Source organism: Alligator mississippiensis, chromosome 3 (genome assembly GCF_030867095.1).
Source record: "Alligator mississippiensis isolate rAllMis1 chromosome 3, rAllMis1, whole genome shotgun sequence".
Classification (NCBI taxonomy): Eukaryota; Metazoa; Chordata; order Crocodylia; family Alligatoridae; genus Alligator; species Alligator mississippiensis.
Window position 1 is genome coordinate 54,070,733 of NC_081826.1, and position 144,179 is coordinate 54,214,911.

A 144,179-nucleotide genomic window follows, 5' to 3' on the forward strand; every position below is an offset into this window, starting at 1 on the left:
AGCCCAGTCCTGGCCAGTTGGTCAGAAGTCCTGGAACAGAGTCTGGCGAGGAGGCGGAGCAGCATGGAGCTCCAGGCCAACGGGCCAGCAGACACTGCCACTCCTGTGTAGGAGCAAGATAGGCAGGGTGGAGCAGGCGCCACCCTGCCTGCATGTGTTATGTCCTTGATCAGATCATACACAGGAGGACTGGTGCCTGCCCAGACATCGGTTTGGTGAACCATGCTGCTCTGCCTCCCTGCTGGACTCCAGCCTGTGACTTTTGACCAACCGGCCAGGACCAGGCTACACAATCCTGGAGTGTCCCAGCCAAACTGACATGGATGGTCACCCCATGCATACCCTTGCATAGGAATGATCTTACAAAGAATACAATAACTGTTATTTTAGAAGAGTAGCAGGTCTTAGAAGAGAGATTCTGGAAGAACGAACTGTATCCCTTGGTGAGATAATTATTTTTTCCCTTCAAGACTTGATATACTGGATAATCTGTTGGTTCTAAACTGGGGCCTGGATGGTACTGATAGAGGGACTAGATGACCTCTGAGATCCCACTCAATCTCATGTTTTGTGTACTGCTATTAGCACAGTTTGCTTCAGTTGTTTGATTTGTTGCAGAATCCTTGTTTATTTCTGGAAGCATATGTTGTGTTTTGGGTAAGACCAAGTGGCTATCGGTCTTTTTAAAAAATCTGTTCTTCAACAGCAAGTTATCAGGTCCAGGAATGGCCATTTATACAGTAAGAAAGAAATTACGCACTGGAATTCTATTATTTGTGAGATACCAGGCTTTCGTCATCTGAATTTAAAATCTGTGAAAATGGAAGATCACCAATGAATGAGAGCTTACAAACTTCTTTACTGTATCTTTTAAATAAGATTCCTGTCCTGTATACTTCTTTCAGATCTGGCACTGATTTGTGATCTTAAGCAAGTGTTTTATATTCACTGAATCTCAGTTTATCCAATTGTAAAATGGATATACTAAAATTTGTGCATAGTACACTGCACAAGAGTGAAGTGAAAGTTAACATTTGGAAAGAACAGAGATCCTCAGAATATTCTTTTTTTTGTGCTAAAGTACAGCATTTCTGGCTCTTAGAAATAATTTAATTTAATATTGTGAGTTACTGAAGAAAACTGAAGGCATGACCTCATTTTGTTTCCATTATCAAATTGTAACTGTGTAAATATGTTCCATTTTAGGCAGTATGTTCCTTGAATGGCATATTAGTTTTCTATGACTGACTCATTAACAGCAACTAGCTGGTATTAAACCAAACTCCAGCTAAAATACAACAAGTTTGTCACAACAACAAGGATGTTAATTACAAAGTGTAAGCATGTGGAAAATTATACTCAATTAGTATGTTTACTACACAATCCAGAATATCTCACAGGACACAGAACACTCCATCATTTTTTCCCCATAGATGTGAATATATCTCATCAAAGGAAATTAAGGTATAGAAATATTTCAAAATAGTAAAGCCTGTTCTTTATTCACAAAGGTGGGAAAAAACTGCCAAGCCCAAAATATTGTCAGATATACGTGAGTATTTAGCAACTCGTGAAATAAATAAGATGTTCATTGTCCAAATGAAATTACCCTCTTGTACGATGACCCAGAGACATACACAAATGCTACAAATTGAATAGCAACACAAATCTAAAAGAAGCCATGTTAAGTGCATCAGGGTTTTAGTTAAATAAATAATTATGCTTCCTTCCCTGAGAAATTAGGAAGTGTACAATAATCAAAACATGCATAAGAGGAAATCCTAAATCTTGCACCCCTGTGCTTCCTCTGGTGACTACAAAGCAGCACTTACCTTAAAACATTGGGTCTGATTCTCCGTTCCTGATTGCTGTGTCCTCACTGAAGGCTGTATACAATAGATGTCCAATGCTGCTACAGATGGGGGCTGGGAATTCTGAGTTTGTTGTATTTTATACTCATGGGAGCAGATTTTTTTTTTTTGTAGCTAAACTCCTGCCATGAAGCTTGGTATTTTGATGGGAGTTTTATTTGTGTTGTTTTCAGGATCTGGTCCGCTATGATGTAGTTAGTTTAGATGACTATTGAATAATGCTTGGAGAACACTCCAGAATGTTAGAGGCTCAAAGATATCCAGAGATAACTTTTCATAGAGTTATAGGGAATCAGAAAGAGGTAGTGCTGGAAGGGACCTCCAGAGTTCATTTAGTCCAACCACCTGCCTGAGGCAGGATCATCTCTATCCAAACCATTCTATACAAATCCACTGTCTAATATCTTACCAAAACTACAGTCAACCCACAGTAAACTTCCAGATTATTTGGAAGGCTTAACTCTGACAATAAACATTGGTGTCCTGTGTACACTGTGATTAATATCTGGTGCCATTCCTTCACGTGTCACAGTCCATGTGGCTGGAGAGGTATGGACACAATTTTAGTGGCTTTAGCAATATAGCCCATTTACATCAACCAATCCAGGATTAGGTCAATCTATGCCCAGTCGTACAAGAATGTAGAGGGCTTATATCACCAAAAAATGGCACATCCAATCTAAGTTAATTCACCTGAGCAGGTGTATTAAGTTAGGTTGAGATTGACTTAACTTGATCTCATGAATACTTGTTCACATTTGCAGCAAAGACTTGGGGCAGGGAAAACCTAGCCACTTGCCCCAAGTCTCAGGTTGTACTATTCCCACCCTCCTGACCCTGACTGAGCTATTTTAGACACCCCTGCACCCCAACACTGCATCCCTCCAGACCTCCTATTCCTCATAGGCCATCCACCCCTCTTCTCATCTCGAGTTTCTTACATCAATTTCCCCTTATGTCTCCGGGTACTAGTGAACAATTTCACATGCTGCTCCCATTCTACATTCATGCGATTTAAGATGAGCTGTGTGAATGCAGATTGGGTGTGATCTGTGCTGTATGAATCCAAAGGCAGGCAAGGTTCTTTGAGTAGATGTGATATATTTTATTAGACCAACTGAGTAGTGGGGGGGGAGGAGTTCTTAGCAAGTTTTTGGGTGCAGTCACCCTTTTTCAGGCATAGGAAGTCTCTGCTGAACACAGAGTCTCTGATGAACAGCAGAGACTTCCTATGCCTGAAGAAGGGTGACTGCACCCAAAAGCTTGCTAAGAACTTTTCCTCCCCCAGTACTCAGTTGGTCTCATGAAAGATATCACATCTACTCAAAGAACCTTGCCTGCCTCTGTCTTTAGACCAACACGGCTACAACCAAAAACCCAACAGTTACTCCTGAGACTGACTGCTATTTTCAAGCGCTTTAAAGCCAGACTTGTATAGGGTTTGTGGGCCAATTGAGATTTTTCAGAAACGCCTAGAAGCCTATTTGCATGGAGATTAAGCTTCTAAGCACTTTTGAAAACTCCACTTATATGCATCTTGAAAAGTGTCTAAATGCCTTTGAAAATCAGACCCTTAGGCTTGTAAAGATTTTAGGGGTTTAAGTCTCACAGAGACTTAGGCACTATTTAGGTACCTAACTACCTTTGTCAGTGTCCAAGTCCAAAATGTAGTTCCTTACAAGCTCCAATCTTTTTCTGCTTAATTCTAGAAACACCTAAACTCTATTAGATGCTTGCATTTTCTACTTTACTTGAAGTTTTTTACTTTGAAGTTGCCTAAACCTGTACCCTTGGGCATTCCCTGAATTTTTCCATTTTAGCTGATAATCTGCTCAGCATGGTTATCTCCTGTTTCAGTCCTATCCGAATTCACAACTTAAATGTTTCTTTGCTTATTTCACCTTTTGAACAGTTGATCAAAGTACATCAACTTGTTTTACATGCTGGCAATTCTCAAGAGGATTGGATGCTAAGATTAGGCTTTATTTTTAGTAACAGTACAATGTGTAAGTATGCACACTGTTTACCAACAAGCATAAATAAAGAGAAAAGGCATTCTCCAGTACACCAACCTTCACCAAAAAGAGCGGGGGGGGGGCGGGGCGGGGGGGGAGGATACTATTACCTCCTTTTTTTCTAATAGCTCAGGGGTTAAAACATTAATTCAGGGTTGGAGGCCAGGGCTCTCATTTCCTCTCACTGGGGCAGGGTTCATTCTGAATTCATTGAAATACATTTGGAAATCAGGCCTTTAAGCACTTTTGGTAATTTTCCCTGTGATCTATGATGCATATGTTAGTTTTGAAATACATTTCTTCTAAGGGCCAAATCCTCTGCTTCTAACTTTAATGCTGTATAACTCAGGGTAAGCTGTGGGAAGGTTTCATGTTTTGTTAATTCAAAATAAAATTTTAGATGTAATTGGTATTTGAAGAACTTTTGTGATTTATTATGACCCTATAAAAGCAAAATAGCCTCTGGTTTGGCCCAGTCCTGCATAGTGTACTTTCAACTATTAAAACTGAATTGGTAACCAGGAGGGACTTCTGAAATCATTTTGTTTACTTGTTTATTTACATAATTGGTGGAAAAAAAAGGAACTGACACAAAACAATATAGCTATGGAAATAGCTAGTCCCTTTGCCCTCTTCCATTTTCGCTTTATGTATTACACTCACCCAATTTTTGTGGGGTTATTTTATTAGAAGTCAAATAAATGGGTTTAAACAGCTTGATCAAAGCTGGAACCCCTGGGCATTACTGTCATATAAATATATAATCATTGTAGACATTGGCAAGAGATGAGTATGCTCTGCACTTAATGGGAGGGTTGCATCAGCTCACAAAAGGCCACAAATGAAAAGAGAATATGCCACCTTGCCTGACAACAACATGGAGGGTTTCAATGCTCTTTCTCCAGAAAGAATACCCAAGGTAGAGGGGTTTGGAATATGGTTATCTGTAAGGCCCTAGAGGTGGTAGAATCTGATAGCTGGTCTAACATGAACATAGCGCTGTTTTCTACCAATGCTTAAAGATAGCCTGGGATTGAAAGCTTGCTGACAAAAAAAAAATGAAGATGTGCAGTACCATTGAACAGAATGGAAAAGGAATCCAGGCACACAAAGAGGGCTAGATTTATTCATAGCAGTTGTAGATGTGTTTTCCCCTTATTAACTGTGTTGCAATAACTGGATGGAGAAGAGATCAGGACAATCCTCTTCATATCTGTATAGGAAAATTAAATAAGGTTATATTTGTTTATGCTCTGGAAACCCATTTATTAACTTTTTATAGTTAATGAGATAGATTCAGTAAAATTGGCACAGAGCCATGTAAATTAAATCTATCCATCAACCCTAGTGATCCTTTTGCATTATAGAAGGTCTATCTTCATGGGGAGGGCAAGAAGCAAGTCAACAGTGTCCTTCATTGAGCTTCTAATCAGAGAAAGACTGCTTTCATCTGTGTCAGGTCATACTGTGTCAGGTCATACTGTCATACTGTGTCATACTGCAGCTTTGGTGGTGAAAAGACCTAAAGGGAAGCACTGAACTAATTCCTCAGCTGCCCTGATTATTGACTACTTTTTGGTATATGCTGGTCTCTAAGTATTTCTGTTCCCTCAACGAGAAATGGTGAATCTGATGCTCTGCTCTGCTGCAACTTTGTTCCCTGACAGACTTCCTATTGTTATTGGGGCTTATGATAGTATGAATTTTAAAACCAGCTAGTTTTGGAGAAAAGGTATTTAATTTCAAATATTGCTGATGGTCTTACTGACTGAGAGCTGATTTGTCATTAAAAAAAATCATCTACTTGAGGGGGATGGGTAAAAGCTGAAAATTTCAAGTGGAATACTGTTAAAAAACAATACTCTGTCTGGGTTTTTAAAGATTTCTTATAATACCAGACATATATCAATTTTAGGCACCATCCTGTGTTCTGTTTTATTTTATGAAACACTGCCACAGTCATAAAATATTAGCATAGGATCTGAAGGTGCATCTCACTGTGCAGGGAATTACATGCCTAGCTAAATTAATTCCTGAGCATCAAGATAGAATGAGGTACACATACACAGGATATATTCTCATCTATCTGCTTACTGTTTTTCATGACATCATCATAATCACTTCTTTCTGCTGCTATGTATTTGCTAGATGTAAGCAAATACTCCTCTACTCTAGCAGGAGCTCATATTTCTTAGCTGTCCCAGATTTGATGGAATACCTGAAATCTGTTTTTTTCTCCAGTGTCTGGACATCCTGAATTGGCACCTTGTGGTCTTCTATTGTGATCCTCTTTGGCACATGACATTGCATGTCAAATGTTTGTGACAGTTTGGCTATTCACAAAGTCCCTTGCTATGTCTACCCTGCCACTCATTTTGTGCAAGCAAAACCATAGATGACAGGACCAGAAAATAATTTAATATTCTTTATCTAAATGCTCTCTAAAAACAATTTGCTCTTAGCATTAGCACAGTTCAGCATTTAACATTACGTCAGGAGAAAGCTCTGATTAGATCTCCGATGTTTCAAGCCTATCCAGTGCTCTGTTTTCTGTTAAACTGTTAGACTATTTAATACAGTCCTGGTGCTTTTGAACAATTGCTTTAAGTGCACTGAGGTGCTTTAAATGCTGGCAATTCTCAAGGGGACCTTGCAGATGCTAACGTAAAACTGCACCTTATTTTCAATATCTCAGTGCAATTTGTAAGCATGCACATTGTTTATTGACCAACATAAATAAATAGAAAAAGAAGTAAACAGCCTGGGAACTGGGTCTGTTACAAGGGTATAGAGATGTCATTCATTAGTGTTCCGGTACAGAGTCTTCACAGTCTGGCGCAGCTTTCATTATCCAGCTCCAGCAAAGCAATTGTTGTATCAGATCTATGAATGACATTACATTGCTGTTACATAGCATCTCTCTTCCCAGGATCCAGAAAGTAGCGAGTACTATTAGATCCTGAGTATATAGACAGATTGGGAGAGATTTACAAATGGGAAAACTGACAGCTTCAAATGCCACAATAGTCAGGTAACTGAGAAAAAAACTTAAATACTGTAGTCGGAAAAAAAATTTAAGCAAGCTTTTAGGTTCCATACCAGCCCAGCCTCTGGCTTCTTTACTTTTCATTCCATCCAGGAAGAGCACACACCAACTGCTGAAACTTCCTCAGCCTGATGAAGGGTTTTTAAACCCAAAAGCTTGCTTAAAATTTTTTCCCAACTATTTAAGTTGGTCTAATAAAAGATATCAGATTCACCCAAAGAACCTTGTCTGCCTATGTCCTTAGACCAACAAGGCTACAACCTACACCCCTGTCCCTGTCAAGGCACTCAAGGACGTTAGATTTGGTGTGTGTGTAAACAAAAATCTAACCTTCAAAATCTAATACACACACACATATAGTTTTGCATATAACTTCATCATATATAACAATACATATTTTTCACCTGTTAAACAGAAAACCAAAGTTTTTATAATATGCTAGGAGGTGGAGCCCTATATTACTCAGTTCAAGTTCAAAGTAAAACCAAATACAAGTTTATGGCAATATGCACTAATTTGCTAGATTACCTATTAAATTTAAAAAACAGAATAAACTAGGGGAAAATAGTTAACAGATAGTATTTCTTTAGTCCTGTAGTTGTCACAGGTAAATGTACATCTGTTATTCCGATTCATAAAACAAAACCTAGCCTTCTTGAATGTCTCGACAGTGTCTCCAATCACTTTCACTCATTTGTATACCTAAATTAATATTATCACACTTAAATTAAGGTTTTTAGCTAGAGTCTGCAGGGCTGTGACACAGAAGAGAGACATTACTAGGAATGGCTAACAAAGAGCAAATTGCAGGAAAAACAATGGTTTGAATAGTGGAACATAGAGACCATTAAAAAAGAGAGAGGGATGTTAACACCTGTGGAGTGAAGAGCGATTAGCAGCACTCAAGCAGATTAAAATGAGCCATGAAGTCAAGTGATACCCTGACCAGAAACACTGCTGCCACTACCAGGCAGCTGGTTTTAAACTTTGGGAGGAGCAGCACTCAAAGCAGGGGTGACTGCATTAGAACCCCCCTCTGGATCTGCTCCCCCATAGATGTACTTGGGTTAGTTTATAAAGTGCAAATCTCCCCTGCTTTCTACAGGCGATAATGTGTCCCAACCTGTGCACCCTCCAGCCCCCTTTCAAAATCCTAGATGGGCCCGCCTTGGCTTGTGGATAGACCGCGCGCACTTGTCACCTGCTCACACCGGGCAGCTGAAACCCGCCTCCCAGTCTCCCCAGGGCTCTTTCTGGTGACCTTTATTTCAAGTTAGCTCCTGATCTTCAGGATCTTACAGCTCAGGGGGAAGCAGGCTGCTGCTGTTTCTCACGAGCAGGGACCCTGGTGTTTTCTAATTAAAAAAAAGAAAAGAAAAAGAAAATCCCCCATTTTCAGATTTAAAAAAGTAACCCCCAAATTTTCCCGATTAAAATGAAACGCTACTAATACAGAGAGAGAGGGGTGTTTCATTTAATCACGGAAAAATGTGGATTTCGAGTTCCTTTTCTTGATCTGAAAATTGGTTCCCGCCCCATCGGAGAAAACCAGGATCCGTGCTCGTGAGGGATCTTTTATTTATTTATTTTTCTTCGCATCCCGGAACATGCCGGCTCCAGCGCCTGCAGCAGGAGGAGCCCGGAGCCCTTCGCAGCACAGCACGTCTTGCCCCCGCCGGGCCCGGACTAGCTCACGCCGCCCGTCCCACCCCGCCCAGCGCCTCCGGGACCCCCGAGGTGCTGACAGCGCGCCAGGCTCCTCGTTCCCCCCACACCACCCCGCGGGCCGGGCACGGCTGGCTCCACCTGCCGGGCCGGGCCGGGCCGGGCCGGGGCGGGGCGGGGCGGGGCGGGGCGGGGCGGGCGGCGGTCAGGTGGCCGCGGGCGGAGTGACGCGAGGAGCCGCCCCGGAGGAGGTTCGGGCGGCGCCGGCGCTGCCAAGTCAGACGCTGCGCCGGGTGAGGGGGCAGATGGCTGCGAGCGGGGAGTCCGGCCCGGAGCAAGGTGAGCTGCTCCGCATCTGCTCTGGAGCCCTGGCGGGGGTCCCGCAGCGCCTCCCGTGGCCGCGGGGCCGCCCCTGGGAGGGAGCTGGAGCCGGGGCGGGGCGGGCTGGGCTGAGGGAGCTCCTCTCCCCGCCCCTCGGCCTGGCTGCCTGTGTGGCCGCAGGCCTGCCCTGCCCCGCCCCGCCCCGCCCCGGACGGGACCCGCCTGGCACCTGCCACCTCTGCCCGCCAGGCCTGGGCGTCCCCGGTCCGCCCCCTTGGTGCTCCTTGCCCGGGGAGTCCGGGGCCCTCCTCCCCCCTGGGACCTGCCTGGTCCTGACCCCTTGGTAAGGGCTGTGCACATTGGCCCCAGCAGCAGCTTCCCTGCAGGAGCTGGTCGGGAGACCTCCACTGTGCAAGGGGTTCCCCCCCACCTTGCAAAAATAGATGCCAGCCCTTGCTATGAGTTGCTTCCTTCTAAATTTGTCCCTGGTGTGGTGGCTTGGCTCCAAATCGGCCCCCAGGATGCTGGGTTTGAAACCTGCTAAAATAGCTCACGCATTCATATTTAATAACTGCATAGTCTCACTGGGATGGCTCTGTGCACAGACAGAGTGTTTCTTGAGCGCCTGCCTCCTGCATCTGTTACTGGGGGGGGTTCGGCATCCTGAAAATAACTCTTGAAACACAGCAAAGCAGAGGTTTGCCCCTGAATCTGGCTTGTGACTCTTAAAAGACTGCTAATGGTGGAGCACTGAGTTGAACAGATTGATTTGGTGAATCTCTGGGAAAAGAAAGCCTCCAGTTCTCTTGTAGTAAAGGAGAGCTGCTTTTTTTCCTGTTTGCTGTAATTGGAAAAAGTGAGAAGATATACTGGAAGACCATTGGCAAGAAAGCTAAACATATTGGGTAAAGCCATGAATTTCTAGTGTAAGGCTAGGTAGGTATTAGTAAAAGATTGGGGCAATGCTGTAGTGAAGCCAAACCTGGCTGCCAAATCTAGCTGCTAAGAGGTGAATGTCAGGGCGTCAAAGGTCCTGTCCCTTGACCTTGAATAGAAATGCTATCAGTTTCTTGGGTAGTACAGGTGAATTTTTCCAAAAAGGGGAGGAAAAAGCAGAAGAGGAGAACACCTGCCATTTACTTGGCATCCTCATCCTGGCTGTTCATAGCTTTGCCCAACAACAGGAAATTTCAGCTTGGCTGTTGTCCAGGGGCATTTGAACGACACGAATAGAGGCACTGCAGCAGTCTGTAGATTTCGGAAGGCAAAAACTACATTGGTTTTCATTTTCTTTACATTTGGGAGGCTGTTTAGCTCTGCCTTCTTTGGAAGCTATTTCTGAGGTCATGAACCTGTTTTTTGGGGAAAAGGACTGAGTTGAATTTTGCAGTTTTGAAGTTGAGTAATTTGATTGGCCTGACGCATGATATATTTATTACCTGTGGCTCTAACACTTTTTCCACAAAGGTATATAGTACATGGCAATGTACATAGCATTGTCCATTATAGCTTTTTATGGAGTTGAATAAACCAGATACTGTTATGAGCTGTTTCTCCACCGCTGAGCCAGTGGAGAAACACATCAAGTTCTCTTACCACATCAAGTTTGTTATTTGGCCCTGTTTAACCTAATTTTATGGCTCACTGTGAATGTGTTTATAATAATAAAAGTAAGTGTTTGATGGCTAGTCTTGTGTACACTGTTGGCATGCCTTCAGTTTGGGGTCTCTTTCTGACCTGGGACAGAACCCTGGAATTCTCTCTGTTCCAAGTCCTATTTAATACTCACCTGGCAGTACAGTTGCTTTGTTTAATCAATGTATTAGTTAGTCCAAACATTGTTTACACTAATGTGGTACACTTTGTACCAGAGTACCTTTTAAACACCTGTGAACTTTTCTGCAAAGGCCAGAAAGAGGCCACGTGGTGTCTGATGGAACTTGGTGAAGAGTATTAAGAATGAACTTGCAAGTGATCTGTTGACTTCAAATGAATCTTAAGTTTCAATTAGTTTTGCATTTTGAATTTTCAATCAAAGTGCAAGCTAATTTACATATGTATCTTCACATTGTAAAGTAGGACGAGATTCAGTACTCCTGTAGGTAGAAGTTACAGAACTTGGTGTTTAACTCTGCCAAGGTACTCCAGCTGTGTTTGCCAAAGCTGAATTTTGAAAGTGAAATGGTTGTAAAGTGGCTAAAACTTGTTGTTTTATATGTTATGTGCAGCCCCTTACATGAATTTAGTGGACATGTTTTCATATGCAGTTTGTCTGGTCAAAAGACTTGCTATCTCAGTAATAATCTTCAAAGTACGTCTTGCAGTTAGAATCACAAGGATATTCTAGTTTTAAAAAATCTGTCTAAAAAGGATAGATTGTATCCCACAGCAGCCATTCTCTAAAACCAGAACTTTGTGTTGGAATACTGTGGAACCTTGAATGAAAGTTTCTTAGGACTTGCATAGTAAAATAGCTGGTTCTTCACAAATGTCGTACAATTCAGCTCCTGAATTTTTTTGGTATAAATGACATCTTTGTACAACATAAGACTATGCTCCAAATAATAAAAAATACTATGTTGAGATAACAAGGCTCCTGCATAATAAAGAACAATGTAGATTTAGTTAAATAAATGAAATGTAAGATTTGAGAGAAACTCCTCTAAAGAAAAACAGCCGTAGGGCACTCTCATGCAGGAGATAAACGAGATTCTTATTCAAATTAATAGCTTTTGATCTTCCTGCACTCGCCAGTACAATAACTTGTCTGCTGAAAGGCACACCTAATTGGCAAACTGGATGACTTCTGGATTGTAAACCTGCTTGACAATATTGCTTTATCTGGCATATCTACATCTATTGCTTAAGGAAGCATAAGCTGTCAGTAAATTAATCTTGGCACGAACTTGAGAGGGCTTGTGGGAAGGGAAGAGTCAACCCAGAGGTACTAGAATTCAAGGCACCTTGTATCGAATTCAACTATAGTTGTAATATGAAGAATCTGACTACTTTGTACAAGAGAGAAATGCACCTTTGCTTCCTTCATCCCTCTGGCAAGCTTGAAAAGGACATTTAATTTGGGCTTTATTTTAAAAGATTAGAACCAAAATCTTAAAGGTTAGTCTTCAGGGAGTAAGAGGGTTTTAAAACTGTTTTGCTGATGATAGTGAAATTCCTGTATATGACCCACATTTCCCATTAATGGGGGTCAAGGTATTGTAGTGCCTTGACAACCATTGTTTATAGGTATAGTTTTATCCAATGACCTGTGAAAATAAAAGGCATTTTGGTTGGCTAGATGGCCTTTATTGAATTTGTTTTAATTCTTTAAGTTAAAAAAAATCTCCTGCAAAACTATTAATAAATCAATATGATTATTCAAATTAACTTTAAAATGCATTTATACATCTGTGTACATACATGCATGTTTTCCCTTTAAATGCAGCTTGTAAAACCAAATACAGATTTGCAAAGGTTTGGTCTTTTTAAAACTAAATTTTGGATTACATGTGGCCTGCCAGTATTCCTTTAAAATTCTGCTCGATACATGTTCATTGTTGTATTGGCACTGTGCATGTGGTGACTATACAGGTAGAATATGTGTGATTCTTTTCTGAGATTCTTTGTGTTATTCCAGCAGCTTTCAACACTTTGCCATGCTGCCAATATCGCCACAAGTTCACCAAAAATGAATCTTGCGCAAGTTAGACTGAACTTCTACATGAACTCCTAGTAATAGTTGAAGCTCTGTAGTTATCTTGTGACTTTCTGAACTCTAGAACTAGTGTACTAGTTTGGCCCATGTTGGTAGTCCTGCCTGATAAGGTAGAAAGGTGTCTTTTACTGGTTAAGCTGGCACTAACATTCCCAACACTAAAATTTCTGTCTCTGTGGTTTGGAGGCACTGATATCTATCATATTGTAAAACTACCTTTCTGACTTCACATTTCTGTGCTGGTTTGCATTATGTAGAGTAAGCAAGTTTTCCATTTTTTTTGGATTTTTTTTCCATCAGGTGATGTTTAAAAGTATCTTTCGAGTAATCCAGAGAAAGTTGTATTTTGTAAAGTAAGTTTCTGTTTTTTTGTTTTGCTTTATTTTTTGCACATCCCCACAATCAAACATCTCCTTCTGGAACTAGCAGTTTAGGTCACATAATCTTAGGAGGTGATATTTAATTCTTATGTAAAATCAATGTACAGGGAACTACTGCTAACAAGAATAAGAGATCCCTCACTACTCATCAGTAGAGCATGTTTAACACTAGCTGGTATTACTAGTAGGAGAACAAACTGCACTTTAAACCAGGAGCAGAAAGCCTTACACATCAGTTGAACTGGCCACATTTATGACTGAACAGAAACATAACACACAATTTTTTTTATTATAAAGCTTTTCTTCATGAGTACTTCTTGGGGTTAAACAAGTTGCATATATATATTAGGAGGCACTTCAATGTAAATATTTGTTTAAATATGGAAAATCTGCTTTTTGCCCCCACATTTTAAATAGCCTATCAAAAGGCTCTAGAATCATGTTTAAGTCTGAGTAGATCACCAGATCTTGATATAGGCATGTCTGGTGTCAAAATTTAAGTCCTACCTAGTGAGTTGAATTCTGTTTTGTTTTTATTTTTATTATCTTAAATAAAATCCAAATTGCATTAAAACCCTAGCACATGTCTAAACTGCTTCTGCTACCATTTTATACATCTGAAGTGCAAACATTGTATGGACAGGGAAACAAACAGTTAAGGGCTCCAGTCTATTGCAGCTCTTCTTTCAGTGTTTCACCACCCAACTCTTTTGGTGTTTCCCCATCCAACTTTATTTTTGCAAGTTGCTGCCATTCATGGACAAGTAAAAATAAAAGCTACTAGAACAATAGAAACTGATCTTCTGAATAGGAAGTAAAACCATTTTTCAGATAACTTGTTCTGACCTTTGTGCATATCTCTACAGATTGTAGTAGGAAGCCAGGTATGGGGTGGCAGTGTAACAAGGTGATAGTGAAAGACAGGATTACGTGGCAGTTAGCTGTGTTAGCCTGAAGTCGGGCAGAATAAGGTGGCACCTTACGTACAGATTCAGAGAGGCATGAGCTTTGGTTGTGTAATGAATTGCTAGCTACAAACATCCAGATAGTGTTTGGGAGACTGAGAAGAATGTCTCTGCTAGTTCTGTTATATGTATAAGCTGTCTCTGTACTTTAAAGTGCGAATTGTTTAGAATACTGCCATGAGCTAATTGAAAGGCTAAATAGTTTCTAAATGAAGAATATAAGGAATTGGAAAGTAATGTTTAAACTGTTGTTGCCAAAGAAAGCTTCTTAGTCTAGTCTTCTCTTGTTGTAAAAGAGAACTTTTGTACCTAGCAGCTTTAGTGCTTCTTCAAGCATAGACCCATCCTAAGCACTTCAGTAGCAAAACTATCCCAGTAAGATGGTGATTGTCACTAAAAGTCATACTGGTAACAACCCCAGTATAGACCCATCTGTACTGGTATAAAGTACTCTATCCCAGTGCAGGTTAGATCTGAGTCAGCAAAGTACTCTTGTACTAGCAGGGGAACAGAAAGGGATTTTTTTTTTCTCTAACTGCACCAATGTAGTAAGGTATATGGAGAAAACACTTTAGTATCATTCCCTTCCCCCATGTGTGAAACAAGTTCACTTTCTGCCTTAGGCAGATGGGTTTCTTTGGCAAGAGCCACATCCTCAAGTAATACAGCACTTCCTTAATTCTCTTCCTTTGTGCAGACTTCCTAGCTCAAGTCTGCCTCTCATCCCCTTTCATCAAGAAGAGAAGGTCCCAGATCCTTGGCTTATTTTGCTCTATTCCCCTTTGCTGAAAACTGACAAAATCTCCTGGATCAAAAACTCTTTTCCCCCACCACATCATGGACTAAAAACAGAATCCTTGAAAAAAATATTGGGCTAAGAGTGCTGTCATTGTTCACAGCTGGTTCTGTTTTATCAAGCCCCTGGCTGGGATGGTACAGAACATACCACAAAGTTTCTCTGAATTATGCTGGGTTCCTGGATGATGAAAAGCTGTCACTAAACAGCACATTGAGCACTAAACAGTGCCATTGAGCTCTGTTCAGCTAGGCCTAGCTGTTATTGAGCACTGCTGTAATTAGCTCATACTTTGTGCAAGAAGCTAGGGTTAAAAAAAACCTTCTGATTATGAGCTCTGCTTGTACGTTACCTGATGAAATAAGGTGCTGATGATGGCTTAAGGCTTCTGAGAGATACTACTGTCAAAATTAGTGTTGGCAGCCCTTAAAGCCAGTAAGCTATGAGTAGTAAATTGTGTGGCAAGTTCCCTGATGAGGGTGGCCTATTTCTAATTACTCTTTGACACTCTCTCCCTTGTCTCGCTAGCAGAGAAGTGAGAAAGGGAACGAGACCTGGAAGTTTGACTTCTAATAAACCATTTAGGATAACAGGCTTTCTCAATGTATCTTAAAAAAAACCCCTTGTCTTCATATGACAGTGTTTTCCTTTGCTGCTCTAAATTTTTTTTTTATTTATAAATTGCAACCGTATCCCTGTATCAGCTCTGCACATGAAGCTTAACTGCTGTATCTAGCACAGGCCATGCAGTTAATGTTATAACCTTATGTACTTGGTTGTTAGCCAGATCCCCCATTCCAAACTTCCATTCTGGTATGGGAATTCATATCTGATGCCATGCCTTGTACAGCAGCTGTTTTTTACAGGTAGTAATACTTGATTCTTGTGGCAAATCATGCTCTCTTTCAGAAGAACTATAGTTGTATGGTTTAGAACTGAATAGTTCCTTCAAAAAAAAAACTGGTTTACTGCAGTTCTGGCTGTCTACTCCAGTTCTCCAAACTGAAGTCTCATTTACAAAGGTCCTTGCTTTAAAAAAACTGACTCTTGCAACATTTGGCCACTTGTGGAATCCGAAATGTGTCTTTATCCATTGATGGCTTTAGATACCTGCAAACAAATAGCACTCTGCCAGATGAGGGAAATGTATCAGAGTTAACATTCAGGTCTTGGCCTGGTTCTTCTCCATACTGCCTTACAGTGCAGAATGGTAATGTAAAGCAGGGCTGTTAAATTGATAACATGCAGCCCACAGTCTCTTTCCAATCTCCACTGCACTGCTTCCTCCCCCTCCCCCCACACACACGGCTCTCCTCTCGGCTGGCTTCTATGTTCTAGGGTGGCATAGTGGAAGGGGGTCTAGGGAAGTGTTGGTACTGTCTACGTGTTCCCAGGAGCAGGTGGCTTGTGGGAGAGGAGCTGGGCTATGGCACAGAAGTTGGACAGCCCTGGTATAAGGGATCCTCTAGCTGATATTGGTTGGGAGGACTGAGGCAGTAGGGGTTGGAAGAGTGTATTTCTGACTCTGCTTACTAGTTAGTGCTGGCAGTGCTCTGACAAACTCCTTCCAAAAGAGCTCTGCCTCTAAAGAGAGGTGGGCCATATTCTAGTTCTGAGGTATAGAAGAGATGGAAAAGAGCAGCAGATCCTTCTTGCACCAAAGTCACCAGTTAGCAGACTGGTTAAGAGTGATTACTCTACATATCTGATGTACTCTTGCTTTCAAAAGACTAATCTTTTTTTTTTTTTTTTAATATGTTCAGCCTTTGGTCAGTGTGAACTGCAGATATGCTTGGCTGCATTTCTGTTTCCATAGCACCACTCACGCCCACACTAGATAAGCACTGCAGAAGCTCCTTTTGAGTGGCCGAATACTTATAAAAATATGAGGACAATTGGATTTAAGGACGGGTGAGGGTGATCCATATCGACTTTTATAACTTCTTCACTGCTGGGTGTTAATGTGGCATAATGCAGCAGGTTTGTTTGTTTTTTTTGGTTTTTTTTAAGAACTTGAATTTTCTGTGAGCATTAAAGTAAATTCTTCATGAAGTTACCATATAAAATATATATCTTCATATTTCCCCTCCCTTCTTCCCCCTTTCCTTAGAGAAACCTCTGAATAGTAGGAAGAGGTTGCACATACTTCTGGTACAATTCTTAATAGTGAACTACAAAGTTCACTTCAAGAGACCACAGAACAAAGGCAGACCTTCAGTGCCTGATATTCAAGTTGCTTTGAAAGGGAGAAGCATGCTTCACACCTTGGTCTCTCAAACTTTATCTGCCTCCATAAAACACTGGCTCTGCACTTAGTCCTCCATTGCACTGTTTAGAGGGCTCTGATATGTGAGTAATGGCTTAAAATATACTGCCAGCATAACATTGTCACAGATGGTTATTCTGTCTTCCCTTAGCACTGTCCCTCCTGGTCATAGTGTGTGCTTCTCAGCAGCGCCCCTGGAGACTCCTTGACTTCATGTGGCTGTGTGTTGTCTGCTGGGCTCTCCTTAGGTCTGTTCCAGGATAGCATTTCTTCTAGCCCAAGAGTGGGCAATTATTTTGGGTGGAGGACTGTTTACTGAGTTCTGGCAAGCTATCGAAGGCCAAGTAACAGGTAGCCAGGGCAGAGAAACATTACTTTTCTAAATTTTTAGGGGCTCCATGGGCTGAATAGAATGACGTGGTGGGCCATTTCCCACCCCTGTTCTAGCCTCTGGCAGATTGCTGCTATAGATATTGGCTCTGCTGGCCTGTGACTGTGACTGCTGCCTGGCCATCCATATTTTCAGATGGTTTCCAAACTAGAGGTAGTGGGTAAATGCTTCCCTCCCCCCACCAAATCTGTTTATACCAATTCTTAATGTTTTCACCTCATGTATTTGCTTCCTAGTGATGCTCTTAAGTGGAAATAGTATTTTGGGACCTGGTCCTCGTAGACTTAGCTACAATTCTCTTCAGTTCAGCTAAGGGAAGGGCAGGCAGAGATTATCCAGTATGATCTTGGTGTTTCAAGGAGGCCAGATGGAGACACGGCATAGCCATTTCGGCCCTTTCAGTAGACCTGCTGCTTTGAGAAGACTGGAGAAGAGTAGGGGTCTAAACTTGGTACATCAACAAGCCTGATCAGAGCCAGAATTCTGACTCCAGAACAGTGGTTCTCAATCTTGTTAGTCTTGAGGCACCCTTTAGTAAAGTGTAGCTCAGTTTTCTGTTATTATTTGTAATCCAAAAAACTAAGAGAGCAGTTTTTTTTCTGTTGCAAAGAACTCAGACTACAACAGGATAGGATGTTTTAACAGTGTGCATTCCTATTTGAAATCTCTGCGTTAAACATGATTCATAAGATAAACACCTAACAGTGTTAACAGTGTGGCACCCTGCAGCACCCTTGAAAGGATCTCAAGGCATCTCAGAGTGCTGCAACACACTGGTTCAGAATCATTGCTCTAGGATCTTAATAAATTAGATTGAGATTTGTATGCAGGATACATCCCAGGAAAGATGCAAACTTGAGGGTAGGGAGTGAAGGAAGAGATGAGCTGGCTTACATGGCCAATCTTTTTTGCATATTTTTCTAAGATTCAAAGCCTTTACAATTTGGATGTGTCTAAATTGGGTGGTTTGTGAGTTCTGTGCAGTTTCTGAAGAAAGAACTAGTTAAAGGGTGTTCATTTCTTCTGACTTGTGTTCTTCAGTTCATTCTTCTTAAAATAAAGAAGTTATTGAAAAAAACAAATTATTCTTTTAAGCTGAAGTACTGTGCACAGATCCATGACTCCAGGGCATTCATATTTCAAAAGCTGTGTATAGTGCGGTTCTCGGCCACATTAATAATTTGGTTTGCAGCTAGAAAGTTTAAGACGTTTGGCCACTTCTAGTCTAGAAGATCCTTGCTATCATTTAATGCTCTTCTTTAAGGTGCTTGGACTAAAGCGATAAGGGCTGATAGAATAGTGGAACCAGAAGCTATGGACTTGATACAGGAATTGCTGGATGAAATCCTGTATGCTGCACCATGAAGTAGGTCTGATTAAGCAATTATAAAGCTGGAAAGGGTCACTGTGTTTTGTGTCATGGAGAAGTAGGGCTGAAAGGGACTTCCAGAGGTTATCTAGGCCAACCCCCCTGCCTGAGGATGGATCATCCCTATCCAAACCATCTCATACAACCATAATCGAAACTCTGTGTAAGACTACCCTTTTATTGTCTTGCTGCACAGTAAATAAAGAAGTACTTTGGAAAGGAATGGTAACAGGTGGGGGTTGTTTGTTTTTGTCGGTTTTAACCTTTTGAAACTTGTTAGCATGACTTGCAGGAGCAAAATGTGACAAAAGAGTGGCTTGCTTCTGCAATCCAGTGCTTTCCAATTTTAGCCACTAGTACTGCAGTTGATATCAAGCTTAAGACTGTGAAGGGAGAACAAAAACATAAACTCAACAGGCATGTATTCCCTACAGAAGCTGCTTAAGTGATAGAGCACTGCCATGTTTCATAGCAACACATGCTGTTACATATTGGTAGGTCCTTTATCTGGTTTAACTGCCCTAGAAAAAATCCTGGACTCTTCTTGGCTCTGCTAAAAATAATGTAAGCAGCATAGAATTCAGTAGGATTCTTCACATGCCATGGATATAAGTGCTCAGAGGCTTGGCTATACTTTACCAAAGAGCCACTAACTGCTAAGTTATTTGGGAAGCACAGAGGCTTACTTTAATTATTTCCTGAAATTTTCTTTACAGCAATATCTTCTGAAGGCAAACTGATACAATTAAGTGTGTGTATTAAAATGTGTATGGTGCTCTAGGTACAAATGAATATTGCAAATAATACTAAAATAATTCAGTTAAGGGGCAACATTAAAGTGGTGACAAGGAAGTGCGTATAATAAAATTCCCCAACCGAAGAGGTGTTAATTGTTCCTGGTGCTTACGCTCATATCTCTGTACCAGCTCACACTGTGTTCACTGCATCAAGTTCATAGGCAGACAAGGGTCTTTGGATAATCTACTATTTTCTATTAGACCAAACTACAGCCTACATCCCTGCATCAAGTTCAAGTTTTTTGACAAAACAATGCGGGAGTTAGGATATTGAAAATAATGATAGTGACAGCTTCTGTGTCACTGTCCCTTGTACTTGTATCTTATTTGAATATCCGCATCAGATGTGTTCTAATCATTCCTATGTAGTATATTTCTTTATCATGCCTATGCTGGAGAAGAAGAAATAACTTGCCTTTTCCCTCAGATTGGAATGACACAAGCAGGCCAATGTACATGGAAAGAAGTCGAGGACACTATTACTCCAGGTTGCTAAATATTTTGGGGAGGGACTGGAGCATACTAGATGTCATGTATTAGATCACAGCTGGAGAGTAAAGTTCAAGGCTGCTCTAGCAACTGTACTTTGAGGGAACTTTGTATTTCCTGTGCTCCTTAGAATTCAAAATAACACCAATTGCTGATGGAGCTGCATCCAGAAACAACTGTGGCTAGGGTAGAGGTGCTGCTGAGCACACCGCGTGTACCCGTTCCTGCTTGCAGTCACGAGGCCTGGAAATGTGTTGTGAACCCACACTGGGAGCATCCTTTGTAGTTGTTACAGAGACTTGACTACATTATCCCAGAGAGCTGTTCCTGGGGACATCCCTGGAGCTGCTTTGCTGATGTATTTTCAAGTTTGGTGTAAATAGCTGCAGCTAGGCAGGGTGTGCTTAAGTGTTTCGTTCTTTGACAGTGCCATGGAAATGGTGAAGACCTACCTTTTTAGTGAGTGTCCTCTGTCCAGGTCTTCTATCAGCACCACAAAAATGTTTGTAAGCACTTGGGAGTTCTAGGAAGTCTCGAGGGTAGCAGTTCTATTAATACAGTTTCCCCACAGGTAAAAATTAAGATGCAAGTGGGCATGTCCTATCGTCAGGCCATGTCCTTCCAGCACTTGGATTTAGTAGCTATAATTGGCTCACTGAGATCCCATAAAGCAGAAGATTCTTTATGAGAAAATGGAACCTAGTCCTGGACAATGCAGTCACCCTTTTTCCTGTCTGTGATACCATCTGCTGGTAGAGACTGGATTCTTAAGGCTGTACTAAACACTCCACAGGTTTCATCATGATCCATTCTCCCTTGTTTTGGATAGAGTTGACTGAAAAATGGAGTGAATTTATTTACTTGGAAGATTTCAGAAGTCTCCCCCTTCTTCTACTGTTGACTTCTCAGGGCTGAACCAATGCTCTTGTGGCAGACTCGAGCAATGAGTAACTTCCAAAGCAGCCCCCAAAGGTGACTTGCAGTAGTACCTTCTTGCGACTATCTTATTGTTTATGTTAAGAAAACAAGAAAGCTAACAGCCCTTCCTCTGCTTCCCTTGTCACCCTCTCAAATACTGTTTGGGAACCAGCTGGGACTTTGTGTCAAAACAGCCCCATGAAAACACTGCTTTGAGATGCTCCATGGATTTTCCATAATGTTTACAAAGTTAGCAATAGTTGAAAACAAGAATAAATATCCTTCAATGACTTCTAGGCTAGTTTGTGCTTATTGGTGTTCAGTCAGCTGTTTTGTCTCAGATGGTAAGAGTCAGGGCAGGGATCTTCTCCATTGTTTAAATGCCATCTAGCAGACTTTAATTCTTAAAGTGGATTGTGCCAAAAGTATTTATTAGAGCAAGCAACTAAATTTTTGGGTGAATAATTCCTTCTCTAATTTCTGCTGGGGGCTCTGGGAATACTCAAAATCAGGCTTCTTTGAAAACAGTCCTGGAGGCTTATTCAAACTCTCCACAAAACTGCTATAGAAATGATGAAAGGGAACAAAACAAAACCATTTAATAGGGATGATTTTAAAATCTTGTGATGGGTTTGGTGGGTTCATGTGATAGCAATATCTCTGTAAGCTAACCAGTTTGTTTAATTTCTTACGCTAGTCTGACTTGAACTCAAGCATCATTAAAACAAATCCTATTAAGAAACACTTGCAGTTATTTCAAGTTTGTTTTCCTTGAGGAGTGCATGAGGTCACATGAAATACTTGGTGACTAATGAAAATTTCATATTGTTTAGACTCCCTATGGAGTAATACAGTGGGGGAGGAGGGTGCAAACTTGGTGGCACACCTGCCACAAAATAAGCCCTGCACCCTCCTTGAGTGCCACTTTGATCCCTTTCCTCCGACTGATCTGTTGTTCTGCTATCTGCTTCCTGCCATAGCTGCTACTGTTCCCTGTTCCCTTCCCTCTTTGCTGCATACCATGCAGAGGTTGCCAGTGCCACTTCCAGTACACATGCTACAGTTTGTCTGTCCTTGGAGTAATATACTACCCTTCTCTCCTACTTTCAAAGAAGCAGCTTCTTTCAAAGGTTTAGTCCTATTAATGGCTTTCTGGTTTGCTCCCCCTATGAATGTATAGGGTGTGGAGGCTTTCAAGGGGAAATAGGGTGCAGATCTTAATTTAGCTTTATTTAGTACTCGTGGCTTTCAGTATCTTGCCTCAAACACTTAAGTAAATAATGCAGTCTGCTGCACTGACAGATGTTGGCTGCAGTCTGTTTAAAAGTAATATTTTAATAAGAACACAGTCCCTTTTTGGGTCATCTGCTAGATTTAATGTAGAATAATGTTCAAACCCATTATTACAGCTATCTGTATGCATAGAAGAATAACATGAGTGTAAACAATAGTTCTTATATTTTAATTATAACAAGAACTGGATGTGCTGGGCCATGTCTACGGATGCCTAAAGTAATAGTTGGGGTACCTGGTGTCTGTAGCAACCTTCTGCAGTCTCCATCTGCAGGATATTAAACACCTTGTGAATGAAACGAATGAGGAACGGTGTTTTAAACTTTACTTTGAGCTCTATTATGGGAAATGCTACTAGTACAGTTACCATTTATTTTTCCTGCACTTAGGAATGTGTCTCAAGACTTGGAGGAGGGAAGGATAGGAATACCTCATACAAGTGGAGTGCTTAGGAATGTTTCTGTGGGAGCATGGCAGGGGCTGGGAGCCTGTCCCTGCCACACACTGCAACTTGTAGGTAAATTAAGAAAGCAGAGTTGTGTAGAAATGGGATACTGCAACTTTGGTGCAGTTTCTTGCTATTATAGCCCTTCAGGAAGGCAAAATTTTATTGTGCAATATTATTAGAACATAACAGAATTCCAGCTGTTATATTGAGAGCGCTGTCTCGCTAATATTGAGCTTGGGAGGGTAATGGCTTTCAAGGAGAGAAGAAAGCAATTGATTGCTTAGTTACGAACATTTGTTCAGCTATTAAGCAACTAACGTTTAACCTTCTCCTGTGATGGATGATTGAATAAAGAATTTGAGGATACCAGACACGCACACTAACTATAAATCATTATAATGAATACCATCTGTTTAGAAGAGATGCCAAAGATGTGCTTCTGGTGAATATGAACTTAATTTGTACCTGCTCTAACTATGTGGCTACCACATAATCTTCTTTTAATGTTTGCTTTCCAGATGTAATCATAGGTACTTAGAGATTTGAATCCACACTTCGCTGTGTAGTGCATATGGAGTCTGCAGCAGAGGTGGGGCAAGTGGTGCTTTGTCTTCATATATTGACAAAGTAGAAAATCTGCATTCGAGGAAAAAAAAATGCCAGACTACTTGAGAGAAGCATGGAGTGTTCTGCAGAGGACTTGCATTGAGGTTATAGTTCTCCCTCAGTCAGTTAGGACTGTGGAATAGTGAAGTCTGAAACCATCAATTTTAGAGGCTAGGGACAGAAGTTATACACCAGTTTAAGTGATCAGGAACTGGTTTAAACCTGTAACAGAACAGAAGCTCAGTGCACAGAAACCAGTTTCAAAATGGCTGAAACTGGTTTAAGATGAACCTGGTTGAATGTAGTATCAGATTTAACTGGTTTGTGTCAAACAGTTTTATGGAACTTCTGTCTCAGACCCCTTCCTGGTTTAAGTTTAAATTGGAGCCCCCCAACATCTCGGCACACTTTGTAGCCCTGGGTTGGGCTGGGCTGTCTGCTCCAGAGAGCGGGCTGGCCCTGCCCCTCTGTGCTCTAGCCACAGCAGGGGTGGGGGCATGGCCAGACCCAGCCTGGCGTTACCCCCTGAGGCAAAGGGGGCAGAGAGGGGGTTTATTCCTCCCCTCCCCCTGGGGGACTGCAGCCAAGGTCTGCATGGCTGGGGTGGAGCAGCCCATCAGGCATTTCCACCCCCCTATATCCCCTTGCCTTTGCTGCTGAAGCAGCTGGGGGCATGGCCAGCCCCACCAGCAGCCTCAAGCGACCAGCTGGATATAGTGGGGTTTAATTCCCTTCTCCTTTCCCCTGTCCCACTGGCAGGGACTCCAGTTCAGGTCTGCCCAGCTTTCTCCCCCTGCTCCTGGTTCAGCATGACCTGAGACCCCCTGGCTGGGAGTGGGGCTCTGGGTGATCCTGCTGCACCTTCCCAGCTGTTAGGGCCAGGGCTTTGTTTTGGGCAGCCCAGGAGCAAAGGCCAGATTGCGGTGAGGGAGGGGAAGTAAAATGGCCCCAAGCCCAGGTGGGGACGTACACAGAGGGATCACAGCAGTGGTAGCTTCATCCTAGATGTGAGCCCTGCAAAGCAGAGGGACCCAAGCTGGCGGGGGTGAGGAAGCAGCTCAAGTGGCGTGGCGTGGCGTGGCGTGGCTTGGCTTGGCTTGGCTTGGCTTGGCTTGGCTTGGCTTGGCTCTGCCAGACTAGCACCGAGCCTGCAGCAGAGGTAACTGCTCCTGCTCTGCGGCCCCTTTAGCCTGCTGGAGAGTGACGCTTTGGCGGTTTCTTGCCCCTGCAGTTGCATGCACATCATGGGCTTGCCCCCCAACCCTGAACACTACTACCTGCATTCTCCCAAGCTGCCAGGAGCCAAGCTGCGTGCGCACTGCTGACTCTTCCCCTATTTGGCAGCAGTGATTCAGCATGGCTGTGTGTACCAGGTGCAGGGAACTACCCCTGTGGCTTCCCTGCCACCACTGTCTGCCCACGTGGCAGGCAACAGCTACCAGTATAGCCAGGGCAGGCCCCCTGACATTGGTGGTGAGGTAGTGCCTCATGCCTGGTGCCTGGTACACAGGGCTATGCTGTACCACTGCCACCAGGTAGGGGAGGGTGTGCCCAGCTTGGCATCTGGCAGTCTGGTGGATGCAGGGAACAGTGCTCAGGGATGAGGGGGTGAGTCCATGCTGTGCATGTTGCTGCAGGGGCCAGGGTCAGCCCAGGTGCCATGCTCCAGTGGTGGGATGGGGAAAGGGGGGTGCAGCTAGGTGGGGAGGAAACCGGGGGCTGGGCCATGCGATGCAGCAGGCCATGGCTGCTGGGGAGCAGAGTGGAGCCGGGCATGGTACATGGTCAGGACCTGCCGGCAATGGGGCAGCCCCAGCATAGCCAGGTCCCAGACTGGCCTGGCCGTGATCCTGCTCATTGGCCAGGTGCCGCTGCATCCAGACTGACCCACAGTGGGGTGAGGGGCTGAACCTGGTGGGCAGCAGCTCCAAACCGCCCAGCTGCAGGGCAGTGTTGTGCAGGGTCCTGCATAACCAGCCCCGACCGGCTCCAGCACAGACCTGCGGGCGAGGTGGCTACAGCTCCTGCCATGGGCCTGTGGGGCAGCGTGTTCTGCTCCATCTGCTGCTCCCACTGCGCCAGCCAGGGCTGGGCCCACAGCTTTGGGGAAGGCCCGGGTCCTACAGGGCAGCACAGGCACATAGAGGGGAGGGGCCCCATGGTGCCTGTGAGCTCTGGCAGCCACAGCAGAGGAGCATGCAGGTCATTCTGGGCTCAGCTCCCTCCTGCAGTGATGGCAACCCGGCACCACCAGGGTGGGAACTGCCTTGGAGCCAGCGCAGCTTGGCTTCTACTGCCCCATGCTCCTGGCCTGTTCAAGCCCTTCCCTGCAGGCCTGGCCCTACCTGAGCCTCCAGGCATCTCACCACACTTTACTCCTGCTTACCTGCGGTGCCACTGTGTGTACTCGGCCCTGTGGACCAGCAGTGGCAGCGGGACCCCTGCTAGCAGAGCAGCCTGCGATGGTTGCAACCTGGGAGAGTCCTGGGCCCTGCTCCCAGGGTGGCACGCAGCTCCAAGTGGGACATGCAGCACCTCCCTCGCACTCTGTTCCAGGAGCCCCTGTGTGCTATCTCCCCCCCCCCCCCCCCCCCCCCCCCCCTCGGCTTTGGGCTAAGCACCCCCCCCATCTGACCTTTGCTCCTGGGCTGCCTCAAATGAAACCCCAGCCCTGGAGGCTGGGAAGTTGCAGTGGGATCACCCCCTGGCTGGGAGGGAGGATCTGGGGGTCCTGGACCATGCTGAGCCATGAGCAGAGGGAAAAAGCTGGGCAGACCCTGGTTGGGGTCCCTTCAGGCCAGGGTGGGGGTTTAAACCCCTCCCCTGGCCACACTCCCCCTCAGCAAAGTTTCTTTCCAGCCTGAAGGGAAGGGAGGGCTGTTCTAGCGCCTCTGGCTTCTAGCCTGAACTACTGCAGGCACGTGGCTACATTTCCAGAATCAAAAATGTGAATGTCTATCGGCTTGCTTCTTGGTTCAATCTATGCAAGTTAGGCTGACCTGTAAAAAATTGAAAAAGTTCAAGCTTGGGCTTTTTGAATGTCTGTACTTAGCAAGAATGATTAGCCTGTGCTTACTCTCTGAAAAGTATAGAAACTCCCCCTCACTAATAGCTAGTGAATAGTTTCTAGGGAATCCTGGCAACTGTCTGGTTTTCCCTCAAGTCATTTTGGTGTCATCACTAGACTTGGGAGTAACCACCAATACGAGGAGGATCTGACAGAACTGCAGGCTTTCTGGATGCTTCCGAAGAGAGAGGCCCCAGCACTAAGACTTCGGTAGAGTTTTTCTGCTTTCTCCTGTAAACTTGAGTGGCAGTTTCCAGGACAAATGTAGGCTGGGTATCCAAACCTCTAATACCCAGGTTTTCTGCTTAGAATCATAGAGCTGGAAGGAACCTCAGAAGGTCACATATAGTCAACCCCCCTGCTCAAAGCAGGACCATCCCCAACTAGATCATCCCAGCCAATGGATGTTTAATGGCATCCGTGCTTTCCTGTAAGTTTCTTGCATCGCTCTCTGTCTGTCAGATTTTTTTCATAGTCGACTTGATTCCCAAGAGTGACTAAAGACTATTTAGAAAGTAAAAGGACTGTTCTTCCAAATCCACTTGCTTAACTCCTGGGAGCTAGCAGTACTTGAGTACTTATAGAATGACCTGTTTGGTGTGGATAAGGCTGTTACAAGCTTAGTCTCCACAATGGCAGGGAAAAATAGTAGAAAAAAACTAGTTTCTTTACTCATTTAAAAAAAAATAAGTTGCTGTATTGGCAGAACACCATTAGGAGGAGCCAGGCTACTATTCCAATACTATTTCTTCAGGTTTTCTAATAGTTAATATTATTTTTAACCTTTTAATGCTGTTTACTTTTGCAGCTGCTAAGTTGGGTAGCTTTTAATGCCTCCAGCTGAACAGACTCTGTTAAACTCTCTAGAACTGTTCTTATTTCCCTAGTGTAGTTTCTTGATTCTGGTATAGTTGTTAGGGTGCTTAGTTGGGTGTTTCTTTTCCTTATCCAGGGTAACTGAGTGGTAGATGGAGTTCCAAATGGCAATAAGGATCCAGGAAGGTAGTGGTTACTTGACAGGTGAAGAGAAAATCTGACCATAACTTTCCTCTATGTATAACAGTACATTGAACCTTTGAGTCTAAGCTAGAGGAGAATACATAGACTTCTCTGTGTCTAAAATCCAAATCCCTTGCCTGTTTTCCAAGGAGATTTTATGTGGGTGCAGTTGTGGAAATCCATACAAAGACCTGAACAAGGTGTAGTAAAAAGGTGCAAACATTCCTTCATCCTTCCTGGAATGGCTGGTGTGATAGTTTTGTTGTAGCTTCTCTCTTGATTGACATCCCAGTAAGTTGCACTGGTGCAACTGCTTATGCTGTCTGCGAGCCATTGCAATGGGGACACTCTACATGGAGGATATGGAGATTTTTAATTTTTAGTGAAATAGTTATTGTCCTAAGCTTCAGAAGGGGAGTACAGAGCACATTGGCATTCACCTAATCTGTTGGGTATTAGAAAGGGCAGTTTGTGCTGCTTTAGGCAACACAAGGAGTCCTTTCCTGCAAAGTCACTCCCCACTTATAAGGTGGGGAAACTCCCTTCTTGAGAGCACGGAGGCAGAAAGGGATCTTGGAGTCATTATTGACTCCAAGATGAACATGGGCCGACAATGCGAGGTCACGGTCGGCAAGGCTAACCAGACCTTATCGTGCATCCACAGGTGCATCTCAAGTAGGTCCAAGGAAGTGATCCTTCCCCTCTACGTGACACTGGTCAGGCCACAGCTGGGGTACTGTGTCCAGTTCTGGGCACCCCACTTCAAGAGGGATGTGGACAACATTGAGAGGGTCCAGGGGAGGGCTACCCGCATGATCCAGGGACTGCAGGGCAGACCCTACAACGAGAGGTTACGGGACCTAAACCCGTTCAGCCTTCACAAGAGAAGGCTGAGGGGGGACCTGGTGACTGTCTATAAACTTAATAGGGGGGACCAGAAGGGTTTGGGGGAGACCTTGTTTCCCCTAGTGCCCCCCAGGGTAACAAGGAATAATGGCCACAAGGTGTTGGAGTGTAGGTTTAGATTAGACATCCATAAGAACTACTTCACAGTTAAGGCGGCTAGGATCTGGAACCAACTTTCAAGGGAAGTGGTGCTGGCTCCTACCCTGGGGGTCTTTAAGAAGCAGCTTGATGCCTACCTGGCTGGGTCATTTGAGTCCAGTTTTCTTCCTGCCCAGGCAGGGGGTTGGACCTGAAGATCTGCAAGGTCCCTTCCGATCCTGATTCTATGATAAGACTAGTTCTGATGAACATGGACAAAAACTGAATAAAGTTTTGAGGGTGACGGTCTGTTCCAATGCTGAACTCTGGTTCTTAATGTCTGGGGATCCCTCTTAACAAAACTGGTAGTAACTAAACTACCAGTCCTGTTGCTGGAATAGTATGTGCACACTTCTGCTTCTGTAAAATCAGATTTCACTACTAATGGGTTTAAGTACATTACGGATTTTGATTGCTTTGGTCATAACACAAATTCACATCATGGAGGAAGTGCTACATCCTCTTGATTATTAAGCAATGCAAGCTAATTGGGATGAGCTAAACTGCTGCAGAGAAACTTAAAACACTCAACAGGACACCAGCATTGCATGATGACTTCTCAAAACCACCCAGAATTCAATCTGTTAGATTTCTTCTGTGGTTTTCATAGATTCATAGATGTTAGGGTCGGAAGGGGCCTCAATAGATCATCGAGTCCGACCCCCTGCATAGGCAGGAAAGAGTGCTGGGTTTAGATGACCCCAGCTGGATGCCTATCTAACCTCCAAGATGCCTATCTAACTTCCTTTCCAGCTTTTAAACCAGAAGCTGGAAAATCCTGACCAGCTCTAGTAACAAGCTCATCATGCTGCTTCTTGTAGCCAGCTCTTGTCCAAATCTCATTACTTGGAACAAATTATATATTAACATAATGTTTACAGTAGAAAATGCTGAGCATCCCATTGTTCTTAATGTTTTTGTATTGAAATAAAAATCCTTGATTTCCTCAAAAGAAATTACAACAGTCCCATAGTACAAGATGCTTGCACATGAGGCCTCAGCTAGTAAGGTATTATGGAAGCTGTGGGATACTGGAATGCTTCCTGGTGACCAAGTTTGATGCTTGCTATGGTGTTTCTGCAGTAGGAAGCCTGGCCTGCAGCCAGAGCATGGCTCTGGCCAGCCAGGCTCTGGTTTTGGGTGGTGCACACTGCCACTACATTGCCGTCCTGTTTTTTTTTGGCATGGGTTGTTTTTTTTTTACCCCAGGATCTCCCAGGGTCAACCCCCAAATGCCTGCATGTGCAGTGTGTGATGCCACAGATGGGTCTGGAGCATCACATACCATACATCCATGCTCGCCTGGATGTGCCCCATGGAGGTTGTCTCTACAGTCCTCACTGGACTTAAAAATCTGAAGTGTCAGCAGATTTGGATGGGTTGGGTGTGCTCTGCCCTATACTTGCTAGAACCAGCTGCTGTAGCTCTGTAGACAAATCTGTGGAAGGCTGTGTGTGTACAGGATGTGAGTGAGGGGAGGGTGTTGTTTATAAGTGTGTGAGTACAAAGAACAATGGGGCCAGAAGGCAAAAATACTTCCTTGAGGAGAGATGGTGCTCCACCTTCCTAAAATCTTGCTTTTGTACAGGTTTTTTCCTGTTTTGAGACTTTTTTTAAAGCTGATGTCTTTTCAAGACTTCTTAGTTTAAAATTCAAAGTGATGCAATTCAACTTTTGGCTTAGACTGTCTATGTGGTTTTAAGGTTTTAGGTGGTTTATGCTTCACAACTAAAAGAAAACTGGAATACTCCAGGAAGAGTAGGAAAACAGGAAATTGGATGAAATTGGGAAATACTGAAATAACAGACTGCTGTCTGTTAAAAGGTAAGGGTTGAAGTGCTGGCTAAAGTCAGGATAACTTGCTGTAATCACTGACCCTATCTTGTCTTGCCTCTTCCCAAAGTTCATGACATAGTAATGTAATAGTATTCCTAATTTTATGATGTTAAGAACACTTGGTCACAGCTTCACTGGCCCCTAGCTCAACCATAGAATATGGCTGTGCCCTGCTAACTGACATGCTAATAATCTACCAGCCCACATAAGAGCAGTAGTCAATTCTTCTTAAATTTTTCAGCATATAATTTCTTCTTTTTAAAAAAAAGTGTCCCTGACCAAGGCACTTAAATGTCCTGCTCTGTGTAGTACCACTCCCTGAGTGTCTAAGGAATGTTTCTCCCTCTCCCAGAAGGACCAATGCTAGTGCTTCATTAACATCTATTTAGTTTTTATTTAAGCAATATTTAATGCAGTAAAAATTAAATTGGTCTGTGAACTGGGATTTAGTCACAGTTTAACTGGCCCTGTTCAGTGTAATTGCCATGTACTGGCTTCATTTTTGATGCTTGGCAAATTGGACTGAAATGACCACCTTTGTAGATGCTATGCAGATGTAGGAAGACTGTCATGAAGTACTAACATTAGATTGCTAGGAAGAAATACATGGTCATGGGAACTAATGAGAGCAGCAGTTAGGTCGCTTTTCTTTCTAAAGAACAGGAACAATCTATTAATTAGTAGTTCTATCAGGATTAACTTGTGTAGTAGTGGTGCCTTTTTAAGAATAGTAGAGGCAGGGCAGAGATTGATGGATGCATTGAGTCTGAGAATATCCCTTGGTCCACAGGAAACAAAGATAGTGCTAATGGAGCAGAAACTAACATTACTCTTGGCTCCTGCTATACTCGCTGCAGGTTCACTAACCCAAGAAAGTGAAAACCGAAGGGCAAATAGATGCTCTCATGATGGAAAAGACAAGTTGCACTACAGGTGACACTTGAGTAGGTTTCACTGCTGCTCTGGGATGTTTCAGTTCTAGCTTGCATCTTCACTACCTTTTAAAACTTTATCTTATGATCAGAACAGCAGCCCCACATGTATAAATTTTAGCAGGGACCACTGTTTAGCCTGATTTATATAACACAGGTCACAATCTTGCTCTATTTTCTGCAACTTCTAATCACTTCCTAGCTTTTGGGCCTAGCAGAAGTGAAGTTTCCTTCAGACTTTAAGGTAGTCTTTGAGGGAAGTGCTTTGCATGTGTGTTGAATAACTAACTTTTCTTTTTCTGGCTACATAGAAAACTCTCTGCACAAGGATTTTTATAAGTAATCTGTACATGCATTGCTGATGCTAGATACTAACCCTGGGAATGTTTGGAGCAATATTTTTTTTTTTCCCCCCAACTCTTAGCTGAAGACATTAATGGCAGTACCATGTAAGAATCTTGGTGGTAACACTGGGCTGAGCCCGGTCAAGCCATGTTTCATTGCATTCAATTTAACTTTGCTGTAACCAGCTCAGACATCTTAGTCACAAGTAATTCATCTTCTTGCCAGTCTTTCAAATAATGCTTTTTAAAATTGTGTAAATAACCAAGGGGGTGACTACTTAATCTTATTGATCTGCTGTTCGTGCTGTCTCGACAGTTGTAAAACAGCCAGCATTTCCTCTGCATACTTTAATGTTCTACTGTTCAGAATTTGAAATGCTGATTATAGCAGTGCTCTACCATCAGAAGTTTCTATTGCAGGTACGTCTAAAAATTATTGCCCTGATTTATTATAGGTATCCCATCCTCTGAATCTGCGACCTCTCAGCAGACTGGTTTGCTGATGTTGCATGTAATAGCATCAGCAAAGCTTAAGACTTGGATTTCACTTTTTCTGAACTATGTCTGGAAAGTTAGCACTCTTGATCGTCTTTTTTAGTGTAACTTGAACCTAGACCAGCCCTGTTACTGCTTCTGTGTTACTGAGTTGCAGATGTATCCCATCCTAACACTACAGTAAGGTGCAGCTGAAGGGAGCGGGGGTACAGCTATCGAACTCTTACTTTAGACGTCATTAAGGTACTCCTATGCAGTGCAAAACCTTACATTTTTGGCAGTTTGTTTTGCAACCGGATCTCTCAGTTCATGTGGGAACTGTGCTACAAAGACCATTTATAATAGCTCCTGAGGGAGGGAGGGGAGGTGTGGCTGTGGGAGTGACATCCAAGGGAATGGGGAGGGGACTACCTACACATGAGGCAGGGGAATGGGTGTGGTAGAACCTTTTTAAGTGGGAGTTGCCTGTATTTCCACTAACACGGTTTCACTTTACTGCTGTTTTGCTATAGCACTCATTTAACATACGTACTTGGTTTCACTTAGTGCTTAGAGCGTTTCGTTATAATGCTCAGTGCAGGGCTGGGGAGAAACAGCGGCGGCAGCAAGTGAAATGGCGAGTGACTGCCAGCGAGGGCAGCAGGCGAGTGGGATCTGCTCCTGCACGTGGTGCTGGAGCGAGCAGGGAGGAGTGGCGGTGGTGAGAAAGGGGGAGAGGAAGGCGGTATGACCGCGGAGCCTGGGCTGGTGCCCAGGGCAGGGTGGCAGGAGCACAGCAGGAATGTTGGCGGCAGCAAGAAGGGGCAGGTGGGCAGGGGGCATGAGCATACCTGGTTTGGCAGGGAGGCGGGAGTGGCAGGCCACGTGTGCATTATCCCTGGACGCAGTGGGGCCAGGACTGGACCCGTGCCGTGTTCCAGTCACTCGCTCGTCCACGGGCATGGACACCTTCATGAGCCTGCAGCAATCTGGCAGTGGCAGATAGTCCCAGTGCTGGGTGTCCTGGAGGGAGCCCCTGCTAGGTGGAGTGGAGTGCGAGTGCTGGCAGGCAGCTGGCCCCACTGCTTCCCCCATGCCGGCTGGAGCCTCGCTGCCTCCTTGCTGTAAATCCCTGGCTGGTAGGGCCCAAGGCGGGGCAGCAGGAGCATGGGGTTTGGGCCTGCAGGTTGTGTGGAACCAACTATATTTATTTACATTAAATCCTGTGGGGAAATGGGTTTCACTTAATGCTGTTTTGCTTAGCGCTTGGTTTTCCCAGAACCAATTAAGAGCGCTAAGCAGGGGTTGCCTGTAGTGAATTTGTGGAGTAAGGAAAGGAAGGCTGGGTTGCATTGGGTGCGGGGATGCTCTTCTAGGTCAGAGGCAGGGAGTGGGAGTAGGCCAGTGGAGTGGATTGCTCTTTACTTTGGGGGGTGGGAATTTGTTTTGTGACACTCAACTTTTAAAAATTAAAACAAATTATTAAAATAAATTTCTGTTTTTACTGCTGTAAGCTCCCATGAGCCCTTTCTATGGAAAGGGCAGCATAAACCAGTAAAAATAATCAATAAATTATATCAAGGGAAATCATGACTTTTTTTTTTTTGCTTGTGTGTTTCTGTTTTAGACCTACCTAATCGTCATGGACTCCAAGGGAAAACCAACTCTTATTGAATCCTCATGCTGAAATACCCAGAGGATGCTAGTGAAATCTTGCTTTAGTTCTGTGTACTCCTTTGATGAGAACAGTTTATATTGGAGAACAGTTCTCTGTGCATGTTGGAAGACTTATACTGATTGACATCTAGAATAAAAGTAGGCAAATGTAATAAGCTTAAAACTTCCCTTAGAAAACTACTTTTACTTGACTTTCCTCCATATTTCAAACCATCCTTCATTCAGCCTCTCTCTCCCATGATTGCTGAAATGTCAACATCATATTCCTATCAGAAAACTTAGCAATATAGTTTTGCATTTCACAAGTCCAAACAATGTTCTCTAAGTATGCTACAGCCCTGCAGATAAGAGGTGCAATAGATTGAATATGCTTTTTTCATACCTACAAGTAGGTAGTCTGGTGGCTCAAACAGGACCATGGTTTATGGGTTTTATGTGGTAAAATGACAGCTGAAGACATATATCATTGTGCACTGTAAATTCACTGGCGGGGGGGGATAAGGGAGAAGCAAAGAAATGTTTATAAATTTGCCATGCCATAACTGAAAACTGATTCCAGCAATCAATGTAGTGAAGTTCTGGATACCCTCAACTGTCATTTTGTAGTAGAGGACAGACAACCAAACGGGAGGGATGTTGAATCTTTTCATGGGTAGGAGCCACTGTTTGAACAGTTGGACTAAGATGTGAGCAATAACAGTAGATTTCATTCTGAGGCCTATACTTTAGCCAGGCTTTAAGAGGCAGCATAATAACGCTTATCAATAATAATAATAATTCTTTTGTGGGGCTACATAGTGTGCAAATGTTTAAGCACCTGTGAGGACATCTGCAAGATAAAGGCTTAAGCAGACCTAATTTCTGCCTTTTGGCCCCCAGGCTCTGTGTTGATGGGAACCCAAAAGCCTCACTAAAGAGCTGCAGCAAGTCAACAGCTGTGAAAACAAATCTGTATAAATTGGGGGTCTACAACCTGTGACCCACAGGCTCGATTTGTGTGGATGTCCTAGCACCTGTATGCATACCTATCTGGTCATCTCTGACTCCAGGTGGAAACCCTACATGTTGCATCTCTGCTTCCAATAGCTTCCAGTGGTTCCCCAATCCAGGAAAAGAGCTGTGGTAGGGCATTTTAAGGATCAATGTCTTTGGCTTTGCAAGAGCCACATCAAGCTACTTCACAAACAGCATGTGGCTTACAAGCCATGGATTGGCTGGTGCTGACTACAACCAACTTTAATCAGCAGCGAAAGCTTCCAGTTGCATCTTCCTGCCATATACTTAACAGCTGCCCCAACTCTTTGGTCTTTAGTGTGGCACTTAACTCTGACATGGTAAACTTAATGGTAAAAAACAAACTAACAAAAAAATACCCTGCTTGCTTTCCACTCTCCAAAGGCATTTAACCCCTACTCTTCTCCCTTTTCCCCACCCTCCCCTCCATTCCTCCCTTCCTCTCCTGCTTTGTTTAACTGTATTTTCCTTTTATTCTCTAGAAATTCCTTTCATCCAAGGGGAACAATGTGTGTCTCCTTCCTTTTTTTCTCCTCCCTTCTCTGTGGAAAAAATACTCTGCCCTTTCCATTTGCACAGAGTTCCTCTTAGGAAGCGCTTTCTTTTCAACTCACCCAAGAGCTATCCCTGTTCATTCTGAGGAAGGCAGTCAGTCATGGTTGTCTCCCGCTGGCAGAGAAGTGTGGGTTATACCTTACTGTGTAATCTCACCATGGTCCTGTGGCTCTAATTTTAGCAGCAGTTTCTTTCCCCAAAGACAATTTGGCCTTTGTAGAAATGCTACGTCCCTGGAAGCTATTGGAATCTGGCGCTTTAGTTGGTTGAGGGAGAAATCTGCTCAGAAAGAAAGAAAGTTCTTCAGTGGCCTGGTAGAACTCCAGTGGAATGAGAGCATTTGGGTTCCACCATCACATGTTCTTGTAAATACCATGTTTATACACTTGACATGAGGGCTAAGTACAGATAGTCAAAAAGCCCAAGGTTGAATCAGTTCAGTCTTTGCAGGTTAGTCTAAGCCGCAGAGATTTAACTGAGAAATAACTGAACAGATATTTACTTTTGACTCGGGAAATACAGCCACATGCCTGCAGTAGCTGAGGCCAGAAGCCAGGGAGGCTAGAGCATTGCTTTCTGGCACATAGCCAGCATGGGCTATGTGTTCGCTTCCTTTTCCTGCTGCCCCTGATGTCTCTGGGATTTCCAGTGCAGACTCACATAAGCAGAACTCTGCAGGGTTGTTCATCACTTCCTTTTCCTGCTTCCAGGTGCCTCTGGGATTTGTAGTCCACAGTTGTGGGCCCCCAGTAAGTTTAGCAGGGCAAGGCAGCTCTGTACTCAGGAGAAGTGGGGTTTAACCCTCCCTCTCCCCTGCATCCTTCTCTGCTGGAGCAGACAGCCCAGCCCAGACCTGCAGAGCATGCTGGGGGGTTGTGATTTAGCTTGAACCAGGAAGGGGTCTGGGACAAGTTCCATAAAGCGGTTTGACCCAATCAGTTAAGTCTGATACTGCATTCAACCAGGTTTATCTTTAAGCCAGTTTCAGCCACTTTGAAACTGGTTTATGTGCTCTGAGCTTCCGTTCTATGGTTTAAACCAGTTTCTGATCACTTAAACTGGTTTATGTGTAACATCTGTCCCTAGCCAAGATGGTTGAAACAAGGAGGAAGATAGTTGTACTGCTAGTGGGGCTTTTCTACAGCACTCTGTCTTTCTGTAACAGACTTATGGAATGTCATGGTACAGGCCTTAGGAGGCAAAAGAGAAGCTGCTTTGTTGCTGCCCTAGCTATCAAAGCTCCGAGAAACAGAATTCATACAAGTGATGGGGCAACCTACCTTATCTTGAGAAAGTTGCAAGCGTGTACACAGCCCTTTCCTTAAATGAGTCTACTTATTTTAAACCCTAGAGACTGGCGCTATATTATAATATTGCTAAGCTTGCACTAAGCGTAATGTTTCATTAGTAACAACAATACCTGGATTCTGGCTGACGATTGCCACACCAAAAATAGCAAGAGAAATGGGGAAGCTGCACATTCAGAACTCTTTTCTATTAAGGAAAAAGGCCAACACAGATGGCACACAGGGTGGATTATGGCTAGTAATCTTCTTGTGTCCTAGAAGATTAAGGATATCCTGAGGCAACTGCAGTCAGCTGACATTTACAGTTAAGTGATTGAAAATTCCTGATGTAATTTTGCAGCAGAGCAAGACCTTCCAGAAGCCTGTGCATGCAATATGCAGCAAATGTTTGTTGAAGGAACGTTCTGTTTTTTTAAACCCAGCCCAGGTTATAGATTTACAGAAACATAACTGCGCACTGTGTGGACTGTACCAGCTACGACGTGGGAAGAAGTAACTTATTAAATGGGTGTAGTGAACCCAATCATTAAAGAAATCTCAAAAGTTGTCTGAGGACAGCGCCGAGTTGGAAGGCATAGCATCTCTAAATCATATGGCTTGAATTTTTGAGGGAATGGGGCTATGTACTGACAATTGGGATGAATGCTTCTCTGGGTGCTGAGATAAGAAGCCATGCAGTTTGAACTAACTGGAAAGGATTGAAAGGATATGGATTCATATGAGGATTATAAATCGCCATTTGACTTCAATGCTGGAGTTAACAGAAACTACCTCTATCTGTCACCAAACGTGAACGTCTCTCCACCTGAATCACCTGCATTGAAGAATTCTGGTAACTTCTCAATCTGTTTTTTGTTTGTTTTGTTGTTACTTTGTTGTATTTCTAAAAGAAAAACAAAACTTTTCTGCAAAAAAAATATTATTGCTACATTTGCAGCAACAGCAAACAACTTCTGGGCCAAATTCTGTCCTGAACCACATTTGAGCAACAGTACAGAAACTAAAAGGGTTGCGTGGTATAAATAAGGACAGTTTGGCTTGCTATTTTAGATGGAATAAGTGGTACTGGGATGATTGGGGAGGGGGAGTGGAAATCTTGGATGAACTGATTGTTGTACATGATATGACTCAAATTAATATACCTGTGAGAATTGGCACTTCCAGTTCTTACTTTTAAACAGGTTTTTATAAGTAAGGGTAATACAGAAAAGCTGTGTGGGCTGTCCTAAAGTAACAGGTGGTGAAATTGAATCTCAAACGTGGGAACACTTTCTCCAGACCAGGAATTACCTTTGTCACTTATAACCCATTTTGCAATTAAACCCAGAGTGAAAGGAAGTATCAACAAACAGCCAGTTTTTTTGTAGCTAATCCCCCCCCCCCCCCCACACACACAATAAAGCATACTTCAGTTTAAAATACCTGTGCTCTTAAATGCTGTTCATAGTTGTTACTATTTATCCTGTGACAAAGTATTGCTCAGTTCCAGCAGAGATGCCCCTAATATCTTTAAATGATATCCCCACATAGTTTTTTTTTTTTTTTTAAATACAGTAGGCAGGCTTTCATGTACATGCAGATACTTAACTGTACTTTATGGCATAAACAGCAGTTTCTTTTGGGATGAATATTTATTTTGGGGCGGGGAATAATTCTGCTAATGGAGCACTGAAGAAGCCTACATATTACCCTTGTTTTAAACTGTAAATAGGTTTTTATAAGTAGGGTCAGGAAGTGCCAATTTATATACACACCTCAAACACTTGTATACTGTTTCTCCAACCCAAGAATGACCTTTTATTACTTCCCTAACCTATTCTTGATTCTGCGTTCCTTCCCACCCACAAGATTCAAGATTCAGCTTGTGCCTAATTGTTAGCAGTGAGGAAACCCAAGGTAGAGGGATTTTTTGTTTTGTTTGTTTTTAAGACATTCTGCCAAAGAAGTTTGACTCTAGAGAGTTAGGGAAATATAACAAATGAGTGAAAGCTGAGGAAGAGAGTGACACAAATGTTGAATTGGGTTTGCTATATTAGATTTAGTGGCTTCTGGAGAAAAGACAGCTGTTTGCTACCTTCATATTTATTTAAGGTGAGAACAAAGACATTCTAGATGTGCCCAGCAGATTTATCCCACCCCCTGTAAAACAAGGGAAAGGAGACTTAGAAGATTCTCTCAACTTTACTTTTCTCTGGCATTACAGGAAACTCTTCAAACCTACTAGCTTTTGTTTATGAAATCTAAACCAGCAATATCCTCTGCAGTCACATACGTAGAAATCTTTACCAGCTTTGTCTGCTTGGCAGTTGAAAGAAGAAGGATTGGTTAAGGTTCATCGATGCAGCTATATTCTTAGATTGATGGGCAGCAGTGGTGTCTGTCATAGGATTTCACTTTCTTATGAAAGCATTCCTATGTCTGGGCACTGAGGGCTGTAGGGTCCTCTTCTCAAAGGGGAGTCCTCCCAGCCCCAGTCACAAAGTCTTACAAAATGGCTAGGCTTCCTTGGTCACAAAAGTAAATAGCTTATACCTTGCAGTCTATTTTTAAGTCTTGGGTGGGGGTGGGGGTTGGGCTGTTTTTTTTGGGGGGGGGAAGGGGGAATGAAGAACAAATTGGGAGGGAAACCTTCAAGCCAAAAGGCAACATAGTAAGATGGTTGAGAATGTGGGGTTTGGAACTGGTTGGCACTAACGGTGCTTTGATTAGTAGATTTTCTTAACTTGCTAACAAAAATAGATTTCTCAAGCTATTGGAAGAGATAGGTTTCAAGCTGAATGACCCCTTTTGGCTCAGTTTCAACAAGATTCACTTCTCTTACTGTTGGGTAGTTAACTCACTTGGTCCTGTTTTTTTCCTTTTATCTTCTGACAGGTCTAGTTGCGTTGACAAAATGTATTTACTTCATTTGTTAAAAGTGACACGTGGCTTTAAAATTAACTAGGTTTCTAAAGGAATGCTCTCATCTCATCCTTCTCCTCTGCAAGCAACTTTATTTTTGTTTTAGGGACTGTTTCTAGTCTGACGAGGACATTGGTTTTCAGTTTGGTCTAACTTTTTAATCATCGGTGAACTAACAGGATCTCCGTATATAAACTTGAAGTAACCAACTTGTAAAATATAAGCAGACTAGATAGCTCTGCAAACTCTTAATAAAGTTGTATTTAAATATGTAAGAATTAAACTGTATTCTTGAACATGGACAGTTGGAACTGGGTTGGGTCAGTCACTTGCTAGTGATATTTCAGCATTGTTTACCCAATTTAAATGAAAAGCTTTTTGCCTGCTACTGGGAAGCTAATTCGCTAAAACTCCAACTGTATTATAGAGAGGCTGGTGAAAAATCCTTCATTATTATCCTTAGTTACCCTACTGCTCCTCATCCATACTGCAACACAAGAATGTCACCTGTCATAGAACAGCAGCACTTTCAGGAAAGTCAGATGTGTTCCTTCTGCATCAAAAGAATTCAGACCTACTTGCCACCCTGGGTGGTTCAACACAAAGTTGAAGATGAACTGGGCCAGGTAGGCCAACTCAGTTTTTCAGGGAATCTAGAAGCTGCTATATACACTCTCTCTCTCTACCTTCACTAGCTAGTGCTGGTATAGCTACAACATGTGTTTAAGGGAGACAGAACGTGATGGTAATAGTAAAAATGGAATCAAGGAAAGGAGTCAAATTTTAAAATGATGGAAGTAAGCAAACCTCTGAGCCAAAGACAGACTAGTAAGGTTAAGAGGGAAAATGTTTAGAATGGCAAGAAAGATGGTAGAAATGTGCATGAGGTAGGTTGGGTATGAGAGAGGGTGTTGGGGGACACTGGCAGAGAGTCTGTTTCCTGAAAACATAGCTGCAAAGTACTGTTTCTTGTGGTACAGAGGTAAATACCTACAAAGATTGTACAAAGGTTGGAAGAGGTCTCAAGGGTCATCTAGTCTAACTTTTTTACTCTTTTACCCTGGAAGAAGTTTCCATGTTAGGGGTGAGGCAAGTTTGTGCTTTGTTAAACCCATTCCGGGAACATATGTTACATTTGGCTAGCATTAAACTCACTCACTTTGCTTATGGATAGATAACTGGGAAGACAGTGGCCAATTAGATCATAACAAACTCATGTCCTGCTTCCAAACGTCTGCTAAACACCTACAATTTTTTTTAAATTTTTTTTGGAGGGGGGCGAGAGTTAGTATTTGACTAGCATTTTAGTTAAATGTTTTTCTCCCGTGTTTTATTTTTCACTCGTATATGGTGGCATAATATAGCAACAAGCCTTGAAGTACAAGGAAAAGACACTAAATAGTAACCGTATTCAGATCAGAGTGATTGATTTACTGGCTTGCAAATATTTTTCGCAAGTGGGTTTGACACTGACTGTGTATCTACCACTTGGCCTCCAAAAGGGTGTCTACATACATTATAGCATCAGAAACCTCTGACACAAACTACCACAAAAAGGATTCAGCAATCTGCATGCCAACCATCCTTAGTCAATTCTGGCACATGTGGGTCTTAAGGCAAAACCTTGCTTCAAAAGCCAACAAGCATACTCCTGGATGATGCTGTAAGACTGGTGCTTCTGAAGCGCTAACGATTTGCCATATGAGAACTGGGTATATTAAGGCAGTTTCTGGATAAGTGACTTAGTAAGAATTATTTGTCCTAAAGGTAACAGTCGGGCTAAAATGCAGAAAATACCAGTTTTTTGATTGGTAGAGCATAGCAAAGGTTGGCCAAATATTCTTTTCAAAGACTGTCAGTCTGTGGCTTCAGCCTTGGCCAGTAAAGTCTAGCTCTTCTCTCTCAGCTAATCTAATTTAGGCCATAAGTAGAAAATGGTCCTAAATCTGAGTATTTGACTGAAATATGACTAACTTGAAATTCAGTGGAAACTGGGCAAGTTTATGAAGGAATCCTGCCTCTGAATTACAAAAGAACCCTTGAAATCTCTGTTGGGAAAACATTTGCATTATCCCTCTAGTGAATTTTTTGAATCCTCAGAAGTACTTGCAGAAATAATTAGTTCAGTTTCCTCTAGTAGCAAGAGACTATACAACTGCATGTACATGCTGTAGGCAGACAAGGTTCCTTGGGTGAATTTGATATCTTTTATTAGACCAACCTAAATGGTTGGAGAATAGTTATTAAGCAAGCTTTCGGGTTCAAAAACCCTTCGTCAGGCTAAGGAAGCTGCAGCAGTTGGTGTGTGCTCTTCCTGGATGGAATGAAAAGTAAAGAAGCCATGCTGTATACATTTTAATGCACAACTAAATAGCTAAAAAATTCTACCCATGTACCCAGGATATCTGCCTTTTTATAACTAAGTACTTTGGGGGAGAACAGGTGGTTCAGAAAAATCTAAGTTAAGTTTTACATGCCAGTTTCTTTTCTTTAGTCCAGTAAATTAATCATCTAAAACACTGCATATGGGGGAAGGACAGTGTGAGACAATTCTCCGTCTGGGGTTTGCTATGGCACCCATGAAACCCTGAGATACCTGACAGGGGTGATTAGTGTAAACACATAGTTATGAACTGGAAATAGCACTGCCCTGTGTTTTTGTTTTGCTGAATTCCATATATAATATATTTGCCCAGGGTATCTTTAACTACCAAAACACACTCAGCCATGGGATCAGAGAATGAGATGGGTGGTTCCTTCTTGCATGCCACCCAGAGACCAGGTTTCTCCAAGCCAAATGTTGCTACTCATGCAACCCACTTAAAGCAGGGGTTTTCAGCATTTTTTTTTTTTAAGGAGTGTACCCTTCTGGTGGTGGCAGCCAGACATGGGGGGGGGGGGAGGGGAAGAGGGGCTTGCACGTGGCAGCAGTGGCCTGGGGAGGTGATGGCGGCAGCAACCGCCATGTGCAAGCTCCTCTTCTCCTGTGTCCGGCCAGCTGGGTGGCACCTGTGCAGCCTGCAGAAGGGAGCTGCTCACCTCACCCCCCTGGCCCTGCTCCTGGGAGGCAGCAGTGCAGGGTGGTGGGTGGCAGTGCTCTGGCCCTGCCCATCCACCTGTACCCCCTAGCACTTTTCCAAGTACTCCCAGTTGATAACCCCTGACTTGGAACAAAGAGGTTGCACAGGTACCTGCTTAGAAGACTAAGAACAGAATCCAGCTCACTTGATTAATCTGGAATACCTGACACAGCAGTCATTAGACCAGTGGTCACCAACCAGTGGATCTCGATTCACCGGTCTTGAAGTCTCTTGGAGTCGATCTGAGGCTGGGGTGGGGGGCTGAGTGCCCACGTGCATGCATGGGTGAGCCCTGCCCAGGAGGTCAGTCTGTGGGGGAGGGAAGGGGTTGGGGCTAGATAGAGGCTCTCGCAGAGAGGGATAGTGCCACAGGGGTAAGTTAAGTGGGGCCCTGGCCAGGTGGGATTTACCTGCTGGGGAGGTACGCCCCCAAATAACTTTTTCTCCCTCTGCCTTGATCTACCCTCCCCCCCCTTCCCTCCCCACAGATTTATCTGGTGGGTGGGGGGCAGGGGAGGTGGCAGTGGTGCACAGTAGATCTTAGGTTGTTTTTAAATGCCAAAGGTGATCTACTTAAAAAAGTTGGAGAACATTGCATTAGACACATTTGGAAACTTTAACAAAGGGGTTATTTCCTCCCCCTTTCCCTCCCTCCCCTCCTCTCACCCCTGATGAGAGAGCTGGCTAGTTCCTTTCTTTTCCCAAGTTTCTCTTGGAGTTCTAAGGGGTGTGCAGCACGACTCTTCCCAGATGTACCCCTTTGGATACTATGTATAAAGTATGCTTTGAAAGTGCAAAAGGCTATGGGGTTGTTTTTTTTTTAATTTTTATTTTGTGATGTATAGTAATTTTGTGATGCAAGTAACTTGGGGACATGATAAAGTAATATCCTCTTCAGGCATTTTGCTGTTGGTGACAGCAGGAATCTAGTAATTGGAGATCCCAGGACTGATCTTCTAGTTTTACCACTTGGCGCCTAAGTTTTGAGCAAGTTGCTGTTTCGGTCATATTCATAAAATATATTGTAAATGGTGACAGTTAAGAAATCTGGCTTTAACAATAATGTAAAGATGCCCTTGACACTAGCATGAAATAACTACCTTTTTTAGGTTTCATGCGTATTTAAAATCTGGCATCTTCTCCCCTCCCCTCCACCTTTTAGCAGATTACTAACTATCTAATAACCTTTAGTACGTGGCTTTTTCCCTTTCCTCAAGAACTGCTGAGAAGTGATTCCATAACTGAGGTAGGAGAGGATGCTGCTGCTACAGTTAACATGCCAGAACCTCTGTCTGAAGAAGAACAGGAAGAATTAAGAAAAGAACTTGTTAAGGTAAAGAGTCCTAACTAATCTTTCAAATGCTGATCTACAGAGTGAATCTTTCTGGCCCCAGCAAGCAGAACATTTGGGATAAGATCCTTTTTTGTAGAAATGAAAAGAAGAATGGAATCCTTGGAAGCACTCGGTGCCTAGGCGTCTTTTCAGTTGTAGAGAATTAACAACAACAGTTAGACATTTTGGCCTAAGTTGTTGATTCCCATAGCTGGTCAATCCTTGACCACTGAGTTGTCTTAAGAACTATCTAGGGTATTTCTACCCTCTGAAATAGGAGGAGAAATGAGACCTTATCACATGCATCTCTCAAATTCTTTGGTTTTCCTTCAAAAACATTGAAATGGCTAGACAAGTGGGAGAAAAAAAATATTTTTTTTTTTCCAGCAGTATGTCAGTCCTTTTAAAGGATACTGATTGCATCATTGCTTTTTGTAGGTGAGAAGAAATTCTGAAAATGGGGCATCCATTGTAATGAACATTGAGGATGGTATTTAATAATTTTTCTAAAAGTGTTGTTTGAGTCAGCTACTAACTGATATTCCTTGACCTCTTTTGCGATAGGTAGAAGAAGAAATCCAGACACTCTCACAAGTGTTAGCTGCCAAGGAGAAGCATCTAGCAGAGATCAAGAGAAAACTAGGAATCAGTTCACTGCAGGAACTGAGAGAGAACATTACCAAAGGCTGGCAAGATGTGACATCAACTACAGCGTATGTTTTTGATTTGGAATATCAAGAACTAATATTTAAGTGAAAGGTTTCTGAAACTGAAACGTGGAAGGTCTATATGCCATGTTTAAACTTCCTCTTCTAAGGAAAGGAATGAGTTAACGGCTGTCTTCTGGGTAATTAAGGATTGGATGACTAGTTTTAATAAAATACAAGTTTTGCATTAAATCTTTACTCCAAGGAGGCTACTTTCAGCTTTTTTTTAAATACTGAAAACAAAAATTCTAAATGTATAATTTGTTACCTTTTTAGTTGGTGGTGCTGTCAAAGTGGCTCAGTCAAACAAGATACCCACACCCTAAATTATTAAACCTGTTCTAAATTTAGCTTAAAAGAAGAAGTAAAGGGCATAGTGGGTTTTCTTAACCAACGATTTTTTCCAGATACAACTTGCATCAAAGGTGAATTTCCCGTTGTTGTTTCTTAATGATGCTTTTGCCTATAGATTCACAAATAAATATTTTCTGTTGGAGGTTAAAAAATTATATTGAATGGTCTTTCTGACAAAGACATTGAGCTCAGAGCAAACCCTCACTTTTATTTCCCCTTCCCCCCCACCCTGCAAAAAAGCCCCAAACCTGCTTTCTACCACTAGAGCTGTGAGGACACTTAACTATCTTAAGGTGCAGACCTGAGACACGATTAGTTTAGAGTAAGAATGTAACAATTTACTCTGGATTTTACTCTGTATTCATTTCCTATAGTAAGAAGAGGACACATTTGCAATTCTCCCTTAGCGGGCTGCCTCCGATGTTATTACTGTGCCTGGCCAATAGGTGTCAAGAAAATCATTTGCTCCATGCAGATAGACTATCCTGGGATGAAACCGAGTAGGAGCGATACAAGTTATATATAGTAACTTTCCTGTGTAAAATTACTATATGCTTTTGAAGGGCAGAAACTTACCTTGACTTTGAGTGGCTTATAACACAGTCCTGCAATGTATTATGTCTATGTATGTGTGTATGTATGTATCGCTTCTCAGCCTCTTGAAGGCTCAGACACAAATGCCTTGTGTGTCTCCTAGTTTCAACTTGAAGCAGTTAACATGTAGCTGTAATATTTTCTTAGTGACACCACATACTCATATCTAGCTTCATGTCAAATAAGCAAATTGATCAAAGACTTCCCCCCCAAGAAGAAAGCTTACATTGAAACTCGAGTTGACAACAGAGTAAGGTTATTAAGTCTTAAGGCCAGAAAGGATTTATGCAGTTGGTCAGATAGGATCATAATCATCTGTTTCCAAGTCAAGTTGGTTATCCATTGTCTTTTAGTCAAATGCATATGTTTCTTGGGATTTGCTTCAGACTCTTGCTAAGCCTCCTACAATTCCTAGAATAAATTCTAGGAATTTTTATTCTATTGTTTCAATATATTGTTTTGAATATAGGTATAAGAAGACATCAGAAACCCTCTCTCAGGCTGGGCAGAAGGCCTCTGCTGCTTTTTCATCTGTTGGCTCAGTCATCACTAAGAAGCTGGAAGATGTGAAGTATGTTTCCTTATGCATAAAATGTATACAATATACTTTGCTGACATTTAAATAGTAATGCTTTCTCACCAATGTAATGACATTTTGTGATGTAAGTAACTTGGAGACATGATAAAGTAATATCCTCTCAGAGCATTTTGCTATTGAATAGAAATGCCCTTGTGGAATCTGCTTGTAAAACCTCTGCACAATTTTCTTCCACATCAGTGGATTTACATATGCAAGACAGCTTGATAGCACTGTTGTCACTCATTAGGATTATAGAAGTATTTTCAACTGTGCCCTTGTGGTGTCATTGCATCTGTTCTTTTAGCCAACTTCTCACTATTTCAGCCAAAGAATGCACATTACACTGTAGTTATGTCTAAGTTTCTTAGAAACGTGTATTTTTTTTTTATGGATAGGGTGAGGTTTTTTGTCTTACATTGTTTAAATAATGTTTCACATAAATATTTGTAAGCTACTCCTACCTTTATATCAAAGGCCTGGTTTTATTACCTTTCACAAACTCTTCTAAATATCTAAGTTTTTAAAAGCTAGTAATTGTCATGGTATCAAACTATGCCAATGTTATTCATACAATAATAATTCATGTAAATTATTTTACTTGAGTATTTACCTGCCATCCACGTGTTTACACAAATAATAGAAATTGCAGTTTTCAGTACAGGTATTTACAGAATTCTTCATTTGTTTGGCTGCTGTGGTAGCTTGTCTTGCATTAAGTGAACCAAATTATTTGGCCATTAACTTCAAAGTTGATGTAACCTCATAACGTTTAACTGTATTTGAAACGAAGTAATAAAGTCAGGCCTGCATGTCAAGTGCTGCCATTTACCTCTTTCTTGCTTCTATAAGTGAATGAGAATGTTTGAAGAGTAGCTACGCAGCTGAAACTTTTTTTTTCTACAGATTTATCAGAACTTCCTTTCTTTTTTTAATGCTTACTCTGGCATCCTGCAGACTGCAGGCATTTTCACATTCCTTTAGGTAAGGTAGGAATAAGAGTTGTTAAAATTCAGCATGTAGTTCATCAGACTGTTTTACACGTTTAAAATTCTTAATTGGTTTCATAATCTAAAGGCAACATTTTATGTAGGTTAATGTAATTAAAATACTCCACTTTTTAAAAAGTAACCCAGCCTGTGATTTCAGGAGTGCATATAAACTACACATTTGAGCAGTTTCTAAACGAATAGGAAATCAGATTTTCAGAAAGTGAAAGGAAGAAAGCTGTTTGCGGCGGGAGAGAACAGTTCTCGAAATGCGGATTTTGAAAGGAGACCTATGAAAAGGTCAATGGCATGCAGAATTCCTTCCTGTAATGTCTGAATCAAAGTTCTGGTCCTTTGTTTGTATTTCTGTCTTGTGGTTTGATAGATTAGCAATTTTCCTTCTGGTGTCTTTCCATCAAAATAGCTGTTCAGTAATTAGGTTGTCACAACACTTGAGTCTCAATGCACATGGAACTAATGGATGTATACCTGTGTTTACCTAATGAAATTATTTTTTGTATTTACTGTTTTTGGAATCCCAGGCACACTTAGTCTTTAATTTGAGATGAATCTGACTTGCAACTAACTGAAAAGCCAATGCAAACTATATGCTTAATGTTAAATGTAAATAGACTTCAGTGGATTACATTAATCTAAATATTGTGAAAAGAACAGCGAACACTTGGAACTGCTTGCTTAAACTGAATAGTCACGGGATCTCCTTCTCCCCCTCTGTAAAAGATTAGTATACTAGAGTTAGTAAAGGAGAATATGCTACAGAATTAAAGTTACTCCATATCTAGACATCTTATCAACCATGTATAACAAATATTCATACATCTATACACCAATTCAAGTATCTAGCAAAATAAGCTGTCACTTTAATATATGCTGTCTTGATGCTGCTTGACTCCAGTGGCTAAAGAGTTGCATTTAATAGGTCTGTGCCACTCCTAATCACTTTTCTTCCTCTTCTATCTTGATATTGCTGATATTTGATCTTCTTTGGACTGCAGCTGCAGAATCAGTCTAACAGTTGTCTTTTTACTTCTTTCTCCAAGTGCTAGATCCAGTAAAGGATTTGAGAGAGCCTACAAGTTATTTGGCACTGGTCCCCCACAATGGATCGTAGCATTACTTTTATGGAAGGCTCCGAAGTGCTATATGCATTTCATGGGGAGAGCTGTACACCTCAAAGGCCATTTGAAAAGATCTTGCACATTGATTCAGCTAGGGTTAGTCAATAGGAAATGCCAAGCACAGGGGAGTGTGTGATTTCCCACGCCACTGTGGAGTTTAGTACTTCCCTCTAGCTCTGAGTCTGGTACCTTCCATCTACCTGGACTCGATAAGCCAGAATCTACCTTTTTAGGGTAGGTTCCTTGATCAGTTCTCTGGAAGAACTGAGCAGGGCTCACTTTTAAACATGGATGGAGGAGAAAAGGGTGCTGCCACATGCAGGTATGTACAGTGGTCTTGTGCATAGAACACTTCCTTGGGATTGGAAGATTTGAGTCCTCTTCAGCCCAAGCAGGTTTGAGCCTGCGTTTCCCACTTCCTAGGAGACTGCCCTAACCACGAGGTATGAGGAGCAGGGGTACTAAAGGCGACTGAAGCTGTGCCACTGCAATAAAGAATGAGATTCATTGGACCTAGAAGAGGGAGTGTGGCTTTGTAGTGGAATGGCCACAGTACTGGGGAGGGCTGGTGGGAGGTCCTGGTCTCTGCACCCAGGAATGCTTGTATGTGTTGCATTCAAAACTCACTGGTTTAAAAAGAATCTGGGGTGAAGACTAAATTCCCTGCTCCTGAGCAAGTGCCCTAACTGCAAGGATGCAGTTGTGCTTCCTCCTAAGTGTATGGCTGCTGAGAATTGGTGGTATGTTTTCTGGATCTGGCTCTGAGTTTACCTCTTCACCAAGGGGTTGTAGTGGAACTGGTGAAGACTTCTGCTGCTTCCAACCTCCTTGAAACAGTATTCCATTGGCTGGAGTCACAAGGGAGACATGGTTTTTACAATGCTTAACTTTTTATGTGCTCTGCTGCCTAATGGAACTTGTTTTCCTGAGCAGGGGGCTTATGAGTAATGGTCATAAAACACAGTATGAAGGGTGCCTGAAGTAGCTGGTAGGAAATGCAGAATGAGTGATGCTGGTGGGAGGGTGCCCCTTAATACTTTGCAGCCTCTTACAAGGCTACCTGAGAACAAGTCTTCCCTCAGAATACAAATCTGTGATCCCTTTTCTAAAGTGTCTAAACCCCTTCTTTCCACCGGGAGGGAGTGATGGGTGCCTCTCGCCCAATAGCCTAATGTCTAGCAAATTTCCCCAGGATGTGGAATACCTAGATTCTACTTGCTCCTCTAGCTGAGGAGACTTGAATCTATATCTCCAATCCCCCAAAGCTATTGGTTATTTGGGATGGGGTGTTCTAAGTATTTCATGTAGAACTTATTCCACTGTATAATAAATGGTCTTGGTGCTAGAAGGAAGCATCAGTCCAGTGATTTGGGACACTTCCAGGCAAAGGCAAAAAAACCTGACTTGGTTCCATTCCCTGCTCTAACAAATACTAAATATTACTATAAAATGGAATAGTCAAGTGCTGATATCTCTTCTTTATTGACCACCACCTCCCTTCACCTTACCGTACATTTCTTTCACAGTCAAATGTCAGACTCATAGGTTGCCTCCATTTTTTACTATCTTTGACTCTTATTGCTGTCTCCACAAACACCCTGACACCCCACCACAGAATTCCCTGTTTGCTAGGATATATTGGACTGCTTTGATAAAAAGTGTTTAGGAACTTCACTTATTATGCACTACTTGTTATTCTTACTGACTTTACCCAGCTACCTTCTGACTTTCTTACAAACCTCTCTATTTAGGATTTTGTTGATGTCCAAGACCGAAAACCACCAACATCCCTAATAATGCCTTCTCTTGTCAGACATGGACTCTTGCTTGCTGTCCTATTGTAACTGCTTCTCTCTTTCAAAACCATTCTCGCCCTCTGCCCCTGACTCACTTCTGAGTCCCGTCTTCAGATTCCTTAGCACCGGCAAGCAAGTTGTTTCCATCTCCTTAAAAATAATCCCCCCCCCCACACATTTTTTTTATTCACCCTGCCTCTTAACAATCTTATCTTCCATTCATTTATGAATGTTTCAAGTATTATCTGTAATCACTTCCTTCTGCCTCTACTCAGTTTGGCTTCTGCCCTCCCTATTCCACTAACGTTACTCCTGCAGCTTCCAATAGACACATCTGTCTTGACTCTTTTTTTTTCCCCTTCATCTTTCTGTTACTTGGATTTTGACCTCTTTGTTTTTACAACTCATTCCCCTCTCAGTTATTCCAACAATCACTCTTCCTTCTTGCTGAGCTTTTTCTCTCTTCCCCTTCTTCCTCTATAAAGGGAGTGTCCAGTGAGCTCCTATCTTTAGTTGTCTCCTTATTTCTCCCTTTCCTCCATTCATATTGCTTCAACTTTTTAATCCTTGTGCTGAATTTTACCTCTGTCTTAATTAAGCCTCCTTATGTCCTCCAGTGGATGAGGATGTCAGTTGGCTGGGTTTTTTTGGCCATGACAAATGACCCAAATTCTGTTGCATTCCTTTTGTCTGCTGACAATACTATCCTGTGCCTGATGTTCAGACATCTGTGATTGAATCGGCTCCCCTTTGTACCACACTAGGCACTTTTATAAAAATTGTAATTTCTTACTTTGTAAATTTGCCCCATTCTTTAAGGATGGGTTGTCCCCTGAACTAATCTGGTAACATTTTATTTGTTCCTTAGTTATTCCTAAGGATTACCTTCTAGTATACCTACAAGACATTCTCTGATGATAATGGCTAGATAGGAGACAAGTGGGGATAACTTGGGATTATCTAAATTCTAGCCATATTTGTGATGTGCTTCCATCTGGAATGTAGCTCTCTGGCAAAGACTGTACATCATGGTTATAAAACATCTAGCACCCTATGTTGACACCTTGGGTAACTGTCAAAAGTTATTATTCTGTAAGATGCATTTTCTGCATGAAAGAGCTTTCAAGCCAAGATGTGGGGTTTGTACAGGGCTGTAGGAGAACATAATTAGTATTTTTTTTTTTATTGTCTATAACCACTTAGTAGTGATGGTACAAATGGACCTTATTTGTCCTTCATATTCTTCACCTTCATGGAGTAGTTCAGAGAGTGACAAAGAAATGGAACATGACATTATGTCTTGGAGATGTGTGGGGAGAAGGGGGGAAGTAATGGTTTCTTGCTTCCCCCCAACTACTTGTTCCTAGCCTATTAATCTTGTATCTTTAAAGTTTTATAAAGGTGAAAAATAGTCATTCCCATTATACTGCAGTATCTCCCATTCATCTTGATTGCAGTGGAAGCTTTAGACCCTACCCTAAACCCTATTGCAGATCACATTGTGAAATCAAATTACAGGCAACCCCCACTTTAACATGGTTTCACTTAGCACTATTTCGATATAGCGCTCATTTAAAATTAATACCTCACTTAGCGCTGAGCCAGTTTCGCTATAGCACTCAGCGAAGCAGTAGCGGTGGCAAGAAACAGTGAATGGCAGCGAGTGGGCAGGTGGAAATGAACTTGGTGCCGCAGGGCCAGGGCCAGCAGGGGCCCAGGGCAGGGCAGCAGGAGCAGGGGATGTGGGGAGAAGTGTCAGCAGCAAGAAGCAGTGGGGGGGGGGGGGGGGCATGCATGAGTGTGGCACCCCTGCCAGAGTGCTGGAGCTGGCAGGAGCGCAGGCCGTGGGCTGGCACATGGGGCTGGAGCAGTTGGTGGGCAGGGGGTGGGGAAAAGTGGTGGTGGGGAGAAGCAGTGAGTGCAGGGCCCCATGGTGCCAGGGCTGGCACATGGAGCCGGAGCAGCCAGCAGGCAGGCGGAGGGATAGGGGGTGGTGGTGGTGAGAAGCTACAGTAAGAAGCAGCAGTAAGCAATTATTTCTGTTTGCATTATTGCCTATGGGGAAATAGGTTTTGCTTAACGTGGTTCTGCTTAACGCTCGGTTTTCTCGGAACCAATTAAGAGTGTTGAGCGGGGGTTGCCTGTATCTAAATTGAGAAAAACTTTGATTCTAAGTTTGGGTTGGGTTGAGTCATTAATTTTTTGAGTAGTTAATTTTTGAATAATTAATTATTGCTTGTACTAAGTAACAAATATGGCTTATGGTGCTGCAGAAATTAAACTGTTCCTAGAATGCTGTCTCAAGAGACAATGTTGTAAATGCCATCCACAGGATGCACAGAGCAGTCCTCACTTGTTCTCCTCTGTGTGAGTGGGTTTTCAGGATATAGTTGAAGGGGGAGAACAGATGTCACACCCTTATTCTTACATTTTCACATCTACAAGTGAGAACCTGTTACAGGGTGAGGGAGGTGGCTGACCAATACTGGAGAAATGTAAGTATGGAGTGTGTTAGAGAATATTGATGCAAAACCTGGCATACAGCAAAACTGGAATCTATCAATCCTCTAATAACATCATAGGACTTGATATGGAAATAAGACTTGTCTTGTAGTAGGGGGAAATCACCCTGAAAATCCAAAGTTGGATCATCTAACCAGGTACATATAAAGTAAAGCAATGGGTGGAAGAAGAAAAGAACAAAACATCATGGTTGGAGTAAAGATGATCAGGTTAAACAAGCTAGCAGTTCATGCTGCAGTGTACAGTGTGCACTCTGTAGACACTCCCAGTATGTAGCACTACTCCCAAAAAAACTTCAATTGCGTATTCACTTAGCAAAGTGTCTCCTTGTTTTTAAACTTTTAAAAAAAAATTTTAAACTATTGTCCCCTCTTTGTTGGTGTCTGAGCACATCCAAAAACACATCTTTTCAGGTTTCCTAATCTGGAAATTTTTTATTAGGACCAAACTGGCTTTACTAGAATATTGGGTCACTTACTGGAGACTTGGTTTCTCTCGAAAATAAGATGAATAGGTAGCAGCTGTTAGGGATGGATTCCCTAATCTAGAATAATCATTCCAGGTATAGTTGTAGAAGTTTTGTGGCCAACAGCTTCTCTACAGGAAGTGGTACAGCCTTCAGCTAGTATAAGAATCACTTTGATCATACAGAACTAGATAGTTAAAGACAAAATATGAGGATGCAAAGATTTTTTTCTAGGGGGTGGGATTAGGGTCGTTTACATCATTATTGTTGAAATTCATCTAGTGGCTATTTAGTTTCTGATTGCCCATCTTGCTACGAACTATGATGGTGACCTTCTGACAGCATTGATAGAGGCTAAAGAAGTGTTCATCCAGAATGGGGTTGAAACACCCAGGTCTGAATGACTAGGCTTTAATGATTAAAATAATGTTTGAACAATCCACAAAATTTTACTATTAAATCCGGCTACTAAATGTCAAATATTCAGCTCTGAAGTGCTACTTATTTTCATGTGTTTAAAAAATCCATAAAGTACAATTGGAGTCCTGCAGTTCCTAGCAATAGTATTTTAGAGCAAGGGTGAGACTTTCAGTTTTTCAGTGGGAGGAAGTTTTGAATAATAAGGCTTTGGTATTCATTTCCCACTTAATGCTACTAGAACTGTGAATGTAGCATGTTTCTCAATGCCTGAAAGATTAATATATATGCGAGCGAAGGAACTATGTTGCAGCTATGCAGACGGAGTATGTGCTTTTAACTGGCATGATGACTTAATCTATTCTTTTAAAGTGCTGCTGCTCTCTTGCTATGCTGTATAGGAATGTGCATGGCTGTCACTTCTTTGCCCTTGAACAAGCAGTTACTGTATGAGAATTTTTCTTCCCATACTTGAAGATAATATTTATGTGCATGAGATCAGAGACTAAAGGTTTCTAAGCAAATTACTTTTCGTAATTGTTCACTAATTTCTTGCTTTCTCTTTTCTTAATGCTGGCACTTAGTATACGCTCCATACAACATTCAATTAGCATGCCCGTTATGAGGTAATGTATGATACTGTGTTATCCAGTTGCTGGTGTATGTGTGTTTAGTGTTATCTTTACTAGGAATCTTTTGATTTGTTGACTCTTGTTAGGGGGTGAGGATAGGGATGATTTCTTTTTTTCTTTTTTTAAGTAAATGGAAACATCCTGGTTTTTTGGTTTCTTGTTTTTAAAAAAAATCATGCAGCATAGTCTCTGCAGAAAGCTATCTGCTTTTTTTTTTTTTAAACAAGTAGTCTATCGGCTTTGCGTATCTTGGACATGACAAATCACATTTCTTTGCTGTGGTATGAGAATCTGAATATAATTTTTTTCCTTTTAGGAAAGTTATGCCACTAAAACTGCAGCAAATTTAGAATGGTCTTTTGCAAATCTTCTGAAATGGAGGTGTTTTAATTATTTCTGCTTAATCTGTAAGAATGTGGCCTTACTTATGTGGTTTTGTTTTCTTCCGGCTTTAATTTTCTTGCTTCTCTCTTCCTTTACTTCCTGGCTGGCAACAACCTTCCAGTCTCCTCAAGATCAAAAGACATGCACAGGCAATTTCTTTATAGCTTAATATCAGTTTTACAAACCTGAGTTGTATACATGCACACAGTATATAAGACTGTGTGGGAACTTAAATGGATATCAAGCAGAAGTTATTTATTTTTTTTTTTTTTAAACAAAACTATATTAAGACTACATTTTTTTTCATAGCCTAAGTAAAGCTTGAAGAACACAATACAGAACCCCAAACCTTGCTCATTGAAGGCAGGTATTTTTTCAGTCTCTGCAGAAAGGTAAAGTATGCAAGATATTTTGCAGGTCACCACAGCAAATTTGCTGGCAGTTGAATACAAGAACTCTGAGTGACTACTTGACCCTGAAGGCAAAACTCCTTATTTTACATCAGTGGGCCTTCTCTTAACACTCAGCCATACATTGTATTGTGTTTTATCTTGCTCACAGTTTACACTGACTTATTTTTTTCCCTTCCCTATTACATATCGGCATACTTATTACTGTTGATCACTGCTAACTCCTAGTCAGAGGGATGGAGTAGAAGCTCCTTTGTGAGCTTGATATATCACGTTGTCTGGCAATGAGATCCATGTTTTCTTGTAAGTTATGCTTAGTTGAACATGAAATTCACCTTGGGTGGAAACGGACGTTGCCTTTGTGCTGCCTTAAATTTTTTAAAGAGAGCACAGAGGCAAACCAAACAGATGTGGTATGACAAGGGGCATCAACAAGTGCCCCAAATTTTTGAGCATGGTAAAGACAGTATTAATTAGTGTTGCTGTTTAGCAGAAGGTGTCCATTTGCTTTAAGGTAGCCTGGAGTTGCCTACACCCTCCAGCTTCCCCAGATAGGTGCTCTGGGAACTTGAGGGACTGGATCATGTATACCCTGGGAATTTTCACGTAGAATCAGACTCCAGAAGCACCTGCCCAGCTTTCCTCACTTATGGACAGGTGCCCCGAGGGTCTCTGTAAAAGGGACAAAAGCTGGTATTTTCCCACTTGCAGGGAGGTATTCCTGGGAAATCCCAGGGGCAAGTCTCTTAAGTGGGAAAACCCCTGACTTGCCCTGCTCTTGGAGATGTGCCCCACAGATTCTGGGGATGTCTCTGAGTAGGAAAAGCTGGGCAGGTGCTTCTGGGGCTTGAGGTGCCTGATTGTGTGTGGGAATTCTGGGGTGCATGGGACTTGGCTCCTCAAGTTCTGGGAGTACATGTCACCTGTTGTCCAGCAGCATCAAAGGATGGGACAGGGAGCAACGTGTTTTGTTTTTTTTGGTTTTTTTGTGCAGTAAAGGGGATCAGCTGTGCTGATAAGTCTTCACAAAGCTAATCTGCTTCTCTTGGCAACATCTGTTTCTAGCCTGAGTTTTTAATAGCTTCTTAAGCTTTCTAGAAACATCTATAACAAGCTGCATGCAACAGTTATCAAGTTAGTCAAAATGCTAAGTAACTACTACATTGTTCTGCTGAAGTGGCTGACAAATTCTCTAATTCAAAAGTTCATTTGAAGACCTAATGAGAAATGTCCAGTTTAAAACCTACTGTTGTACAGTGTCTGCTTCCCTGCCTTGACAAATGGTCCCGTCACTTAATTCTCTCCCGTGTGTGACACCAGCATAAAATCTGCCATTACAAAGTATGTTTCTGTTCTCCAGTGTAAAAACAAACTGCTCAGCTTGCCATTAATTTTCAGATTTGGGTTTTCTTTTTTTAAGATGAAACTCTTCCACTTAAAATCTAGGTTGAATGCAATGTTTACTCTAAGGTGTGGTGGTCCGTGAGCGTGCCCCTTTGGTCCGTGAGCGCACTGCTTCCGTCTCGCCTCCCTCTTTCGCTAAGCCTGGATCCGGACTACACTAAGCCTAATAGACTAGAATCCTCATGCAATGGATTTTGCAATAATCCTCCAAGCACAAGACTGGGGGCTAGGGAGCAGAGCAGTTCCCTGGAGCCGGTAATGGGGACTCCCCATTCATGATGCAGAAATCTTATGTCATGGTTAGACAAAGTGCTTTGGGTAAAGGTGATATAACTTACCCAAAGCACCTTGTCTAACTATTTCCTTAGACCGGGGTGGGCAAAATGTGGTTCGAGGGCCGGATGTGGTCTGCCATGCCATTCTATTTGGCCCGCAGGGCCCCTAAAAAAATTTAGAAAACTAATATTTATCTGCCCTGGGCTGCCTGTCATGCAGCCCTTGATGGCTTGCTTAAACTCAGTAAGTGGTCCTCCGCCCAAAATAATTGCCCGCCCCTGCCCTAGACCAACACAGCTATAACCAGCACCCCCAAACTACATCAGTTAGGAATGATTCCTTGTGCCTGCTCCTTTTCCTCTGATGCAGACCCAGGTTCTGCACCATCCTGCTCTGCCCTGTGCACTTTCCCCGCTGCAGGTAACCAGAGTAAATCTGACTGCGGTGCATTAGGGTTTGTAAACATTGTCACTGGGAGAGCAACATGCTATCTGAGGAGCAGTGAAATGCCAGGGTGCATTCTTGACTGCCTCGAGCCACTGCTGCCTGCAGCATTTAATCTGAGATCTGGGGAAGCTGAGCTCTGCACGTGTCCCTGCTCCGGGAGTGAGGAGTTGCATGGACTTGGGGCTGGGGAGCGGAGCAGTTCCCTGGAGCCAGTAGAGCCCATGCCAGCTCCAGCCCCCGCCCCCACCTCGCCTCCGGGAGTGAGGAGGCACATGGCTTTGGGGCTGGGGAGCAAAGCAGTTCCCCGGTGCTGGCATAGCCTGCACCAGCCCCCGCCTCACCTTGCTGTGGCCCAGCTCCTCTCCAGGCGGGTGCATGGTGTTTATAAATTACTGCGAGTTGTGGTATTAAATTGTGTGTGGCCACGCACGCGTGCAGCTTGGAGAGAACCTTGGTTGAATGTACGTTAGCATTTTCAGAGAGTAAAGACTTTAGTATATTTAATAAGGTAATATCTGAGAGCAGTGTTCAAAATGCATCAGACGGAAATCAAGAAGTATGTTTCTTTTCTTTTGTGGATGAATTCTTAATGGGGTTTTGTTTGTTTGGCTTCTAGAAACTCTCCAACTTTCAAGTCTTTTGAAGAAAAGGTTGAAAACCTAAAGGTAAGTCCCAAGTAGCTGTGAAATTCTGGTACTTTTGGATACAGTTGTATATGGAAGAAAGCTTTAGGTTTCTTCACAAGATCCGGTGCCCCGATCTCTTCCTTGTATAACTCCAGGGGCACTTTTGCAAGAGTCTCCTAAGCCGTGTCCACACATAGTGTGGGCATTTGGTTCCCTGGGAACAACTGGCGGTGGCACACCTTGTGCTGCTGCTAGTTGTCCCTGGGGAATGCCTGTGCCACGTTTGCTCTGGCACACAGCAAGTTACCCCAGGCATGGTAGGACAGCGTTACCTGGGGTACTGGGGATCTCTCAGGGCGGCAGCAGCAGCAATTCTCCCATGCAGAGACTGGCTGGCAGCTGCAATACAGCTCTAGGAGGCCTGGCTCTGCTTTTGAATTGTGCATGCTGCTCCACTTTTTCCCCGTAGGTTTTCTTGACCCCCTAGATACTCAGGGGTCAAAAAACCCTCCACACACCTCCACTGCAGCACGGAGAGCAACTGAACATGTGGTATGTGATGCCACAGACATGTCTGAGGTGCCACACTGCACAGCCATGCTTGTCTGGATGCAGCTGTAGAGTCAAATACTGAAGATCCAAACACAATACAATGAAGAGAAGTAAGGGTGTAATAATAAGAGTATGAGCTGGATACCACAGGAGATGCCTTCAGTTGCTCCCTGGTCCACTGACATGGTCAATAAAGAGCTGATTTGCATAACAATGAATTTTTAAGCTTTTGGACAGAAACTTCTGAGGTAAAGTACACGCAAGAGTTCTATCTATAGTCTTAAGCCTTACTTTAAGGTGAGGTGACTGAAATTCTGTAATGAGGCATGTAGCCTAAGTTAGTGTTATACCTGTTCCAGTAAGTAACCCTGTATAAAATGGACATGTTGGCTTCTTTTTATATAGTAGCAGTGGGGTAGGTAAAAAGTAAATAAGAAGTTTCTGCCTTTATGCCATGGCTAATCACAGTGTATGTGAGCTCAGGATCTACTCTTTCCATTCCCTCAAAGGCTCACCTTTCTAGATGGGGAGTAGTAGGGTCAGGTACATAAGGCATATAGATGTGGAATGGAATAAATGTGCTGCACTCTCTATGCAAAAGGTGGAGCAGAAATTATGCTTCATTGAAACACAAGAGAACTTCAGGATGCTTCCTTGAGGTTGCTCAGTGCTCTTTCGAGCAATGAGGAAAAAGACTTGACTTGTATCATATTCCAGAATCTCTAAATGAGTATGAATAGGTGCATGACTCTATTTTAAAGTTGTACATTCTATAGTCTATTTAAAAAGTATTTGCTAGAGGTGCACCAATATACCTTGCATATCGGATTGGCACCGATAACAGGAAAATTAACATTTTCAGCCATCGGCTTTTTTTGACTGGTGTCACCAATAAATGCCATGGGCGTGAATGTAGTTGCAGCATGCACATGGCGAAGAATGTGACCCAGCAGCTTGGAGAGCAGTGTCCGGCCACGAAGGGGGGAGGGAAAGGGCATGGGAGGCAGATGGAGGCTCCCATGGTGAGGGAAGGAGTGGGGCAGGGGCAGGTGCTGCCCAGCCAGGGCGGTGAATGTGACCCTGGGAGTGGGAGGAACCTGTGGGCAGCTCGTGAGAAGGGGGGCGGCTCCCCACGATTGTGTGCACCCCTGGGGTGGCATGGGGTATCTGCTTCCCTCAATTTTGTGTGCAGGGTGAGGGCAAGCTGCCTGTTGTGGGCTTGTGGCTAGAGGTTGTGCCAGTCTCTTTGTGGCAGAAGGGGCTGGGCTGTGGCTGTGCTCAGGGCAGGCAGTGGTGGGAGGGGAGCCTATGGGGTGGGCTACAGTCACCCCAAAATTACCTGTAGCCACCCCTCCCAGCACCACTGCCACCCTCCCACCCCAAGAACAGCCCCAGCCCAGCCCCCCCACCGGGAAGTGGCTGGTGCAGCTCCTGGCCCCAAGCCTGCAGCAGGCAGTCCACCCTTGCCCTGCGCACAGTTCTGGGGGGCACATGCCCCCCCAGAGTTGCACGCAACAGTGGGGAGCCACCCCTCCAGACGAGCCACCCATGGCTCAGTCCTGATCCCAGGGTTGCATTCACTGCCCTAGCTGGGCAGTGCCTGCCCCTAACCCACTCCCACACGTGGGGGCCTCAATCTCCCCACTCCACCCCCTCCACACTCCTTCCCTTCCCACCTCTTCCCTCACCACAGACTTACTGGTTGGATGCTGCTCTCCATGCTGCCGGGATGCATTCCTGTAAATCGGCTATCAGATCAGTATTGGCTGATATGGCTGGTTAATAATCGGCCATCAGTATTGACCAAGAAAATCTTTTCTTTATTGGTGCACCCCAAGTATTTGCATACCAAGTGACTCAAATCTGAGCAAGGATTTTTTGTCTCTGGAAGCTGTAAAAGAGACTTGTAACACTTAAAGGAAGTAAGAGTTGCAGTCCTTCCTTCTTGTACCTGTGTGACTTCACTTGAGCAGCATCGAGAGCTGTTAATTCTTGAGCATCCATGGCAGATGTTACACTTAAGACGTGAGTAACCAGTTATTCAGGGCTCCCGTTGGGTACTCTGCACTGGGTACCCAACTTATTACTTGTTGGTGCAGGCTGGGCCCAGGATTAGATCTGATCCCCAGTCCTTATAATTGTATCTCCTGCCATGCGTGTGGTATGGCAGAAGGCATAATTATTGGGATCAGGTATCGGATCCCATTGTACCAATTAAGTGTCAGCGACTGTAGAGACTGTATGATTCTGGAGAAAATAGGAAATTTTATTCAGGCCAGGCAAACTTCCTTGCTGATATTAGCATAATTTACTATAAAAATTATCAACTTGTTAGCATGTGTAGTTCCCTTTTCTCTTTTCTCTCTGTTCTAGTCTAAAGTTGGAGGAGGCAAGCCTGCTGGGGGGGACTTTGGAGAAGTCTTGAACTCAGCTGCCAATGCGAGTGCCACAGAAACCATTGCAGAACAGACACAAGAAGAGACCCAGTGAGACCCTGCCTTTGTCCTGCTACCCACTGCCGGATGCTGCAAGCAAAAACTAAGCACATTTGTAATGTTTTCTGCTGTCCATTTCCACCAGATGTGCTTTTATTTAGCACTCAGCTGTTTTATCCAAGTAGTTGATACAGAGCTTGTCTGCGGGTTCAAAATATTTTTGCAAGAAAAACACATTTCAGCTTTTTTTGTGGGCAGGGGAATTTTTTATGCCTTTTAAACATTTAAAGGATTCATTTTTGATTTAAAGGCAGTCTAATAGTATTGCATTGAAAATATTAGATGCACTATAGATACAGCTTTATAGTTTTAACTTCCTTTTGAATGCTCTGGTGATGGGCCCAAAGCTTTCTACGTATAAGCATCTTTTCTTTTAATTTTCTATTTTGCCTTCAAACACAAGCTCAGTACTTCATTCCTTTGTGATAGGTTATATGCTGTGCTGAAACAAATGTGGGACATTACACTAGGAAAATTACTGCTAGTAAAAGAAAGAGGACTTCTGCTTCAACAACTAAGTTACTCTTGAAGCAGGTTATCACACAAAGACATTTACTGTAGTCAACAGATTTGCTACTTGTATAACAAACAGAGGTGAAACTTAAAGGTGGTAATCCTAATTTATGTTGGGATTTGCTGATTTAATTGTGGATCCTCTTAATAGAATCTCTCTGGTTTAGCCCAAATGCAAGTGTGTTGTTGCCTTGTGCTGCTGGTCTTGTATCTTTGCCACTTCTTATTAGTGTCACACTGGGAATTCTTCCCTTACTCTTAACTCCTGAATCATGCTGCTATAGGAAAATGGCCTTGGCCTTGATGTGCTTTTCAAGTATGAAACACGTGCATACCAGAGCACTAAGTTGTGTGGCCTGGCATCATTGCTGTAGCAGGGCAGAGGGTGAGGCTGAAGTTGGTTCCTTATTCCTAGTTCCTTATTCCTGGTTCTTTTTTCAAAGGTAATCTTTACAGAATTAAAGGTTGTTAACAATTAATTAGAAAAGCTAAAGCGTTAGAACTTCATCTGAAATGTATAATTACTAATAAAAATGTGAAATAATATCATGTATTAAGTACATAGCCCCAAATAAAGAGCTGAGATTAGGCTGGGATTTCTGGGGCAATTTTTTCGGGTACCCTAAACCACACATCACCATCTCTGACTGAGTCTGCCAACTGACAGCCCCCCAGATCTGTGTACAGTGCCCTTAAGAAGGGGCTGACTTTGGGCAGGGATTATGGGGAAAACCCATTTTAGGTCACCACAGACAATGTCTCCATGCTCAGGGGGCTTGCCTGAAGATGTCTGGGCAGGTCCCAGCCCCACTGAAAACTTGGTTTTTGCGTACCAGCCTACCAACCGTTTCCCCCCTCCCACCTATGGCACTGAATAAGGAACTGTGTTTGGGCTGGGATTATGGGTGAAAATCCTTTTTAGTTCACCCCAAGCCACTGGGAGACTCATTTGAGAGAGCCTAGGTAGGACACTGCCTGACCTTAAACTTGGTTTTTGTGTACCAGCCTGCCTACTGACAGGCCTCCAGGCCCGTGTGCTATGTACGTTTCCCTGAACAAGGAGCTGTGTTTTGGCTGGAATTATGGGGTAAAATCCTTTTTGGGTCACCCCAAACCACATGTCTCTGCCACTGGGAGAATCTCCTGAGGAAGCCTGAGCAGGCCCTTTCCCAACCAGAAGCTTAATATTCGTGTGCCAGCCTGCCAGCTGCTATCTCCCCCCAGGCCTGTGTGCTATGTACTTTGCCCCAAATAAGGAACTTTTTTTGGGTTGGAGAAGCAAAATCCTTTTCAGGTCACCTAGAAACATACCTCTCCACCACCAAGGGACTTGGCTGAAGAAGACTGGATAGGCCCCTGCCTGACCCAAAGCTCAGTTTTTGAGTGCCAGGCTGCCACCTGACACCCACCCTGTAAGGCCTGTATGTTGCTGTTCTGCCAGGCACTGAATGGCATTAAGAATGGCTATGCACAAATACAGGGGTTTTACACCAACTTTTCAAATTTACCAGCCTGATGAAGCCCTGACGCAAAAACTCAGTAAAATAACTTGAACTGGGTGTTCTCATGTAAACACTCTGTCCACTTGCAAGCAAATGTTAAATTAAAGCAGGTTTATTATATGGAAAAGAGGAGCAAGGGTATATCCTAAGCAAAACCTTAACTATTAACCTTTATCTGTAGATCAAAATTGATCATTGTCATATGCAGCGGCAAACCAACAAAGGGAGCTACCACCTACTCAGTCACTTGGGAAGGAAGTCTCATTCAGGGCTGCCATCTATGGGTTCTACCACCTGCGTCGGCTTAGTAGTAAGTGCTGGGTAGGGAGGCACACTCCAGGGGCCCTGTTGCTCCCTGCTGTCAGGACTCAGGGGCAGATGAAGTCCATTACCCACACACCCTGGGCAGGGGCATGCAGGCATCAGATCACAGTTCAGCCCTTGCTTCAAGCCACACTGTCACTGCTGCAAGATCCCAACCCTGGCCCTGGAGCAGTTCCCTGCCCAGCCACACACCCTGCCAGCGCTGCCGGGGCTGGTCTTCATAAAAACCTTGGCCCCATGCTGTCATAGCCCCACCACTCCTGGGGTCTCCATAGAAACTGGCAACAGCAATGCAGACATTGAATTGGGAGATGGAGTCCGGTCTCTGGTCAGATCCACCATTTTGCCCACCCATATCAGGTGTTGCTGCCCTTTTCTTGGGGCTCTACCACCTATACCAGTCAAAGTAGCAAGGGCTAGATAGGGAGGTCTGCATAAGAGTTACTGTCACTTTGATGCTGGAGAGCAGTGCTAGGGAGAGCTGCCATGGATGCCACCCCCACAGGTCTCCACTGCTCCACTGGGAGTCTTTGTCATTCCTTCATTTTGCCAAGGGTCTCCACTGCTCTGCTGCGGGTCTCTGCTACTCCTCCATGCCACCAAAGATCTCTGTTGCTCTGCTGGGGGTCTCCACTGTTTCTCCATGCTGCTAGGGTTATCCATCACTCTTCTGTCCTTCCAGGGTTTCCTACTGGTCCTCTCCAGGTTGCCATGGAGGTCCAGATCTTTTAGATCCTGCCCTATATCTATGGTAGGCTCTGGGACTTCTTCCAATTGTTTTAACTATAGTAAATCACCTAGACCTATTACAGAGTACTGTGCTCAGAAGCATCTTTAACCCAAGGAGTTGATTGAAAATGTCTAGGGAGTGACTCCTGTCTGGAATCTCACCTTTTTGCCCACATCTGTGCTTTGCACCAAAACTGGGGCTCCCCACTGCAGACTATTGCACGGGTTACAATGGGGCTGACCTTTTGGTCAGCTTTGTATGATTTGGTGTCAACAACAGACTTCACAATTTTGAAAGGGAGGGCTGGTAGACACAAAATCTCATCTACCTTTTAACCTGCCTCTCATCTTACACTCTCTCACCTGCCTTTTACAATTGTGCACTTTAACATCAAACAGTATGACACAAGGCTACACATCGTGAAAGCAGGCTCTAGTAGCCCTTCAGATGTGCATACTAATGAAGGTATGCAGATAAAGAATATATATAAAGTTTTCGCAATGGAACATAACAGTAGTCAAACATACAGAACATAATCAGAGAGATGCGTAAATGCAACTATGAATTTTTTGAATATATATCACTAAATATAGAACTTACTTGAATGACTCGGGACATCACTGCATTATTTTACTTCTTGGTTCTGGTATAAACATATTAAAATATCTGGTTTTTCTTCTTTGTTTTTTCTTATTCAACATGCAACAGTCTTCTCAGACAGAAACACAGACCAATAAGAGTATTTTTGGATAAGCACCTGTCAGGTCTTTTCACCATGAATGTGTGACGTTAATCGTTTAGTATTTCTGTTTTCTACTTTGTCCCTGTACACTTTTAAGGTAAAATAAAGCACATTTATTTAAATTGCTTTCCAACAGGAAAGCAAACATTATACATTTTCTTTCCTTCCTTTTTTCTTGTGGAAACATATGGTTTGTATATAAACCCACACTGATTTTTCCAAACTTAACTTATTTATTACTATATTTACTCAAATCCAAAACAATTTCCCACCCCCTCATGCAACATTGGGGAAAACATCTCATCTTTAATCTGAGTACCAGCACTGTCACCAGCTAGGTCCAGGATCAGGCAGGAATACAAGTCAGAGATCAGGTGGGGAATAGGGCAGTACCTTGCATGAGGATTGGGTGTGGAATGGGGCAGCAGTGTGGGTGGGCAGTAGCATGTGCTCATGATTGGGCAGGGAATGAGGAAGCAACATGTGTTGGGGACTGGGCAGCAGCAGGGGTGAATAGCAGCACATGATGGGTATCAGGCAACAGCACAGGTAGGGAATCGGGTCTGGGGGGGGCAGGAGAGTGGAAGGACAGAGATGGGTTATGGATCAGAGGACAGGTCACAAGGTGCAGGAATGAGGGGCAAGGGGCAGAGGAGCAAGATGCCTGCCTGCTTCCCTCCCTCCACAGGTGGAGACAGATTTAAGACAGCCCTCCAATAATTAGATTCTATACACAGAAAATCACAACACATTGTAAAATTATAATATGTTCTAATTTTCCATGTATGGAATATACCTATTTAAGGTGGTTACTCTACATTCAAAGCCATTTTGGTTTCAGGTGAATACAGCATTGATTGTAAAAATACATTATCAGTATCAATGCATACTATTCCATCCAATAACGTAACACAGAAGACAGATGAGAACTGAAAATCACAGTATTAGCACCATTACTAGTAGTAGGCGTCTGTCTCACGAGACAATAGAATTATGCAGAGACATCAGCTTTGCTGAACATAATCCTCACTTGAAAATAAAGTGAAGCTGGAGTGACCTTTTCAGGGCACAAAAGCTTGAGCATGTACATAGAGACAATGAGTTGCCCACACAACAGCATCCCCCTCTTAGCTTTGCTGGTTTAATCCAAAGGAAAGGCAGGTACCAGTACATTTGGAACCAGTTTGGCTGCAGAAGCTACTGGAGCAAAGAATATCATCCATTTGAGATCATCCGTTTGTTCATCTTTTGGGGGTTCCCTCCTAGACTGGTTGCCGACCAGGATTAAAGAGCTTAATCTACCCTATCATGGAGTGGACTTCACAACCTTTTGGCAACTTTTCCTTCACTAAGGATAAGACTAGTACCCGCTTCTAAGGTGCTCTTCTGTACAAAGCATTAGTACTGTAGGGCCATGTCCAGATGAGGTATGTGGTGACACAGACCCATCTGTGGCACCACACACTGCACATTCAGGTAAAGCTTCTGGGGCCAGCAGTTGCTGGCCCCAGCCTCCTCTACTCCACCTGGGGTAATCTGCTCAGTGCCAGAGGGCGCGTGGCATGGGTGTCCCCAGGGAAACAAACGTCCCCACTCATGTGGACTTGGCCTATTGGTTGCCAGGTTATTTAACTGCCACCCAGCACTTGGTGTTAAGTGCAAGTAGTTCTATATTCTGTAAGTTAACCGTAGCAGGCAAACCTGACCTGCCCTGCATTAGCACCAGCAGTGTTCTTAATTCCCTGAGTGAGGCTTTGGTCTGTATTTAACTATCTGTATGTGTCCTTGCTGATATCCTTATTGTTTTGAGACATTTATACAGGAACAATGTGGCTTAGTATGCTTTCCTTCCTAGGAGCTATGGAGAACTCCTCTTCAGTTGCTGGCGTATCTCTGCATCCTACCTTTTTGGATTCTAACGTTCCATCAAGGTAACACCGGCTCTCTGGCTCCCCCAGTTTGTGGAAACATACAATATAGTTGCCAGTAGTATACGTTACCCCAACTCCTTTGTACCTGCAACGACAACACCTTTATCTTAGCAAACTCAGATAAATCTGCAAATGTGTCTGATGTTCTCTGTTGAATTAATCAGGACCGGTGACATGTTTCAACTGGCAGCATTCCATCTAGTTAAATACAAAATCCCCAAATAGAGAATACAAGAAAATGATTTTCGGACAAGGGAACAGGGTATTACCATCTCTGAAAAGCCAGCAACTGGCACTTGAGAAGGCACAGTTCACTAATTTGATAAAGAGGTAGATATGCATAGTTTTATTTCAACTTAATGTAATCATGGCTACAACAGAACTCTTAAACTACCAACTTACTTAATTTTATGTATAAAAATTTCTAGTGGAAAAAGCCTAGGATGACATTTTTCAATTCTTCTCTAATCAGACTTCACTGCAAGTGTTTTGAGTAAGATGCATGGTTTTCCATTAATGAACTGATGTTTACTCAATTCCTGTGATCCACTGCACTGTTCACTTTGCCACTGAAATTTTAAAATAGGTGAAGTATTTGCTATTTGCTAGAAAACCTGATAATAGTAATTTTTGCTACGCTTAGCTGTGATCTGTTGTGACATCTCTATTTGGGCAGTTATACTGATCTTTATTATAACAATCTGTGTCTTTAGAAGGAAGTAATATTTATCAAGTAACTGTTGAGAATTCTTGCTTAAATTGGTGCTGTGAGGCAGGGACTTGCATTAAAGGTGCAGTGGCACCAGTAAAATATTTTCACGCATTTATGTGTTTCAAGGCTAGAAGGCATTACTGTAGAAGGCATCACCTTTTCTGAGCTCTTGTATAACACTATAACATTTCCAAAAACGAATGTAGGGTTTTGCATAAAGATAGGCACAACATTGTTGACTATTTGGCACTTCAGAAAACCATAAGGCAGGGGTGGGCAGTTATTTTGGGCGGAGGGCTGCTTACCTCGTTTTGGCAAACTGTTGAGGGCTGCATGGGTAGCACCGCCCCTTGACAGGTTCCCCGTCTCCTGGTCACCATCTTGGGACTGGAAGTCCCACCCCCTAACCCCCAAATTTTGCCACCAGAAGTCCCACCCCTTGCCACTGGAAATACTCCTTTCAGCAAGGGGTTTTGCTATCTCAAAACCAGAAAAATACCAAACTATATTCTAAAAATCGAACATCTACAACATTCGGGGGCACCGCTCGGCCCAGCCCCAGGCGCGGGCGGACGCTTGCGGTGGCCGGAAAAGAATTTCCCCCAAGCCCAGCTCCGCGTTGGGGCTGCGCCGGCACGTGACACCGCTTCACACGTGTGTTGGCACCGACACTCGAGCCGCGAGCGCAGCGCTTCAGCTGTCCCGCCGCTCCGATCGCGGCCCCCGCCGCGCCAAACGACCAGCGACAGGGGCCAGGGCACCAGCCGCAGTCTCGGGGGGCGAGGGGAGTACTTTCTCCTCCCTCGGGGAGGGGCCCCTCCCACAAGATGGCAGCGCACCCACCGCACCAGGGCGGCGCTCTAGCCCGCCCCTCCAGGCACTCTATGACTCTCGGCGCGGGCGACGCGCGGGGTCAGGGGTCGCGCGCGCCCCGCCCCCCCACGCGGAAGCATTATGGCGGCTCCGAGCTGGATCCGCGCCGCCGCGCGCATACGGGGGTGGTCGTTAGTGGGCGCAGCCCGGCGGAGCAGCAGCAGCAGCCCGGAGGACGCGCCGGGCGGCGCTGGCCCCGCACAAACGCCCGAGAAGAAGCCAAGCGGCCTCGCCAGCGCTTTAACCCCCTTGTCGAGCCAGGTGAGGGCAGGGCGGTCACGTGACGGCACAAGAAGCCGTTGATTGGCCTGTCGCAGGGACTGGGCCTGGCGTCGCGCTGCGTCCGCGCCTGGGGGCGGGGTCTCCCCGAGCTGCGTGCAGGGCTGGGAGCGGGGCAGCACCGAGGTGCCCGTGCCAGGCCCGGGCCCTTTTGGCAGGGCGGGGGCCAGGGCTAGGGCTTTCAGCTGCGCTTGCGCGTCAGACGTACCCAAGGTCTCGGGCTCCCTAGAGCGAGACCCCTGCCGCCCTCCTGGAGAGGAGAAGATAGGGGGGTGTACAGACCTCCCCCACCCCACGGAGCAAGACAGGGCTGCTCTGGGATGCAGGCGGGACTCTGCTGCCCAAACATGTGGTGCCTACAGTTGCAGGGTGCATGGGGGGAGCAGAAAGCCTCTGGCAGTTTCACTTCCATGCTGGGGCCCCTGAGTGGGGGTCCCAGGTTTGGGGTGGGGGTTGGTAGCCAGGTGCTGAGGTGGGGATGTTTGGCCCCTGTTTGTGGTTCCCACGAGTGCTCTGGGGCTGCCCAAAGAACTCCATGTTTTGCACGTACTGTAAAGCATTTAGTGCGTTTCACTTGCCCAGTCCCAGGGCTGGCTGCAAGAGTGCAGCCCAGAGGGTGAGGGACAAGGATTCATTTCACACTGGGCATGGAATTGATGGCCCTTTTTTTTTTCTTTTTTTTAAACTACCCTGTTCCCTGTCCCTGCCCCCCACCCGGCTACACACCCAGCAATTGATAGGTGTTACAGGCATAACCTCCCACCCACCTAAAGCAGCTCCTCCCTCCCTCAGCTCCTGGCAGCCCTTCTACTATGTTTCTGCCCTAAAAGAGCCTGGGACACCCCCTCTCTCCCCCCCCAAAGGGTCCATTTCCTTTGATGGGGTCCAGGCTGTTCCTTCCCATGCATCTATGCATGCCCAGTCAACCATATAGATTTGGGTTAAAAAAACCCTACACAACTGTATTAAATTCAGTCAGTCTTTTTTAACTCAATGTTTTTGAGAAGGGGAAGCAGAAAACTGCAATTACAGGCAACGGTATCTTTCTCTTTCTTGGCATCCAGGTACTTTGTGTCTTGCTCCCCATCTAGGGAGATCCTGGGGTTACTCCAGGCACTGACCCCCTGGAACGCATGATGGTTTGGGTACCCTACTACCCCCCTTGTGGTGTTTTGGCAGCGGTGCAGTCTCTAAAAAGTGGGGGTCCCCACTTAGAAGCATTAGCAGTTTGTGATTGGTTCCCAGTCAGTGACATTTTTGGAATAGTTCAAGCTTTGTGCCTGTCCATACCCTAAAAAGGTTCTTCTAAAAGGATTAAGAATCCATAAGGTAGTTACAAGAGGAGAACTGCTCAGCTGACAGATGTAAAGGGAAGAGGGAAACAAGTCTATGCTGATAGGTGGTAGACTTTAGGCTGGTAGTAGACAGGTAGTGGCTGCAAATAGATGCCACTTTTTTATTCTAGGATAAACCATTTATTCCCAGGACAAAGTGCAGTCATTTTGACTTCAGTGTCTGTTGTCCTGGGATGAATCCTGAAAGGGTTTATGAGATAAGATGTACTAACAGTTTATCCTGGGACATTGCAAAGTGAATCTGAATGGTTACCCTGGGATTGTAACATTGAATCAGTGGCAAAAAAGTGGAACTGCATTCAGCCACTTGTTAAAACCTGATTTGAAGGGTGATATATATACATGCCAATCCTGGGACATTTCTGTTCCAGGACAAACACAGGCACAACTTGTTCATCAACAATGGAGTAAGGTTTACACCTGGGGAAAAAGTGTAAAGCAGTAGAAGAAGTTTGTTGATCTGAAATCTAAATAGTTTATAAAGAAAAACATAAGAATAGGGGGAGGAGGAAAGGAGGAGGCTGAGTGGCTGATCTGGCTGCAGATGTTGTTCATCTCGCCCATGGGGCCAAATCCGTTAGCACCACTGGTCTTTTTTTAAGTCTGTGGTGCTTATGAGTTTCTGTTCCCATGGTCTTCTTGTAAAGGCGCTGGGGAGATTTCCTTTGAGCACTAGAACTGTGAGGTTAGACTATTTAAGTCATTTGAAGTGTTGTGCGATTCAAACTGGCACTGCATTTCTTGGTGGTGTGCGTGTTCTTAAGAGAGCAAATACTGAAAGATTAGAATTTAATTTTCTGCTTACCTTGCATATTGATTTGCTTGTAAAAGTCTAAAATTACAAACACCAACACAGTTCCTCCCAGTTTGGTTCTGCAGTCAGATTTATGTGGCCTCGTATGGGAGTGCAGCTGTCTGCCTAAATGGGTGGTCTTAGATTTGGGTCTGATTTGTCAAAATTAGTATAAAACCTTGTATCTGGATATCAAAGAATTGAACTGTTTCTTCAACTTATTTTCTTGGTAAGTTATAGTTAAAGAAGGATGATCCCAAGCATAGATGCACTAACGTGGATATAAAATTGCTTGTTTTAAGCTAGCTGCATGTATGCTGGAGTTAAATCAGAACAAGTGTGATGGCAGTAGGGTTTTGTACCAATCTGATTTCTAAATCCAACAGTCACTTGCTTTTTTGAGTAACAGTTGCAACTTTCATTATTTCTTTCTGGAAGAAAAGAACTACCTGGCAGCAGTGGGGAGTGAGGATGATGCACAGTTGATTTACTAGTTGTCTGTACCTAAATTTTATACCTGCACAGCAGGTTGATAAGGCTATAAAAGCAAAACATCGTCACTGACGCAATATATTATTATGTATAGGCCAGGCTGTATTCAGTTCCCTAAAACAGGACTGTCTAACTCCTAAGCAGTGGGGTCCACATGTCTTGGGTGGGCCCAAGACCTCTGGACTGCACGGTTTGTGGGTTGCCCTGCTGCTATACTGTCTTCCCTGCATTCTCCCTGCCTTATGGGCTTCCCTGTGCCATCCCACCACCACCATGTGGTGTCCTATGTGCCCCTCTGTTGCATGGGCTTCCCCACACCTGAAGTGGAGGGGAGAACAGCACCTGGGAGGGATTTTGTGGCTGCAGTTTAACCCCTTGCAGGCCACCAGCTGGATAGCTCTGCCCTAAAGGGTTGCACAGGCAGAACACACTTGGAACTTTTCTTTTTGCTTTGGACACCCAATAGGAGCCTGACATTAAGCCTCTTAAGAATTAATATCAGTGGTGGACAGTGTCAACAGAAAGGGTCAAAATATGTAACTACACATATTTGTCTGAAACCTTGAGAGAGGCTTGAAGGATAGCAGCTAGCACTCTGTCCCACTGCAGTCCCATCTTCAGAGGAAGAAGATGCTAGGAATTTGCTGCTTGTGGGACTTCATTTTCAGTATCAGTCCTGACTTGCAGTTCTTGGATGCTTATGGGCCTGCCTTTCCACCACCCTCTTGTCTTCCAGAAGGGTGGTGCTTATTTGCTTGTCCTGTTCCATGCAGCCCCAAAGAATCCACTTGGCACCTAACCTTTGGGTATAGACCTACCCAAAGGTAGGTTTGTCAGACCTACCATACAATTGGTTCCTGAAAACTGGGTCTTGTAGCCAGGCTCCCTGCTGTATGAGTGCCATGGCGGCAGCTCCCCGAGGCCCCTAGGATCCCAGGTAAGGCTGTTGGGGCCAGCAACTGTGCTGGCCCCAGCCTCCCCTGCCCTGCCTGCGGTAACCTGCTATGCACCAGAGTATGTATGGCGCAGTCATTCCCCAAGGACAGGTAGCAGCGGCACAAGGTGTCTGGTGGTGGCTGCTTGTTCCTAGGGAAATAAACGTTCCCACTTGTCTGGACGTGCCCTTAAGTCTTCTTTTCTCCATACCAAATTACCCCAATTTTTCCAACCTTTATTAGTATGCCATGTTCTCTAGTCCTCCAATCTTCTTTGTTTCCTTTCTGTGGATCTGTACCAGTTTGTCCATCTCTTTCTTGAACTGCAGTGCCCAAAACTGCCCAAAACACATTACTCCAGGTAAGGCCTTAGCAGTGCTCGGTAGAGTGTAAGCTGAATCTCCTGTGACTGGTATATAGTATCCTTGTTAATATATTTAGTACACTATTAGCTTTTTTGGCACTAATGTTATACTGATGGCAGACGCTCAGCATATGTTACACTATAACCCAAAGGTCCCTTTCTACAGTATGGCAGCTTAGGCTCTGCATTTTGTATTTGTGCATTTGACTGTTTGTTCCACCTTATTCTAATTTATATTGTCCTACATTTCCTTCAGAATTTTTCACTTTATTAAGGCCATTTTGAATACTAATTCTATTCCCTAAGTGTTTTCTTCCTTACCTTATTTAGTGGTATCTGGTATATAGTTAATTCCGTCTTCCTCTGTCTAAAAGCTCATCGAGTGAGCAGGGCGCAGGGGTCAGTAGGGAATAGTGGATACTCTGTTTACCAGGGTGTCCCTCAGAGTTACTAGAAACACGGCCATAAACTGAAGGAGAGCAGTTTTAGATTGAACATCAGGAAAAAATTATTAATGGTGAGCTTTGCCAGAATGTGGTATGGGCTTCCAAGGGAGGGGCTTCTTTCTCCTACCTTGGAGGTGTTCAGAAGGAGATTAGACAAGCACCTGGCTGGAGTAACTTGACCCCAGCGCTTTTTCCTGCCCAGAGAAGGGGGTCGGACTCGATGATCTAATAGGTTCCTTCTGACCCTAGAAATCTATGACATCTGTCATTAATGAATATATCAACAAGTACTGGACTATGGACAGATCCTATATGATGCCTCCACCCAATATGAAGTTAAGTCATTGATAAATGCAATTTGAACAATATTTTCCAAGCAGTTATTATCCCACCTCTTATAGTTCAATTTAGGCTGTATTTCTTGACTTACTTAGGATAATGTCATGGGGGGCAGTGCCAAAGTCTATGAATGCCACATTCACTGCTTGCACTGCATCTACAGAGCATACCACCTTTTCATCGAATTGTTGTTTAGGCATGACTTGCTCTTGACAACTCCACATTGGCTGCTATTTATCCGCTTATTCTCCAGGTGTTTACAAGTTTATTGTTTGATAATAGTATCTTTCCAGATAGCAAATTAGACTGTCTGTAATTTCCTAGGCTTGTGTTATAAAGGTGGACTCTGTGTTGTCCTTTTTCTGGGACTCCACATGACCTAAGCAATCTCATTTTGATTAAGTAAATAAATAAGAATAATATAAAGCACCTGAAACGGTATTGTTTGTAACTGCATTATTCATTGAACTCTGGAGCCTAATACATATGCCTGCTGTGCTGGCTATTGCTTCCCCTACTTTCTCCTGTTTTGGTTGCCTTGCACCCCCAAGGAGTAGTGAGGGAGGAAAATACTTGCATTTCCCTGAGCTCAGGGAATAGTCTTGCTTAGTTCCTCCACGGCCTCCCCAAAGGGAAAGATGCTTGTTTCTCACTTGTAATGTGTATCCATAAAAACATGAGGCTGATTCTGGCTCTTGGGGCGGGGGACTGACCGTTAGACAAGAAGAGGTTTATGGCTAGGAAAACACTTTTTATAGTACAATTTTCAGGTTCAGGTAAACAGGTAATTCAATGGGACTATCTGTTAAATGTTTTGCTCTAGGAGAAAAATAACAAAATAAACTAAATGCAGCTCTAGAGGAGTTTTAAATTTATCTGTGTTGGAACTTCTGTGTTAGAACAAGATACTGTAAAAAAAAAAAAAAAAAAATCCAAAATATTTTCAAGTGGGTCATTTTAATCCTTTTCTAGAATCTACCTGAAGATTCTACTAACCTTCTGGAGTGGTTATTTTTTCCCCTCCTTTGGAATTCCTGAGAAAAATTACAGTAATTTGATAAGTGGGACAGTATGAATCTAGAAGCACCTTCTGAATTTTGTGACAGTGCTGCTTGATAGGCAGTGATCTTTTTTGGCACATTCAAAAATGACAAATTCTAACAACCCAATATAACCTTATATACCTAATCTAATCTAACATTGACATGGACTTCAACACTGCTAAGTTTTAGAAGCATTACATTAATAATGATTATCTTTGTTAGGTAGTTTTCTATATTTTTCATACATGACAGCAGATGCATAGTGTTGACATTTCTCCCTGGTCTAACATTGCAACTGTTTTTCTTCACTTTATTGCTGTTGTTATTAGGCATTGTACTCCTGCATTTTTATTTTTAATTTCCATTTTTTATGTTTTTTAAAATCTAGGAAAATTCACATAGGGGGTGGGGAGCTTTATTTAATTTGTTATAAGTGGTCAGATTTATTTCAATAATATTTTGTGCCAATATTTTGCTTTATTAGCTTAAAGAGCTAATAAATATACAACTAAGGTCAGGAATATATTTATGTTTCTTTGGGTGTACCAGTATTATATACTAACTCAATATTCTTTTAAATATTTTATTAAAACCAATATTAACACCCAGTGTTTCAGAAAAGACAAGGCAGTCCAGTCTAGACGGACATGCATACAAAATCATGTTAAAGAGATTCTCTTTTTTTTTTTCTTATGGAATTCCTTACTTAACCCCCCCTGCCCCCTCTGCTTTTTATACACTTTTATACATTGGCTTTCTTTTATGCATGTTGGAGTTAAGTCTGCTTAAAATTTATGGAGCTTTGGTTGTTAGAAAAGTGTTGTGGATAAGTAAGTGCTGAGTAGTTTTATATTGGTGTAGGTAGAGAAGCAAAAGTGTGGTGGGTGACTTTACTGCTTTTGATGGCTTTTCAGCATTTGCGGAAAATGTGAGGCAGAGCAGAGCAATTATAATAATAAATGTAGTCTTTTGGTACATGGTAGACTAAATAAAGAGTAACTTGGTTTTATGAACAAAAAGTGAATAAATGAAGTTTTGCTGTTGACTGTCTTTAAGTGGAAGTTAGGGGTGAGCCAACACCGATGGCCAATTATTAACCAGCTGTATTGGCCAATACCAGTCTGGTTGCCAATATGCAGCCCGACAGCTTGGAGAGCAGCATCTGGCCGGTAGGTCTGTAGGAGGAAAGGGGCGTGGGGTGGGGCAGATTGAGATCTTCATGGTGGGGTGCGGGCTGGGGCAGGGGTGGGCGGTGCCTAGCTGCCTGAGGTGGGGTGTGGGACGGAGCTATGAGCAGCTTGTTGGGGGGGGCTGCTCCCACGGCTGTGTGCACCCTAGGGGAGGCATGGGGGGCGTATGCCCCCTGATTTGCGTACAGGGTAAGGGCGAGCTGCACACTCGGGGCTGTGCCGGCTTCTTCCGGGTGGGGGGCTGGGACTACAAGTGGGGGACGGGCGGACACCGGTGGCACTGGGAGGGGGTGCTTTGGGGTGAGCTACAGCCACCCCAAAATTTGCCATAGGCCCTCCCCCCCAGTGCCACTGCCTCCACCCGCCCTAATCGTAGCCTCGGCACAGCCCCCCTGCTGGGGGGAATTGGCACAGCCTGCCCTCATCCCGGATACAGGTCCAGGGGGCACGTGCCCCTCCCCCCCCCGGTGGTGCGCACGGCGGCGGGAGCTGCCCCCTCACCTCCCAGAGGAGCCACCCACGGCTCTGTCCCATTCCCTGGCCCGGCTGGGCAGTGCCTGTCACTGTCCCACTCCCTCCCTCACTGTGGGGGCCTTGATGTGCCCCTTCCTCCCCATAGACTTGGTGGCTGGGTGCTAGTTTCCAAGCTGCTGTGTTGCACTCCTGGCTGCATGCGTGCTGCGGCTTCTTGCATGCATGGGGCATTTATCAGTGATATTATTGGCCACATCGGCCAAAAAAAGCCAATTGCTGATAATGTCAATTTTCCTTTTATGTTGGAATAGTGTAATAAATATTATGTTGGAATAGTGTAATAACTTTTATACCGGAAGTCTCTGAAGTGTGGCCCCGCTTTGGGGCTCCAGAAATATTTGTATGCAGTCTGTAAAGGGACTTTAACTGAAACGGATCATCAGCCAGTCTGAAACCATTGATCATTTAGTAGTAATTGGATGTCAAGTCTTAACAGACGTACTGTGATTCTCTTCATTGTAACTTTGTATATGTAAGGCATTTCATGTTAATCCTATTAAACAAGAAGGCCCTGCAGACTCATTTTCTTATACAGCCCCCAGCATGGTGGCCCTCCATAAACAGAACTTTGGCACGTTATGAACAACTTTGATTAATATTCCAGTGTACACTATTAGGAAATGTAAAATCAGATTCATGTTACATTTAGGCAAAAGTTTAGGAGGTTTCAAACTTTTGTTTTATTTAAAAAATATTTACCAAAGTGCTTCTGCCCTCAGATCTAGTCGTCTCTCTCTTAACCTTAATAGACTTTGAATTGTTGAGGGAGAAAAATCACTAATTATTACCTCTTTTGCAACCACAAGGTGGAGGTAGTTGAGCAAAGAAATGTTTTGTGTAATTAGACTCACTTTAATTTTACTACAGCAGAGGGCATCAGTTCTTTTAAGAACTGGTGGTAGAAACTGGAACCTCTGGTGGGGAAAATACAGGATGCTTAAAGTATATTCTTTTTGGTCACCTATTTTGTAACATTTTGTAATTGTAAATAATTCGCGGTGAGATTTTAAAAACTGCTCATGATTTAGGAGCACATTTTTATTTAGAAGTCAATGGCACATTCAGTGGAATATGTCATCCTTAAGCATTTTCGAAATGTCAGCCTTAAACTTCACCCCATCTTTGTTTTTAGTTGCTTGCCAAAGTTAATGATTCTATCGCATATATGTGTTTGTTAATAATTATTCTGATTTCCATTGCATCCAACTTATTTAACATGTGAATCTCATTTTTTGCCCTCCATTGCTTTTTAAGTAAGTGAGTTTGTGTGTGTTTGTGTGTGCCTGTGTGTAAGCAAACAAACAACAAAACCCTTGTCCCTTTGGCAGATTACAATTAAGTCTACTTACACAAGCACAATCATATATGTAGCGTAATGTTTACTTGCTTGAGCATGTTGGAGATAGGTATGACAAGTACACAAGATAATATATAGTAAGTATATAATGTTTCAATAGAATGATTGCTAGACCATAGTTATAATTATAAATTAATATCAGGGGGTAGTGAATTGCTGATATGTTCAAAAACTTGTCAGAGTAATACAACCAGAAATGCAGTGACTGCAGTTTCAAAGAGTTGTATGTGATTTTTTTTGAAATATCTATTTTAAGAATGGTTTAGAACATAAATTTAGGTGCTTTGTCTCAGGCTTCTTGGATTTTTTCACAGGTGTGTCATGGGGAGTACAAAAAAATGAAGTACTAATTAGTATGTATGTGAAAGGGTCCTCAGCATGTATTTTTTAATGAAACTTGTAGGTTTTTGGATGGGAAAGGAGTGAAAAATTGCAGAGAGATGCATTGATTTCATGCAGTCATATTATATAAGAAATCTGACATTTATAGACGAGGGAAAAACTTGCAAAACAAAAAAAAAATAAAGTTTATTTTAAATTTGTTCCTCATTTAGGAGATTAGGGTTTGTAGGAAATAATTTGCCTTTTTATTATGACAGTTCTTTTCAAGGGAGAGTAAGATACATTTGTATTTATTAAACTAAAAGTTTTCCCCCTGTTTTATACAATAACTTATTCTTTGTTAAGCTAATGGATATTAAAAGTTATGATTGCAAGAAAATAATCATGTGCTTTGGATGTGATTTTATTTTTTGTAAGCAGATGTAAATACTTGCATGAAATTGGTATTTCTGTATAATTCTATTTTTTTTGTATTAAAAATAATTTGTGTAAATTATATAATTATAATTTTTTAGAAACCAAAAAAAGATTGCTTGATGATGCTGAAAATGTTGCCTTGGTTTTGTAATGACCTTTTTTTCAAGTACTACTTGTTAGTATGGTTGTGTCTCTTCTCTGAATCCTATAAACATTTTTTTTATTATTCTGAAGAATCCAGAGAGCTACAGACGACACTCATGACACTTGTCTAAAAAAGGGCTTTTGCTCCATTATGAGTTTTTATGAACCCTTTAGGGTCCCAGCCAACACTCAAACAGTTGAAACTGCTGACTAATCAGGAACAGAGCTTCCTATGAGATGGAGTAAGAGGAGCTGGAGTGGGGTACCTTAACCTGGGAGTTGATCTTATCTTACCAGTAATAAGACTGCACACTCATGCAAGTTGAGGTATGGCTGCTCTGGAGACCTGCATATGCCCTATACCTGAGTCCAAACCAATGCTGCAATTCATGGGTGTAGTACTAGGATTTCTAATAGTTTCTTTAGGAATTGGTTTGCAGTTTTGGGGAAAACTATCTGTTCTTTTCAGATATCTTTGGAAGTGTCATAGTCTTCTGATACCATTAGTTGAGGCACTCCTAGCTTTTCAGATTCCACACTTACACTTATTCCAGGCAAGGACCAAGTTAGGGATTCACTGGCTAAGCTGCTCCTAACTTGTCACTGAAGCATTTATGCATCAGGATAACCGTTCTAGGAGACCCTGGATCGTGGAATCACAGGATTGAAAGGTATCCCAAAGGTCGTGTACTCCAGGTCCTCCGCAGATACAGGATTTGTTGTTTCTGAATCATCCCAAATCGAGTTCTGCCCAGCTTCTTTTTGAAAATCTCTTTACAGAGATTACACAATTTCTTTAGGCAGTGAGTTCCATTGTCTTCCTGTACTCACAGTTAGAATGTTTTTCTTGAGATCTGATCTAAATCTGCTTTGCTGCAGTTTAAACCAATTGCCACATGTCCTGTCCACTGTGGCAAGGAAGAACAGTGCTTCTCTCTTGTGTATGGCAGCCTTTCACATATTTGAAAGCTGTCATGTCTTCTTCCTCCTCTCCCCACACCCCATCAGTCTCCTTTTTCTCCTTGTTCCTTCAGCCTTTCCTCATCCAGCTTGCTTTTCCAACCCCCTTACCTTTATCACTTGTCACTGGACTTCCTCCAGTTTCTCTACTCTTCATAACTTTTCAACTGCAGTTTCTGCGATAACTGTGGATTGGCCATTATATAAACGAGCTCTTCTGGTGTAAGAGATCCCAGTGTGTCCAAGGATCACCTTATCATGCTAATCTAGGATGACTAGTAGTGGCTTCAGAGCTGGCATATGAGGAAGCAACCCTTCATGGAACCGTGAGAGAAGCTTGCCTCAAACCTCCAGCACTAGAAAACACACGTTAGGAGACCAGGTTGGTCTAGAAGCAGGTTGCGGTTTCCCTCAGGAACTTATTCATCCAGACTTTCTCAGCTTCATGTTCAACCAGTTAGCATGTTAGGTGTAAATCATTGGTGCATGTTGGTGGTGATTTGTAAGTTGATTCACACTATTGTTTAAGCCTTAAGCACTGTGGCTGTGGTGGGTAGAAGTAATATGTCTAAAATACTGGCTCGTGTTTGAGAATAGGGTTCCAGAACTGTTGCGACCACTGATAACTCTTGTAGGTCCATAGTTTGTTTAGTGTGGAGCAAGCAAGTAAATGTCAGGCAGAAGAAGGTACCATTCTGTACTCTACCTCTGTCATCAACTAAGATCATCAGTGATGTATGGACAAGGTACGTATCACCAGGTGTTGAGTTTGGATATTTACCTGTTGGGACAAGCAAAGACTGATCAATATGATGATGTTGCCCGCTGTTTTTTTAGGGGGCTCTGATGCCTCCCTCTTTTCATGGCTAATGAAACTGTAGCGTGGCTTCAAAAAACAAGGTAAAAGAAGGTTTAATTAAACCTGTGACAGTTCAATGGTGGAGTGTGCATTTAGCAAGCCATTAAGACAGTGCTACCTTCAAAGCCATTTGGATGCCTGTGAACATGGACAAATACAACTTTTAACAACATTAAAAGGGGATGGGAAGCTGCCATGTGGAAACACTCATTAGCTGTCATAATCTAACTTATAAGTATATGACCTGTAGCTAAATGCCCTGATGGTGACCCTGAATGAAACAGAGTAAAAGCTGAAGAGTTTTCACTATTTGTATTACTACAGAATCACTCGGGTATGAGAGTTGTACCATAACTCTAACGTTTGTATCTTGTGTATCAATGCAGTTATTAGATCTCGTTATACTTTGTGTGGCCAGTGCTACAAACATATAGGGAAGCCTAAATCTTATAAATTTTTTTAATTTGCAAAGATTAATTGCAAAGTTAGTTAAAAAAAAAAGAAATACTAGTTGCATGCTGAATTTTTTCCGTCTTTGCAATACAGGAAACCCTTGTTATTCACAGGCTCGCTATTTGCGGTTTCAAATATTCACGAATGCTGAACCCGCATTGTAATACACTTAAAGGAGCGCCTTGGGAGCTCTGTGCTTGCCGCCACCAGGCTCCTGCTGTCGCCAAAGCAGCCATGCCTCCTGCCCCCTCCCCCCACCGCTGCTGTGGGCAGTGAGTTCATGAATGCAGATGGCATTCATGAACACAGTGCCTTATTCGTGGATTTCGCCATTTGTGGGGATTACGAGAACATATCCCCTGCATATGGCGAGGGCTACCTGTACATCTTGCTTTATAGGTGGTGGAATGTACAGACGAACAAGAAGTGTAGTGGCTTCCTCCTCAGCAACATCTTAACCAATCCCATATCAAGTAGAAACCTCTATAACAATTTTATTGATCGTAACCCAGAACTCCTCTCCTGCTATACTACAATACCCCTGTGGTGGTAATAAAGATTGTGGCCAGCATTTAACAGGTTGTAGATTTGGTGGTTGCCTTGGAAACAGGTCCTTAGAAAATTGACACTGGATGCTTGCTAGCCAGCTTGGCTGCATAGACTGTCCTGGGGCTCATCTACGCTATAGAGCTTCTGCTGTTATAATGATGCTGTCATAGTCATAACATCAGAGTCCCCTAGTGAAAATGCATTTATCTTGATAGAAAGTAGTTTTTCTTTCACCAGTATATGTGCACAGCCAACAGAACACTGCTTCCAGTGTCATAGTGGGGTCCACACCCAGAGGTTTGTTGACATAGCTGTCTTGGTTAAAGGGTTTGATCTTTTCATGCCCCAGCTACTTGTGTCCAGGTTCATTCACTCCTTCTCATGAAAAATGTGTCCTAATGCTATCTTTCCTGACATGAGTCATGCCTAAGGAAAGAGCCCTCCACAGAGATAGGGAGGACAGGAATGGTAGAAGCTGCAGCCAGTGTAGGATGGCACACCTCTCACCAATTTACACTGTTTAGTGTGCGTGCATGCATGTAATATGGGGAGAGAAAAATCCCTCTCCCATATTATTTTGTAACACTCTTGAACAAAACTTTGATTTCACTGAAACCATTAGCAGCTTCATTAGCTTTATATCTTTATAAAGTGGGAACACTTATCTCCTATAATGAGAACCTCCTGTTCTGGTGATATTTTTCAGATAATTAATTGTTTTTAAATGTTAATAATAAAATTAATACTTTTCCTCCTCTGTTCCTAGTGTTCTTTTCTCATTCATTATTCTTTCCAACATAAATTACTCTTATTAAATAACAACTGTAGCAGTACATGTTTTTTCTAGTCAGGCATTCTTTCACCCCTCCTCCTCCCCCACAGCAGTGATCTCCCAGCCATAGCTCATAGGTACCACACTGTTTGTAGTCATAGGAAGTTTTTTTTTTCTCAACAGGTGCATATTCAACAGGGTTAGTAAAGAATGATGTTCATGGGTAAATGAAACTTGAGATTCACCATTTTATGAAAATTGTCTAAATCAGTAGTTTTTAAAAATAATCTGCGTGGTGGACATTTCTCCACATGGGTACTCGCATATACTCCAGCATGGGGAAGTAGCGTGACCATGTGATTTTCTCTGATAAATCACAAATTCTGTGCTAAAAACCCTAAAATCTGTGATTAAAATTAAAGCCTTTCCCACAGCCTGAGGGGCTTGTGCCCCTCGCCCACCATCCACAGCCTCTGCTCCCCCAGCCCTGCCGGAGGGGGCCCCCAGCTGCCACAGCTACGGACCCAGGTCTGTAGTGGGGGCAGCAGTGTGGAGCTGCACCCCTCAGAGCAGCACCATGCGCAGGAGGCACATCGCCGGAGCAACAAGGAGAACCATGCACGGCCCTGCTGTCCCCAATTGTGCCAGGTCGTGCCCGCTGGGCTCCGGAAGCCCTGGGGGAGGGAAACAGGACAGGAGCCTGAGCCTGCAGCCTGCACCTGTTCTGGGTACAGATCTGGGGGGCACGGATACCGCTTGCCCCCTGGGAGTGTGCATGACAGTGGGGAGCTGGCCCTCTCCCTTGCCCTCCCTTGGGCGAGCCACCTGTGGGCCCCATCCTGCTCCCTGCTGGGGCCCTGCAGCCATGCATTGTGGCCCTGTGCCCCGAGCACCAAGCCCCACCTGGCTGGGCAGCAGTCTCAGACCTGCCAAGCTCCCTCTTCCCTGCACTTACCTGCCAGAACTGCTCTGCAGGCTGCCTGGGGCCGTGTGTGTGTCCATACACATGGTGCCCCCTGTCTCTGCCTTCCTCCCAGCTCCCTGCAGGGTGGATCTCTGCCAGCCTGCAGGGAGCTCATTGCAAAATGGAAAGATCTGTGGGTTTCTCTTGTAAAACGAGAAATTCCTGTGTGCCTCTGGTAAAAGGTAAAATCCGCCGTTTACTCTGGTTTTCCCTGGGAAATGGGAAAACCTGGATCCCTGTTCATTAGATTAGAGCAGGGGTTGTCATCCAGGGGTATGGGCAGGGCAATCCAGCACTCTGCGCTGTCATGTGCTGCTTCCCTGTGCCCAAGTACCCCTGCTTCACGCCTGGCTGCTCATCAACTGGCTGCTGGGGGGATGCCCCCCTGCTTATCAACTGGCTCCCAAGGGACCTCCCACCCTGCTGTGCGCCCAGAAGGGGGTACAGTCCAGTCCAGGGCGGGTACCCACCAGAAGGGGTACCTTCCTTAAAAAAGGTAGAAAACCCCTGGTAAGGAGAGTAGGTGGGCCATGAGGAAGCACGTTTGGGCAGGGGGATAGGTAGACCAAGAAATCAAAGACATTGAGAACCATTGATCAAAATGATCTCACTTTGCCTTTTAGTCCTGCTGGAACGATGTGGACATTTCAGTAAGAAAGGAATTAATATATACCTTTTTGTATCTTTTTCTGAAATCCTGTTGTGACAGCTGTGTTCTGCATTTAAACATTTTTGATCTGTGCTATATTCTGTACCTTCTCATCCCCTGCGCAGTGCTGTGCTGTTTGGTTTTCTTTGAAAAAGCTGAAATTTTTCTGTATCCGCTCAGTGTTCTGTCCTCTGGTTCCATGTTGCTATAAGTATTCTTTCTTTATACATGAATTTTGTGGTGGAAAAATGTTGGTAATATGTTGTTAAATACAAATTATTAGAATGTGTTGCTACTGTACAACTTTAAGAGAAATAAACTGTACTACCCTGTGTTGTGTTTCCTTAAGAACACATTAATTGTTAATTTTGGGATTTTTAGCTGGACATTAAAATTGGTATATGATCATTTTGGCTAACCAGCAATTTGTTTGGTCTGCAGTCCAGAGAAGCTGGGTTTGTGGGGGTTTTTTGTTTTGTTTTTTTTTAGCATAGCGGCTTTTCAATGGAGCACTGCAAGACCCTTCCAAGGGTGCTGTAGCATGGACACTGTCCCCACTGCTGCGGGTGGGTGAAATTGCCCCATACATCTCCGTTTCCAGGAGGCGGCAAAGTCAGATCAATAACCCTAATGCAGGCAGGAGTGCCTGCTCTGGCTCCTCCATCTTATGGAAACAGTGTTGTGGGACAGTTTCATTTGGCTATGATGGTGATGCCATGGGTGGGGAGGGGGGCACTACATTTAGAAGAATTTTGAATTTGAGGTGCCCCTCCATAAAGGTGAGAAAAACACTGCTTTACAGGCCTCTGCATCTAAGAAGGAGACATGAAGATAATTAGAAAATTCCTTTTTACAGCAAGTGGATAGGTTGACTTATAAACCAAATATCCCTATCATAGTACAATGCAAGTTATAATGATGTGTCAGAAAGGCGGTGTTGCTGCTTTCTGCTAAGATTATAACACCTGATTTATCTTACAAAAAGGTTTATAATAACAATTGAAAGTATATTTTGTTTGTGATGGTAGAGCTTTGCTGTTTTGGATTTGTATCGTGGCAAATTTGTTTTTCCTTTTTAAAAGGTAACTTAAATACATACTGTTTAAAAATATTTACCCAATAAGATACAGAATTATATCCCTTCTTTTTCATGTATAATTTTGTATACATTTCCTACATTTGGGGACTATGAATTTCTGAATATTTAAAAAATTGAGAAATTCCCCATATGAGTACCTGTTATTTTTCGTTAATATAATTTATACATTATGGAAAACCATATTCCTTTATTATTTAAAATAATGTAAAATATATATTTTTGTTGCTATATTTTTCTATTCATGACTAAAAATTCCTACATTATAAAAAGGTATGAAGGTTGAGTCATCTATAGGAAGTGTTAGTATTTAGTGAACAATATTGTTTCCATTAATAGTCCATGCTGTATTAGTATTGCTATATTACATGTGAGAATATATTCTGTGTATCTAGTGAGGCCTTATATATACATATAACACAGTACATTATTGACTAAAATGATCCTGTAACATAATTTTTATTGTCATTGTTTGTAGAACTGCTTTTGATATCTAGACAACATGCCTACAAACAGCATCTGACTCCAAATAGACCTGTTAGGACAGAAGATATCATCAACACCCCCCCCCCCCCCTTATAATGGAGAAGTTTGATGAAAAAAGGGTCATTTGGAAGAATATATTGCATATGATGCTAAACATAAAAATAAAGCTCTCATATAGTTTGAAGAATGCAATAAAAAAGAAAATAACTTGTTTCCCTAGTTGTTAAATATTTCTTTTTAAAATACTTTATATTTAAATCAATAAAATGTAAAAATAATCATTGTTCTTCACCAATATAATAAAATGTCATTATAAAATAGTTACTTCCGTATCTTATGCTGTTGCAGAACTTTTCTTTAGAATGTAAAAGTATTCTTTAGAATGTTTTAATGCTATTGTAATACACATTTATATGCTTTTGACATTAATTTTGAGATATTAGTATTGAGAGGTTAGTCAACATTATACTGAGTACTAAAATGTATCTCCACAGAGAAAAGCAACAATAAAATATATGCCAAATCTAACAGATTTCTTAAATTGCATATAAGCACAGATTTGTTTCTGTTAAGAAAATGGAAATTCAGCAGCAAAATATTTTAATGTGAATTAGGATTCCTCCGGACTAAACTATGAGAAAACCATCTAGAAGTCACAAATACGACACAATGAGCCATGTTTCATCTTTATAGAACCTTACTCCCATGTGTAAATTCAGTCAAAATATGAATTGAGAACACTGATATTTAATAGTAAACTTTTATCCAACTTGTACATATTACATTTAAAAAGTAATCTCAAGGCTTCTTCTCAAAAGCTTTTAGTGCACTCTGCCAAGTATCTGTACTATGAAGAAATAGTTATATTTTTAACTTTTTATAGCTGTACTTGGTTTCTTTCAGTTGTTCATGTCTTTCCCCCCTGCTCCCCGTCCCTGTTCACAGTGGTTCTTGCCAGTCTCCCTTCTGATATGTTTAGGGGAGAATGGCAGTCGAAACATAGTGTGTAATCACAGTAGCTAAGAGTGTGTATCCCAAAGTTGCTTATTATTAGGAATGCATTACTATTTTGGTTGGAATTAAGGATGCACTTGTCTCTTTTTGTAAAGATAAAAATATGAGTCATGTAATCTTATAATTCTGTTTGAAGCTTACTATTTAACGTTGCATTTCCTATTTTTTTAATGGTTTGACAAAGTACATAATTCACCAGAAATAGAGGGTTCATGTTTGTTTTTTGTTTTTACATAGAAGTCTAAGATAAATGACTTTCCCTGTAGTATGTATTTTTTAAATATTTTATCAGTGCTCATATGCTGAATACTTTCTTTTCAACCAGTGGCACAGGAGGAGGATTGCAGAATGGAGCCCCTCTCCAAGAGGGGACACATATAACTATTAAAACGTTTCAGTGGGCAAGCTGTACAGGCACAGATGCCTTTTGAAACATTCCAGAAGTGGCTGAAACACTCCAAAATAGTCTTGAAGTGAAGTACTATTTCCGAGCGTTTCACTGTTGGGCATGTGTTCATGGGGATATGATGCTCGGGATGGGGCTTTACTCAGGCTTGCCTTTCCACCAGACCTCTTAAGGTCCCAAACCAACATTAGAGGCAGCCCGATCAGCCAAGTCCCCTTTGCCTTTCCCCCTTCCAAGGGCGAAAGGAGAGGTTCAGGGGATTTGGGAACTCCTGTTTCCCCTCCATCCCTGCTTACCTGTCTTACCACTCCCCCCCCCCCCCAAACCTCCATCCCTGTGAGGGGAGGGATGTGCTGAAAACAGAACCGCAGGTGGTTTCAGCCTGCTCTAGCGCTCCCTAACTGGTGCTAAAAGGGGCTGTAGCATTTTGCAGTATTCTAGCTAGGTGCAGAACAGGGTATGCATGTGTCCCCTGGCTGAAGTGTTTCCTGTTAAAAGTATTTCCTAATACATTTCACTTGGAAACATTTAAATTGTTATCCGTGTCCACACCCTAAGATTTCCCAAAGGATCTTTTTTCTAAGAGAGTGATTCAGTTTTTCAGGCTTCTTGCGTATGGTAGTGTTTGAATAGGTAGTTCCAAATTGCGGAGCTTACAAGGGCTGCTGCTAGGAGAAAGGAACGAGGAGCCCTTTCCAAACGGTGGTAGTTGTGAACTTCTAATGGTTGTGGACAGACGTAATGCTTAGAGCATTCTAAATACATTTTAAACCTCAGGAGTTTAGTTGTGCATGCCACTTTAGACTAGTTTAAACTTCCTTGAACATTTCCAAAGCACACTGGGAAAGTCAAGTAGCATTTTGAACTGCTTTAATGTTATGTGCAGACAGAACATTCTATGCCTTGTATGTGGTCAGTCCTCTCGGCATCCCAAACTTTACTGCTTCTCCCCTTCCCCCTCTCCCAACTTCTTCCAGGGCAGTTGGGCTGCTCTGGGACGTAGGCAGGACTCTACTGCCCAAACATCTGTTTCCTACAGAGCCAGGGAAGCAATTAGCTTTTGTGTCATCTTCACTTCCATGCTAGGCACCCCGTGCAGGGGTCCCAGGCTTATCTGGGGTGGGAAAGACTAGCTAGGTTCTATGGGGAGGGCTTAGTGTCCCTCACCATGTGGTGGATGGGTGTTGCAGCTGTTGCTGGGTGGTGGTGGAGGGGAAATGGAGCCATTGTACAAGAAAAATGCTTTATATAGCTTTTTACTGTGCAAAAAGGGCTTCTGGTTTTTTACCATATTGACTCCTAGCCTGTTTCAAAGCACTTTGTTGTGACCTAAATAGTTAATTTACTGTTTTCCCTCAGTTGGTCACAGTTTTCTCTTTTATTGTAAATCAGGCATCCTTCTTTTATGCTTTCTCCTGTTAGTTTTCCTAAGGTCACTTTAATAAATAAATAATTGAAGAAATTCCTTCTGTTTTAGCTTATACAGTAGTTTTCAATTCCCACTGCTAACAAGAACCATGCATTTGCTCTCTACCATTATCTGTTTGAATGAAATAAAATGAAAAAGTCTCTTATTTAAAAAAAACAAACAACCAAACAAAAACAACCCAACCCCACCCCCCCAAAATCCCAGAGAAACCTTTCTTGTCTTCATGGTTGCCTATTTTGACTTGTAAATTGAAGCTATTGGGAAATGGCATGAATGTTAATTGTTTGATTTTTGTAGGACAGAAAACCCAAAGGCCACTAATGAGGGAGGAAAAAAGAACTATAATATTATGGGAAAAAGTTTTAAAACATAGTGTACTTTGAAAAAGTAAACACTGAGTGCATGCTGTATTTAGTTGTAACTACAGATAAAAGTGGAATATTGTTGAACCTATTACTCATGTGCCTTAATAGGTGAATTTACTGACAGCTGTATTTAATTTAATTGTTCATACACTAACTTAAACATGTTTTGGTCTGTTTTATGCAGGGCTGTATATTAAGTGGTTTATTGAAATTTCTCCTGTGTCCACACATTATTGTGTGTAGATTTTGTTCATACATATAATTCTATTTTTATAAACAGGGTAGTGATTGTGATACAGCATATCATTTGTTACAGGCTGCAGAATCAGTGGATGATGAGTCTTGAAAACATCTGACAACTCTAGCGAGGGCTGGTCACTCACTTGGCCCTGTAGGTCACTGGATTGAAAAATCAGCATGTATACAGTTTTTTCTGCCCATATTAAATTATGGATTGTACGTAGTAAAATGGCAAGCTAAGGTATAGTATTCCTATGCTAATACACTTTGCAGATCAAGAGGTTAACCATTAAACTGGCACTGTTAATTAGTGTAGTACAAATAGAAATAACTCTTCAACAAATAGTGAAATAGATGCTTAGAGGAGAAGATGTGTTGCACTGAAATGATAGTGATGCATGTGTGTGGCTGTGTAGCCATTTGGGTGTTAACCTTTAAGTGAAAATCATAGTACCTGGGGTCACATGTCATCCCACACTTCTGATGTGCCTCTGCACTGAAATTAAATAATTCATATGTTCTGTACATCCACTAGTCCACAGTGGATAGCTTATTTATCTGTTTTTGAAAGAGAATTGTGGATAATAGCTCTTTTAAAGGATTTGGAGCCACTTTGTTAATTTATACTAGGGGTGGGCAAAATACCGCCCGCAGGCTGGATCCGGCCCACGAGGCCATTCTATCGAGCCCACGGGCCCCCTAAAAAATTTAGAAAATTAATATTGAGCTGTCCTTGGTTCCTGTTAAAAATGACAGGAACCAGAGGCAGTAAGACGTAGGGGAAGCTCGACAGGCTCTCACAACAGCAGGGTCTGCCTGGCCCCACCCCCAGCTGGAAGCCCCAACAGGGGCTTCTGGCCTGGGACCATGCGGCTGCACTGTGCTGGAACCCCAGGTAAGGGGGGCGAGAAGGGCAGGGGAGGACCCCAGTAGGGAAGGAGCGTGGGGAAAAGCAGTCCCTCCCCTGCCCTGTGGCCGGTACTCCCTGCTGCAGCCGCTTGCAGCCTGCGTGGGGCTGTCCTGAGCAGGCACAGGCAGCCTCATGTGGGCTCTGAGTGGTTGCAGCTTGGGGTGCCAGCCATGCGGTGGGTGAGAGGTCACTTTCCCCCCCGTGCTCAGCACCAGCTTGTAACGCACCCCGCTGGCAGCCTGGGCCCTGCGCTGGCTCTGAGCTCGCCCGTCGGGGCTGTGCTGCGGTGGCAGCAGCTGCAACCCCCCCCCCCCCCCCCTTGTCGTGGCGGGCAGTGTTTGCTGCTGCTGCCCGCCTGGAGTTCGCACGCTGGGCAACACAGAGGCGGCAGTGGCGAATGCTGCTGGATGCGACAAGCGGGTCGGGGGCTGCTGCCACCGTGTGCAGCCCAGGCTAGTGGGGGTGGGTTACAAGCTGGTGCTGAGTGCAGGGGGTGGAAAAGCAACCCCTCTCCTGGCCTGTGCCCGGTGCCCTGCGCTGCAGCTGCTCGCAGCCCACCTGGGGCTGCCTGTGCCTGCTCAGGACAGGCCGCAGGCTGCAAGTGGATGCAGCAGGGACTGCCGGCCACGGGGCGGGGGAGGGGTCACTTTTCCCTGCACTCAGCACCAGCTCCTTCCCTGCCAGTGAGTGCGGGGTCAGGGCTGCACACTGCCCCCCGCCTATACCATCATGTTGGGGGGTTGCTGAGAGTGAGGGGGTGCATGGGGCCCACACCAGTGTCCTGGGGCCAGCGCTGGCGAGGCCCAGAGCAGGACGGCAGGGGTACAGGGTCCCAGCTAGCAGGAGCTCTATGGAGCCGGGCCAACTCCCCACCTCTTCCTTATGGTACAGCCCAGCCCAGCTCCACAGACCCCTGCCAGCCTGTGCCCTGCTCTGGGCCCCACTGGTGCTGGCCCTGAGACATTGGTCCCAAGACATTGGGATATTGGTCCCAAGATGGTGACCAGGGGGCAGGGCACCTGTCAAGGTGCGGGGCTACCCATCTGGCCCTTGGCAGTTTGCCAGAACTGGGTGTAAGCTGCCCTTCGCCCAAAATAATTGCCCGCCCCTGGTTTATACGATGTGTTGGCCTGTTTGTTAAGGGTGTTTTCTGTATATCCACAGATAAACCACACTTTAAAAAGTAAATGGAGAATTTAGAAAGGGTCCAGAGGTGGGCAACTAGAATGATAAAGGTCTTGGAAAAAGCAAGTCACATGGGGAGAGGCTGAAGGAGCTAGGCATGCTCAACTTGCAGAAAAGGTGCTTAAGAGGGGACATGATAGCAGTCTTCAAGTGCTTGAAGGGCTGCTGTGCAGAAGAGGAAAAACACCTTTTCTCTCTTGCTGCAGAAAGGTGGATGCAGACCAATGGCTTGAAATGGTAACAAAGTAGGTTTAGATTGGATATCTGGAAAAAAAACCCTTCACTGTTAGAACAATGAGGCAGTGGAATAGACTGGCTAGGGAAGTTGTACACTCTTGATCACTGGAGGTGTTCAAGAAGAGGTTGGGCAGCCACTGGTTGGGAATGATCTAGGAACACTGAGTATGATTGGGGGTGGGGTTTAAACCCTCACCCTGGCTTGTATGTCCCCAGCCAGGGTGTGCCTGGAGGGAGAGGGGGAAGCAGTCCCTGCCTGGCTTTGCTCCACTTGCCACTCCAATGACTGGCACTCTGAGGCAGAAGGGATGAAGGGGGGTTTAAACCTCTTCTCCCAACAGTACAGGACACCAGCGGGGGTCTGCCTGGCATGGGTGTAGCAGCCCCTGCCAGGATTTTCTCTTGTTCTAGCTGAGGGGCTGGGGGTGCAGCCAGATGCTGGTCCCTGCCCTTGGCCTCAGTGTGCCGGCCTCGGGGGCAGCATCTAGCCATGCTCTCACCACCTCGGCTAGAGTGGTGAGCAGGGCAAAAGCCTGGCGGGGACTGCTGCACCCCTGCCAGGCAGACTCCGGCTGGGATCCCGTGCTGGTGGGAGAAGGAAGGGAGGGGTTCTTAAACCCCCCCCTCCCTCCCTTTCTTCCTTAGCATGCTGGCCCAGGGCCTGTTTCTGGCCATGCCCCTGCCTTCTGTGCTCGAGCAGCAAGTGGAGGAAAAGACTGTGAGCAGCTGTTCCATCCTCACCAGGCAGACCCGGGTGCGGTCCCGAGCAGGGTTTCCTACCCCAACCACTTCTCTGCCTGCCAGAGTAGCGATAGTGCTACAACTAGGCAGCAGAGGGGCAGGGCTAACCCTGCTCCACTGGAGCAACAGCACGGCCCAGCCCAGGGCTGCAAAGCATTCTGAGATGCTGAGGGAGGGACTGTGAGTTAACTTGAACCAGGATGGGGTCTAGAACAGAAGTTCCATAAACCAGTTTGACCTATATCAGATAGGTCTGGTACGACATTCAACCAGGTTTATCTTAAAGCAGTCTCGGCCATTTGATTGCTAAATTTATGTGCACTGAATTTCTGTTCTGTTACAGGTTTAAACTAGTTTCTGATCACTTAAACTGTTTTATGTGTAACTTCTGTACCTAGTCTATTAGAATCCATTCAGAAGGACCAGAAAGGAAGCACGAGTGGAATTAGTTTAATAACCATGACACTTTGCAATGAAAAGCCATTGGTGTCAGACAAAATAGAGCTTCAGCTATTAGAAAAAAAAAAAGCAGCTGCCAGAGAACTCAGTTGCAAAATTTCTAACCACCATTGGTGCATAGCTTGTGCCAAACATTTGGTTGCTTCAGCCTTGTCAGTGTCCCTCCCCTAACTCCACAGTATCTTAGGAACGGGTAAATGTAGGGAAAAGAAGAGTGTGATGACTAGCATGTAGTTTTGTGATGCAGCTACTCTCCCAATCCTAAAAGAACACCTGAGCTCATAATACTTATTATGCATGCCTAGAAGGTGAGATTTGTATGTGTTGTCAAAGTTGCAGTTTAGACATCAAAACGAACCCAGCTATATATGACTTCAACGAAAAGCCTTCTATCAAGGGATTGACACTTTAAGAAGTGTAAGGATTGCTGTTTCTGTGATTAATGCCTACTCACTATTTGGTTAAAGGGTGTAGCTGTTTGAGGGGGGTGGGAAAGTGTCATAACCAAAAAGTAGAATTTATTGGGCTTTATTAAATAATATTTAGAGGGGGGAGAGAGCTGGTACATCAATATGGCCTGTGACTGTAGTGATTTATACAGCCATTTATTTAAAATTGCTGGGACTTCTGTATTGCATTTTAGATATGAATTGAATTTTATAGGAATGGTATTCTGGAAACCTAAATTCTTGTGGGGTAGTAAATAAAAATGAATAATTTTCCACTTAAAGAAGTGTCTTATCAGTAATGATTCCCAGCAGGTTGGAGGGAGCTTTGGAAGATGTGTGCGCAAAGGGGAAGGAGTTCCCCTTCTTGTCCCGCTCATTCCAGCATATAAGTAATCTGTGGATTTCTGTTCCTTTTTTTTGGTTTGCTGTGGCTCTGCAGTACTTCTGGTTATAAGTAATCTGTTTTCACAGTTTGTTGGTTGTAACTCATTTTGGAAGAGAAAATGTCTGACTGGCCTAGCACAGTCACACACCTAACAATAATACACTTATGTGCATTCTTCACATACTGTTTCATGTTAACACATCATTCATTCCCCGGCTGCAGTAGTCTAACTATCAATCTCCCATCTCCTTTATCCATGTTTCATCTGTATCTCACACATTCCTACATGCGCACGGCTTGTCCTTGCAAGCAGATATAAAATGCACTTGTAGGTTTTTCAAGATTTGTTGCTCACTGGGTGGGATGGGACCACCCTGCTTAGTGGTGGGATTTTGCTCCAGAGAATGTGTATTGCCTTTCTTCATTAATTGGTCCTTGATTTGGGGTCTTTTACAGAGGTTTGGAGCTGTGATAATTTGATCCATATTTCTTTTATGAACGTTTAGTTATAGAGAGGCCTCATCCTTTGTATGTCTCCTAGTGACCTATGTTTGTGTGCATGTATATATGAAACTGAGCATATCTAGCTATTTATGATTTATTTTAAAAAATTGCTTTTTCTGTTAATATATAAAATTAAGAATTTTTTACATCTTGTCATGCCTCCCTCAAAAACTGTGAAACTTTATTTGCAGCATAACTAATATTATCATAATAATGTTATATATCCAACTGAATAGTTGAATAAAACTGTTGAATAGGCTGATAGAATAAAAAAAGTAAATAACTTACACAAGGGTTTATTCTCTCAATTTTTTTATAGTTATGGGAGGAAAATAACTATAGGAGACTTAGAAGTTACAAGAAAAAAGCAAAAATATCAGAAAATGATCCACAAATGTGGAATTTAAATATTTTGAAGAAGCTTAAGACAAAATGACATCAAATAAATACTGGAATTTTTACCAAAAAGCTTGCAAAAAAGTTAATTTTTTGATTTGTGGTTCTGTTACCAGGCTGGTCATAAAACTATAGATGGTGAGCCAGTGAACAAATTAGGGACTACCAAATAACAGCTCTTGGAACACACAGTTTTTGGGATCTTAACCGTAGAAAGTAATTTGGAAGACACTCTCCTTTAGACGCATAGTTGTTTAAATCAAAGGATGTGATACATTTTGATAAATAGATTCATAGATGTTAGGGTCGGAAGGGACCTCAATAGATCGTTGAGTCCGACCCCCTGCATTAGCAGGAAAGAGTGCTGGGTCCAGATGACCCCAGCTAGATGCTCATCTAACCTCCTCTTGAAGACCCCCAGGGTAGGGGAGAACACCACCTCCCTTGGGAGCCCGTTCCAGACCCTGGCCACTCTAACTGAAGAAGTTCCTCCTAATGTCCAATCTAAATCTGCTCTCTGCTAGCTTGTGGCCATTATTTCTTGTAACCCCCAGGGGCGCCTTGGTGAATAAATACTCACCAATTCCCTTCTGTGCCCCTGTGATGAACTTATAGGCAGCCACAAGGTCGCCTCTCAGCCTTCTCTTGCGGAGGCTGAAAAGATCCAGTTTCTCTAGTCTCTCCTCTTAGGGCTTGGTCTGCAGGCCCTTAACCATACGAGTGGCCCTTCTCTGGACCCTCTCCAGGTTATCCGCATCCCTCTTGCATTGCGGCGCCCAGAATTGCACGCAGTAGTCCAACTGCGGTCTGACCAGCCCCCGATAGAGGGGAAGTATCACCTCCTTGGACCTATTCGTCATGCATCTGCTAATGCACGATAAAGTGCCATTGGCTTTTTTGATGGCTTCGTCACACTGCTGGCTCATGTTCATCTTGGAGTCCACTAGGACTCCAAGATCCCTTTCCACTTCCGTGCCACCCAGCAGGTCATTCCCTAGGCTGTAGGTGTGCTGGACATTCTTCCTCCCTAGGTGTAGCACTTTGCATTTCTCCGTGTTGAATTGCATTCTTTTGTTTTCTGCCCACTTGTCCAACCTGTCCAGATCTGCTTGCAGCTGTTCCCTGCCCTCCTGCGTGTCCACATCTCCCCATAGCTTTGTGTCATCTGCAAACTTGGACAGAGTACATTTCACTCCGTCGTCCAAGTCACTGATGAACACATTGAAGAGTATCGGTCCAAGGACCGAGCCCTGCGGGACCCCACTGCCCACACCCTTCCAGGTCGAAACCGATCCAGCCACCACGACTCTCTGGGTGCGACCCTCCAGCCAATTCGCCACCCACCGGACTGTGTAGTCTTCCAAGTCACAGCCTCTTAACTTGTTCACCAGTATGGGGTGAGATACCGTATCGAAGGCCTTCCTGAAGTCTAAGTATACGACATCCACCCTTCCTCCTGTGTCAAGCGTTTTATAACCTGGTCATAAAAAGAAACTAGATTGGTCAGGCACGATCTGCCTGCCACGAACCCGTGCTGATTTCCCCTCAGCATAATTTGTCCTGCCGGGCTCTCACAAATGTGAGCCTTGATAATTTTTTCAAAGACTTTGCCAAGGATGGAGGTGAGACTGACAAGTCTATAGTTGCCCGGGTCCTCCTACCTCCCCTTTTTGAAAATGGGGACCACATTGGCCCTTTTCCAGTCCTCCGGGACTTGGCCTGTGCACCATGAGCTTTCAAATATTCCTGCCAGTGGCTCTGCAGTGATGTCAGCCAGTGCCTTCAGCACCTTTGGATGGAGCTCAACCAGGCCTGCCGACTTAAAGGCATCCAGTTCTTCCAAATGACTCTGCACCACCTCAGGATCTACGCATGGTAGTCTGGCGCCTTGCTGCTGCCTCTCTACAACCCCAGTGAGAGACTTGTCGTGTCCCTCGCTTAGGAACACTGAGACAAAGAACTCGTTGAGGAGTTCAGCCTTGTCCCCTCTGTCCGTCACCAATTGTTTCTGCCCATTTAGCAGGGGTCCTATTCCTCCCTGGGCCTTCCTTTTACTCCCTATATATCTAAAAAACAATTTCTTGTTGTCTTTTACTTGGGTTGCCATCCTCAGCTCCATGGTAGCTTTGGCCCGCCTAACTGCCTCCCTACAAGCACGAGCAGAGGAGGTATATTCATCTTTGGTGATCTCTCCGTTTCTACTTTTTATGTGCTCCCCTTTTGGCCCTTAGGCTGCTCTGGATTTCTCTGGTCAGCCAGGGAAGCCTCCTGGCCCCTTTCCCTCTTTTGCCTCGCTCGGGGATCGTCTTGCTTTGTGCCCGAAGGATCGTTTCCTTAAGGCACAGCCACCCTTCTTGGGCTTCCATCTCTTCAAATCTCCTACTCTGCAGTGCGTTCTTGACTAATCGCCTGAGTTCATTGAGATCAGCTTTCCTTAAGTCCAGCACTTTCACCCTACTAGTTACCTTACCCACTCGCCGTCTTATGGTGAATTCTATTATTAGGTGATCACTGTCCCCCAGATGGCTACTGATCTGTAGGTCCGCTACCATGTCATCTCCTGTTGCCAATACCAGATCCAGTATGGCATTCCCCCTAGTGGGACCATGCACCTCCTGTGTCAGGTGGAGGTCCTGTACACAGGTTAGAAACCTGCGTGAGCAGTGGGACTTTGCTGTCTGTGACTCCCAGCAGATGTCCAGGTAGTTTAGGTCCCCCATGACTACCGCCTCTTTAGCTTTTATGGTCTCCGAGATTTGCCTCAGGAGCCCCGAATCTTTTTCTTCCCCTTGATGTGGGGGTCTGTAGCAGACCCCTACCACCAAATCCCTTTCTCCTTGCCCCCCATGTAGCCTAACCCACAATCCTTTTACTTCCTCATCCTTGGATTCTGTCTTGATGAGGGTTGATGTATATTGCTCACTGACATAGAGCGCAACCCCTCCCCCTTTCTTCCCCACCCTGTCCTTTCTGTACAATCTATAGCCCTCAATATGTACTGCCCAGTCGTGGGATGAATCCCACCAGGTTTCCGTTAGCCCCACTAAGTCATAGGTGTTTAGTGCAAGCAGGAGCGCTAGTTCATCCTGCTTGTTTCCCATGCTCCTAGCATTAGTATATAGGCACTTGAGCCCTGCGACTGGTGCCTTTGCTGCCCCCCCGCTCCGAGTCCCAAGGGGCCCTTTGATTCTTACCTTCTCGTTTCTTACCTGTGCCGTAGTGCCAGCCTCCCCATGGCTTTCAGGTTCCCAATGCTCTTTTTCTTCAGGCTGGGCTGTCCTTGTGGGTGCCACATGGTTTGGTGGTCCACAGCTTTCCCCGCCCTCATCTTCCCCTCCCCCTGACGAGCCTAGTTTAATCTAGAGAAGATTACTGTTTTCCTCCCAGAGGATTGTGCACCTAGAAGGCAAACTAGGGGAGAGTCATCTTTACTTGGCAAAGTTCAGTAAGATCTTTGACCTTGATCTCCAGTGTCAAACAATCAAGTTCATCCACCCATGCTTACTTGCAACTCTTTTATTTTCTAGTCTTATTCAGTTGTTTTTCATGGGCATGTTTGCCCATCGGAGAGTTTCATGTCTAAACTACATCCTATAAGAGAAGAGTGAAGATAAGTTCTAGGTTGACCATTCCTCCTCAGTTGTTGAAAGCAGGAAGCCTTCATGATATTAAGGTCCTCCCTTGACATTCTGGACATAACATTTTTAATAACCAGTGACAGTTCTCAGGGTACGTAGAATACATAGTGCACAATATGCTTCAGGTCACTTAGTTTCAGAACATCAGTTTCATTGAGATGCATGCTATGGAAAGCCCTTTGGATTCTTAGTATCTCCTAACGGAGCGCAATGTCCACTGACAGACGCGGAAACAACAAAACAAAACTGCTTTTCCTAGGGTTACCATGCATCTGGGTTTTCCCAGACATGTCCTCTTTTTGGGTCTTCCCATCGCTGTCCAGAAGTTTTTTAAAAATATCAGCAAGTGTCTGAGATTTTGCTCTGCCTTTGCTTTCCTGGCACTTCCCGGCTTGCCCAAGCAAGCAGCAGCTTGCTGCTGAGGGGAAGGGGAGCTGGGCCATCATGTGTGTCTGTGTTCATGCCCTGGCAGCTGCAAACCAGGTTACTGGATATATGTAGTGGTTCAGATGGCCAAGTTTGCCTCTTTGCCTTGTTTGTGCTACCAGCAACAATATAAAAAAAAATTAAGTAAGAGGAAGTAATGGCCTTTCTGATCGCCTCAAACTGGCTGACAAGGCTATGGGGTTTACTTGCCACAGAAATCTCCATGTTCCCAGCATGTAGGTTCTTTTGTCCCGGAGACCGCTCTGTGTTTCAGCATGAACTTTCCAAGTTGGGTATGTTGAATGTCATTGTATAACTAAGCTGTTTCTCCAGAGCAATGGACACTTGTTTTAGCCTCCCATTGGCTTTTAACTTGCCTAAGTTAGTTTGAAAACTGGAGCGTAGATTCCCAAGTGAAGGAAGGTGCTTTTGAAAATTTTACCCCGTATTCTCAATGTCCATACTTGGTGAGTCAGTTCTCCTTGTGGATTTCGGCATTATCTCTAGTGGGGCTACAAAGTGCAAAGTAATTTTTGGGTTCTTCTTCAAAATTTGTTGTTTTGCAGGCCCCAAGATGATTTTTACCATGCCAGTCTGAAGGTTGAAATGCAATAAACTCTCAGGATTATTTGTTCTGGGCAGTTTTCCTTTGAGCAGTGAAGTGTAGTTTAGGAATTAAGCAATATGGTACCTGGAATGCCATCAGCACCTGAAGCAGCACTTCTCATTAATGCTTCCTGTCAATGCTTTTACTGAATCTGGCTTTTATTCTTGAAGCACTCCAAGTGCTGCTTGTAAAATTAATTTACATTACCTACCTCATTTTAGGTTACTATTTATGCCTGTCTGCATGTGAAAGAAGGTACAAGTATGTGACTTTTGGTAGGAGGGTTTCATATAGGATACTTTGATTGCCGTCAACAACTCCCATTTCTTGAGGATGGATGTCTCTTGAAAGCATTTTAGGCACTGAATTGTTGGGACCAACAGTTAACACTGTTAGTCTCTGAGCCAGCAAGTTTACTAGACATCAAATCTCTAGCTTACTTTATAATTCCTGAGGTTTGCCATGTCAGGGCAATCCAAGCTGTTTGTACATTCCAGTAAAGTTGAAATTCAAAACTGTCTTCTCTTGTTATGACTTTCCTGGGAGTGAGAGTTACCAAATTTACAGATAGAGAGAACAGTGTCATCATCTTCTGCGAGATTAGTGCTGTATAGCTGCTAACATTTTCAGCATCTGTTTAGATTAGTCTTGGGAATGTGTGTTTTTTATACTGTCATATTTGATAAGTAATGCAGAACTATCTGCTTAGAATTATGAGACACATTTCTGTCTTTTCTCCCCATTAGGGCAGATCTTTGATGCTTTGCTTTACATGCGGTATTGTTTAAAATAGTCTGAGATGTCATTGTTTCCTGATTTAAAGTTTTTTGACTCTTGTGCTGCACTCTCTTGGAATGATTACAATACATTACTGCTGCTACTTCAGTAGATTGTACAGTTAATTCCGCTGCACAGAGAGATTAGACTTTTCATTGCAAAGTGCTACATAGTTTCATGGAAGATGGTACGAAGTGGCTAGCTTGTGTTTTAGGCTAATAGGTTGTATGAAACTGGAAAAACATTAGAGACAACCTAGACACATTTATCTATTTAAAATTGCTGGCATATGAGCTGCCTTCACCACAGGCAAAAGAGTCATCACCATATTTTCTTGCATACAGTATGTACCCTCTCCACCCTTGCCCCTCCCCCCTTTCCCCCCCCCCAAAAAAAAAAACCCAAACAAACCCAGCTTCTGAGAATGGAAGCATGCATTTTACCTAAAGAATATGGTAATAACATTTGATTTTTCCTTTAGACATTGGTTACTTTATATTTGTGAAATTTAAGGGTTTTTTTTTTTACATTTTATTCTTTTTCTTTTTTATATGTATTTGTAGGTGCATTCAGAGAATTTGGAATCCTTTGCATCCATGTTGAAACATTCTCCTTTAGTTCAGATGGGACCTGCCAAAGACAAGATTGTTATAGGTGAAATTTTCCATGTTGTGGAAAATGATCTTTATATAGATTTTGGTGGCAAGTTTCACTGCGTGTGCAAAAGACCAGAAGCAGATGGACAGTAAGTAATATGACTGTAGAATGATTAAATATATGAGAAATACTAAAGGTAATTTAAATTGAAAATCTCTTGGGGTGACATCCAGTACAATGTCTTTGTAATTTATGTATTTGACACTGCTGATATATAAGTCTATTAAAGATAATTGATGCAAGTCACAAACTGATCTGCTTTAGCTCAGAAATCACCATAAAACGTTACCCTTGCATTGTCTCATCATTGGCACCCAAATTTTACAACTTCTAGAAGTCCAGAGGGACTTTTGCTCATTTAAAGTGCGATTCACAAATGGAACATTGACTGTAGATCCAAAAGTGGTTGTTTAATAATGTTTTCTGTTTTATTTCAGTTAGAATTGTAAGATATTTAAATATTAAGCATCTGGTACTGTGTATTGGCGACAAATAAACAATGAGCAATTGGATTAATGAGTTGTATTGTAGATCTTTACAATTATGTATATGATCCAAGTTAAATTTGTAGTTTGATTCAACTATTATAGATGAGCACACTACTAAAACAACTGTAAATTTTTGTATGACATACAAAATAAATATCATGTTCCTCTAGTTTCAAATGTTACTATTTTAAAAGAAATGGTGAGTTAGGATGATGTTTTAATTACAGGCAATAAAGGCCCTAAAGTTTTAAAAGCTATCATTGTAAAAGAGTCAGGAGGTTTCCCTAGTGAAAGCTCAAACTACAGGTGCTGAACCTTTTGATTGCACAGGCCAGATGAATGGTAGGGCACAGTCCAGGTACCAGACCAGGCCCCATAGGCCAGAATTGGGCTTCTTATGGCTTCAGCTGGCTCCTGCATACCTGGATAGGGGTCTGGCCTGCCTCCGTGCTGGATTTGGGCCCCACACTGCCCTATGTGCTGGGGTTAGGCCCCTTGCCTGGCCCCACAGAGTGGAATTGGGTCCTGTGCCACTCTGTATGCTGGCATCAGGCCCTGTACCATCTCTACTTTGAAGATGTTGGTGTGCCAGGGGCAGATGGCAGGGGAGCCACGTGGAGCCTGTTTGTTGTGTCAGTGCAGCCCTACAGTTTTTCCCACTTAAAGGACCTGTGAAGTATGTGAGAGAAAGTCTTCTAACACTGTTTCCCAGGGGCAGTCACTGCTCATTCAGTTATTTGCCACTCTAGGGACAAGATACATCTGTAAAGGGCTGTGCCACTCTTCTCTTGTCCTAGGTTTTGACTCAGGAATGTCTTCAATGCAACATCTGTTTTTAGCTTGCATTTAAGTTTAGGTATCAGGTTTCCTTTTTTTTTTTTGTCCAATTATTTGTCGTACCACTGAGTGTAAGATGCACAGATATATCAGAGATGAAAGAACAGACATTATCTATTGAAGAATTTGGGGTTTGTTTGTGAAAACTTGTGCATGATTAAATATCAAGTCCTTTGAGGCAGAAACTTTCTATTGCCCAGTGCATGGGTAGGACCTCACAAACAGGAGACCTAGGTACTACTACAATACAAGTAATACTTAATGGAAGACTAATGTCGTTGTGTGTAAAGATACTCACTCAGTCACGCACAAACACGTAATTATGCTGGTGACTGCAACGTTAAAGGGATTAAATTAACAACCAAGGGAGATATCCTGGTGGAAATAGTTTTTACAAGTTTTCCAAGCAGTGCATTTAAAAAACACCTTTTGAGCATTACTTATTAATGAAGTGCTGACGGCATGCTCAGCGTGTTATAAAACATGGAAAGAGATGTTGTTTCCTTGAAACACTTAAGTTTAATTAGGTATTTGGCTATTTAAAATTCACCCTGCTTTTCTCCAGTTATCTTTTTGGTACATTACATTACAGTTTGTATTTGTATTAACACTTTTGTGGATAATGTAAATATTCAGTTGGACAGTTCCACTTTTATTATGCTCATTTATAACCTCTTTTTTTCATGCATTACCAAAATGCTGTTGTGCTTGAGTTCACAGTGCTGTGGGATTTTTAAATCTTAAGACCGAAAAAGGAAAAAAAATCAAAATATTTGCATTTGTTTTAGGTTGGGTGAAACCCTTGTTTCCATACCTAGAATACTAGATTTAAACTTACTTCATAATGAAAGCTGCTCACACTAAAGTAGGTTTGACTTCAGAAAGTTTTATTCCTTATAGCAACACTTTTGTGGATGTGACTAACTTTGTGTTATTATTTAACAGTGTCTGCGTATTCATATGCTATTCTTCCTAGTATAATCAAAAAATCCCAGAATGGCGTTTCTGTAGTGTTGTCTCCCTTGTAAGAAACATATTTTACAGACTAGTGACTTTCAAAGAAGATGTGACTGACGATTTTAAAATAACACAGGACGTGAATAGCATCTCTGTTTTTTTGATGCTTACATGAAATAAGATAATTTTTTAGTGTGAGCTATAGATAGGAGAAAAAACAAAGGCATGTGATGAGCCTGTCATTGGATCCTCAGAATACTGTTGATGTTGGTTGGAACTCAGGGCATTCAGCACTCTCTGGATCAAGATTGTAGAATTGACCCATATGACCATGTTACCAGATTTCTTCCAATATAAGACAAACTTTTTAGAATAAAATTTAACTTTAAAAAATGGCCCGTTACCTAACTTTGAGTATAAAAAACCCCCTCCCCCCAAAGAAGACAAAGCTCTTATCTGTTACATAGAAGCTGCTGCATAAATGTGTCTTTATTTGATATTTTACTTCTTGTTTTAAATTGAGAATCTAAAGGATGTCTTATTTGAAAGACTACAGTATGTATTCAAAAGAACTTAACATAAAATAGAAAAGAAAAAATCAAGGAAGGAAATGAAAGAGAAATCAGTCTTCTTTAAACAGTTCTAGTGAAATTTTCTACAGGCTTATTAAATTGTTGATTTGATATGATGTTAAAGATGAGGTTGCAGAACAATGATTCATTTATTTATGAAAGATTATGAATTAGAGGAAGACTTGAAAGTCAATAATTAAGCATGGCAGTTTTGATGCCCAGTCTGATGATGCAGGACATTAAATTTAATATTTTATTGACAGGAGACGACATGGAAATAAAAGACCTCTCACAATATGTATGATTCAATAAGGTCTTATAGGCAGACAAGTTTTTGGTCTTTTTTAAATGGAGAGGAGTGAGGGAAGCACTGAAGCTTATATTTGTATATGCTCTGTGATGCATGGATATTGGTGTTGTTGGGGAACCTTAAAGAGCTTGTAATCCAGTCAATTTGTTATCTTCCAACAGATACATCCCAGGAAAGTGCAAGATTAGTTTGAACTGGCAAATTCTTTTTAATTTAGCAATTAATCTGTCACCTCAAGTTTGAGAATACTTACCAGGGACTAGTGAGTTTGTGATTAACAGTTATCTGTGAATAACTGGCTTCTCAATTTAGTTGTCAAATGGCAAAATTAAAGAGAACCAAAACATTCTGTTCAGGTTAAATCAAAAGTTTTTGTGAATCAAAAAGAAATTTCTGGGGTTTTCAGAAGGAAATTTTGGACCTGAAAAGCTAGAGCCATAAAGGGATTTGGATTGAAGATACCAAAATTTAGGAGGAAAAGGAAGTTGCTGTAGTGATGCAGCTCCTCTTCTGTTTTAGAGTCCACTTGTTAGGACACTTATTAGGGATGTGAGAGACCCATGTTCAAATTCCCATTCTGTTTATCACAAAGTGGAATTGGAACTTGACTGCTTTCCTGTGCAGGAGAGATCCCTGTCACTACAGCAGTGTTGTCCAACTTCTTAGTGGCCGAGGCCTGCATACCACAGGGCTGCATCAGTGCCATCTTTATTAGTCTGTAGTTAAACTAGTTATCCAAGTTTTAGGGGGTTTTTGTGCATTGTGTGTAAAGTATCTCTGAGATCAAAACAAGGAAGGGAACTGCTATATTAGCTAGCTGTGCTTTTAGTATTTCACCATACCTCCTTGGTTTGAACTGAACTCAAAAAGAAGAGGGAGAGGGTGGAAGGCCATTCTTCTGCTTATATCGTTGCTTCAGTCTGCTTGTAGAGTCAAGACACAAGTAGAACAGTTTATAAAACGAAGGTTGCTTTATCAGAACAACTAGAAACTTATCATGTTTAATAAGAGCCTATTTGGGTAGTGTGTAAAGACTAAAATAGAAACCAAAATGGAAACTAAGTTCTAGGTGGGAAGAAAATGAATAATCATTTTTGATCGCCAAGATTCATATTTTGGAGGAAGGTGGGTGTGTTTTGGAAAGCAACTGTGTGTAAAAAAGAAACAAAAACAAAACCTCCCAAAACAAAACGTCCTCTTACTCAGCAGAGTTTCCTTGTGCATATTTGACACTAGGTCCATTCAAATTGGCAATTTTAAGACTTGACTGTCATGATTTCTGCTAGTACTGCAGAGTCAATGAAGGTGAGTGAACTGTTTGATTCTACTCATTACCAACAGAACTGTTAACAGAATTTCATTTGCAAAATATTTATTGCTGGTAGTATGTGAGCCAGAGAGGAAACATCTTACCTTCAAATTGCAGATCGGATTTAGAGGACAGGGAATTTCGGAAAAAAGTACCAGATTTAGTCTGTAAAACTTGCATCATTTATACCTCTTTTGAGAATGGAGCTATTATTTTCTATTGTACCTTTCTTCTAGTGCCAGTTTTTCTTTTCAACTTGCTCTTATTTTTGTAGGTGTGATTCCACTACTAAAATGTGTCACAATAAGGAAAAAGGAGAGACGCGGGTGGGAAATACCTTTTACCCTTAAATACTTTTCTTTCAGGCCATGTGCATCCAATGACCATGTGCTTCCAGGGCTGCCCAACTTCTAAGCACCCAGCAGCCACACCACAGGAGCCATGTACTTCTTGGGCTGCACCAACATGAGCCACAAAGTATGGGTGCTTCACCCCTTGCTGTACTGTGCATGCTCTTTCCTGCTGCCTTGCATGCACACCTGGGTATTCTGGACTCACCTTCAGCTTCCTGGCTGCCAGCTCTCCTCCACTGCACCACGCTGCACAGCCACCCTGGGTTACTGGCTCCCTCAGTGCCACAGGGTGTGCTCTGCTGCTCTACCCCATCCCACCCAAAAGGGCCGAGGGAGGAAGTAGGTAGCTATGCAGCTGGGTGGCAGGGCTGCTGATACTGCAGCTGGAGCAATGAGGGAAGTAGTAGTCAGCTGTAAACTAACCTTTTGTAGGCTGCCAGCTGGATAAACCTGCTGTAGAAGATTGCTCTAGTATGCTATTATAGTCTCATAGAACAAGAGCATTTAACTTGTCAGGCCCCTGGGGCCAGGTGAGGGATGTGAGGCCAGTCTGTGGGTTGGATAGTGCCCACAGGCTGGCCCTACACATCTGGATCCAGCATGCAGGGCTGGTCTGGCATGGGCACCGTGTACAGCATGTGAGACAGACTGGCCTCACACACCATGGTGCAGCACGCACCATGGACCAGCTCCACTAGCTGCATACAGTGCATGTGGGGCCGAGGCCAACACATGCATCATGTGGTTTTCAGGGCCAGTCCAAGACACGTGGGCCAGATGATAGGGATCTATAATCTGCATCTTTGATACCCCTGTCCTAGAATATAATGAAACTTGGTTCTCATAACCCAGCATAGTCTTTGGACTGTAAGATGACTTCGGGTCTTCTTCAAAGCAAATGCAACTCTTAAGAGTCTTATAAATTGGTTTCCTAGTCCTAATCCAATCACTTTTTTTGGTGTCCTCCATGGAAAAAAATGGCACAGTTCATTTGAAGGTTAACAGAGTCTTACTACTATAGGGAAAGGAAGATTATTTTTTTCCTTAAGATTTTTATCGAGTGTGAACTGCAAGAAGGGTGCCAATTTATTGAAAAATTACACATCAGCTTTCTAAAAATACTCTATGCCCATCATTTCTTACTGTTCTAGAAAGTTAATTTTGAAACTTTAGTTGAAACAACTTCTGAGTTAAAAGAAATCCTGGAAATAGTACTGATCTGAGGTTTAAGAGCAATAAATATAATGGGGATGTGAGGGTAGGAACTTCTTGATAGTAAGCATCTCTTTTCCCTTTTTAAAGCACATCATATCCAAGTTTGAACCACTAACACCTTCATTATTAATAGTTGTCTGCATCAGTTTCAGAACCTCCTATGCCTGTAGATTCACCTGTGTCTAGTCTATTTACTGTGTGTTTAATTTACTGTGGGTTAAATTCACTGCTGGTGCAATGTCAGTAGAATTACACTTTACCTGTTAATGTGAAAAACAGGTTGCCATGGAGAGCTTATTTGATGTTACACAGATATTACCTTTGCTCTTTCAGAAAAGGAAAATCTGAGTATAGGATACTTCTAAATAGGTTAAATTGTATTTGTATACTATAATTAGTTAAAATAAAGCCTAATAGAAAAGATGTCTTTTTAAAATCTTGTATTAAAGCTCAGTAAAAAGTGCATGCGGTGTAAATTACTAGTAATCTACAGGAGATAAATGCTTATGGAACAATAAGATTATACTAACTTCTGGGTTTTTTTGCAACTGAAAGTTTTTCTTTTGGATGTAGAGAAAAAGAAGCTGTGAAGTGCTTATTTTTAAGTATATCTCCCAAAAGAGCAACCTTGTAAACCAGGGCAAGAAAGGTTCTGTTCTAACTTGTTTTTTGCTGATGGGAGTATTTAGAACAGTAAGGTTTGGAAAGGGGCTGTGATGACATTCTTTTGCAAGATCTGCACCTGTATCATTAATGACCATTCTCACTACAATCACAATGGCTTTTTGGCAGTTTTTAAAAAATGCAGGATTACATGACCAGCCCCCAGATTCACGAATAGAGGATTAAACTCTTCACACTTGTCTGATGATGCTCTCTTTTTCAAAGACTGCCATAACCCTTCAGCCACTTAACTGTTATCTAGCTGTGGAATCTGAAAGGTGCTTCCTTTAAGTTTGTATGTGTAGCTGTTGCAGGGATTTTCAGTGTGTCCTGGGGCAATTTACTGCACATCTTTTACTGAACATACAGTGTATGCACCAAGTTTACATGGTGGGGAATGGAAGAAATATCATAGGATACTCCTTGCAGATCAGAACGTGACAATTTAATGAGCTTCATAAAACATTATTTAATGTTATTTCTGAAAATTAAACCAAAAATGTTTATGTTGTTTAAATGGTTGCCAGGGTGAATCTTATTTGGGAAACATTTTAAAAGCCCTATTTTTTTGGTCTGTAGTTAAGGAGGAGTGGAAACCAGTTATCTAATCCAGGGGGTGTCATCTGGGAGTACGCGTACCTCTGGGGGTACTTTAAAAGGTCCCAGAGGTTACGCGGGGGTGGGCGGGGATGGAGTGGTGCCACCCCATGCCACTGCTTCACAGGAGCAGGGCAACAGCAGGGCTACGCAGATGCTGCGCTGCCGCTGCTCGCCACCCTCCTCCCCCCTTCCCTGCCAGGGTGTACACTTATTAAAAAGGGGGCTGCCGGGCGTACACTTATTAGAAATGGTTGAACCCCCGATCTAATCTAAAAATAGGTTATGTGGTTGATTTTTGGCGGGGGGGGGAGGAGGTTCTGGCAGGTAGATTCAGTTGAAAAACAGCTTAAGTTGTATTATTTCCAGTTTAAGTTAAATGTTGATGAAATATGTCTATTCAAATAAAGCTGTAAGGTTAAAAAATCAGTGTTAAGGAAATAGAGATGGGCAAAGGAAGCTATTCCATATGGTGGAGGATTTCAGTAACACAAAAATCTGGGTTTGTTACAATTTGAAACACAAGACTAAAAAAATGAATTTTTCTGTGAAATGGAATGGAGGCTCTGCGGCTGGAAGACCAGGCATGCAAGCAGCTCGCCAGGTAGGTAGCTATGCAGCTGGGCAGGAGGGCTGGCAGCAAGCCAGATTTGCCACCTGGCTGTCAGGCAGGGTTATGTCAAAACTTCACCTAGTTGCTGATGATCTCATGAGGTCCCTTCCAGCCCTAAACTTCTGTGTGAATCTGTATGATTGATTTTTTTAATTTTTTTTTTCTGTCAAAATTGAACCATCTCTTTAGTGAAATGGGGAATTCCAGTGAAGGAATGTTTTTGCTGAATTTTCCTAACTAGTTATTTAAAAACTGTTCTACCAGTCTTTTTTGTTAAAAGTTTTTAAAGTGGTTTTTTGCATGTCAGAGAAGAGGAAATCTTAGCTTTAGAGTGATGGTGGAGTTGTGATGGTCCAGAAGTTAAGAGGCAAGAATGGGTGATTCTTTGGGTGATAATTTTTATTGGACCAACTGCATAGTTGGGATAGAGTTAGACAAGCTTTCAATGAGAAACGCACACACCACTGACCTTATAGTAATAAAGTGCTAAGCATATAACTTTTCCTACGTTTCACATTTTTGGCCCAAATGTGAAAACAGTGGCCCAAATGTGAAAACGCCACAGCCCCAAAGCGTGTTCATATACCCACACTTACATGAGAGTGACCCCTTTTGGCCCTGATCCAGCAAAGCACTTGTTACTTTCCACTTGTGAACGCTCAGGTTGACTTCAGTAGGAATGTGCATAAAGTGGCTGTATAGTAAGACTGTACTTAAATCATGCATGTGCATAAGTACTTTGCTCCAGCCTTTAAGTGCATAAATACCTGGTTGGCTATATGTGTAATTAGGATTTTTCTGAAAAAATATATTCTAGCCAGTTTTTAGTATCAGTAGCACATATGTGATAAAGGGCCAGCTCTCACTTTTTTAGCAATATGGGCTTTTGTACACAGAAAAATTAGTGTGTTAAAAGGTGAATTTATAGCCCATTAGCTCCTTTACAGTAAATCTCCTTGTGGACACTCTTAGGTAGAATTCAACTTTCTTTTGTACATCTAAATGGCAGTCAGTAATACATTCTTCCATGATAGTATACCCTGTCCATTTAAAAGGTTGATACCCAGAATGGATTGTATTCCAGACAGGAAAGAAATAGGAATGGTAAGAAGGAATGGCAGACGGGGTTGAAGAAGGAAATGGGGGCATATTGGAAGTCCGTGGGAGGGGTGATAAAGGAGGGCCTTGATATGTTGGGGAAATGTGGGAATACAGAGCCCCTGATTTAGGAGGAAAGAGGAAAATGGGGACTCATAGAAACCCCTCATGGGTGTGAAAAAGGGGATACTGGAGAGGGGAAGGGAGCAGGGAATTTTGTCTAGAGAGAAAGGGAAGACTGGTATGAAACACAGCCCTGGGCATGAAGGCACAATGCGGACTGAAGGAAACACTGAATCCCTGCTATAGGGAGAATGAGAAGAATAGGGGGCACGTAGCCCCTGGCACGTAAGGATGGGAAATGTGGGAGCCTACAGATGTTCTAACCCGAACAGGTCGATAGAAGGATTACAAGAAGTCCCTGAAACAAATGGACTTAATGCAGGGTGATGTACATGCAGCCAGAAGGAGGAATGGAGGAATGCAAGGAGTTTTTGGTGTGTGCAGTCAGCTCAACCTACAAAAGAACCAAACTCTGTGACACCTGTAGTTATAGCTGGGTTTTCTATAGATACCTTCAACACTACTAATGACTCCAGCTTATGCTGTTCTGACATTATTGCTGCTTGAGAGATCAAAAAACTGTCAGACACCTGCAGGTTAATATGTAAATGAACATCACTTTAATATGGAATAATATCTTTTAGCAGAAATGTGATTTCAAATATTCTTGGTGCTGCTGTAATGTATTTGTTTTATCTGGTTGTTTTTATATTAATTCATTTTTCCTTTCAGTGTCAATGGCCAGCAAAAATCATCTTCATATATAATGTACTACTTAAAGGAACAAATGTTGCCTTCAAATTTGTAAAAGGATGTTTTTAAATAAATAATTTTCAGATGGTGTATACTGAGAAGGGGTATGAAATGAGGAGAAGAGCAAAGACAGACATATAACAGTATACTTCTACAGCTGGCCAAGTTTTAAAACCACTTTATTTTAATGTTTACTATAGTGATTAAATCCTTCTGCAAATTTGGCACATCTAAGATGATTCTCTTTCATTGAAATTTCAGTTTGGACTTGTAAGGCAAAACCTTTGGTATTGACTTTGGACACAAAGTTAACTGTCTGACTGAAATTAAATCCACAATGGGAGTTTGTAAGTGGAGAAGTCATTTTAATTGACAGGTGATATCATATTGCTGAGAAAAATGGATCCAAGTGAAATGTTTTTGCCTGTGGTATAAATATATGTATGTGTAGGCGTGTGTTTTCACTGGTTGTGATTAGCAGATAGTGCCAAAAGGAAAGAGAGGAGCCTTTAAGAGAGGTGCCAGTACAGAATTGGGCTTTTGTCCATTTAAATTATCATAGTTACCAAGAACAGGAATTGTGATCTATTAAATTGATACTTTACAAAGGCTGTGTACAGATGTTCATTTCTACTGGAAGAATTTTTTTTTTCAGTAGAAAAATAGCCTGGAAGTTGGACTGTACAAATGTTCCTGTAGCCAGGAGACGGCCCTGCATTTGGGGGCACCCATTATTTGACAGCCTGTCATATTCCCCTGCCTGGAAAGGGGGAAGGCTGTCAAGAGGTTTCAGGCCCCTGGAGAATTTCTCCCTCCCCCACCCAATCCCACCAGTCAGCTGATTGGCAGGAGATGGGGGACATTCTTCTGTGATGGGAACACTTCAGGTTCTCCTCTGCAGGAGAATTACTCAGCTCCTTGCACTTTTCTGGGCTGATCTGGAGGAGTGCAGGGAGAGGAGGGGGAGCATTCAGCTGCTGCAGCAAGGCTTTGGGGTAAGGTGGAGGCATTTTGCCTTAGTGGCAAGGCTTCCAAGCTTTGCTGCTGTAACACAGTAGCCTGCGTTGCCCCATTCTGCTCCAGGTCAACAAGGTGCCAAGGGGAAGCCAGCGGGGCTGTGAGCTGGATTTGGGGAAAGCTCAGCTGAGTGGTAGGAGGAGGCAGGGAGAAGCTGGTGGGCCTGAGCCAGGTTTGCAAGCTTGGCTCACCATTCCCACCACTGAGCTGGGGGACAGTGCTTACTTAGTCCAACACCCTGCCAGAGGTAGAATCATCTCTATCCAAACCATCCTGTACAAATCCAATGTCTGATCCAGGGGTGCTCAACCCACAGTCTGCAGGCCAGATCCAACCTGTGGCATCATGTCATCCAGCCTGCAGGGCCCCCCATCGGTCCAGAAATTTGGTGGCAGGGGAGCAGTACCTCCGCTGCCCTGGTGCCAAATTTTCAGACCCATGAGGACCCTTGGGTCCTGTGTGCTGAATTGGGGTCTTGATCCCAGCACATAGGGACAGGCAGGCGTGGTGCTGGGCCCCCATGGCTTAATCCCAGGTGGGGGGCCAGGAGGGGGTGATACCGGGGCCCTGGGCCTCATCCCTGCATGTCTAACTTGCCACAGTAAAGAAGAGGGACAGTGGTAGTCAATGTCCTGCTGTAGCAAGGGTTGTTACATATTATGTACATGTTAAATGTATCACACCTGTTTGTGGGCTCTATTTCAAGTATCCAAGAAAATCCCAGTGATTAGGGCTTTTGTACAACTATTATCTATGAAGTAGTGAGCAATTAACTCATATTCTAACCCAAGGGAACTCAAGCCTTTACATCCCTTAGCCAGTCCAGATCAGGCCATGCCAGGGCCAGTGGAAAGGGCCAATTAGCAGGAAGCTGCATGCTGCACATGCCCTATACCAGCCTCCTGCATGCAGTCAGTTTAGTCTCATGTACCACAGGCAGCATGGGTTGCTCCTGAAGCTTGCTTTGCACATGGCACACAGGACCAGCATGGGTTGTGTGCTGCCTGGGGCATGGGCTCCATCCAGCACTGAATGTGGCACAGAGTGTTCTGCGGCACCCCATATTGACCCCCAGTGCTGCACCATGTCCAACTTGCATGCCCTGGGTTGTGCATGCCCCATGCCAGCCGCACATGCTGCATGCACAGAGAGCCCTAGGACTGGTGCATGCTTCATATGCATGGGCACTGCATGGGCGGCTGGTCCCAGTCTGACCCACAAACTGGCCCAGGAACCCCTGCTTTAGATTGTTGTGTCTGCCCTGAAATGGAGAAATTTTCCTGATTATGTTTTTGCTTAAAAGAGACAGCCTGAAGGACAATCAGACAGTTGGTCTCCATGCTGTGAAAATGGTTTTTCCCTGTGATTAAACTTTCAAGAGCATCATGCTGAAATCCTCAGAGGCCTGAGATAGTTTGAACTAGTCGTCAGCAAGCATGCTTTCTGGCAGTCCAAGTCAACCCTTGGTCACAAACTTTGCCCAGATCTCAGGAAGAAATGTGAAGCAGGAATGGTTTTGTTGTCCTGTTCCCACATACTAGCATTGCAGTTTAGAAAAGGAAGAGTTATTGTTTATATTAACGAAGGCTAAACTCAAGGAGGTGGCATGAACTCTCTTTTTGACAAAGCTCCTATATAGTGCAGTTCACCATAGCTCCTAACCCAAACAATGCTTGTGGTGCCACTGTGTCTGCTATCAAACAATTTCAGCTTTTCTTTTTTATAACCTACACACAGACTAGCTATTTGATTGCAGACCTAATCTGTGTGCTTCAGCAAATAACCACTAACTTTATTTATAGCAGTGTGCATTTTCAAAATTATAATATTTTTATCCCCTTTGGACACAGCGTATTATTTGTTTGGTTACTTTACAATTGTAACTGTTTTTGCCACCCACTGTATGTCGTTCTGCAGTGGTTATTTTCAACCACAAAGTGAGGTGTTGTTTTTTGTGGTTTAGTCATACACAAGGGCTGTACTTCCAGAATTCCTGGAGCCCTAAGTCTGTAAACAGTTTTTTTGGAATACGTTATAAATTTTACATCACGCAGATACTTTACACTTGAGTTTGTGAAACAGCATTGTGCCACATCTGCATTGTCAAAGTCTGCTTCCTCTGCACTAATGAAGGACCCAGTACAAGATTTAGAATTGAATTTGCCTAACATGCTTAAAAGCAAAATTGCAGCAGAGCTAGCTAGCCTGCATCCTCCTCCCCCAACACATTCTGTCATTGTTTTGAAGCAGCAGACAGGCAAGAGGCACTAGAGTGAAATGTCACATTTTGTAGCAACACAAGGAAATTATGGGGGCAATGCGAGCATGATGTTCTCAGTGTGAGACTGCGTATGCTGCAGACGGAAAAATGACAGGCAGTGCTTGAGACAGCAAAGCAGCCCAAAGGTGGTTCCACAGCAGTTCTGTCACTGGACCAGTCTGTGAGCAGGCAGAAAGGTTTGTTAACCTGTGTGTGCATGTGTATATATTAGGGCTGTGTGAAATATCAACGAGTGTTTGGTTTCAAAGCTGTTTCTACGAGTTTTGAGCTCGAAACTGCGAAATCGAAACAAAACAAAAGGCTTCGAAACAGCTTTGAAATGAAATGAGGGAACCTGAAACGTTTAAAAAATGTTTCGAGTTTGAAGCAGCCCAGTGGCGGGAGGTGGGGGGAGAGCCAGGGCTGTGCTCCAAGTGGCTCCGCCACCCCCCTGGAGCTCAGCCCAGTGGTGGGAGGTGGTGGGAGAGCCAGTGGCGGAGCTGTTTGGAGCACAGCCCTGGCTCCGAGCGCAGCCACGGCCAGTGGCTCTCCCGCCACCTCCCACCACTGGGCTGAGCTCCATGGGGCTGGCAGAGCCTCTCGGAGCATAGCCCAGGCAAGCACAGCCCAGCAGCTGGAGGCTTGGCAGCCCCATGGAGCTGAGCCTGGCAGCGGGAGGTGGAGGAGAGACACTGGCCAGGGCTGCACTCCGAGCGACTCTGCCACTGGCTGTCCCTCTGCTTCCTGCTGCCGGGCTGAGCTCCATGGGGCTGGCGGAGCCGCTCGGAGCACAGCCCTGACGAGCGCAGCCCTATGGAGCTGAGCCTGGCAGCAGGAGGCAGTGGAGAGCCAGTGGTAGAGCCGGTTGCAGTGCAGCCCTGGCCCGTGGCTGTCCTGCCACCTCCTGCTGCTGGGCTGAGCTCTGTGGGGCTGGCGGAGCCAGTTGGAATGCAGCCCTGGCTCCTCCCCTGCCTCCCGCCACTGGTCTGCACTCTGAATGGCTCTGCCACCCCAAATTGCTAAGCCTGGTGCCAGAAGGCAGGGGAGAGCCACTGGCCAGGGCTGTGCTCTGAGCAGCTTCACCACTGGCTCTCCTTCCACCTCCCGCTGCCAAGCTGAGTGTCATGGGGCTGGTGGAGCCGCTTGGAGTGGAGTGCAGTACGGCGGCAGGAGGCAGGGGAGAGCCAGGGCTGCGCTCCAACCAGCTCCGCCAGCCCCACAGAGCTCAATCTGCTCTCCCAGTGCTGTCAGACTCCTCCCGGAGTTTTCCTCCCCATTATAGCCTATGGGCAAAACGTTGAAATGCATCGAAACAGCAAAACAGTCTCAACGAAATGAAATGGAACAGTGCTTCGAAACAAAATGACAAAATGAAAAGCTGTCCCTTCAAAACAGCGTTATTTCACACAGTTCGAGAGAGAGAGAGTGTGTGTGTATTTAACAGCAGGTTTGTTTTGCTGCCTGATTAGAAGGCCTGAATAATCTGCCTAAAACATACCCAAGCTTCACTGTGCACAGGAACATTTGTGAATATTTCTTGCACTGTTTCAGGTGTCGGATTCATTCTAGGATAATGATCTATGAGCTAATGATCTTGGAGAAAACAAAACAAAACACAAAGCTCTATAAAAGTAGTAATCCTAAATGACTGGTGATCAGGTAATGAGACGCAAGGTATACATAGGGCAGAATTTTGTGGCACTGTATAGTGTTTTAACGACTTAACACCATGAAGTTGTATAATACCTATTCAGTTTCTGGATCTGCTTTGCACCAAGTGTCAGTTATGAAACTTTTTACAGTGGAAGGGCTCCAAGGATAAAAATATGCTTCCTGTAAGAAAAAAATGCCTTGATGTTTCATTATATATTGTTATATAATAACTTTAATAAAAAGTTTGTCCTTCATGAAACGGTCGCAGTTGGTAGGGTGAAGAATAAAAGAAGCCCTTTCACATCTAGAAATGTCAACACCAGCAATTCAAAAAACATAAGGCAAGCCCTCCAAAGTCATGAGCTGGTCTTAAAAACCGTGAAATTAAAAAAATAAAAAATAAAAAAAGGTTATTTCCATTTCGGAGTTCTGAGCATAAAAGTGGTTCACAATTTCAAGCTTTCATTCTCCCTCCTTGAGACTTTTTAAAAGATACATGAAAGCAAAAAAAAAGACTTTTAAAGATGCATGAAAGCTGAGGTTCTCTTTTATATAATCATGACTAGAGGAGCTGAATGTTTAAGAAAAGCACCAAGTATCACACAAACTCGTTATAAGATTATTAGTACTAGCAGTATTGGAAATATTCAGTGTTACAACTATATCAATCATTGTTCTGCCCAGACTCCTTTATAATATTGTGAAAATACTATGCTTGATTATTCTTGGTTTGTATCAAATAGATTCTTATTGAATAATCAGTAAGAGTTGCCTTCAAAGTATTTTTGACTAAAGTTAGTATTTGCACGTGCTAAGGTATATGGTTAATGGTTCAGAGGTCGCAAGTTCAAGATCATAGCAGAAGTGCTCGCAGCGCGGCCTGTCAGATTCCAAGGAATCTGCGTATTCTGCTAAATACCTTGTCACAAGGATATGAGAAAGGAAAGGAAGGGTTAAGGGAAGGGAAGCTTCATCGATGGGAGTCAAGCAAGAGGAGCACCACTTGGGATCAGGCCCTAATGACGCATACAATCTGTTTAACTGTGGCTCTTCCAACCTTCCGCCCTCTCCTCCCCCAAACCCTCCTCCCCAAAACCTAGAGATTCGCATTTCCCTTCTAGGATTGATATTACTCTCCTATTTTGCATTGTGTATCAGCCTGTTCAGTCATTGGTTCAATTTGGGAGCTAGGCCATGGGAAATTCAGATTTAAAAAGACCAAAAAACAAGAATAGTAAAGGATGGGCCTTTCAAAACTATGTATAGCATTTGGGGAAGCAGTTCTCATTAGTCAACTTAGAAACTCTCCATTCAAAAATTCAAATGAACACCTGAAACAAAAACAATTAAAAAAAACAAACTTGTTTGTATCATCTATTTGTTGCTTAAGGATGGTCAGTTTATTTCCTTTCCCCTCCCCCTGTCTGCGCCCAGTCATACACCATTAAAAAGAAAAAAGACACTCTTGGATTTTGATCTTGCCAAATCTGAGGAAAATGCCTGAAGGAACTTCTAAGGCCAATTTATAAAATCCATGAAAATGGATGAATATTTCAGGAATGGCCAAGTTTTATGCATCTTTGGTGTGTGTAAGGGGGAGGGGCAGGGGACATTACATATAATGGCTGAGAATATTCCATTGAAGTTTTTAGGAGTAGATATAGAAAAATAAATTCAGGCAGTTAGTAGTTTATGTGAGATCATCTTTACTGAGTGAAAGTACTGTTCCTTTTATGATGATTATACAACTGCTCTAACATTTTGGACTAAATAATTTTTTAAATGTCCATCTTGAAGAACAGGAGGGGTAGGGAAAGGAGAGGAATTCCTGTTCCAGTGGGAAAAGTTTTTAAGTGAATGGTGTATTTGCATTTTTCTTCTTTTTTTTTTTAAAGGATCTTGTTTGTTTTTATACGCTACTGAATACTATTAGAATAATGCCTTCATAAACACTGCAGGCTGTGTGTGGTCAGGATTTAAAAATGTGTGCCGTGATTCTGTCAACATTTAAAAAATGATAGCCAGCGGAGATGCAAGTGCTGGTAGTGCTTGGTGGGACATGCTGAACACAGGCATGATTTATAGACATTGAAATGTTAAGATAATACTCATATATGAAATAGCTTTTCTGACAAAAACAAAGGACTCCACTTTCTTTTTCTTTTCTTTTCTTTTCTTTCCTTTTTTTTTTTTGACTTTGACAGTCAAGAGAGGCAATTTTCTTTTTTCTTTTGTTAGCATTTTGCAACAATTTATTTTTATCTAAAGAACTGGAAATTCAGCTACCCAGTTTGGGTGAGAATTAATAACCCCCAAAGTCCTAGAGGAACTGTTCTAAAAAACACTCGAGATGTATTTTAAATGACGTGTTTTGAGACTTGGCAGGCTTTTATTAGTGCAAAAGTGCTCATAATTTGGTCACAGGGTTCCTATATAAGCGCATAAGAGGCTGGTTTGAGCTATTGCCTTAAAAATCAGCAAAGAACCAGTTTGGTTGCAATGAGAAATAAAAGACATTTTTTAATGCTTGGTAAATTTATGCTGATACATATATATCCTGACTTTAAAGACAAAATGTGTAAGCAAGATGCTTTGTCTTATTATTGTATGAAGTTATTTTCAAAGCACTCCAATATTTTAAAATTGCACACAGGAAGTAGAAAGCAAGGAATGTACACACGCTTTATTAGCTTGTTTCTTATAAGTTATGAAGGCTATTGAATTTACATTTGTAGTTTAAGGATCTTTTTTCTGCTATATGATTTTCATATTAAGCAGGCATTGCTTTTCACTCTTGAGGAATATTGTCCGAACCATTTCCTAGCTAATATAAATCTAAATGCCATTAGTGACATGGCAGCTTTTACCAGCTAAACATTTGTTCCTGTGATTGTAGTATTAATGAAATGATGGCATAAGAAGAGTGAGCAGAGTAAAAGCAGGGCAGTTGAGTTCAGAACAGACTTTTAAGAATAGGGATTAAAACTTGCTTCTTGTTTGCGTTCAAGGCTTATCTGAACTTTGATTTCTAATTTATATTGTGGAGTAAGTATGTCTTTAGTGTGTATCCAGAAGCTGTACCTTCTTCAATAGGATGTGAGAATTTACAACTTCTGACCCCAAGTCTTCTGGCAAAAGCAGAGAATACCAAAGTTGATGTTCTTGATGGTTAAAGCAGAATGGTAAAAAGGGGGTCCATCTACACAAGCATTAATGTGCTTTTTCTAATGCACATTAAATTTGGTACCTCCAGTATGAGGTACTAAATAAATGCTCATTAGGCTGTGCTAATGTGCAGTAGTGCAAGCGCACACTTTTTAGGTGACTCTTAATGTTCAGTAGCCTATTCTATTGCGCAGTAGCATATTAGCATGTTTTTTATGCATCATTTTAATGTACAGTAGAATAGGCTACTGCATATTAAAGCACACGTGTAGACACGGTCAGGGAAAAACAAAAAAATTCTGACCAAACTTTCATGCCTTTTCCAGGCATTGTGAAGAAGCAAAACAAGGATTTAGCCCAATTTCTTTAAAATGTGTGTAGGTTATCTTTAAATATTTATACTGAAATATCAAACTGAGTGTCAGTTACAAGAATTCCTTGTGGCCATTGCTTACGTATACTTTGTTCAGAATTTTTATGAATACGTGTTGGTGCAATTTTAGGTATTTTGTATTAACTAAGGCATTGTTAATGTTTCTAAGAGGGAAGTTTTGTGTGCCCCTCTTTCCCTTTTGGTCCCTTTCAAAGTCTCTGTATTGATCTATCTTCACAACTGAGTACTGGATTTGGCTCCCTCCAGAGGCTGTTAAGACTGCTTTTTGCAATTGTCTTTGAAGAAATCACTAGAGCTCAAAATGAAACACACTGCTTCCTTGAAATAAAAATCTGTAAACAAATTGTGATTCTCTTCTGGGCAGGTTACAGCATTGCCTCTCTGCTGCCAGCTTTATGCCAGCTACAAAACCGTGATCATGTGAGGCAAAAAAATAAATAAATGAAATAAAAATAACACTGTTTTGGAGTTTATCTAAATGATACATTACTGAACATGGAAAGTGGTGTATAGAAGTTCATAATTCTTTGAACATTCTTGTGCCCTACCTTGGTAGGTTAAGATCGGCTTGGTGGTGTTTGCATGACTGAGTAGTACTGCTTTGTATAAACTAAGGTAAACCAATATAAAGTAATTTCTGGACAAATTTTAGTTTAAATGAGATTTATTTTGGTTCAGCTTAAACTGATCAGGTTTATGCTGATCTGAAAGAAGCTAGACAGAAGTTATGCTTTCTATCCTATGTGAGCGTACCCACATGTTTACTTTTCATTCCATCCAGGAAGAGCACACACCAACTGTTGCAGCTTCCTTAGCCTGACGAAGGGTTTTTGAACCCGAAAGCTTGCTTAATAACTATTCTTCAACCATTTGGGTTGGTCTAATAAAAGATATCAAATTCACCCAAGGAACCTGGTCTGCCTATATCCTTAGACCAACACGGCTACAACCTAAACCCCTACCCACATAGAGAAATTTTCAGTGCTTCGCAACTGCACCTTTTGATAAACTGGTATAACTTTCTTTTGCAGAGATTACTTTGCCTTCCTTTATTTTTTTTCCTTACTACCTGATAATATTTTCTTTGTGAATTATGTCATTTATAGTTATTCTTTGCATTGACAGCTCAGTTTCCAAAATTTCAAATTTGTGGCATTTTCTATGGTGTTATAGGAACCCAAATATACCAGACGAGGATCTTTTAAAGTTTTTACTGGCAATCTTAAATATGAACTGTTTCCCTCATTCCAGGTGACCTGCAAAATGTCTGTAGGTAGGTAATGTGTCTTTAAATTTTCTGTTTGAACATTCTTCTAAAGCTTGCAATGTTTGTACTAGGATTTGCCTACTTTGTATGATCTGTGCCAGTTCCAGTCAAGTGCTGTGATACTACAGCAAATGCTCAAAGTAAATATGCATACTTTTACTGAAAAACAGGGCTTATTGTATATGTAAATTGAAAAATTAGTTATTTGTTTTAGGAGAAAATATTTTTGGAAATGTGTGGAATTTCTTCACAAAATTTAAAAGTCCTGCTCTCACGCATTTCTTGCCCTACCTTAGTAATGCTAAACCCAAGGATCATGTATTAGCCTCCCCACTTCTTCCCCACCCCCCAAAAAAACCCCACAAACCAAACAAAGACCATCAGGTTAGCTCATAAATTGTGGCATTTTTAATGTGCATAATTCTTTTTATATGACTGGTGGTAGCAGAGATTTTGGGTTTTAACATTTTCAAACTTTTCAATGAAGCTGTGAGAACTAAGAAACTTTCTTTAAATGGAAGGTGAGCTCTTCCATAAGAAGCTAGAGACTTTTAAGACACTCACGCATTTGTGCGAGTTGGCAATTTTAGCAGTGTTTTATTTTTTCAGAGTGGTAAAAGGAATTCAAATTCTATTCGCAAGTTCATGAAGTTGCATAGATGGAATAATATTTGTTAAAATGCAATTATTTTCTGTTCTGATACTGTAATACTAATTTGGGATCTCAAATAGTGTTAATATTTTCCCTACAGACTTTACAATTTATAATTTAAACTGTAGTATGGTCTTCTAGAATTTAAATGCCAGAAACTAATTCACTTACTACTCAAAACTCCATGCTAGTTATACAAGTGTTTACATTTTGTATCGTAATCAACTATCTCACTCCTTTTAGAAAAGAATCATATATATTTTGTTTGATATTTGATTTCTGATATGGTTGAAGATAGGTTCTAACTGTTCCAGATTAGCTTAGAAGATAGATGCTTCTGTTTCTTAAACAGGAATATAGCGATAGTATTGCAAGCGTTATAATTACAGTTTACATAGAAGTGAAAGTTGACTGTATGTAGTTGTTTGAGGTAATTTGTATAAAGTATTTTTGATATATTGCACATATATGTAAATATTAATATACAAACGTGTATGTGTGTATGTAAAATATGTTTGAAACTTGCAACTGTAGCTTGTGCAAAGTATTCTTTTTTCTGTGCATGAAATGCCAGTGTGTAGCTGTGATTGCCTGGCGCTCTGCAGATTTTGGCTTTAAAATTCATTGTATTGGGAGTTTAAATAATGAATACATAGCTTTGTATCACCTTTGTACTAACTGTTCAAGTAGTGTAGAACCATTTTAATTCTATATTCAGGTCTCAGTTTATTTGCCCATTCATTGGAAGTGCATCAGTGAATTGGGCTGTTGGGGTGGGGTTTGTTTAAAAAAAAAAGCGGGGGGTGGGATGGAAAAAAAACAAAAGAATTAAAGCATATAAATTGATTCCAAGCCAAAAATTCCACTAACAGATGCTCTTCCAAGTATGGCCAATTTGGGGTCTAAATGAGAAAAATGGCAGTTCCTTTACTGTCTGGTGGTGGGAGAACTTTGACCAGTGACTTTAGGCTTCTCATTTGACCTGTCATGTACACATGGATATGCTGTTGGCTGCAGGAGAGTGTGTGGAGCCATTCTTCCGCCTTCACTTCCTAGGTTCTTTAGCTCCCATTGAGCTGAGAACAGTGGCTGAGGACAAAAGCTGTATACACTGTACAAACAGAGCACCAAAGCAGCAGTACACTGACTCATTCTTCGCTCTGTGTGAGAACTGAGGGGGACTCTATTCACTTCCTTTGTGCTGGTGTCTGTCAACAGCACTGTTTGAGGCAAGGCCTATTGTGCTGGCCAATGTTTCTTATTGACCTAAGTCTGTGCCTGCAATGTTCCCAGGGTCGAAGTTGCGAGTGAGAGAATGTTTGAAAAGGGGTAATCATAGGCTAAATGCATTTTGTTGCATTGTCATCTGACCTATTAAATCTAAACTGTAGTCTACGTTAATGCAAACAGGTAATTATGTAGTCACAGCTGCAGCTATTGACATCTGGTTACCGCCTCATGGAAAAAAATATATGTGGTTTTCTCTTCTGTGTCTAGGCTCTTGAACACTGGACTTTAATGATATTAACTGGAAATAGAGAATGGATTAGTGAGACTGACAGGTCAACAAGGTGGATACTTTATCCATGGAAGCCAAAATAGGTCCAGCCACAGCTGTTTGTGAACTTCTCCTACCTTACATTTCAAAGCTTTCCCATGACTCCAGGTTTAACTGTTCTAAACCTCAGCTTCACTTATTTAATTGTTCTGGGGTGGGGGTGGAGACTGCTGGATATTTTTTGTATTCCTGCCTCCCAGAGTGCTCTCTGAAGAACAGCATAGCAAGCTGTGCTTGTAGTTGATTTTATTCTGTGGTGCTTTTATTGGTTATAATGACTACCATCCCTCTATGTTGACTTGCTAGGATTTTCAGTTGTAATTCATTATTAACAATAGGTCAGCATCCTCAAAATACGATGATAAGAGTGCCAGGGTGTGGCGGAGCACAGGATGCTCCTGCCACTTTAAGGGCCTGGAGCTGGCAGCCTCCAGGTGCCTGATTAGGGCAGCCATTTTGGGCCCTATATAAACTAGGCAGTTTGGCTGCAGGAGGTCAGGCAGCAACATTGCCTGGCCTTAGGGTTGCTGTGTATGACCTGGAGGTAAGGGGGAGCTGCAAGGGGTTGGCAGGAGGCTCCTGGTCCTGGGCATGACCTGAAACTGCACCCTGCCGGGAGTGGGTGGTCTGGTGGGGCTCTCAGTGGTGCGGGAGCCCCCAGGAAATGCCAGGCCAGTGATCACCCCGGTGAAAGGTGGGTTGGGGCGCCTTAACCCCTAGCTCCCACCACCACTGGGTGGGTGACCCCTGAGTTGGAGGAGGGCCGAGAGGGCCCGTGTGATGAGAGCTGGATGAGGGCCAGTGTTGTGAGGGGCCCAGAGAGGGCGGACCCCGAGAGTGGGAGTAAGGTGGGCGAGGTGCCGCGGTTGCTCCTAGGAGGAAGGGAGTAGTGGCACGGTGAGGCCCGAGGAGTAGAGTGAGTGGCTAGAAAGACCCAGCCCAAAGGGGAGAGTCCCCTCGACTGGCCCATGCTGGGGCCAGGACCAGTGAGGGTCAAAAGGGCCGGGGGCCCACCGCGAGGGACGCCCAAGAGCTGGGGGCCTGGGGTCACGACTGGCCTTGAGGTGGGCCAGGGCCAGGTAGCCGAAGGTTCCGGGGGAACCACACCCGAGAGGGGAACAAGGCTTCGGGGGGGCGAGGTAGCCCAGATGATGGCGGAGCGGCCGCCTGAGGAGAGAAGACCATAGTGGGGTCTTGCACGGGAGATTCTGGGGCCCAGTGCGGGGGCCGGTGAGGAAGAACACCATGATGCCATCGGCGAGGCTTGGGCTGCGGTATTAGGGGAGGTCGGAGCCGCAGAGCGCCCCTGGGCATCGGGGCAGTCGAAGGGCAGCCTCCCGCTTAATTATCATCATAATTGAACTGATTATCATCAAAGGCGTGGCGGGCGAGATGAGCGGGCGGTTGCCCAGAGACAGGTGGGCGGGCCATGAAGAGCTCGGCCCTGAGTAGGCCTGCTGTCACGGTGACAGGCGGGCGGGCCACAGAGCTCGGCCCCGGGAGGCTCCCTGTCACACAGGGCAATACAACATTTCTGGCTAAATTTTTTTTTAGGCTGGTTGCCTTTTCTTTTAGTGTGCTACAATTCACATTAAGTGTGTGTGTGTGTATCCAGAGAGAGAGAGAGAGAGAGAGAGAGATCTGTCCTAGCACATCCACCTAGGACCTCCACCTGACACAGGAGGTGTATGGTCCCACTAGGGGGAATGCCATACTGGATCTGGTATTGGCAACGGGAGATGACATGATAGGGGACCTCCAAATTGGTAGCTATCTGGGAGACAGTGATCACCTTATGATAGAATTCAACATAAGACGACGAGTGGGTAAGGTAACTAGTAGGGTGAAAGTGCTAGACTTTAGGAAAGCTGATCTCATTGCACTCAGGCGATTAGTCAAGGAAGCACTGCAGAGTAGGAGTTTTGATGGGATGGGTGCCCAAGAAGGGTGGCTGTGCCTAAAGGAAACGATCCTTTGGGCACAAAGCAAGACGATCCCCGAGCGAGGCAAAAGAGGGAAAGGGGCCAGGAGGCTTCCATGGCTGACCAGAGAAATCCAGGGCAGCCTAAGGGCCAAAAGGGGAGCACATAAAAAGTGGAAACAGGGTGAGATCACTAAAGATGAATATACCTCCTCTGCTCGTGCTTGTAGGGAGGCAGTTAGGCGGGCCAAAGCTACCATGGAGCTGAGGATGGCAACCCAAGTAAAGGACAACAAGAAATTGTTTTTTAGATACATAGGGAGTAAAAGGAAGGCCCAGGGAGGAATAGGACCCCTGCTAAATGGGCAGAAGCAATTGGTGACAGATAGAGGGGACAAGGCTGAACTCCTCAACGAGTTCTTTGCCTCAGTGTTCCTAAGCGAGGGGCACGACAAGTCTCTCGCTGGGGTTGTAGAGAGGCAGCAGCAAGGCGCCAGACTTCCATGCGTAGATCCTGAGGTGGTGCAGAGTCACTTGGAAGAACTGGATGCCTTTAAGTCGGCAGGCCCGGATGGGCTCCATCCCAGGGTGCTGAAGGCACTGGCCGACGTCATTGCAGAGCCACTGGCGGGAATATTCGAATGCTTGTGGCGCACGGGCCAAGTCCCGGAGGACTGGAAAAGGGCTAACGTGGTCCCCATTTTCAAAAAGGGGAGGAAGGAGGACCCGGGCAACTATAGGCCGGTCAGTCTCACCTCCATCCTTGGTAAAGTATTTGAAAAAATTATCAAGGCTCACATTTGTGAGAGCCCGGCAGGACAAATTATGCTGAGGGGAAACCAGCATGGGTTTGTGGCGGGCAGATCGTGCCTGACCAACCTAGTCTCTTTCTATGACCAGGTTACGAAACGCCTGGACACAGGAGGAGGGGTGGATGTCATATACCTGGACTTCAGGAAGGCCTTCGATACGGTATCCCACCCCATACTGGTGAACAAATTAAGAGGCTGTGATGTGGATGACTGCACAGTCCGGTGGGTGGCGAATTGGCTAGAGGGTCGCACCCAAAGAGTCGTGGTAGATGGGTCGGTCTCGACCTGGAAGGGTGTGGGCAGTGGGGTCCCGCAGGGTTCGGTCCTTGGACCGATACTCTTTAATGTCTTCATCAGCGACTTGGACGTGGGAGTGAAATGTACTCTGTCCAAGTTTGCAGATGACACAAAGCTATGGGGAGAAGTGGACACGCCGGAGGGCAGGGAACAGCTGCAGGCAGACCTGGATAGGCTGGACAAGTGGGCAGAAAACAACAGGATGCAGTTCAACAAGGAGAAATGCAAAGCGCTGCACCTAGGGAGGAAAAATGTCCAGCACACCTACAGCCTAGGGAATGACCTGCTGGGTGGCACGGAGGTGGAAAGGGATCTTGGAGTCCTAGTGGACTCCAAGTTGAACATGAGCCGGCAGTGTGACAAAGCCATCAGAAAAGCCAATGGCACTTTATCGTGCATCAGCAGATGCATGACAAATAGGTCCAGGGAGGTGATACTTCCCCTCTATAGGGCGTTGGTCAGACCGCAGTTGGAGTACTGCGTGCAATTCTGGGCGCCACACTTCAAGAAGGATGCGGATAACCTGGAGAGGGTACAGCGAAGGGCAGCTCGTATGGTCAAGGGCCTGCAGACCAAGCCCTACGAGGAGAGACTAGAGAAACTGGACCTTTTCAGCCTCCGCAAGAGAAGGTTGAGAGGCGACCTTGTGGCTGCCTATAAGTTCATCACGGGGGCACAGAAGGGAATTGGTGAGGATTTATTCACCAAGGCGCCCCCGGGGGTTACAAGAAACAATGGCCACAAGCTAGCAGAGAGCAGATTCAGACTGGACATTAGGAAGAACTTCTTCACAGTTCGAGTGGCCAAGGTCTGGAACGGGCTCCCAAGGGAGGTGGTGCTCTCCCCTACCCTGGGGGTCTTCAAGAGGAGGTTAGACGAGTATCTAGCTGGGGTCATTTAGACCCAGCACTCTTTCCTGCTTATGCAGGGGGTCGGACTTGATGATCTATTGAGGTCCCTTCCGACCCTAACATCTATGAATCTATGAATCCTCCCTTTCTATTTTTATCTCTACATTTGAGAGATGAGAAATAAAGGACAGAATTTATAATGTGTCCTTATAGAGCAATCAAATATCAGAATCTTATAGTTAAAAGAACGAACTCCTAGCTACTACTGTTTTCATTTGTATCTTGTTAATCTTTCTTTGGGAAGCAGTTATTCTGGGTGAGAGAGCAGCTTTTAAAAATACTGAAATTTAATGCAACTAGAAAGTATGTATATACTAGAATTATAGCAAATGTATAACAGATCCCGTTTTAGCTGTGGGAGGATAGTACATAGTAAAAGTGCAAAACTGTCTCCTGTCAAGGCATGCCTGCTGATTCCTGCTAGAGTTGAGTCTTTCGCCACACAGCATGGAGAGAGAAAAGTTGCTACTCATGTTTTTTCACCTTGTAGGGACCTGTCCAATAAATGTATCTATGTAATCCAGTGTCTGGCAGGGGCATCTACAACGCAGCTGGCTTTGTTTTGTCTTTCTGTTGTGTTCTTACTGAGGATAATATTCCAAGACATGATTCTTCTAAAGTAGGATCTTTTTTGTCTTTTCCCTACCTTCTCTAGTTTTTACCCTTCTACATATATATTTTTAGCCCTATACCTATCAACATTTGTGATTGATTGTTGTCCTCAAAATGTGGAGTGCCCTCTCTGGGCAGGAGTTATTTACAATGGCTTACAAGCCAAAAAACAGGGTTTGAGTGGTTGTGTAGCTGTGGTGGTCAAAAGGCAGTAGCTAAAAAGATAAATACAACACCCCCCAATGCAGGAAATTGAGTCAATCCTTTTCAGCCAGACAATGCCTCAGGTTCTAGGTATGGAGAAGCCTCTCAAGAAGAAGTGATTATGTCCTTCTTCACCAAGCAGACCAAGTTACTAAGAGGACCGTAGAGCAGGGGTGGGCAAAATATGGCCTGTGGTGAGTCCTTTGGTCCCACCTGGCCCAGGCCCCGCCTAGCCATGGCACATCCTGTTGCTCCTGGGAATGCAGCAGGGCTAATGTGACTCTGCAGCTGGACTGCCTTTTTAGGCAGCCTGGGTAGTGGCAGCTCCTTCTGACTGTTGCCTCTACTGGCCCTAGCCCTGTGGTACTGGTGGGAACCTGTGCGCTCAGCCCAGACCTGGCTGCTCTGCACTGTCGCCACTGTCCCTCTGGGTAGCCTCGAGGTGGCAGTGATGCAGTGGAAATGCAGGGCAGCCTGGCACAGCGTGGGCTCCAGGTGACTGTAGCAGGAACAGACCAGCAGCGGTGAGAAGGAGGGGCTCCTTTCGCCTGCCCACTCCATCCCCACGTTGAGCAACAGTTTCTGTCCGGCTGCTGCTGAACCTGGGTGGGGTTGGGGCAGTGGCCACAGCAGCCAGAGGGGGCTGCCGCCGCATGTGCATAGAAAGGCACTCCAGCCGTGGAGCCACCACAGCCTCACCATGTGCCTAGGGAGGGCAGGACATGCCACAGGCAGTGTGGAGTGGGTGCAGTGCAGGCTGCAGCTGTGCACTGTTGGCAGTGGTGCGTGGGCTTTAGGCTGTTGCAAGACAAAGGCAGGTGCTGACCAGCTCAAGGAGGTGTTTTGGCGGGGGGGGCGGCTCCTATGCACACCCTACCATACCCTCAAACTCTCCCCCACAACCGCACCCTCTCGCACACAATCACACCCCCCACAAACACTGCGCACCCATAAACCCCACCCCATACACACCCATGTGCCTCTAGGGGGGAGCCCTGCTCACTGCTACACATACAGTCCCTCACCCTCACACATCCCCACAAACCTCCCATGCCCACCCATCCACCCACATCCATACATAGTCTTCCACCCTCCCCCCCCACACACACACCCCTCCTCACGTGCTCCCACAAACCGCATACCTATCCACCCATACCCCTCCATACCTCTCTTCCCCCAGTATACAAGAGTAAGACTTCATTTTGAGCTCTTTTGCAGTCATCTCTATATATACAACACAAACACAAATTGAGACAAAATTTTTTTTTTTAATAAAATTAAAATATGCTATTGTGGATGTTTGGGGGGTTTTTTTGTTTGTTTGTTTGTATTTTTTAAGTATATAACTTGGTTTTTTTTTCAGTTCCAAGATGGCAAACTCCCTTCCTAAAAGGCATACTTCTGGGGGCAAGGGGTGGGACTTCTGGTGGCAAAGGTCAGGGGTTAGACTGTATGACTTCCAGTCCCAAGATGGTGACCCAGAGGCGGGGCACCTGTTAAGGCGTGGGGCTACCGCTGCTGCCCTCGACAGCTCACCAAAACTTGTTAAGCGGCCCTCCAGCTGAAATAATTGCCTGTCTCTGCCATAGAGACATCAGCATTACCCTGCTCTCTGGCTTCTTCTGGCCTCCTAGCTGCTCCTGAACTGGATTAGTCTTACAGGGATCACTGAAAGGAAAAATCCAGTGAGATGGAGGACAGAGTTAAGTTATGATCACTGAAGTTCCCCTACAGCATGAAGTCTGCTTGCGTTACTACTCATAATTTTTTAGACTCCCAGAGGCCCCAGTGTTTCAGTTTGGAACCTGATGTGTTTAGCTGTGCTCTGGAATTATTCCTGCATATGGTTTGCCAACTCTCACAGCACCAGGCTTTCTCGGGCTCCTCCTCTCAGCTAGCTTTGTCCAACTCCCAAGTCACATCATTCTTTATCCAACTTCTCTCTCTCATATTTCCCTCCTTGGAAAAAAAACAAAACAACGCTTTCTTTACACCTTCCTACTTTCATGTGCTGGAAATTCAAGGCCACAAAATAATTAAAGGAAACATGAATACAAGGTTTTCTTTGCCTCTGAAATCATTAAGCATGAATTCTCTCTTGCTGCTCCATCTACAGAGGAGTATGAGCTTTCCCCATCCAACATTAAAGAGGACTTTCTCCATTCCAGGTTAAAGAAGAATCTGGTCTGGAACTGCAAGAATGGCCTTTTCTCTCATTCAGTTATGGAACCAAACGATTTTTTAAATTATTTATATCCTAGGACTGGAAACACAAGAATATAGCAATGTTTCTTAAAAGCAAATAATATATAGTTGTAGCATATATTATTTAAGGGTACTGGATTTGTCAGCAGCATACGAGAGGCTTCAGAGAGAAGCAATTGTCTCTCTAGACTGTTCAAGCCTTGTTCAGGTTCCCAAATTTGATGTGGTATCAGATTTGGTAGAGTAGTGATTCCCAACCAGGGTGCTGCCAGTATAGGTGGCAGAAAGTCGGGGCTAATGGGCTTAGCCCCCTCCCCCCCCCCCCCATGTTATGGTGGCTGGTGACAGCAGCAGCACCACAGCACTGCCATCCTGCAGCACCTGGCTGCTGCTTGGCATACAGCCAGGCCAGTGCCACCTCCGCATCCTGCCGCCGCAGCGCCCATTTCCCCTGCCACTGCTGTGTTCTCTGTCACCGCCGCAGCCCTCCCAAATAATATTTTCTCCTACTGGTTATGGCTGCCAGGTGCTTTGAAGGGTGCTGCAAGGTGTAAGAAAATAAGTAGATAAGCCAGGCTTAGGCTTGTTCCTGTCTGAATGATCCCCCACCCCTACTGTTCAGGCCCCTTCTCACAAGTTATGGAGGGGTGCCTTGAGTCCAAAAAGGTTAAGAACCACTGCTGTAGAGTTCTGGCTGCAGTACCTGATCCTTCTGGATGATTATAACAAGGATTCTGTCCACAGTGTGCTTGTCCTTATATGTGCCAAGAAGTTTACCAAAAGGGGCATGAATGCCATTAGCGTTGTAGCTATTTGGCAGGATAGGATTCTGTACTGAAAAGGAAGTTGCTTAGAGCAAAACTTTGACATTATCCATGTACTAAGTGAACTGATAAATATACAGCCAAACTATCAACCTTTATTTGTTTACTTTGTTTATTAGTTTGTGAAGGCCTTAAATTCCCATTGTGTGACTAAAACTTGAAGGAGTCAGGAAGGCTTGGGTAGAAATTCAGCCAGTAAAGCATGAGGAAATATTGTACATTGTAGGTAGCTTAGCTTCAGAGCTTACCAAACAGAATAGTACAGTCCAGGCTGCTTCATCTTATGTAATGATTGGGTGCCTTCCCAGTTTTAGGAAGTCACTGTAGCAGAGGACACAGACTTGTACGTGGGCTGAAGGAAATAAAAAGGATTCCATAGTGAACTACGCCACTTGGGCTCCGTGCTTCTTAGAAGGAACATCCTTACTTGCTTGATACTAATAACTTGTTAGTTCTATTTGGTGTGATACATTCTTCAAAGCAGCGATATAAGTGGCAACATATGTTATCTAAAAAGACAATAATAACTTCTGTCTCTGAAAGGACCTGTACTTGCAAAAAGTATCTTTTTCTCCGTGTTCTACCATTTTTGCTAAGCTGGAGGGAGTTAGATGGGTGACATTTGGCCATGAACAGGCATTCATTTCTACTGGTAGAGATTTCTGCTCCTCCACTTAGGTGCTGGTGCCCAGGAGCTTAGCAGACAGGCAGACCCCATTGTCTCCCTTCCCTCCCCCCAGACCAGAGATCTCAGTTGGGGGGGTGGGGATAGGGGACTTTGCCCTGCTAGTCCAGTCCCCTCTTGAACTGGTTGGGAAGGAACCAAAGCAGTGAGCAGTGGTCCCCAGTACTCCCCCAATTTGGGGGAGCATTGCCATGCTTCACTCTTGTTGTATACCAGACCAGAAGGGGAACGTACAAATTCTTGTGAGAGTTTTACAGTCTCCTGTAAAAGAGATCATTTAAGTTGGCACCTGGAAGGACTTTTCTCTTGGAGGGGACTTCTTTCCCCAGGGAGAATTTGAGTGACCACTTGTTTGCTTGTTGGCTGACTCTGGAATCACGTGAGCAGTCCCTGTTAACTGAAGGGCCACACAGTATACATTCCCTTGGGTGAATTGTAGCCCAATGTACTTCATTTCAAGAGAAAAAAAAAACCTATAGTAAGTTACTTGACATGTGCACAGTCTAAGAGGGGGAAATGCTTCAGAAGTGCTAAGTTACTGTTTGCTTAATAAATTTTATTCTATTTTTTCATTGCTTCCATTTTTATAAATAGTGCCATGAGAAACTTAATTCACAATGTAATGTTAATTTTTTAAAAAATATTTCCTAATGTTATGTAAAGTGATGAAATAGGATATCTTTTTTTTTTTTAACCTGGTGTTTCAGATTGTCAGACATAAATTTATTGTTGTTAGAACAGTGCCACCATGTGACATGCGTGTGGTTGTAATCTGAATAGGTACAGTGTTTTTGGACTTGCCTTTAAAGAAAATGAAGGCGATTCATTAAAAACAATAATGTTCTAACAAAAATTAGTTGGCTTGTTTCAACGAAAGCTGTGGGATACTGTAATCTGTGAGTAAAATCCATGGTATATTTGGCACGTCATCCCTCTCAGTTCAAAAGAATTTAATGGAAACTTTTATACTAAAAGTTTAGCTTCTTTTTTTATGCTCTTCAGCTTCTGTAAACAGTGCACTATTAGCACAGGATGGGAGAACACTCATCCAGAGCATACAGACATTCAGGAAGTCTAGGGGGAGTTTAGATTGTAGTTCACAATGTAATGTTAATTTTTTTTTTTAAATCTTTCCTAATGCTATATAAAGTGATGAAATAGAATTTTTTTTTTAAATGTCTACCTGATCTAACTTAGTTCACCCAGGTGCGTACCTTGCATTAGTTAGGTGGATCTGTGTGTGAACTATACGGAAATTCAGGACCGTTAACTCAGTCTAAAAATGGTTGACCTATCTAAGTTAAGAATACCTCTGAGGTAGTCAAACTTAGCTTGGGTCTGTCGAGACCCACCTAACTCAACTTTATACAATTCCCAGCACAGCCCCCAGGATGGGAAAGCCCAGCTGCTGGACCCAGCCCCGGGGCTGTGCTTTTCCTATTTCCTCCCTGGCAATGGGCTGTTTTTAGCACCCCCCCCCCCCCCAGACCCTCCCTCTCACCTCCAGACAGACAACCCCTCCCTGGAACAGACCAGCGAGTCCCCCCCCCCCCCCCATCTCACCAACTCCCCCCACCCACAAGCCGCTCTCATTGCCCGTGTATCCACATTCGTGGATTCTGGGAGCCGAGCAAGTAAGTTAGGGTGGAAGGAGGGATGGGGGGGATAGGTTTGTGGGAGGGGGGGGTTGTTTTGTCTGGGGGGTGGAGGTGGCAGGGGAGTCAGAGAACTGAAAATAGCCCCTGGTCCCAGGGGGTGGGGGAGAGAGCCCCCAAGCCCTCTGCAGACCCCACAAACCCACCTGATCCTGCCAAACCCTCCCAGACCTCAACAACCCCCTGTGGGCCCCACTTGACCCCCAATCCTCCCACCAACTGTGTCTGCCTCCAGATCCTCCCACAGAGCCTACTTGCCAAACCCTTCCCCACTAGTTTCCCCACCACCCTCCACCATCCCAACTTACCTTAGATTGGGTGGCTATTTTTAACATGATTGAACTTCCCCCCTGCCCTCCCCAAATGTCTCTACGCAGCTCGGATGTGTAGCTTCTAGGACTGCAGCTGCAGTGTAATGACAGCGTAGAAATGTAAGAATTAAAAACTCCTTTAGAATAAGATTAGTCCCTCACAAATTCTTTTATTGTCTTAGAGATTGACTATAGAAATTACCTATAGAGATTTTGCCTTTGCCTTTATCGTCTTAGAGATTGCCTTTGGAAAATGATGATTGGGTTTGTCCGAAAAATGAAAAGTAGTTTGAATTCACTCATCTGATATAATTTTACAGTAATACTTGCTGGTGTCAGATTCTTTAACAAATACATTTCTTCAATACGTTTTTTTCAGGATGCAGAAAACTGTAGTTGTATAAAAAGTTTGAAAACCCAATTCTCTTATTTGTTTGTTCTTATAATACAGCAATCTTAAAAAAATAATGAAGTAGTATAACCATTGATTTGCAGCTGAAAAATGTGTTGTCTATTTTTTGGAAAAAGTTGAGCATGTTAATGTAATAAAAAAAATCTTACTCTTTTCAGATTTGTTGCAATGGATATGTTAGGTCTTATTTACAGAAGTCTGGGATGATAAGGCTTAATTATTGTTGTTGCTGTTGTTACTGTGCCAGTTAAGGCTACGGATGTTGTAAACCATTTCACCTCCAGAGCCTAATACGTAGTTCCTCTTTGCATGTCCAGGCACTGTAGTTCAGGCACTGCAAATTCAGTCAGTTTTTCCTAGGATAGTGGCTAACACATGGTAAGAGCAAGGGGTTGTAATTGGATTACAAATTACTTTATTTAGACTGTGAAATCCAGCATTTATTGTCCTAGAGCAAGGTGACCAAGGTATGGTCTGCAGGCCAGATTAGGTTTGTGAAGCGGTGCCATCAAGCCGATGGGGACAGGGATGTGATGATAGTGTTAAGTGCTGCAGTTTCTGGAGCCATGGCAACTAATGCTACCATTGCCCATCCTATTGCAACAGTCTGTAACAGATCAGGCCCTCAGACCAGCTATGCATGCTGGGTGGGGCCTGTTGGGCTTTACTGCCCTAGAGTAAATAAAACCCATTTTATAAATGTCTTGGGCTAGTCTGTAAAAATGAGGGATATTGCACAATCTACTGAGAATTTTACCTTATTGCAATTTTTACCTAGACCATTTTGGTCAATTGTCTACATTTTTCTGTGTTGCAAGGAAACATTTTTTTATATTCAAATTCAGATCTTTTTCAGCCATCAGAAATGAATGGACTGAATTCATGGCTTACTGTTCCCCTCACATTGTAGCTCATACACTGCTTCTTTTTAGGGAAGATTTCACTTTATGTGCAGGATGTAATGGCTAAACAGGGTTCTGAACCATGAATATATAGATTACAATCAGTACAAGTTAGCCTCAACATGAGCTTCCTTTCACCCATTCTGACCATTGTCACTACTTCCCCTCATTCAATCTGGAGGTGGTTGTTGTTCTTAGCATGAGATCAATAGATAGTATTGATACTGGTATTGAGCAAGTAAATACTGTTTCATATTTGATCTTCCTTTATATGAGAGAGAATGCTCTGGTGCCTTAAGAGGTGTGGGTTTTTTCCTCTTATGAAGAAGTGGCAACTGCAGAGACTTCAAAGGCTGTTGCAAAAAAACATTTGAAAGGTAAAGAAATCAAAACAGCCTTTCTTTTCTCATTTTACCCTGAGGAAAGTTTCAGCTTCAACATTGACTTAGTAAAATATTAGAGAAATTTCTGTTTTTCTTTCACTTGGAAAGAGATGGGAGGAAAAAAACAAAGTATAGCCTCAACTCAGCAGTTAAGTGTCTGTTTTAGAGAAGTTTAAAAAACCATAGTACCAAGTTACTAAGCTGATCATTTCTTACTTCAAGAGTAAGGGCACAAAAGCCCTGAGGACTGAGTTCCAGAGCACTGATAACATGGGATATATGGGTATGTCCATAAAAAGGAAGCACATGACAGCTTCTCACAAAGTAACTAGATTGGGGCGGGCAATTATTTCAGCTGGAGGGCCGCTTAATGAGTTTTGGTGAGCTGGTGAGGGCCGTGTGGGTATCCCTGCGCCTTGACAGGTGCCCTGCCCCCTGGTCACCATCTTGGGACTGGAAGTCCTACCCTCTAACCCCTGACCTTTGCCACCAGAAGTCCCACCCCTTGCCCCCAGAAGTACTCCTTTTGGGAAGGGGGTTTGCCATCTTGGAACCAAAAAAACTCAAATTATATACTAAAAACCAAACATTCACAAGAGCATATTTTAATTTTATTAAAAAAAATATTTTTGTCCCGATCTGTGTTTGTGTTGTGTATATAGAGGTGACTGCATAATAGGTCAAAAATGAAGCCTTATTCTTGTATTTGGGGGGGAGGGGGGGTTGGGGGTGGGGTGTGTGGTTTGTGAGGGGGTGTGGCTGTGTGGGGGGGTGTAGGGTATGTTGCAGGGTGTGTGTGTATGTAGGGGGTTGTAGGGACAGTATGTGGGGGCAATGGGGGCCCCCCCCCACATACTTCCTCCACGATGCACAGCCCTGGCTGCTAGCAGCAGCAGATGGGTCCCTCCTTCCCCTGCCCCTGCTGCAGCTCCCCGCGCCCCTGCCACTTCCCTTCCTGCTGCCCAGAGCCAGCACTGCGGCAGGGAGATGAGCTGCTGGTGGCTGGGAAAGCTGAGCAAGTGGCCCGGGGGCTGCAGCAGTTTTGCCAGTGGCTGGGCCAGGCCCTTCTGCACCCCAGGGTGGGAGCAAAGTGTGCAGGCTGGATGAGGTACAATTAATTGGTGGGCGCCCACAGGCTGGGTGGAATTGCCTGGTGAGTCAGATGTGTCCCGCAAACATATTTTGCCTGCTTCTGAAATAGATGCAGCCACAGGGTTAACATTTTGAAATCCTAAATTATCTTAATTAGGCCTTGGCAAAGAGCCATGGTCAGTAGAAAATGGGCTTTGCATGAAAGGCAGCAGAAGCTAGTGGTTTCAGCCTCTGGCAAGGTCTTACGCATTCAGCAGTGTTGCGTGCTTGTGCATACCTGTTATGGGAAAGCAAGATGCTGTCCAGACCTGAAACAAAGCAGCCTGGCATTTTCCCATCTAGCTTTGCCATTGTGCACTTAAAAAGAAAGGGGGGTAGTGAGGGAAAGGTACATGTCAATAAACATGGCTTTTGCTGTGATTCACTGCACATAACAGCACTCAATTAAAGGAGGGCCTAGTTAAACCCACAGAACAAATCTCTGTCTATTTTCTCAGACTGCAGAGCAGGCTGTTTAGAGCAGTATACACTAGAAAGCAGGATGTCATAAGGATTTGAGGGTTGAAGCTAGCCTAGTGTTTATGTTTGGATGTGTTGATGATTCTTTATATTACAGTTTTTCAAAATAGAAACTATTGTAATTTAAAAAAAATGAAAATGTGGAGAGTAATGTGTTTAAGGACTACTTTGATAAGATTGCACAAGGCTCCCAATACAATGGATTCAAAATTGAAAAAGCCCTCTGAATTGGCTTTGGGAAATAGTAAATGGAGCTTCTACTCTATTGTTATATTCTAGCATATGCTGTAGTACAGTGTCATTTATACTACCAAATTTTACTGAAGCAGGGCTATAGTCTATGAAGGATAGCAGGGGCAACTAGTTGTAAAAATAACAGATACCAGAAACCAGTGATATTGTTGTTAATGCTGCAAATTGCTGTAGTAAGCATTATGCTTGGGAGTAAGTGTGTGCTGGATCAGGATGTTATGCATTATTAACAACCCTAGGTATTCAAGTAGGGGATTTTTAAATGCGCATACTGAAGTTAGGTATTCAATTCCCATTGAAATTCAGTGGGAGATGGGCATCTATGCATCCCTGTGCCTTTGAAAATCTTTGTCACAATCTCATTTGCCACCTTTTGAGTTAGAGGGTTGTGAGATTTGTATACAAGGAGTGAGAGAGAATGGGTGTGCAATGTTGGCACGCTGGCTTTTCAAGCTTATAATTACTTGTGTTGAATGTCCTTCTAATCTGTTATGTGTGTGTGCATGAAGATGCTGCATCTGTAAAATGTGTATATCTGCATATTCATATTTATGATCAGTTGTGCAACGTCTAGACTTGTCAGATGTTTCAGGCAACTTTTAATGATTTATTTCTCCATTTCTCATTTTTAAGGTTTAAAATCTTTTAAAAACGTTTTCAGAATTTTTGTTTTTCACAGTTAAGTTTCTTTTTTCTTTTTGTCCTGAAATTAAAACTCTAATGTTTCCAGCATAACAGCCTGGAGGTTGGAATAATACATCTTTCAGATGGAGGTGGGAAAGCAAACAGAACTTGGGATGCTGTCCCTCTGTATGGGAGGCTATACCAGATAATACATTCTCTTTTTTTTCGTTTGTCTTCTAGAGAGCCAGAAGACTAGGACTGTAAACTTGTTTATCTTTACCATTTTGGATATAACCCTCTATTAATAGTTGGGTGACTCAGCTTTTTATTTCTTTTTCTCTTCACTTCTTTGGAGCTTGCTGCTGTATCTCAAGTGACTTTCCAGGGTTTTCTGCCAGATAAACTCTGCCTTCTCCATCTCAGGTTCCCAGTTGTGCTCCTTAACTGTTGTAGAGCTTGAAGGCTCCCCTAAGTTGGTTCAGACATTTGTCCTCCTTTTTTTTCTCCAAAAATCAGTGTAGACTTGGAATATGTAGTTCTTTGTACTTGGTAACCCCCTAGATGATGCTTTTTGTTGTCAGCCATTAGTCCTTGATTTTGTGGTTCTGCTGTGGATACACAGATATAGAGAAAAGGCAGCCTTTATCCAAAGGGCTATCCTTTGATTTTTAACTCCACTGTCTGACACAGTTCTACTTTATCCCAAAATACCCTGTAAAGAAGACTGAAGAATGCCAGTGCAAATGTTTTGTTTATGCAGGCCTGCTCCATGACAGTAGTAGAAACCTACTTGCATGGTTTGCCTAGAATTTCAGAACAGGATAAAAGAGGCCTAAAAACTCAGCCAATTTATTACCTTCTGCATTCTAGTCTGCACTAGCCTGTATGAACAAGATGGTGATGGTCCTGACAAGGCTGTTTCCTTCACCTCCCACTGACTTGGGTCTGTTTTCTCCAAGTCTGTTTACCCTGTATATGGCAATTTGCTAATTTACATGACTTCCTTTTCCTTTTGTTCATCTCCATGCATTTCAAGTGGCTTTAGGATTCAGTAAGTCCGTGCTTTTGTTTGGCAAATTTCTTTGACTCGGTAATAGCAGATAGACAAATCAAGCTTCCTGGTATATCATAAAATGTGTTGGATCAGGAATGCATGATCAGCCTGGCTTCATTTTGTTACCAACAGTCCACAGTAGCTGTCATTGTCTTAGAGTAACTGTGATATCTTGCAGTCATTACAGATCAATCACTGGTCAAAAGAAACTTTTGTGGCCTTTCAGACCATTCTTTGAGCACAATTTTAATTCACTGAAATACTGATACTAAGCATGACCTCCTCTCATGTCAGATGAAAGTCGGTCACAATATTGTGATGAATTGTGAATGAATAAAGTTTATTATTGAAGACTTCTCTCGATATAAAAGGATTAGCTTTGGAAAACTTTTTTCTTATTGCTATTCAGTGATAGAATCCATGGGTTTTGCTTTAACAAGTGCTGAGCCAGTTATTCTTTTTATCATAAATACATGGAAGAAATAACAATTTGTACAGTGTGTAATTTTCAGCAACGCTTTTCGAGTTTTTATTACTTTCAGTTAAAGACACTGCATTAAACTTGTTTCAGTTCAGTACAGTTTTTAAGTCCAGGAAGAAGAAACCCTAAGTTCCCTTGAATTCAGTCAGAAGAAAAATGAGTAGCCTCTGCCTCTGTTTATGTTCAAATGCCTCAGTTATAAGCAGTTTTAACTGTTTGTACAGGAGAAAGATATATATGCTGCTACATTTACCTTTTCAGTAAGGTAGTTTGACTTTTATGTCAGGGGTAGGAGGCAGCGGTTATATCCCGCTTCAGCTGTGTAGTGCATGCAGAGTGAGCTCTCTGCCGCCAAGAGCTCTGATGAGCTCATAACTGCTTTTCATACTCCTAGATCCACTCCGGGGCAATTCTGTAGTTCCAGGTCTACAAATATGGTTTATGGATGCTATACTGGTCCCTGGGTCTAATCTTTGGCCTTCCTGACACACATTCCATATATTCGCCCTTCTCCCTATGAGGAACAAAAGAGAGCTTAGCGAGGGGACTAGCCTGATTCACCTTCAGGAGGTAGAATGGACATTTTATCAACCGTCCAGGTTTAAATAATTTCACCCTCAGATTATTATCTAAACTCTGGAATTCGGGAAGTAGAATTGAGGCAAGGGGGAAGTGGGGATATGGAATATGCGGGGTAAAAATATGTGGCAGATGAAAAGGCGCAGAGGAAGGTAAATGTGTAATTAAGGAGTCTTCATTATTTTTTGTTTTGTTTGATCCAGCAATCCATAATTTGTAGTGCACCTCCAACAACTCAATTCACATGCTGCCTAAAGTTTCTAAGTACTCACACCTTTCCAAAATGATGCTTCATGAAACATATTTTCACATGGATGTATTCCTGTTATATCTCCATAGTGCAGAGGTTGCCAACTGGGGGTATGCGTACCCCTAGGGGTTCTTAAAATGGTCATGGGGGTATGCGGATCTGTGTGTGCGTGCGTGCAGCCACAGTGCAGCACACGGGCAGCCAGGAGCACAGCCCGACCATGTGGAAAGCAGCCAGGTTTGGCTGGTAAGTTTGTTGTGGGGGGAGGGAGTGGGACGGGGGCAGGGGCTGCCCAGCTGCGGTGGAGTGTGGGACTGAGCTGCATGGAAGGAGGGGGCGGTAGCAGCTCCTACGGCTATGTGCACCTCAGGAGAGCATGGGGGGTGTGGGGGGCTGGGGCTGCACTGGGCTCTTCTCAGTGGGGGGTTGACTGGGCTGCACTCAGGGTGGGTGGCAGCGGCACTGGGAGGGAGGACTTGGGGGGCGAGGGGGCTATGGCAAATCTGGAGTGGTTGTAGCCCCCTCCCGGTAGTCCCATTCCTGTAGGCTCCTGCCAGGAGGGAGGGAGTGGGGCTGGGGCTGGAGCAGAGGCAGATGCTGCCCAACTGGGGCAGAGCACAGCAGAGCACTGGCACGAGTGGCTTGTCTTTGGTTGCAGGGGGTGGCAGCTCCTGCTGTTGCATGCGCCCTGGAAGGGCATGGGGGGCATGTGTCCCCAGATCTGCATGCAGGCTGTGGCGGGCTGCGGGCTGCTGCGGGCTGTGGCTGGGGCAGCGCTGGGCTGTTCCTAGTGGAAGTGTTGAGCTGGGATAGGCTGCACTGGAAGTCGGGGTTGGGGGGCTATGGCGAATTCTGGTGTGGTTGCAGTCCCCTCTCAGCACCGCCACCACCTGCTCCAAGCACAGACTGGCCCAGCCCCTGCCTCAAACAGCCCGGCGCAGCCCCAGCCTCAGCCTGCCCATCCCTTGTGTGCTGATCTGGGGGCATATACCCTCCCCCATGCTCTCCTGGGGTGCATGCAGTGGTGGGGGCCACCACCCCCTGTGCCTCCTAGATAAGTCGCTTGTGGCTCTGTCCCACGCTCTGCCCTGCCCTGCCCCAGCTGGGCAGCACCTGCCCCAGCCCCACTCCCTCACTCACTGCCGGGGCCTATGGGAGGGGGCCTATAGCCAGTGCAGAATTTGCCGTAGCCCCCCAACCTGCCTCCCAGTACTGCTGCTGCCTGCCCTGAGTGCAGCCCAGCCCAGCACCCCAGCCTGCAGCGGCAGCCAGCCCTGCGCCACGTGCAGATCTGGGGGCACATGCCCCCCATACCTCCCGGGGTGCACATAGCAGCAGGAGCCACCCCCCCACCCCATGTGGCTCAGTCCTGTGCTGTGCTCAAGCTGGGCAGCCCCTGCCCCGCTCCTGCGCTCACCACTGAGGCTTTGATTTGCAACCACCCCATAATATGAAAGGATACGTGAGCTGAAACTTTGAGGCAGAAGCGGTACACTTGTTAAAAAAGGTTGAAAACCTGTGCTTTAATACCCCAACATTACTTCCAACTTTTAATTTGCTGCCAACTTTTTAAAAAAATACCACTTTCTGAATTTATTGACTCTTTGAAACCGCACTATATTCCAATGTCCAGTGACAGAATTTGATGGATACCTGTTAATACATATTGAGACAAAGGGTTTATTTTGAAAAGATAAACACTAGAATTTATTCTATGTACTTTGAGGATTGCATCAAATAACAGCATAGTATGATGCCACAGCCTTAAGTCAGTGTAGTATAATATCTGTGAAAATACTGAAAAATCTTAACCCCCCCGCCAATAGAACAGGTATTGTGATTAGTACCCTATCTAAGATAAACTTACCAGATGGTATGAGTGAGTTTAAGGCATTAAATTCTCTGCACTTTTGAAGTCCCTACGCCCATACCTCAATAAAAACAGTTTCTGAATTAGTTCTCATTTTACAGAGTTCTTCATTTCATTGCATGCAGAACCATATTAAACAGTAATGGTGAAGGGTAAAAATCTTTTTATTTGGTCCCTTATTTCTTCTTACAGCTTAATCAGCAACATCAATATTTTGGAAAGTATGATTAACTGCTGCTGCAGATCCAGCAGATGGAGAGCAAGAACATAGCTCATTTTTTATACAGATCCTAAAAAAAAAAGTTGCTGTTGCTTAGGGAAGGAGGAGGATAAATTATAATTACAGTCTAAAGACCCCTCCTCCCCCCCATTTACAGTTTAAAGTTTCAGTAGGGAGTAAAACCTGGGGGGTAAAATACTTGACAGTATCCTTCAAAAATTCTGTTAGTTGATTTCTACCTCCTCCTTCTGCCCCCTCCTCCCTCCAAACTGTAATGCTCAAAATTTTGCTGCTGGGCAAATTGTCAATTAATTCATGTAACATACAATCTAGTGGAATGTGGCTAGCTTGTGCATGAGTAGTTTATTTTAGTTTCCTGCACCCTGCAGCTGATAGAATGATTTCATCTTAGAAATACTGCTGATAAGAATGCTTTTGTTTTAGCAAAGCTTGAAATTGGCACCTGTCAGCAATAAATTGACAAATGATTATATTTATGTGAACGGTGGTACAGCCTCTTTGTGAAGGCAAACACCTGGACCAGCTGAGACTATAACAGATACACCATTTTATCAATCAGTCATTTTCATAATAGAATATTTCCTTTATTTCTGCTTTGCATGTACAACTTATATTTATTTTATGTAAAGTTGTTTCATAGCCATATGGTTTTCCTATATTGTTCATTACACAACTGTCTTTCTCTCAGTACTTTATCCCAACAGAATAGTAAACAGTCTCCCTATGATTCCTTTAGAATGATTTTTGCAACTTGCCAATAGTCTCAAAATATTAATATGCTACAGTCAGCATTCTGATTGTTACATCAGAAGTGTAGAGCTCACATCTTTTGACAAAAAAAACTTTTGTAGCACAAATGTTAAACTTGTGTCTGACTTGGTATTTTAAACAAATTATGGACCAAATGTTTACTTGAACTAAACTCACACTGACAACAGCATCTGTTGTTATGTACTCAGCCCAGTTCTGCAAACTCTTATTACCAGCCATATAGTTTCTTGCCAAAAGTGGTCCTCTATATTCCATGCTTATGGTAATAAGCAGTGTCTGATAGCAAGCATCTTCAGGCTCAGCCCCATGATATATATATACACACACTCTTGTAAAGCTATAATCAATAATAATTTGAACTTTCTTTAAGTAAATAACACAGTGATCAGGAATGAACTATGAACTTTTAAAGCAAACATTTCCTACTTTCAATGAATTATAAACAGAATTCTGTTCTAGTTAGATTTCATATACTGCACCCATCACTCTGATTTCTGAATGCATTCCAGGGACACATTAAGAAGCATGACTAACAGCTATCATGCAGGGTGTTCTTTGTTTCTGTTGTCTTTTCCCTGGGGGTAAAATTTCACATGGATTATTTTTTAGAATATTACGTATATCTGAATTGCTGTGTGTGTTTCATTTGTAAAGCCATGCCTGAAGCAGCTCACCTTGCACTTGGAGCAGAAAGTACTGAATTTTCTATGGGTTTCCTTCCACACTCTTAGGCTGACTTCCAAGGAAGTTCTGTATTCCTATACAAGCAGGTGTTATGGTTGAATATGGTTGTGTGTGGTTCTTTAGGACACCTGTAAGCATGCCAAAAGATAAGCCCTGCCCCTACCCCTGCCTGGAGTGTCACTTTGATTCCTGTTTCCCTCGCCTCCCCAGAGGTATTCCGGATAGAGTTTGCACCCTGGAGTGCTGGGATGGAGATATGGTTTGAGCTTCTGGCTGCCTGATGCAGGGTGGAGCCAGGACATTGCTGCCAGAGAGGTGTTGCTACCAGGATCTGGAGTAACCCTTCCCTGGCCCCAAAACCACAACAGTTTTACATTGTGAATGAGTAAAGCCCTGAATTCAGCAGCAGCTGCAGGGCTAGGGAAAGGCTAACTTGGCTGTTGGTAGTAACACCTGATAGCAATGGCAGCAGCAGCAGGAGCCCCTGCTTGCCTCAGTGGAGGCTTTAGCCCCTGCCTCCATTCCACCTCTGCTTTACTTAACCCATCATGGCTAATGCGACATGTACAGGAGCTGTCCATGTCACCTGTGCTCGTCCCTGCTTTAGGAGAGCTTTTAGATATCCTAAGCCCAAATCATTGCCTTGAAGATAAGGACCAAAACCTTTGATGTGATGTTCTGCCAGGAGACAGTGTAGAGGACAGGTTTGGAGTTCTCATAATGACACGTGTTACCAAAGATTCACAAATTTCTGTCTAATTGTAGTTGCATCATGGCCGCCTTTTTCATGTTCCAGTAGATTGTATGGCTGTTGTTTAGTGGTATGATAATCTGCCATCAGAAATAAACTTTTTGTTATAATTCACCATGATACAATCATAGAATGATAGAAAATTAGTATTGGAAGGGATCTCAGGAGGCCATCTGGTCCAACCCCCTGCTCAAAGCAGAACCATCCCCAACTAGATCATGAGCCAGGCCTTAAAAACCTACAAGGATGGAGATTCTACCACCTCTGTAGTTAACCCATTCCAGTGCCTTCACCACTTTTCTAGCGAGAGAGTTTTTCCAAGTATCCAACCTAAATCTCCCTTGCTGCAATTTGAGACCATGTCCTTGTTCCTTGTCCTGTCATCTGTCACCACTGAGAACAATCTAGTTTCATCCTCTTTATAACTGCCCTTCAGGTCATTAAAGGCTGTTGTCAAATACCCCTTCGATGGTGTGCCCAAACTAGACACGCATTATAGAATATGTTATTTGTGGATGCTATTATCTAAGAGTTTTGGTGTATGTTTGACCTTGTACGTTTAACAAAGGGGAATATTTTTTCACTGAGAGAGGCATTGGCTCACAAGCCTTTCTTTCAGTCAGAAGAAACACCAGTGGCTCAAGCCTTGGAAGCAAGATCAAATTCACTGAAGTTAGGTCCGGATATTTAGGGTATCCAGTACTTGATGTGTTCATGGGCTGAACTGAAGGGAAGAGGCCAAATTGATTGGTAGATGGAGGTACGATCCACAAAGCCAGAGGAGCTATTCCAAGTTTGATTTTTTTTTCATCCAGCAAAGAAGATCATAGTGCATGAATTATAGGCAGAGCTGAGGAAGCAGTTATCCATGCTAAACAATTCTTTGGGTAGTGTTTAGGTGACTGCTGTGGAAACAGGAAAACTGTTGCCTGAAAAACAGCCTTGCCATAGGTTTGAATATAGCCGTTGTTTCAGCCTTCCTATTTCAGCATCCATTTTCTATCATCTGTGCTCAAGAGTCTGTCTTTGTCTCTTGATCTGGCATAGAACATCTGAAAACGAAGTTCTATGAAGGGGCAAAGGGACCAATGGACTTGTTGGAGATAGAGTATCAGTAGTGATAATTAGTGCACAGTGGTGATAGTTCACTATGTCCTTAGAGATTTGACTGAATTTAATTCAGTCGATGTACGTTCTTTGGCATAGTTTGGGGATTTGGTGGAATTTATGAACCACTGTTGACAGGCCAAGGCTTCTTAGATTACTTGAAAGAGCTATTACTACTGCCTTGTTGAATTGATTAACCAACATCTAATCCCAACCTTGGGTTTAATGCATGTCCAGCAGTCCAAGTCCAGATCTGTAGTCTGTTATGTAAAAGACTCGGGCTGAATCTTCCCAACTTAAGGGA

At 43.4% G+C, this 144,179-nt stretch overlaps 1 protein-coding gene and 1 long non-coding RNA gene across 5 annotated transcripts; one reads left to right on the forward strand and one right to left on the reverse strand.

The window, feature by feature from the left end:
* Positions 1-4,423: 4,423 nt before the first annotated feature.
* LOC132249292 (uncharacterized) lies at positions 4,424-68,099 on the reverse strand. The gene is made up of 3 exons (XR_009460696.1): positions 67,462-68,099; positions 66,418-66,529; positions 4,424-5,099 (listed from the first exon to the last, which is right to left on the reverse strand). It is a non-coding gene; the product is annotated as an uncharacterized LOC132249292 (long non-coding RNA).
* TPD52 (tumor protein D52) lies at positions 8,821-61,804 on the forward strand. 4 transcript variants are annotated; one of them, XM_059723951.1, is made up of 7 exons: positions 8,821-8,936; positions 43,799-43,914; positions 44,479-44,627; positions 46,039-46,140; positions 54,061-54,102; positions 57,646-57,694; positions 60,581-61,804. In XM_059723951.1, exons 1-7 carry the CDS (start codon positions 8,903-8,905, stop codon positions 60,695-60,697), a joined length of 609 nt encoding a protein of 202 aa, XP_059579934.1. In that variant the 5' UTR covers positions 8,821-8,902; the 3' UTR covers positions 60,698-61,804. The 4 variants fall into 4 exon arrangements, with proteins under 4 accessions (XP_059579934.1, XP_059579935.1, XP_059579936.1 ...); XM_059723953.1 differs by lacking the exon at positions 8,821-8,936 and adding an exon at positions 30,225-30,285; XM_019498537.2 differs by lacking the exon at positions 8,821-8,936 and adding an exon at positions 37,070-37,432.
* Positions 68,100-144,179: the final 76,080 nt, after the last annotated feature.

Coding starts and splice junctions, on each gene's coding strand:
- TPD52 (XM_019498537.2), top strand. CDS start 37,309: ATGGATTCATATGAGGATTATAAATCGCCATTTGACTTCAATGCTGGA. Junction 46,141..54,060: donor AAGAAGCTGGAAGATGTGAA/GTATGTTTCCTT, acceptor GCTGGCACTTAG/TATACGCTCCATACAACATT. Junction 57,695..60,580: donor AAAAGGTTGAAAACCTAAAG/GTAAGTCCCAAG, acceptor TCTCTGTTCTAG/TCTAAAGTTGGAGGAGGCAA.